Here is a 144,179-nt window from a genome sequence, read left to right as displayed (position 1 = left end):
TATGGGGACTGATCTCCATAGGGTATAATGCAGTGCCCAGCAGACATTTCCTTCCCTCCCCTGCTTTCTGATAACCCTAAAGGGGGGGTTGGGGGGGAGGCCCTCCAAACCAGAGGAGCCCCTACCCTCAACTAGGAATTGGCAACCCTAACTGGATCCCAGGTGGAAAGAGAAGAGAACTGTTTTGTGTTAGCGTTGCTTAGTGATTAAGATTGCTGTCAGAACACTTTCCTGGAAGTAAGCCCTGTTGAGTAAAATGTGGCGTACATCTGAGTAAACCTGCTTAGGATTGCTAAAGTTGTTGACGTGGAAGTCCTCCTCCCTAGCAATTTATTCAAGATAACTTGTATCCCTGTCTCCCGGCTATTCAGTTCTTGAGGCAGTTTCCAATATAGACAGAATGTCAGATGTATAAAAATCTTAACAAACATTGCTGACACATTGCCAGTTCATATTTTAGCTGTTACTTTCTGTTTGAAATAAAACAACAGCTAAAATAAGAACCTGAGTGGAGGGACAGGTAAAAACCATGATATCAAAAGAACATTGTATCAGCTAAAAATAATTTAGGAACAACCATAGAAGGTCATAAAATACTGGCAAGAATAATTCAAAGGCATTATTAACACATCATAGCAGTCAAAGTAACAGAAAACCAAAGTGGCTGCCCCCTCCCCAACCATAATGCAAGAGGAAAGGGCAACATTAATGGAAAACGTGGGGGGGAGGAAGAACTTTTAACCAACACTGAAATTTCATCTGGCTTAGTACTAGGCATAGAGCTGTGAGGACGGAATTGTGGGAGTTGTGGGCAAGGGAACATCTGGGGAGCTACTGTTGGCCATCCCTGATTTAGAGGTTCCAGAGCTCTGCTCCTGTGAGCTCCTGCCCAAAATGAGGCCTGCTCATCCCTCACTCAGGAAACCAAGGTGCATTGTGCCTGAGCTATCAGAAGATTGTGAGGATCTGTTAAGACAGGGGTGTCAAACATGTGGCTGGGGGGCTGAATCAGGCCCCCGGAGGGCTCCTATCAGTCCCCCAAGCACCTGGCTCTTGTCTGCTTCCTTCTCCCTCTCTCTTGCTTCCTTCTGCATCTCAGCTTGCTTTACAAGGTTTGCTCAGTTGCACAGGAGCTACAGAGCAAAGCCTCTATTTTCTCCATTGATTGAGGCTCCTCCCCCTCTGGTCTCCTGGGGAAGGAAGGAAAGAGCTAGAGGTTCCTTTGCCCCCGTTCCCTGAATCCCATGGAAGAAATACAAAGAAAGCACCTTTAAGATCAACAAGTGCTGATGTTTTAAACATGTTTTAAGTTTAAAAAACCTTTTCAGTCATGTTTGTCTGCATCCTTTAAAAAGTTTATATCTCCGAGACTGACCAAGAGAGAGATCTTGGGGTCATGGTAGATAACTCACTGAAAATGTCAAGACAGTGTGCAATTGCAATAAAAAAGGCCAACGCCATGCTGGGAATTATTAGGAAGGGAATTGAAAACAAATCAGCCAGTATCATAATGCCCCTGTATAAATCGATGGTGTGGTCTCATTTGGAGTACTGTGTGCAATTCTGGTCACCGCACCTCAAAAAGAATATTATAGCATTGGAAAAAGTCCAGAAAAGGGCAACTAGAATGAGTAAAGGTTTGGAACACTTTCCCTATGAAGAAAGGTTAAAACGCTTGGGGCTCTTTAGCTTGGAGAAACGTCGACTGCGGGGTGACATGATAGAGGTTTACAATATTATGCATGGGATGGAGAAAGTGGAGAAAGAAGTCCTTTTCTCCTTTTCTCATAATACAAGAACTTGTGGGCATTCAATGAAATTGCTGAGCAGTCAGGTTAGAATGGATAAAAGGAAGTACTTCTCCACCCAAAGGGTGATTAACATGTGGAATTCACCGCCACAGGAGGTGGTGGTGGCCACAAGCATAGCCACCTTCAAGAGGGGTTTAGATAAAAATATGGAGCAGAGGTCCATCAGTGGCTATTAGCCACAGTGTGTGTGTGTGTGTGTGTGTGTGTGTGTGTGTGTGTTGGCCACTGTGTGATACAGAGTGTTGGACTGGATGGGCCATTGGCCTGATCCAGCATGGCTTCTCTTATGTTCTTATGAATTCAAAAGTTTGGGTGCCACAGCAAAGAAAGCCCTGTTCCTTGTGTTACCACCTGTCCCTTTCTGGTGTTACACCATGGAGGGTCACTATAGATTACTCTAATTTCTGTGCAGGCTCCTATGGGAGTAATCAGTATTAATATGAGTTGCAATTAGTTGCTGTGTCCATCAATGCTTTCCCTAGGATGCCCTATTGTTACTATGGCTACCAATAGTCTACAGCAGCAATAATCTCCAGATGGAGGTTTTTCTTGCATTTTCCATCTCCCTATCCTCACATTAATACCCCCCACCCCACCAAATCATTAGTGGGCTTTTATATCAGTATATTGATATGGAAACCCTTTTTTAAAAAGACACCCAGTGATCAGAGGTGGGGTGGAACTGAGGAAGGGGAAAATGCGACTCCAGGGAGGCAGGAATCATCTTCCATGGAGCAGTTTGAGAACTTGGGGAGGAACAGGAAATTTAGACAACTTTGCACAATGATCTGCAAGATTTGTGGACTGTTCTTCATTTCTTGTAATGATATTCAAGGACAATCTCACAACACGAGATTATTTTCTGACTCCTTACAAGTACCAGCAGAACATTTGCACTGCTTATTGGTCTCTTGACATCTTTACAAAGCTATAGGCAAAATCTGCATTGTGGTATTTGCCAGAAGAACAGAATGCTCATTGGAGTCTTGCTGAAAAGTCCTAGAATATGGAATGTTTGTAAGTCCTAGAATATGGAATATTTGTAAGTCCTAGAATATGGAATGAATGAACCTGTGCAGCAAAGAGTTGGATTTTGTTTGCATCTCAATTGTTCTAATTAAAAATTACCAGTAAAGACAGAGCACCAGTGGGAAATTAACAGATTTGATAGTTTGATTCATATATCTTCAGGTGGTTTATTAGGCTTAGAACATTCAGTTGTTCAGTAAAAGGTACATTACTGGTCTGGCCACTTAATTAATTGCCCAAGATCTCTCATATCGTTTGAGTTATGAGTTCTTGTACCGTAAGTGTGATCATCACGAACTTTCTCTGGCTGGTAATAAATTTAATCAGAACATAAGCTCAAAGCGAGAGCACAGAGTTTATTTTAAGGCCAAAAGGTATGGAAACAAAATTCACAGCATTCCAAGGGGCAACAAAAAAGTAGTTGGCTATTTTTATGTAAAATATTTTAAACTTATTTTTCACCAAAAAAAAAATGGGACCCAAAGCAGCAAGCAAAGGATTTAGAATTTAAAATCACAGATCCAACAACAAAAAAGTGTTCCTTGTTTTAGAACTTTAATGTTTGGGCCATAAACATCCTTACTATGGACTAAGTCCTATTCAGTCAGAAGGACTTGCTGGAAACATGTATAGGATTGCCTGTTACAGTGGCATTTTAAGCAGAGCTTTACTCTGCTGAGTTTGGAAGTATGTATCCCTGTTTAGGATTCCTCTATTATTATTTCGAATTACCCTACCATAATGATTCCTGAACAGGGGATTGTGAAAGCTTTGTAAATGAGTTTCCAGACCACTACCAGTGTATGTTGGAAGTAAGGAAGGAAAATAAAACTAATTAAAGATACACTAATTAAAGATAGTACTTTTTGTTGTTTTCCCCATCAAATCACAGCTGATTACAGCAACCCTTTAGGGTTTTCAAGGCAAGAGATGTTCAGAGGTGGCTTGCCTTTGCCTGCCTCTGTGTCACTACATTGATATTCCTTGGAGGTCTCCCATTCAAATACTGACCAGGTCTAATTTTGCTTAGCTTCCGATATCTGGCAAGACCAAGTTAGCCTGCAGGTCAGGGTGGTATGTTTTCTACCAAGGGGCAAACAGCTGCTCTACAGAGGCATTTTAGCCAGACAAGTGGCAAAGTCCCAACCTAAATTTATTCACTAAGCACTTGCTACTAAGCAGTTGTAAAACAGAGCTCTTTTCCCAGGCTTTTAGTTGAGGCTGTGGATGTCATTTGTTATCGGCCTCCCCCCTTCATTCCATCCCAGTGCTATAAGACCTGCTGGACCTGGACAATAGGCCATGTCTGTGTCAGAACTTGCCATTTTAGTGCCTATTGCTCTCTGTAATTTTAGATTTTATATATTTTAAATTGTGTTGTTTTACTTTTTATTGTTTTTATGATGTAACCCACCCTGAGCCTGTTCTTCGGGAAGGGTGGGCTAAAAATTGAATGAAATAAATAACTAAATACTTACCAAGAAAAAATCTGCTTGGGATTCCCGGCTATAGCCTTTCCACATCCTTGTGTAGCTTGCCTCTGTGGGTTGGTGGGGGAAACCAACAGGTCAAATGTTTGCAAGAAGTGAGCTTGACATTTTGGTAACCCCTTCTCTTAGTGTTCTTTATGAAGGGAAACAGGTGCACAATCTTAATGAAGGCTGGAAAGCAGCTGCCAGGAGTTATCACCACAAGGCCTGTGGTTAGAAAGTATGTCCCCCCTCTCTTTTTCTCTGACTTCCAGTTACATCTTGCAGAGACATTCAAAGCAGAAGTCAAGCATTACCTTAGAGACAAGGAGCATTTTACCCCAGCATAATCTTTCATTAATCAGAGCCCACTTCATCAGATGAACAAAGTATTCATCTGTTAGAGAGAAGTATATATGTCCCCAGCTGCAGACAACAGGATGGTGGGTGGAGTGTTACAGAGAGAGGCCAAGTTAAAGAAATATCTGGTCAAAAGGTCTTAGATGGTACATTCTCACTTGCAAAATATTTCCCATTGTCAGAATACTTGTGATACATATGGTGATTACAGTATTTATTTATCATATGGCAGAGTTGTGCACAGGGACTATATCATAATTTATAATATATGACCATGCTGATACAGCGGGTGGGCAATCCCTCTAAATACTGGTATGATATCTGATTGATTTCAATCCACTCAGTAGCAGTTGGGGAGAGTTCAAAGAACTTGCTCACATCTCCTGGAAAGCAGACACTCACATTACAGTGATGACAGTGGATGGTTCACTTGATTAAGGCTTTTGGGGGGGGGGGTGAGAAGTATTTGTTAAACTCCATAATCTTCTCAGGTGGAGCTCTCCCTCATCCCAGCTGGGGGCTTCTGTGACCTGGAATGTCTTGGGGAGGGCATTGAGATGCTGCCATTCTCTTCCTACAGATACCCATGCCACTGGAGCAGGGGTGGCCAAACTGCAGCTTTGGAGCCACATGTGGCTCTTTCACACATCTCCTGTGGCTCTAGAAGCTCTCTTATTGGTGTCTTTAAATCACTTCTCCAAGCCAAGCCAGCTGGCAGTTTAGAGAATGCATTTAAAGTTAAAGTTGCTTTCTTTCCACCTCTTCTTCCCCTTCCCATCTTTTTGCTTTCTTTTCCTTCCTGCCTGCCTTCCGACATCTGACATTCATGTCTCGCAGCTCTGAGGTTTATTCTCTGCGGCTCTTATGTCAAGCGAGTTGACCCAGCCCTGCTCTAAAGGGCAAGCAGCCTCTCCTGTCATGGGCACACAGCGAGCCCCTCTGCAAGGCCCTCGGGCCCCCGAGAAGTGCACGCGGAGTCCAGAGCCAGGCAGGCGAGCGCGCTAGTCAGCCACCACCCGGGTATCCCGGGGCACCAGCTGGCAACTACCCAAGGAAAGGCTCAGTGCTGCAGGGGCCCCGAAAGCCGGGACAGAGCCAAGGCAACGGGACTCCCCCGGCAGCCCGGCCGTCTGAGGCTCGCTCTGGCAAGTGGCGGGAGGGAGGGAGGGAGGGCGGCCCCTCCTCCGTAGCAGCAGAGCCCGCCGGCGGCTCTCAGTGCGCACGCACGGGTCGAGCCGGGCTCCCGGGGTGTAAATAATACGTGGCGTCTGCAGCTGGAGCGGCTCAGAGCGGAGATGGGACCCGAGCGAGAGATCTGCAGCTAACCCGGCTGCATTTGCTCACCCGGCAAGGAAGGGCGGGAGGCGGCTCAGGTAAAGCAGCACTCGGCTCGCTGCTGCAGATCTTGTCTTTCCAAAGCAGCTGAGTTCCCTTTCCCAGCCGTGCCCCTTTCAAACCCGGGCAGAGCGGTCGACGAGGGAAAGGCGGAAGGGGGAGGCTTCGTTCTTATGGGCAAAGTGCGTTTTGCTCAGCTTGTTTTGACGGCGTGTAAGAACTCCATCCGAGCAGTTGTGCAAGGCGGGGGATCAATAATACACATCGGTAGTTGCTTATAGGAGAATGCGGGTGCGTGGACAACTTGCGCGGCATTTTTAGTCCTGAAAAAAAAAAAAAACCCGTTTTCTCGATTGGGGTTCTTAATTCCCAAATCGTCCTTCCTTGCTTCCCAAGGACGTGCTTTGATTTGAAGGCGAGGAATCCCAGGCATTTCGCTGTTGCAACGCTGCAAGGGCGGGGGGGGGGGGGCGTAAAGAGACCCCAAGTGGTTAATGGAGAGGGCGCGGGGAGCGTTTGGGGAGGGAAGAGTTGCCTTTTCGTGTGACCTTTGAAGGGAGTGGACGTTTGATCTGACAGATGGCAAGGGCGTGTTTTCGTGAAACAGAATGAGTTTTGTAATTGAAAATGACGGACGAATGGGATGGAAAGCGAGCGCCGAGGTGCTAGGATAGTGCGTTCGCTGGTGGCTGGGCTTCAGCGCCTTGGAGAGCGCAGCGCACTCGCAGAAGCAGGTGGGGAAGCTGTGAAGGGCAAGGGCTAGCGAAGCCTCTCCCCGGATAGCCTCACGGACACCAAACAAACCCAGTTTCTAATCTCGTTTTGCATTTTTACCCCTCCCCCAACCTTCCTCAAAGGAAATAATCCATCACCTTCTGCTTCCTAAACCGGCAGGATTACCTCCCCCCCTTCCACCTTGAGTCTGTAGACGGGACTCAGCAGGGAAATGTAGCCTTCCATTCTTCAAGGCTGCCAGTCATGTGATCAAGGCTGAGGTTTGCCCCCCATGCCTCTCTAAAAGGAAAGGCTTCTGTTGATAGTTTAATGGATAACTTAATGGATAGTTTAAGTGCCTTGTCGAGGATGTACAGGTGTCTGCCCATTTACTTCTTTATTTGAAAAAAAAAAAACAATGAAAGGAGATGGGTGAAATGGAAGAGAAGGGCATAGGAAGTCTAAACTAATAAACCAATACGTGTTGCAACTTGATGTGGAGTTAATGCACACAATCAGGTGAGCAGGTGACCTCTGTCCCTATAGCTTTCCTTCATGTGGATGTGTGAACAGTGCATATCTCTCTGCATTCAGAGTAATAATTAGGCCTTATCTGGATTATTAGGGAAATGAATGTATTACAGAAGATCAAAGGACATGCTACCATTATGGGTCTGTTGCACTTGTCCCGTGTATGATATGCTGACACTAGGAAAATGCATAGTATCTGCTAGAACATCTTTGAATCCTGTGCAAATGCAGTAATACAAGCATTCATCACTGGTTCCCATTGGTCTGTGATATCACAGGTGTCACCAATTGCATTTATGTCTTCTATCATAGTGGTCAAGGCTACAAAGGATTCCCAGGAAGAATCCCATGCAGGAATTGACCGGATCCAGACCTGTTTTGCTTTGACAAAGGGACCACAGGCTGTGCCATTCGAACATACCTTAGTTCTAAAACACTCTTTGGTTAGGTTTTACTGGTTTACTGTTTAAATGTTCTCTCTCTCTACTAATATATAGAAATGCAGGAGCATTTATATGACTGTTGTTTGGGAGCTGCAAACAGTGACAAGCCTAATATCTTCTCTGCAATTACAATAATGCTCTGCCATTTTGGAAACTTTTTTTTAGAAGTTCTTTTCATGTGACCTTGGAGAGTGGAACACAACCCAAAGGACAAAATCCATAGTTGTTTAGTTTTTATTTTAACAACAGGGAAATACTTTGCTTGTCTATAAAAATAAGAGCATGCTAATAATTTTTTTGAGGAAATTCATTACTGAAAACAATATTTTAACCATTTTTACAACATCTTCCCAATGATCAGAATATATATTTTGCAGACCTGGTTTTGAAAAGCTACACATTTTCAATCTTTTACACATTTTCAGATGGTTTGAGACAACAGGTTGACCTACCAGTTCCAGTTCTCTCATTCCCCTCCCTTTCCCCCCCCCGCTTCCATAGGAATAAAATGACTGCAGTTGGCAACTTTCTATTTAGAAAATAGGTTTTCCGTCACCAGTAGGTTTCAAACTCTATTAAAGTCCATGGAAATATTCAGTTTCTTTTTCCTTCCATTGTAGTTTTACGGCAGGTCTACAGCATTCTGCTTAATATGTACTGATGTGCATCAAAATTAACTGCACTAAAATTATGGCTATTAGCATTTTTAATTGCTTGGGCTGGAAATGATCTTTTTGACTAGAAAACTCAGAACTTCTATAAGAAGGTACATGCTGGGAACCTGTGGGGGACAGAAATCCCATTCCCCACCCCCAACTGCCCTCCTCCTGCTCCCCCTGTATCACATTTCCTACTTTCACTCTCTTCCCCCCACTTTCTCCCTCCCCTGCCCAGCTGCCATTTTCTTTCTCATGCTCTCCCCGCCTTGCCACCATCTGTCCTCCTTTCCCTTCTTCCTACCCTTTGACCAATAAGAATGGAGGGAGGCAGCTATGGAGCAGAAACATTGTCCTGGGCATTTGGAAATGCCATTCCTTTCCTGCCACCATCAACCTGTTGAGGGGGATTAGAACATGTTTTTGTCTCCTCCCTGCCTATAATCTGGCCTAGATTGGTGGCAAGATGGAGCAAAAAATCCCAGGATGGGATTTCTGCTCTAAATCTGCCACTCCACCCCCCCCCCCAGTACCCAGCTGATCAGGGGAGAAGATTCACCACCACATACTTCTTCCCTAGTTTTGCCTCTGCTGCAGGGCTGGATCTAGGGGGGGGGGGCAGAGGGGGGCGCTTGCCCCACATGGTACTGGAGGGGGGCTGCCATATTGGGTATGGAGCCAATTCTATTCTATGGGCCCATAAGGTAGAATAGGCCCATAAAGGGGCACCATTTTTTAATTTTGCCCCCCCCCTCAAAAAACATGTAGATCCAGTCCTGCTCTGCTGCTGCCTCCTCCCTCACCGTTCCTGTTTGTCCCCTCCCCCCCAATTAGAACCTTTCTCTAGTTATGCTATGATGTCTTCCCACCATCTCTTCCCCCCCCCCACACACACACACACTCCTCTTTCTGTCTTCTGCCACACAGAATCATAGAGTTGGAAGGGACCATACAGGCCATCTAGTCGAGCCCCCTGCTCAGTGCAGGATCAGCCTCGAGCATCCCTGAAAAGTGTTCGTCCAGGCGTTGCCAGTTAGAGGGAGCTCACCTCTCTAGGTAGCTGATTCCACTGTTGAACAACTCTTACTGTAGAAAACTTTTTCCTAATATTTTATACACTAGTAAAGCTGTTAGTCTTTACATTACTACAAGACCTTTTGGTTAGCTGTCACACGGCTTCTCCTCGGGTTATTTTCTCTTGTTTCTCTTCGAGCATAATGTAATTAGTAAACAATCTCAATGACCAATTTAAAACCCAAGAAATAAGTCTAAAGATTCAACCAGTACTTTCGCCTTTAATATTCTCAACATTTAATATCTCTGTTCACAAATGCGGCCATACCTGCAACTGGATCACTGGTGTGTAATAACACAGAGCAAAACCATGCAGGGCAGCCTTTACCATGGTAACAGAAGTTGCTATGGGATTACCTACTATGCAGCTGCACGTTCCAGAGATCTGATTGTACATTCTCTTTCCTTCATGATGATCAGGCTCATTATACAAATCTAGCTCTTCTGCTATGAAAACTTTCAATGGGAACTGAACAATGCTTCAATACAAGTTAAATCTCATACAATAGAAACAATTTACTGTTTTCCCTTAGGCAGTTTTAGGAATTTTCTTTCTATCCAGTAATGAGTGAAATAATCTCTCACAAAGAAATTACAGTTTTAATGGACTCACTAATGATGGCCAATGCACAACTATGAATTCCGGCAGAGTTAGCGATAAGGGGTTACCAGGGCTTTTCTTTCTCGGGGGGAATGTGGCGAAAGAGAGTTCTGGAACCTTTGTAGAAATAAAATTCTCAAAAATGTTTAAAAATTAGTAAGGGGCACCCATGTTAATACCACCATTAGAATTTTAATTGTTGTCTGAAACTATTGTACTAGCACTTGTTTGGTCACGCTAATCTGATTGCGTGACCCTTAAGCTGTGAGCTGCCCTGCGCTTGCCTTTGGCAGGGAGGGCGGGATATAAATTAAATTAATAAATAAAATAAAATAAATAATAATGTGTTTCATTTTCCTCATAAGAATTCCAGCACCTTTTTTTTCTAGGGGGGAGTAGGAAAGCCCTGAGGGTTACACTGGGGAGGAATTCTGCTGGCCTATCCTCTATTTCTGACCCTAGTATTTCCACAGAACAATATTCAAACAATTTAAAATTCAGTTTGTTCCATTGTTCACACTATTTTTTTCAACTTGCAATTTAATTTTGTCCTTGAATTACTGCTAGATATATATTTTTGCTATGGAGCCATTGCAAAATGGTAGTAATACCACTGTGTAAACACTTACATTCCCCAATACAGTGAAGGTAGCGCATATGGGGAAGGACTGTGGCTCAGGGGTAGAGCATCTGCTTGGCATCCAGATGGTCCTAGTTCAATCTCCTGTTAAAACAGTCCGGTACTGAGTGATGTGAAAGGCTTCTTCTTGAGACCCTGGAGAGCTCCTGCCTGTCTAAGGAGACAATGCTAACCTTGATGGACCAAGCATTTGATTAAGTATAAAGCAGCTTCATGGGTTCATATACATACAGAAACAAGCAGGTGTGTGTACAGGTTCTAGTGGATTGTGAACTTTACATGCAAGATGGTATGGACATGCATGGCGTCTTACATCTGGAGATCTACCTCCAGCAACAGGGAATGTGGATATCAATCTGAACATTCTTCTGTAGCCAGTTAGGTGTTGCCAAAAGCAATGGCCCTTAAGAAGAAACCAGGTGAGGCTCACATGCTTACCAGAGGCATCAGGGGAAAGCATAGGACAATGCAGCTGTTATAGATACAGACATGGTCCATTGACATCAGTGGCCCATACTGGATTCCAGCAGATGTGAATCAGTATGGTGCTGCTTAAACACCCTTGCCTTTGCTGCTTCCAACAGAAGCTCACCAACGGTGTGAGGATTCGCACACTCCAAGTCACTACTCAAAGCTGGTGCTTTCTGCTGCATTTTACTAGATGCCATTTTTGGCATTGGATTGGTTTTATGTTATTTGCTCAGTATATTATGATGTGCCCAACTGAGCTGTCAAACTGTATTTGTTTTTAAAATGTTGTTATCCGCCCTGAGCCCATTTGGGAAAGGGTGGAATATAAATTATCTAAATAAATGTATAAAAATAAATTAACTGGGAAATACATACAAGAGCTGTTTGATGCTGTTACCCAGGGCTTTTTTTGTAGCAGGAACTCCTTTGCATATTAGGCCAGACCCCCCTGATGTAGCCAATCCTCCAAGGACTTACAGGGCTCTTAGTGTAGGGCCTACTGTAAGCTCCAGGATGATTGGCTACATCGAGGGTGTGTGGCCTGATATGCAAAGTTCTAGCTACAAAAAAAGCCTACTGTTACCTATGAAAGTAGCAACATCAATCAACCTGAAGAAGGGGAATTGAATTAAACAAGGTAAGCCACACAAAATGTCCTAACAAGAAAGGAAAGACAAGAGACTGGATACTCTATCAGAATTAATAAAATGGGATTTTTTAAAAAAATCATTGTTTTCTCCCCAGTGAAACACCTTTATCTTCCACCAATATTCCAACTGCCGTTCCTGCACTAAGGATATCCATACTGTCAACATAGTGACAGTAGCATCCTGAAGAAGTCTATTTGGATGCTTGCACTGGGTTATTTTCTGTTCAGTTTTATTCCATTGTTCTAATTTACCACTATTAATGAGCGCCGTGATCCAAAGAGATACTAGGCAAACATGGATGCACATAATAAGGAATTTGTTTACAGTTCTTCATTTCAGAGGGGTTGCCACGTTAGTCAGTGTTGCAAAATTATGCAGGAGTTGGGTGGTAGCTTAAAAGCCAACCCAATTTATTTCACCCTGTACATTAGGAAGTCAGCACTCATTTCCTAAGATGCAGAGAAAAGTGCATCTATAGGCTTAGTTAAATACCACAGTAGGGGGTGTTACAAGGAGAGTCTGGTACCAAATGAGATCCAGCCCAACTTCCTGTGGTAGATCTCACTGTTGAAGAGACAGGCTCTGTTTGGCTTGTTAAGTGGCTTGTGTCTTCAGCAGCGAAAGCTGCTATGACACAAAACCGCCAACAAAGCTCTGACTGTTCTCCCAGCTTGCTCGCGTCAGTTCTTTGTGCATAGGTTTACACTGATTAAAACAACTCATCTGTGGCTGAAAACCTCTCGGATGAAGCATGAGTCATACCTCTATCAAATTTTCTGCATTCTCTGTTATGTGCCGATAGCCACTTCGTGTGACATAAGCGTGCCACATTTAGTAATGATGGCTGTTGCCAATGAACAAAACCAAAGAGACCCAATACTGGTGTTAAGCCAGAGCAAAAAAAGCCCACACCCAATACTGGACAAATCATTGGGGGGGATGAGTGTATCCAGGGCTTATTTTGTAGCAGGAATTCCTTTGCATATTAGGCCACACACCCCTGATGTAGCCAATCCTCCAAGAACTTACTGGGCTCTTAATACAGGGCCTATTGTAAGCTCCAGGAGGATTGGCTACATCAAGAGGGTGTGGCCTAATATGCAAAGGAGTCCCTGCTACAACAAAAAAAGCCCAGATGAGCACATTATCTCAAAACAAATGGAATAGTCTCTTCTCCTCATTGAGGTTGTTTGCACAGCAATAAATACAAATTGGTCTGCCAATGTGGCACCATGTCATGGGTCATCAAGTGGACTGGTACAGCACTTCTTGCACCCTTTAGCCACATCTTCTGATTGGCACATTCTAAATGACCAGAGTCACATTATAAACTGCCAGTCTGTACAGCTGGCAGCCTGTAAAAGGAAATGACCAGGGAGCAATAGAGCAGTGAATTTTTGGATGGGTACACTAGGGGCTGCTGTACGTAAAAACAACCTGCGGTTTCTCTCTACCTAGAGAGAGCAAATCTTGTGTTCTTTCAGGCCTTTGGGATACTAGAACTTCCTGATTGCCCATAACAAGAAGATAGTCATGAGCAGAAAGAGAGAATTTCATTAAGCACTGCCATTCCTAAGGTAGCAGAAAACATACCACTCACAGCAGGCAAGAACATAATGCACCTTAAACCCAAAACCTGGATAGAAAGTAGTCCAAGGGATTTGGGGATTGTTGTCATAGTGATGGAAATATCAGCCACCACTGCATGCTTGGCTCTGTCAGTAATCTCTTCCTGGTTTGTGTATAATTTAAATGGAAAAGTTCTTCTCCATCACAGGTTATGTATGCAGGGCAAGTGTTTTATAACTGGCTGCTGTCATCACTAAAAGGAAGAGAGGCTGGAAGTACAACCAAGTGTGAAAAATTAAATTTAGAAGCATAGAGAGATGAAACCTTGCTTTAAATTGAATGAATTCTCTTAAAAGGAGTGCAGACACTATTTTTAGGAAGTCAGGTGTTCCTAATGTTGATGCTCTTCTTACTCATACTTGCTGATTCACATTGCCGTAGCAAATGCACAACAGGGAGAAAGGTCAATCAATGCAGTAGAAGCACCTCAAAAATTGCTCAGAGCCATAGCTATTATAAGAATTCTGTTGCATTTTTAAACCACAGCAGTTCAAGCAATGCCGCTTCCGAGTTTCATCTGCAACAGAGCATGTAGACTTGTCAAAACAATGTCATATTTCAATTGCCAGTTAATGAGCTCATTCAGCCTTTTTCAGGACTGTTAGAGGCTCCTATCTGTAGACATTAGAAAAATGGATTTGCCTGCTTAGCAAACATTTATTTCACAGGCCTAATCATTCTCATCTGTTCTCTTGGCCTGGCTCAATAGTAGTGCTCCAAGCCACTTAGTTTGAGATCTTTATGCAGAGGAGCTATGAACAAGGGTGGCCACCAGTGTTCCCTCTAAGTTGAGTTAGTATGAGCTAGCTCACAGATGTTTTGCTTCCAGCTCACACATTTTTGACTTAGCTCAGGAAGGATGACCCCAGAGCACACTAATTTATGCAGTAGCTCACAACTTTAATGCCAGTAGCTCACAAAGTAGAATTTTTGCTCACAAAACTCTGCAGCTTAGAGGGAACATTGGGGCCACTGTGAAGGAGAAAATACAGAGGGGTCAGCTTTCTGACATCAAGGACTTTGTGACTATGGGAAATGCATGTTGCCTTCTATTGAGGCAGGCCATCCAACACAGGACAGATCATTGGGGGGGATGAGTACATTAGCTCAAAACAAATTATCTCTTTGCCTCATTGAGGTTGTTTGCACAACAATAGATACAAATTGGTCTGTCCAATGTCTTCCCTACTAGCTCTTCAGATCTTTCTCAGCCTTGTTATCCGATTTGCCTATAACCTTCTGCATGCAAATCACCACTGCTGAGCTTTGGCATCTTCCTAAATGCACTGTGCTGAGAACAGTGGCAAGAGATGAAGGAAGTTAAATCATGGGAGGACATGGAGTCCCCAGAACAGATGTGTCGTGGATCAGAAGTGAAACACTACCCATTTAAGTATTCTATGTGCACCGTATGATATTTAAATGTGCTTGCTGTATGCCTTCAGTTCTGGAATGTCCACCTTCTTGATGCACACTAGGTATTGACCTTACCTGTCATAGCCGTAATGTTTATTTTTATCCAAGCTTTTAACTCAGGGGTTTTGTCCTTTTTAGGCGCTTGTACAGTCTTCTCTAGACTGAAGACGGTTTTATGGATACCATATTTACCAGTGACCTACCTCATATCTGCTTTGGATTATATCCTGTGTACACAATATAGCTGCTGCGTGAAAGCCACTATCTCCACTTGCCCAGTTATTTGTGCTTACCAGCTTTTTGTTCAGACTGGGCACATTTCTCCAAGCCATTCCAGATATTTTGTGTTTGGATAACCTTCCTAGGTATCAGACCAACAAATAAAACTATTCAAAATGGCAGCCATGCATTTTGAGGTTATTGCAGTTTTATGCGATTAGAGGACCAAAATGAAATGTCTAAACAGGCCACCTAATGCTGAGATGACTGAAGCTACTCAGATCAGGAGCAGCTGTCCAAGATCTCTGACAATGGTGCCTTCCAGTCCTTTTAAACATGAGTCTTTTTACAGTAGGTGTTGATAACTGCAGCTGAGACTTCATAGCAGGAGTGCAACATCTGCTCTGTCACTGAAATATAGCTTTGCTTGCTGGAGCTGTAGAACATAAGGTGCAACCATGGCTGAACTTTCCTTAATATGACTTTTTTTTTTTGTCCGGCCCTGAATTCAGACAATAACTTCCAATATGTATTGTTAAGAGATGACATATCATTAGGTGAGTGTAAGGTGACAGACACTGGAACAATCCCCTCCAATACACACACACACTTTAAGTATGTGCTAGTGGGGTCTGAACTTGCTGAGACTGAGAGGGAAAGAGACCTTGGTTTTGCGGTAGACAGCTCAATGAAATGTCAACTAGATAGACTATGGGTCTGATCCACCATAATTTTCTTATGTTCTTTTCAAGTATAGCTTTTGAAACTTTACAGAATTTATTTGTAAATATTCCAGGATGTTCTTCAAAGTTTTAGCCATTGCCAAATTATATTGACCCTAGAGGGAGCAGGCATATTCAAGGCTATACAGAAGGTATTTGTGAAGTTCCTGCATTGTTCAGGGGGTTGGATTGGTGATCCTGGAGATCCCTTCCAACTCTGTGACTCTATATGGTGTTTACATAGCCATTCGGGAGGTTAAAACTCTATGGTACCTATACACCGTAGAGTTTTTACCTCCCAAATAACTAGAGTGTCTGGGAAAAACATAGAGTAGCCCCGCATAGGTGCCACCATTTTTATGACATAATTTCCGGGTGACATCATCATGCCAGCGACATTGGAGGAAGTTCCACCCAATGTGGGCCGGTGGGTTGGGAACCTCCTGGGAGGGAGAACCCCCACCTGGACCTGGGGATTGGCAGCCCTAATTGTTTCTCTAACAGGAGGCCATCTTTACTTTCAAATGTCTTTTTCTGTATGTGTGCAGGTGTGAAGGATGAGTGCTTATGCTGACATCTGTGCATCCAATGAGGCACAGCAAGGTACTACAGAAAATAACTACCAGCGCTATGGAGTGCGCTCTTATCTGCATCAGTTTTATGAGGACTGCACGGCATCCATTTGGGAGTACGAGGATGATTTTCAGATCCAGAGATCACCCAGCCGGTGGAGCTCTGCATTCTGGAAGGTATAGCTATGCAACAATTGTCTGAAAACTTGACAACTTACTGCCCCAAATGGTGAACAAGCCCATCAATTCTGTGTGGTGTGCCCAGCTCCTCTTGTTTTTGAAGGTTAGGCTGGCAGCAAAACAGAAGTCCTTAATAGATTACCATGCGTGCCTAATGAGCCACATTTGGTCACAAGTTGTGAGGCCACAGTCCCTGGCATGTATCCATGCACTAGTTCCTCAGAGAGAATAGCATTTCAACTTGTGGCACAGGGGGCACTGATTCCCCTCCCACTGGAGGTCTCCACTTTGTCCTTGATGATGTACTGGATGAGTCAGACACACACACACACACAACAAAATTTGAGGATATTCAGTGGGCTATAAAAGAGGGAAATGGGAAAATCTTGTCCTGTGAAATCCATGAACACATTTATCCATGACTATATAGAAAAAGTGACATATTACAGAAAATTAGAAACAAATAAGTGGTCATCTGCAAGGGCTTGCAGGGATGTCTCATTTCCCCCTACCCTACTATTTCCTCTTTCCCCTCTTTGAAATACCCCATAGCCTTTCCCCATTCCTGCTTTCTTCTCTCCTTCCCACCCATCAGCCAACCTACCTTTCTCTCCCCCCCACCCCATTTTCAGCTTTCCCTCCTCCTCCCTGGCCAAGTTGTATGGAGCCAGCTGAGCCAAGCCCAGTTGCATGAGGTTGCCTAGCAATTGTCCCACAGAACATTTGTTTCTTAAAGTCACAGGAGCTGCTTATTTAGGAGGTTTTAACCCCCCCCACCCAACGTACTGATTTTAGATTTCAGGTTTTTCAGCAAATTTGGGGCACAGGTACAGGTGCATGGCTTCAGTCTCTGGATTTAAGTATCCACAGATTTGGCCGCATTGAGAATTTGATATATTGGTGAGCCATCTTTTCAAAAGAAAAGTCTTTATTTGAGGCAATCTTGGATTTTTTTTTCCCAGAATGAATTCACACAAACTATTGAGACAAAATTTTCCTTCCCTCTTTCTCAGTTATGGTGAATGATTTGTTTAAAGTGGAGAACCATGTCTCAAGCAAAGAACATATCTTCCTTTCACCATCAAGATATACCAATATTGTGTCTGTCAGACAGGTTATATTACAGAACAGTTACAGAAGGAATATGTGATATTCAGAAATACTATTCACCATTCTTAGATGGTAATGTTAAAAAGACAGAAGACACGAGACTGTACTGAGCATATCTACAATATGTAGTTATATGCCAAATTGATACATGTGCTTAAAGTCTATGAATTTAAGGACTCTTAGTGGAGTGTAATGTGGCACTGGATTGTGGACTTAATGTTGTATTTATCCATGCTACAACCTTTGGCACAGGTCATCCCCCCTTTTTTTTTACATTTTGGAAACGGAGTTCACCCACCACATCACAACTGTGTCTCCAGAATTCATGCATCCTACCCTGCCTTGATAGCTGATAGAGTTTTAACTGTGATAGATTTTTAATCATTTTATATTTTTAAAGTTTATTTGTTGTATTTTCTGTACTGTTTTATCTGGTGCATCTTAGATATTGTTAACTGCCTCAAGTCCTGTTCAAGGGAGAGGGAGCAGGACGTAAATCTGATAAACAATCACATTCGTGTTTGGCAGGAGATTCAATATTCAACCTCTGTTAAACTTGCTTCAGAATAGTACGGGAGAATATTATATTTCTGTGAAACTTGCTTCAGAATATTATAGGAGGTGGTTCTCAGAATAACATCTTGTGTCCAAAGCTTGGGACAAGGCAAAATCAACTTTGTGAGAGAGGAGAGTCCCCTTTTCCATGTTTGAGACCCCAACTATGTCTCTGGCCAACTCATTTACCCTGGGCATTGAGTGGCTGTTATCAATGCTGGTTTTTGTAGCAGGAACTCCTTTGCATATTAGTCTACACCCCACTGATGTAGCCAATCCTCCAAAAGCTTTCAATAGGCCCCATACGAAGAGCCCTGTAAATTCTTGGAGGATTGGCTACATCGGGGGGGGGGGGGGGGGCTATAGCCTAATGTGCTACAAAAAAAAGTCCTGGCTGTTATTAAAAATGAGCCCATGCATGCCAAAGGCACAAATCCTTGGAAGAAGGGGGGAAATGAATACCAATGTGTTGGGAACATTGGTATAGTTATCATGGGGTAGGGAAAGTACTTTGTTGCAACTGTACCTTAAATTTGTCAAAGAGCAGATCATTGAGTCATGTTGTGGATCATGCACCCCAATTTTTTTTTCTCAGACACAGTGCAATAGAAATATTTGGATTTATTTAATTTTAAATATTTATATCCTACTTTTCTGCTGATCAACAGGACTCCAAGCACTGACCATGACATTTTTCTGGGAAAATAAGCAAGTCCCACTTTATTCAGTAGGGCTTATTCCCAGGAAAGTAGATTCAGGTGGGTAGCCATGTTGGTCTGAAGCAACAGAGCAACGTTTGAGTCCAGTGGCACCTTTAACACCAACAGAGTTTAATTTGGAGTATAAACATTCATGTGCATACACACTTCTTCAGCAATGTGCATGCACACAAAAGCTGATACCCGGAAGAAAACTTTGTTGGTCTTAAAGATGCCACTGAACTAGAACTTTGTTCTGCTGCTTCAAACCAACCTGGCTATCCACCTGAATCTTCTTTCATGGGAGTAAGCCCTATTGAATGAAGTGGGACTTATTTTTGAGTAGACCTGCTTAGAGCTGTTCTTTTAATGATCTCATCCTGACTCAGTTTGAACTGCACTGCTGATGGCACTGCACTGTTCTGTGTTAATATATGGAAAGTAACCTACTGAATGGGTGATAGGGTTGCCAAGTCCCTCCGCTGCTCCAGCATGTGTTCTTCACACATGCAAATCATGTGCGACGCAATGACATCACCCGGAAGTGCTGGGAACATCACGCGGGGACACTCTAGGACTTGCACTAAAAACTCTGTGGTACCATATAGTTTTTTTAATGTGAGTCCTAGAACGTCCCCGCATGCTAGGTGACGTCATTGCATCAGGAATGGCACATGCCAATGAGGGTCTTTGGGGGTGGGGACCCCCCCCCCAGTGGCCTGCTCCTTGCTGGTGGGTTGGGGCCCTCCCAGGTGGGAGATTCCCCCACCCTCAGCAGGAGCTTGACAGCCCTAATGGGTGATGTCACTTCCAGTGGCATCAGGGGGTGTAGTCTAAGAGGTAAATGAGATCCTGCTGGGATTTTTTTCTACAAAAAAAGCCCTGCAAGTACATATTCTGTTTCTGTGCATATCCTGGCATAATCCTCATTGATGGCTTGTTCACAGGCTACTCATGGACACAGTGAATGTGTGAAAAATCATCTGCCCACTGTAATTCAATTTGATTGTTGCCTTAAGGCACTTCTAGCATTTATGCTTGATGAATGGGATGATGACAGCTTTCAGTGAAATGTCAAATCTGTTTAGTAACTTTAAAGAATTACTAGAGTAGCTTTGTTTATTGCCAACATTTCTTTGTTTTTTAGGTTGGACTCATCTCCGGGACAGTGTTTATGCTGATAGGGATCATTGTTCTTATAGTAGGCTTTCTGGTGCCCCCCAAAATTGAAGCCCTGGGCGTCGAAGATTTTGTAGTGGTGGATACACATGCTGTTCAGTTTAACAGAGCCCTTGATGTATGTAAGTTGGCAGGAGCAATTTTGTTTTGCATTGGAGGGACCACAATGGCGGCTTGCCTGTTAATGTCTGCATTTGCCAAAAGCTACTCCAAAGAAGAAAAGTACCTACAACAGAAATTTAAAGAGCGAATAGCAGACATGAAAGTTCCCCCACACCCAGTCACAAAAGCCCCAGCACCTGGAGAATCCAAGATACCTGTCACTCTGTCCAAAATTCAAAACGTCCAGCCATTATCTGAAACCTGATTTGTTTTCTCTTCCCCAACTTAAACTACCCATGAATTTGAAAAAGTCAGTTTTGACTAATCTGTGTTCGCAATGTAGCATCACAGCACTCTACACCTAGCTGGATAGGAGATTGGAAATCTAATCCAGTAAGAATCCTGACACTGCAGGAAAGGAAAGGTTCAGCCATTCGTGGTTTGAACAAAAGCATTAATATGCTTGCAGTTGTGTGAGTGAGGTGGGTTTTTCTTCAGATGCATTGAATTCTTATGACCCACAAGACCTTGCAAAACACAATTTGATTTTCTTTTTGCTTTTCATTCCCAGATAACATTTGTCCCTGTTTTACTGTGGACATCTTAAAACGCACACTGATAAAAATTAACACCCAAACATTATTGAAAAGTTAACGTGTGCACATGTCAGAGAACGGTGCAAACAGAGAGAGTTTTCATATGCCTGTTTCCACCATGCTGCTGAAGAGGTAAATGCACTGCCAAGTAACTCATCTGGTCAGCAGTTCGAGTTGCAGTGGGAGAAACATAAAAAGAAATGCCAAGCCAGATAGGCACATACAGGATTGCAGCCAGTGTCCTTGCCCTTTTCATAGTACAAAGGGTAGATCATCCACTTCATGCCCTGCCGCAGTCTTGTTGCAGAAGTCTCACATCCTCCTCCTCTTTGCAAAGAAATTCAGTATTTTCTGTCATCTGGATTCTGAGCAGCCCATTTTCCACCCATCGATTCAACAACATCATATAGCTGTTAACATTAGTATTAAGTTGTGGTGAGAAACAGCTGTCCATCTCAGTCCATGCAGCCTTATTTTCCCTCTAGATTTAATGGCTGTGGGAAATGCAATTGTAAAAATGTGTGCTGCTTTATTTTTTTTTGTAAGGAAATGAATAACCAATTAACCCAGCTACTGTTCCAGTCTTAAACCCTCAGTAGGAATAGTGTGTGAGCCATTATTTAAATTTTTGCTATACATGAAGTCCATTTGCACCAGGATAAGAGCTTGAAAGCCCACTCCTCTGCTTTGTGTGCACTGTGATGTGTACATAAAATACATGAGCACACATGGGGTTCCCCCACCCACCCGCCATCCCTCCCTTCCCATCAGTGGAAGAAACGTTCATTCACATCAGTGCACACACATACAGTAATACTGCTGAAGAGAGAATCACTGCTCTCACGTCCACAGAAACTTTCTGGGTTTGGGAAATTCAGTGTCTTTGACCATTTTAGGAATGGCTCACAGGGCATGTTTCCCATTCCCATACAAGGTTCATGCCCTTGCCCACTCCCACTTACTTCAACAGGGATTGTCCCAGGTTGAATCTTGCCATTGTTTTCAAAACTGAGTTCTTCTGTGTTCTCTACATCTAATTGCCTGTCCTTAAAAGAAAATATCAAAGGTACTTCTATTTTTCTAGACAAGAGTGAAAGCTCTCTTGAGTCAGATTACAGCTGTGTTGATGCTTACCTGCAAATCTGTCCTTTCACAAAAGTTATAAATAATCTCTGTCTCAAAAGAGACCATTATCTCCTCTCTTTAATCTATGGATTGAAACCAGCTCTGCGTAAAGAGATGTGAACTTTGTATTCTTTCACGACATGTGCCCACCTTATAATTCTGTCTATTTTTTTGAATGGATTAAATAAAAATGTAAGAACCAGCTTGTTCCTTGGCCAAATTGTTTTTTTTTCCCCTTCAAAATATCAAAGAGCCTCAATGAATTGGACAGTTATACATGTTGTCTGGACAGCTTGAGGAGAAACTGGTTCCCCTGTTGCAATTGCACAATTCAGCTTGAATTTCCTTTCAGTAAATCAATCTTTCAACAAAACCAGACTCATTTCAACAAACTGCCTTGGCCTAATCCCAAAAGAATGGCACAACCAGGCATCATGGCAGCTGCCATCCTAAGGCAACTCAGCTCATCTCTACTGAAGACGTACAGTCATATCCAATGCTGAGGCAACCATATATGGCATACATTCTATCTTGAATGTTGTTAATTTCTGTATCATTGCTATGTTTAATAGCTAAGATATACAAGCTAATAATGAAGCCATGTTGACAGCCAAATCCTTACAACAGGCCACCCTAGCTTAAGACAAGTATCCTTGGTGATGTGGTGCTCACCAACACCTTTGAACAATAATATGTTCATTTCAAAACACATCCTCTTAAGTGGATTTCTATCTGAACTGTTATAGAGCTACTATTAGAGTAACACATATGCTCACACCCTGACGATTTGTGATTGGCTCCACCTTTTGTGGTTAGCTTTGCCTCCTGTGGCAGCCATTTTGTGCTTGCACCCACCACCTTGTATCCAGTGCTTGCAGGTTCAAAAACCCTGGTATAAGATTGTACTTCTGCTTAAGGCAGTAGCCATATAAGCTGTGATGATGGATGGATCTCTCTGTCTGGGGCAGTGATGCTCTGTATTCTTGGTACTTCCGGGGCAACAGCGGGAGGGCTTCTAGTGTCCAGGCCCCACTGATGGACCTCTTGGTGGCACCTATTTGTTTGGTTTTGCTTGTATGTGACACATAATGTTGGACTGGATGGACCATTGTCCTGATCCAACATGGCTTCTCTTATGTTCTCAGGTGCTGGGAGGCCTCAAGCAAGGCATTTAGTCTTTGCATCAGTTCCCCCAGCTGTGTTAGCAAGTTAATTCTTTGTTTCTTCAATATTTTTGTCTATTGTTGGCTAACACAAACTCCCTCTCACAATTTGTTTACGTTTTATAACACCAGCAGACACTAATATCAACAATTAAAATTAGCAAAAAACACAAAACAACAATCATACAGAAAAAGAGTGTTATTAATTTAAAAAGGAACTACAAAAGGCAGGGCTTGCAAACCCGTATGGACAGAGACTTCAAAACTGGTGTCATGTGACACTGATGTCACTTCCAGCTTCTGGATTAACAGCAAAAAAACAGCATTCCTCAAATCTCTATGGAAGATGAAAAGTGTTTGCCTGCTCGAGAACTGCTAATTTTGGAAGGGGTGTTGAAAGACCTGAGTCAGATTGACGTGACAAGAGAGGAGGTCCTACAACTGATAGATGAATTAAAAACTAATAAGTCACCAGGTCCGGATGGCATACATCCAAGAGTTCTGAAAGAACTCAAAGGTGAACTTCTGGATCTCCTAACAAAAATATGTAATCTTTCATTGAAATCTGCCTCCGTTCCTGAGAACTAGAAGGTAGCAAATGTCACCCCCATCTTTAAAAAGGGTTCCAGAGGAGATCCGGGAAATTATAGGCCAGTCAATCTGACTTCAATACTGGGAAAGTTGGTAGAAACCATTATCAAGGACAGAATGAGTAGGCACATTGATGAACACAAGATATTGAGGAAGACTCAGGATGGGTTCTGTAAGGGAAGATCTTGCCTCACTAACTTGTTACAGTTCTTTGAGGGGGTGAACAAACATGTGGACAAAGGGAACCCAATAGATGTTGTTTACCTTGACTTCCAGAAAGCTTTTGATAAAATTCCTCATCAAAGGCTTCTTAGTAAGCTCGAGAGTCATGGAGTAAAAGGACAGGTCCTCTTGTGGATCAAAAACTGGCTAATTAATAGGAAGCAGGGAGTGAGTATAAATGGGCAATCTTCGCAGTGGAGGACGGTAAGCAGTGGGGTGCCGCAGGGCTCAGTACTGGATCCCATGCTCTTTAACTTGTTCATTATTGATTTGGAGTTGGGAGTAAGCAGTGAAGTGGCCAAGTTTGCAGATGACACTAAATTGTTCAGGGTGGTGAGAACCAGAGAGGATTGTGAGGCACTCCAAAGGGATCTGTTGAGGCTGGGTGAGTGGGTGTCAACATGGCAGATGAGGTTCAATGTGGCCAAGTGAAAAGTAATGCACATTGGGGCTAAAAATCCCAGTTACAAATACAAGTTGATGGGGTGTTGATGAATTCCAAAGGCACCCATAGGCTCAAAATGGTGGGAAGCTCAAGGTGTATAAAGTGCTTGTTGAGTTTATAGAGCTCTTCAGTGGTTTCTAATAATTTTGTAAATGCAATAAAAACAAAAAAAATAATTTTTGCAACCCACAACAAACAAATATGCTTCGCAGAATCACTAGCAAAAAAACCCAGGGGGAAATGGTATGCCCCACCCCAAACCTAGGAAAAGAAAGTTTTCACCTGGTGTCTAAACTGCTGCAATGTAGGGCCACCAGACAAATGGGGGTGGGGAGGGAATTCCTTAGATGAAAAGTTACTAGGGTTGCCAGGTCCCCTCAGCAACTGGTGGGGGAGAGAGGAACTTATCAGCACCAGGGAGGCCCATCCAACATACAGCAATGTATCACTGTTCATGTGACCTGGATATGATGTCATCACATCTAGAATGTCAAAGTTCTGGTATTTGGTCAAAAACTATATGGTAAATTTGGCTTCTACCATAGAGTTTCTGCTCAAATATCAGAGCCCCCAATATCCCAGATGTGATGGTGTCACTTCTGGATCACATGGGCACTGACACACATCTGTGCACATTGGATAGATCTCCCTCTTTATTGAGGAAAGTTCCCCCCTGCTGGCCAAATGATCAGCAGTGGGGAGAGGGGCCTAGCAGCAGGGGACCCTCATCTCTACCATGGGGGTCTGACAACCCTTGGTGCTACCTGTCATGGGCCAGCCAGCTGCCACCTCAGAGGAGGAATTGTTAAGAGTTGGGCCCTACACCAGCAGCTGAGTCAAGAATACCCACATGAGCAGCTGGGTCAAGAAGCAAATTTGCTGGGGGAAGTAAAAATACTTCCCAGTTGTGGCCAGGCTGTTCGTTCTAGCAGGATAAGAAAGATACAATTCAGAGACTAGAGCCTCAGTTGCCATCAGTTTCTCCTGAACCAGTGGACAATAGAAGGAGGAGAGAACACTTGACAGCTCTGGAAAGAAGGTGAAGTGCCCACCTTAATTCCTGGAGTGGAGTCTTTACAGAACCAGGATTGACCAGCTGTTAGGGAAGCAGTAACAACTTGCAACTAGAGGATGATGAACAGTGGTAAGAAGGGATGAGTCAGCAAAAGGAGACAGATAAAAGGGACATGCCAAGCAAGGCTTAGCGTGGAAGCAACAGTGCATGTCACACCCCTCTATGAGCTGGCCTGCTTAGTAAATAGAGCTCTACTCTGACTTGCTGTCTTCTACTCTGTTAACTTTGCTTCCTCCCACAGCTTGGAACCCAGACCTTGTATCCTGCACTGGTTGCCATGCCTTGGACCCTCCTGCCCCTGACCCCTGGACTGGACCCTTAGATTTCTGACTCTGGGTTGATTTGTAGACCTTGCTCCTGCATCTTGCTTTGTCATTGTATTGTACATCCCCAAAACCCCAGGTAGAGTAACAGCACCAGGCTTTGCCTTGAACTCAACACTACTACTGAGAAATTGCTGTTCTGGCCTCCTCACCCTGAGCAGGTGGTTTTCTGAAACCCTTAACCATCATGTGTATATGAAACAGGCATAAGATTGCCAGCTCCAGGATGGGAAAGACCTGGAGATTTGGGGGTTGGAGCCTGAGGAGGGCTGGGTTTGGGGAGGGTGGGACTTCAATGCTGTAGAGTCCACCTTCCAAAGCAGCCATTTTCTCCAGGTGAACTGATCTCTGTCACCTGACGATCAGTTGTAATCCCAGATTTCCAGCCACCACCTGGAAGTTGGCAACCTTGTATGAAAGGCAGTCTTTCAAAAATGCTACATAAATTATCATTAGTCACTAATTTTACATGCTTTATAGCCACAGTGTCAAATCATAAGTGTAGGCCTTTGTCTTGCTCTTTTCATGGAAGGTGAAATCTTGTTTACAGCAGTTTTCCTTCACTGCTGTCAAGCTCACAGTGCGTGGGTAGCATCAAGGCCGGGCACAATGACCTTTCCAATGTCAAGTTTAATTAAGGTTGTGAAGAGTAGAAATGTGACATTTTGAGTCTTACAGTGCAGTTCGCTGAAGGACATTTAAAATAATGGCTGCCATATCCACCAGTTCCTTCCATCTCTCCACTTACCTTCTGATAACATTATATCTGCAAGCGGAGTGGAAATCTAATTTACACCAATTTCTGTAAAAATAAGCCAAGATGTTATATCTAGAAAATGATTGTTTGGAAAAGGGCAGACACAATTGTAATCTTGCAACAACTTGTCAGGGAAAGAAAAACCATTCAAATAATTAGAGAGAACTTGGAAAAATGTAATCCTACCCCCACAGTCTGAAGTGGTATGGTCCGTTCTGCCTTCTCATTTCTACCTCTTTCTATTGCATGTCTACACCCAGCCTAAATACAAAGTCTGTGTTGCTTATTTTCAGGTTGCACTATTTTTGTTTTATCACCTTGTTTTTTCTGAATTCTTAGAATCAGGAGAAATTTTTTGTTCCCATTTAATTCTATTTTTAGTTAAATTAATACAAAATGTGCCAGACACAGTTTTGGAGCTGTGCATTTGTATCATCCCCAAGACTATTTATACCCTACAAGGAGAACCTAAGTCTGAGGACAAATGGTGTATCTCAGAGGTTTATTTCTAGAAAAAGCCCAGCAGGAAAAGGAACTCATTTGCATATTAGGCTGCACCCCCTGACATCACCGTTGTTTCACACAGAGGTTTTTTGTTTTAAAAACCCCAGCAGAAACTCATTTTCATATTAGGCCACATCCCCTGATGCCAAGCCAGCCGGAACTGCTTTCCTGTGGTTTCTTGCTCAAAAAAAAAAAAAAAAGCCCTAGTGCATCTGATCCTGTCTCCTGTTCTAAAAGAGGTCCTGAGGAGTGACAATTTGTACACAACTCTTTTTGTGAAGTTGAAAGTGGCTGCATCAGCAAAGACTAGCAGCTCGGGGAAGGCAGAGGTGCTACATCACCCATAGGAGAAAACAGCCTCATGGCTGATCTGAGAAACAGGGAGATGCTGCTACCAAAGCCCTGCAGAAGGCAATCTGGCATCAATAAAGCATGTGTTCTGAAGACTGGAATCTCCAGTCAAGACCTTCAGCAGTCCTCTCGCTTCCCTGAAGCTACTGGGGTGGGGGGACCTCTCCATAATTCTTTACGTTTGCTACTAATTACTTTGTACTAACCTTTTATGTAGATTCAAAATGTGCTTCCCTTTTGGATTAGAATACCAAAAGCTATTTAACAGAAGAGTAATCACTCATGCAATTTGCACTAAGATCAAATTTGGCATTGCTTGATTGGCAATCATTGCCTTTTTTTCTTGTTCATGTTGATGAACACGCTCTTGGGATGTTTGTGTCTGCTGCTTCCCTTCTGATTTGCACAGTGAATTCACTTCCACCATCTGGTTGTTCTTTGTTGGCTGCCTTGACCCCTCTATTTGCTTTTTATGCCCATAGTACAGTGAATCACAAATTAATGGTTGGAAAACAGATATGCTCTCTCTTACTTAGCTGTGTTTCAGCAGATTTTTTTTATGGGTTTTGGTGTAGCCCTAACATGACCCCTTCATTTCCCCATACACATGTTTAAAAAATCGTCAAACAGCCTCCACTATTCTGGAAACAAAAGGTAAAGGAGATCAGTAACTGAAACACATTGTAATGCTGATATTAATACACTGTTGTTACTACCAAGGTTTCTCTACCACCACCAGCAATAGCGGTGAGCCCTGTGTGGTTCCCAGTCGCTAGGCCTGTTGTGGCTTCTCTCCTCCCCGACACTGGCAGCAAGGCCTGAGTGGCTCATCCTCACCAGGCTCCCTTGCAGCTGCTGCCACCAAGCTCTGCCACAGTTCCTAATAGTAAGTGCATTCTCTGCACATGCACAGAGAAAGCTGTTGTACTTTTTAGTGAATTTAAGTATCCCCTGTATTAGGGTTTATTGATTGATTGATTGATTGCCTGATCCCACCCTTTCTTTCTGCTGAAGCAGGCTCAGTTCCTAAGCCCAATTCAAGAAATATCTGGGTTGCTAAGTCCAATTCAAGAAATATCTGGGGACTTTGGAGGTGGAGCCAGGAGACTTTGGGGTGCAGCCAGGAGATATTGGAGGTGGAGCCATAAGCAAAGTTGTGACAAGCACAACTCCAAAGGGTGTTCTGGCCATCATATTTAAGGGGACCACATATCTTTTTTATGCCTTCCCTACATTAGAAATAATGAAGGATATGGGCACCTTCTTTTGGGGCTCTTTCTGAAACTTGGAGAGCATTTTGAGGAGACCCATCAGACGCTCTGCCTCAAGAAACTGCCGCTCCAGAGCCCCAGATACCCCAGGATTAATTCTCCATTATACCCTATGGCCCAGAAGACATTTCCGTCCCCCCCCCCCCGGGTTCTGATGACCCTGAAGTTCTGGAGGGCCTCCAAACTGGTATATATTTGTATTTGAAAGATTAAGTCAAGATTAAGGTACTCTTACCTCTTTTCTTTTCAGATAAGAAAGCATAGGGTGTTTCTATCAGATCACCTATATCATTTATAGGTCACTTTGGACCTATCCCGGAGGGGGGGATGCCACTTTGCCATTGCTTCTGTAATCCTGTAAAGGAGAATCAAATCAAAAGCTCCTGATTGTGCCTAGGTTGTCAGTGCTCACTTTCAGCACAGTTCAAACTTGAGAGATGGCCCAATTTTATGAACACATTTACATGTGGCAGCTGTGAGAAAAACACCCTGGCACATGTGAATGTGTTCATAAATCACATGATACACAATAGCTGAGGTAAGACTGTCATATGGCTTCCATCTCTCTGGTATGACGTGAGTAGTATTAGGGACATTGCGTTTGTCAAATCAAGATCTGATGAGGAGATAAGTCCTTTCCAAAATACAGTTTTTTTCAAAAGCACAAGTTTAAAACCTGTATAATAATTCATTTCCATTGTTCCAAAGCACAGACCACAAAAATACAATTTGTACCAAACAATTTTTTAACCTAAGAAAAATACCACTGTAGCCATATTGCCTCCTTCTTCTCAAAATGCCCTCCCTGGGGGGGGGGGGGGGGGATGGCAGTCCCTGGTGGGTGGGAGGGGGAGCCAGGAAGGCGGGACTTATCTCCTAATCAAATCTTGATTTGACAAAAGCCATGTCCTTAATACTACTGACATGGCTATAAAGGTGGATTGAGCACTTTTTGCACAGCCAACACATGACCTGAAATAGTAATGGGAAGAGAGATTGAGCCAACCTTTCAGTCTGTAAACATCAGGGGCTATGTTAGTTCAGCAGCTGTTGTCCCAGGATTCTTGATCATGTAAAAAAAGATACGATGTGAGGGGGGGGAGGTGTCAGAAAGAAAGAGAGAGAAACCAGGGCTAAGATCAGTTAATTTGTCCCGTAATAACATACCACTTGTAGATACTGAATGATCTCATACGGTGACCATGTAGCAAACAGGGCAGGCATCCAGAAACCGTTGCACTGGTAAGCAGTGTAAGTTAATGCTTTACTATACAGGAGCGATATGATTAAATATTCCCCTTCATCTATGAGCTAGTTTTCAACAGCAAAAACCAAAGTGCAGTCACTGAAACGTGAACCTAGCATCTCAGGATATGACATTCTATTTCATAGCAACAAAAATAATAGCTTCAGTAAACCTGTCACGGCTGGGGCCGGGTCAGGCAAAGTCCAGAGGCAGTCCGAGGTCTGTAGCCAGTAAGCAGGAGGGTCCGAGGCGCCAAATCCGAATCACTGTAGAAGTATCGCAGGTCTGAGGTCCAGAAGCCGAGGTCAGGGAGTCCAGAAGTCCAAAGCCAAAGTCAGGGAGTCAGGAACCAAAGTCAAGCCGGAGTGGATGCTAGAATGTCAGGGAGATGACTAGTTGCTTCCACAAAGCTTCCTCCCAAAGCCCACAGCTATATAGCCCTCTGCTGGCTGTTGCCCGTTTGGGCTAATTGCTGGCTCAGGGAGGCAGCCAGGATCCTGTTACCACTCAAGCATCCTTGCTCTTAGAAGGGCCAGAATCCTCTCAGAACTCAGGGCTCAGGGAGCGTCTTGCTTGTGAGCGTGCCGCCCTCCTCCGATCCCTGAGGTCCTGCCGGAGGCGGTCACGCACACGAGCCACCCGAGAGGGCGAGGCAGGGGGGCTGGGATCTTCTCCAGCAGGAGGCAGGGGCACTGGTGCAGGTGGCAGGGGCACAGTTTCCTCATCAGACTCAACTTCCTCTGAAGGGTCCCCAGCACCCATGACACTATCCCCCCCCCCAGGGCCCCCCTCCGTCGAGGGACCTGGAAGGTCGGGGTGGTCGTTGTGAAACTGGTGCACCAAGTCCGGGGCATGAAGATTGTCCTCGGGCTCCCAAGACCGGTCTTCTGGGCCGTATCCCTCCCAGTCCACCAGGTACTGGAGGCCTCCACGATGGTACCGGGAGTCCAGGATCTGGCGCACCTCATATTCTTCCTCGTCATCCACCAACACTGGTGGTGGCGGCGGTGGGGAAGGAGTCCGAGCTGGGTCAGGGGGTGCAGCCGGAACAAGGAGGGAGCGATGAAACACGGGGTGAATGCGGAGGTGGGGTGGCAACTGGAGCCTGAAGGCGACGGGGTTTATTTGTTCAACGACGGGGTAGGGTCCAATGAACCGTGCATCCAGCTTGTGAGACCGACCAGGCCGGCGCAGGTAGCGAGTTGAGAGCCACACCTGATCCCCCGGCTGCACTGGAGGGCCTTCTTGCCTCTTTCGGTCCGCAGCCCGTTTATATGCCTCCTTGGCTTGCTGTAGCTGCTCTCGGAGCAAGTCTTGGCTGGCACGGAGTTCTTGCAGGTAGGCATCGACGGCGGGGACATTCGTGGGTGGTAGGATCGCTGGGAAGAACCGAGGGTGGTACCCGTAGGTTGCAGCAAACGGGGTCATTTGGGTGGATGAATGGACCGCGTTGTTGTATGCAAACTCCGCTAGGGGCAATAGAGTGGTCCAGTCATCCTGCTGGTAACAGGTGTAACAGCGGAGATATTGCTCTAGCGTGGCATTGGTGCGCTCTGTCTGGCCATCTGTCTGTGGGTGGTAGGCCGAGGACAGGTGCACTCGAGTACCCAGGCTGGAATGGAGGGCTTGCCAGAACCGAGAGGAGAACTGAGGGCCCCGATCGGAGATCAGATGGGCTGGGAGTCCATGCAGACGAAAGATGTGTTGCAGGTAAAGCTGGGCCGTCTCCTGAGCTGTGGGGAGTTTCGGGCACGGAACAAAGTGGGCCATCTTGGTAAATAGGTCGACGACCACCCAGATACAAGTCTGACCCTTGGAGCGTGGAAGTTCCGTGATGAAGTCCATCGAGATGGTATCCCAGGGTCCTGAAGATGTGGGCAAGGGCTGCAGCAACCCTGAGGGTTTGGCTGGGATGTCTTTGGCCCGTCGGCAGACGTCACAGGAGCTGACATAGCGGGCAACATCAGCGCGAACTCGTGGCCACCAGAATTCCCTTGTCAGCAAGTGGGTGGTCTTATGCTGTCCAAAGTGCCCGGCGGGTAACGAGTCGTGGGTCAGGCGTAGCACTTCTGCCCGCAAGGGCCCGGGCGGCACATAGAGGCGTTCGCGGTGTAGCAAGAGGCCGCCTCGAGTCGTGAACTCCCCTGTTGGGTCATCTTGGAGAGCCTGGAGGTGTTGCTGGACCCAGGGATCATTGGCCTGGCTAGCCCGAATGTCCTCCACGAGTGCTGGTGAAGTGGAGGTGGCTGCAAATACTGAGGGCGGCAGGATTGGAGCAGCGGGCGCGGTCTCAGTTGAGGCAGGGGCGTATTCCGGTTTCCGGGAGAGCGCGTCTGCTTTCCGGTTCTGGGTATGGGGGATGTAGGAGATCCGGAAGTCGAAGCGAGAGAAGAATAGGGACCACCGGATCTGGCGCTGGTTGAGACGGCGGGTGGTCTGGAGGTGTTCCAAGTTCCGGTGATCGGTGAGCACTTGAACAGGGTGGCGAGCCCCTTCGAGGTAATGTCGCCAAACCTCAAACGCCGCCTTGATCGCGAGCAACTCCCTCTCCCAGATGGTATAGTTCCTCTCTGCAGCAGTGAGCTGCCGCGAGTAATAGGCGCAGGGCTGTAGTGGCTGGGACGGCTCCTCGCGCTGGGACAGCACTGCTCCCAGGGCCACGTTGGAGGCATCAGCTTCCACCGTAAAGGGAAGCTGGGGGTCGGGGTATCTCAGGAGTGGCCCGGTGGCAAAGCGAGTCTTCAGGGTGGAGAAGGCGTTATCAGCCTCTGGGGACCAGTGGAAGGGTTCTTTGGGGCGGAGTAGTTGAGTCAGGGGTGTGGTCAGGGATGCGTAGGCCGGGATGAATTGCCGATAGTAGTTGGCAAAACCGAGGAACCGCTGCAGGTCTTTGCGATTCTGAGGAGCCTGCCAGGTCAGGACCGCTTCTACTTTTTTCGGGTCCATGAGGATCCCCTGCGGTGACACGATGTGCCCAAGGAACTCGACGGAGCGCAGGTCGAAGTCGCACTTCTCCAGCTTGGCGTAGAGACCATGGGCTCGTAGGCGCTGCAGGACCTGGCGGACGTGCTCGGCGTGCTGGGCAGGATTGCGGGAGTAAATTAGGATGTCATCCAGGTATATGATCGCGAAGCGGTCGAGCAGGTCCCGGAATATGTCATTCATGAACCTCTGGAAGACAGCGGGGGCATTGGTCAGTCCAAAGGGCATTACCAGGTGCTCGTACTGCCCGTATCGGGTCCCAAACGCGGTCTTCCATTCGTCTCCGGGCCGTATGCGCACCAAATTGTACGCTCCACGGAGGTCCAGCTTGGTGTAGATTTGGGCCCCCTTTAGGCGATCCAAGAGTTCAGGGATCAGTGGTAGAGGGTACCGGTCGCGGATGGTGATCTTGTTCAGGGCCCGGTAGTCATTGCACAGCCGGAGCTCCCCACTTTTCTTCTTCACGAAGAGCACTGGAGCAGATAGGGGAGAGGTTGAGGGTCGGATGAATCCGCGTTTCAGGTTCTTGTCCAGGAAGTCTCGCAGAGCTGCCAACTCCGGCTCCGACATTGGGTACAGACGCCCCACCGGGAGTGGTGCCCCAGGTACCAAATCAATGGCACAGTCGTAGGGCCGGTGAGGGGGAAGCTGATCAGCTCCTGTCTCTTCGAAGACATCAGCAAAGTCCACATACTTCTGAGGGAGCTGAGGACCACCACTCGGGATGCCAGCTGCTAGAGTGGTGGGAGGAGTCAGATGGGGGCATGGGTCTCGGAAGCGTAGTTCCTGCTGGGCCCAGTCCACGATGGGGTTGTGCAGCTTCAGCCAGGAAAGGCCTAGAATCAGCGGGAAGCGAGGCATGCGGGCGACATCAAACCGCAGCTGTTCTTGGTGCTGCTGGACGTGGAAGGTGATGGGACAGGTCTCCTGGGTGACGGGGCCAGAACGGAGGAGGCGCCCGTCAATAGCCTCCACCAGCGACGGAATCCCTTTTGTCTGCACAGGGATCTGGTGCTGCTTCACAAAGGCGGCATCTATAAAACAGTGGGCCGCTCCCGAGTCCAGCATGGCATACACGAACAGCCAGCGTTCGTCAGGCAGACGGAGTTTGACTGGTAGCAGGAATGGCCCTGGGGTATCAGCCCGCTGTTCGGAGGACCCAGCTAGTCGCCCCAGGCTGGGGGGTCCACTTACGCCTGGGGCTGCCCTTTTGGCGGCGGTGGCAGCGAAGGTCCAGGTATCCGATGCTTAGCAGGGCAGCCAGAGGCATAGTGGCCTGCCGTGCCGCAGTAGAGGCACAGATTCTGCGTGCGGCGTCTGGTCTTTTCCTCTGGGGTCAGGCGGGGTCGAGCAGCTCCAAGCTGCATAGGCTCATCCTTGGTGCTGGTACTAGCTGGGGACGGGCGAGGAGCCAGGTAGCACGGCGCAGGGAGCTGGCGCCCTCTGGTCTTGGCTTGGCGGCGACTTTCCAGGCGGCCATCGATGCGGAGGCAGAGGGTGATAAGTTCTTGGAGCGTGGGTGGCTGCTCCACCCTGGCCAGTTCATCCAGGACCTCCTCTGCCAACCCCTCAGTAAACTGGTCCATCTGGGCAGCCTCATTCCACGCCAAGTCCTGGGTCAGGAGCTTGAATTCAGTGGCATATTGAGCCACCGAGGAGTTGCCTTGTTTCAGTGCCCTGATCTTCCGGTTGGCTGTGGCTGCTTGGACTGGGTTTGAGAAAGCAGCAGACAGGTGGGCCTCAAACCCCTGGTAATCAGTCAGTAGGAGAGAGGACGCGACCAGTAAGGGTGTGGCCCATTTGGCCGCCTGCCCCTTTAACAGACTGATGACGAAACACACCTTGGTTTTGTCATTGAGGAAGTCCCGTGCTCTCAGTTCAAAGTACAGCCGACACTGTGCTAGGAAGGCAGGAAATTCTTCCACGGCACCCCCAAATCTGTCAGGTGGGGGAACTGGGCACTTGGCTGGAGCACTGGCCGCAGGTTGTTGCTGCAAGTGCACTACTGCCTGTGTTAGCTGCTGTACCTGGGCTTGGAGCGCAGCCAGTAGTTCTGTGGTTTCACTTGCTTCAGCATCCATCCTGTGGAGTGGGTGTTTGTCGGTGGAAGCAATCTGTCACGGCTGGGGCCGGGTCAGGCAAAGTCCAGAGGCAGTCCGAGGTCTGTAGCCAGTAAGCAGGAGGGTCCGAGGCGCCAAATCCGAATCACTGTAGAAGTATCGCAGGTCTGAGGTCCAGAAGCCGAGGTCAGGGAGTCCAGAAGTCCAAAGCCAAAGTCAGGGAGTCAGGAACCAAAGTCAAGCCGGAGTGGATGCTAGAATGTCAGGGAGATGACTAGTTGCTTCCACAAAGCTTCCTCCCAAAGCCCACAGCTATATAGCCCTCTGCTGGCTGTTGCCCGTTTGGGCTAATTGCTGGCTCAGGGAGGCAGCCAGGATCCTGTTACCACTCAAGCATCCTTGCTCTTAGAAGGGCCAGAATCCTCTCAGAACTCAGGGCTCAGGGAGCGTCTTGCTTGTGAGCGTGCCGCCCTCCTCCGATCCCTGAGGTCCTGCCGGAGGCGGTCACGCACACGAGCCACCCGAGAGGGCGAGGCAGGGGGGCTGGGATCTTCTCCAGCAGGAGGCAGGGGCACTGGTGCAGGTGGCAGGGGCACAGTTTCCTCATCAGACTCAACTTCCTCTGAAGGGTCCCCAGCACCCATGACAAAACCTGGTTTTCAGTTACCACACACTTAGAATTTCTTTTGAAAAACAGAGTCTGTTACAGCAGAAGGAATGAATACTCAGATACCAAATGGAGTTAGGGCAGATAAATATATTTATAATTTTTTTCTAATTTACGTAATATATTGACTGATTTTACAATTATATGCTAAACATCTCTTTTTTGCTTTCGAAGTATTTATATATGAATATATATTTAAAGTTCCTGTTTTAAAAAAATAGTGACACTTCAATATTATAGCCCAGCACAAAAATGGTGTTTACACATAATAAAACAAAAATACATGAGAGATAATGGAGCAGAAATGAGCATGAAAAAGGAGGGCAAATGTTTTCAAAGAGAAGCCTGACTTTCAGGGCACCATGAATTGAAAAGGATGGTGTCCGCTGCTAACCAGGCAAGGTGAGATCCTTTTAGAACATTCCACTATTCCTTCTCAGCAATGGAAGATAAAGGGTCAACCATCTACAGATAAGACAGTAATTTTATTCAGTGTTAGTGCTATATTAGTTTATCGCAAACTATGTTTTGAATAACTGAAACTTAAATAAAAAATTTTTGGAACAGTTTAGTTTCCTCTTTCTGACTAAGATAGCTATTATGTCGCTGCATTGTTTTTCAGAGAATGCTATTATCACCAGGAGAGAATCAGGAAGACAAGAATTCTATCAGCTAGGGATAAAATTAGCTGTCCACAAGTCAGCCTTAACATCCAGAGAGTTAACATCAGAAAGCAAAAGGCAGGGGAGCTTCTAGAAAGTGACTGAATTCCTTGTAACCTGTTGACACCTGGAGGGAGATGCAGGTATATAGAAGAACCTTCACTCATGGAACTCTTCTGTCTCATTGAGCACAGTCCACACACCCCTCTCCCAATCATCTATTGGGGAAGATCACAACTGCACTCACCGATATTTAGCTATTTCATGCACTGCCCTTTTCATTTTATACACTCTTGTTTCAAGGGTTTTTGAAAGAAAATAATCACTATAAAACTATTTCAGAAATAATCTGTGTTGGGGGGTTTTCATTACCAGTAGCAAGAGCTGACAGCGTGGTCATTTAACTTTCTACTACAATCATGATATGTACTATTTTTTCCTGTTACAATGATTAAGGGGAAAGTCACATGTCCAAGGTATAGGTATCTGGCTTATCTTAGTGGATTTCAACCCTGTTTTGCCGCTCTCTATGCTGAATGGGCCATCCAAAGTGTTCATTCAAAAATATCACATCACAGCTGAACTCTCTTTACAAAGTAGGGTTCCCAGGTCCAACGCAGAAAATACCTGGGGACTTTGGAGATGGAGCCCAGAGACTTTGGGGACTTTCCCTAAAATAAATAAAAATTCTGAAATGCACTTCCCCTGAATACAGTCCTCATTTCCTTGTTCCCCAGGAGCTGCATTTCCACTAAATGAAAAGTGTGTGTGTGCGCGCACACACAGAGCAGCCAAAATAAATAGTGAGTTTGTGATCTCCACTGGGGCAATTTACTCATGGGAGTTGCTGAATGTAACCATCTGCTGTATTTCAACCAACTTATTCAGACTAACAGGCAAATGAAAGGAGAGCCGCCTAGGGGGTGGAGGTTTCCTCCATTTCATAATCAGGTTCTAGTTAACTACATTTTACTATACACACAACTTCTGAAACCAATGCAAAACAGAATGACTGTACTGCCTTCTCTTCCTTTCTCACATGCTTCAGACACTCAACGGGAAATGTGGCTCTGCTTGCTCGCCCTGTCCATGCAGCTTCCTCCAGCTGAGATTTAAAGGCACACACAGAGTCCAAAACACAAGCAGTTTGCAAGGTTCTTTTAACCCTGCCAAGGTTTAAAGGCACTTTGTGACTGTTGGGACAGGGCTTTCCCCACTGACCAGCTGCCTGGAGGCAGGATGGAGCCTGCAAAACTGGGGGATCCCCTACCAGGACCTGGGGGCTGGCAAGCCTATTACAGAGGGTGAAGGAGGAGGCCTGTCAAACTATGCTGATGACCAATTACTCAGATGGCTCTTTAACCATAACAGTTGTATAAAATCATCCTTACCCCTGTCACTTAAAAAGTACTAAAAGCTCTCATTTACAATTGATGGTCATAGAAATTAAAAATGGGAGGCTACCTCCTGAAGACTAAGGCCTGGTTTATACATGAAAAGAATAACATAGTAGACTACTGAGGTGGTAGAATGGACTACATCACTTCAGCCTGCAGGCAGGGTGAGTCATATGTTTAATGCTCTCCTACACATTTTTTTTAAAAAACTAACAGATCAGAGAAAAGTTCTAGCCTAAATCTTTGCACGTTGTACTAGTTCTCTGTTCCCTTTCATGTGAATATTCACTGTATACAATCCTAAAAACCAGAGGATCCCCTACCTAGACCAGGGGATCTCCTGCCCTGGGGGTCTGGCAAGCCTTACCCAAAGGCCATAAGACAATATTTAAACACTGTGATATATTTCTAAAGCATTCAGATTTGGTATTTGCTGTATGAGAGTCCATTGACTTCTTGTGAACAGGATTATTTTATAATTGATCAAGAGATGCATCAGGTCCTAGCAAGACATTGATCCTGCCAATACCATACAAAACATTTCCTTGTTTATCACTTTCCTATCAGTTTCTTGAAAACTGTAGCACAGATGGGTTCTAGACACTGCCTTCTGTGAAACTAATAGTTTTAAATAACAGTTTGCTGGTTTTAATCATGCAAAGCCTAAAATAAATGTTATTCAAGATAAAATATATCAGAATGATGAAATGAATGTTGCCAAGCTGAACTATAGTAAAGAGGACTGAACTATTTATCAGAAACTACAAACCAGAAAAATAAGAAATTAGCTTATTTAAAAAAAAACTAGCAAAAATAAAAGGAAAATTGCAAGAACAGTACACTTCGCATAAACACTCTATGAATGTTTTTCTGACAACCACAAGCCATCTTTTTCAAGAGTCAGCCATGAAGCTATGTCCATTTACATCAGGTATAGCTGACTCAGTATGTAATATTCTTGTTCCTCATGAGCTAAAGGTTAGGCCGATGAGAACACATTTGCATGCTGAAGTCAGTGTCAGTATTTTTACACCACAACACTGTGACAGGCTGGATAGGTATCTTATATTTAAAAAGTCAAACCCTTGGCCTCAAAGGCAGCTGATTATTCAGTTTTGTTCCTTGTGGCCTCTTGCCAAGAGGTTCATTTAACATTAGTGGGTCTGGCCGGCACAGAACAAATTGTGAACTATCCTAAACACATTAGGTATATAGCCTTAAATACATTTTAGTTGGACAATAGATCCACTGAATTCAGTGGATTATTTCCATATAGCAAAATATGGGATGGTTACCAGCTTCCAGGTGGGACCTGGAGATTCCCTGGAATTACTGCTCATTTCCAGACCACAGAGATCAGTTCCCTTCAAGAAAATGGATTCACTCTATGGCATTGTACCCCACTGAGGTCCCTGTCCTCCCCAGGCTCCACCCCCAAATCTCCAGGAGTTTTCCAACCTGGATCTGGCAACTCTACCTGCCACCCCCTGCTGATGGCCAGCTAGGGCCTGGCAATCCTAGTATGGAGGGATTAATGTGCACCAAGTGCTGCATGCCTATTTGTAAAGCAGAAGTACTTCGTTTTGTGGCCACATCCTATCCTCCCAATCCAGTCATTTTCTTCAACATGGGAGCTCTAATTATCACATGTTTCTCAGACATATATAATGACTTTGCCATTCATTTAAGCAGAGGGTGCATATCTGTATGTAGTCTTTTCAACAAGCAGGACCGCACATGCATGCAAGAGCCCCTGAAGTCATTCAAGGTTCTGGATCAATGGATATTTCTGGAATGCTAAGAATTTTTTATACCAGCCTCCATGCCAGAAAGTGAAAATACAGCTTTCAACATTAAATTAAATCCTACTGTTTATGTTTATTCAGCTATAAAAAAATTACAGGTTTTCCATTTAAAATCACAAAAACATTTTTTATACTTTTCTAAACAAATTGCTTTCATCTTAACCGTATCTGTTATCAGTATAAATGTGGGCTAGTTCAACACTCTTCAATTTATTTTTTTAAACTATAATTTGTCTTAAAATTCAGATGGGAAAGAAACCAAATTTTGGAACTATAATTTGATCTTCCTCCTAATCTTCCTCTTCATTTATTTATCTAAGTACTGGATACCACATTATCACTTCAGGGTTTAACGGGTAAAGCTCCATCATATTGTCACATTATAAATTAACTGAATACAGAAAAAGATGCTTTGCATTCCAAATCCTTCATTATCTACTCCTCTATGTCCTTTGAAATATATCTATGCTACTGCTGCATAGTCATTACTTTGTTCATTTTTTTCACTTTCCTGAGGACTGGTGATGGTTACTCTTGGAGCTGAAGCTTTCTGAGCATCACCCTAAAGAAAAAGCAAACATATTTTATTGTTACATGGGAAAGATTATTTTTTCTTTTATGATAAATCAGTTCTGAACACAGGGGCTAGCCCACGGATTTTTGGCATGCTAGGCAGTATATGATTGTTGTCTCCTGTGGACTGTGGGGAAGACATGCTCAGTGCTTACCCTCCTGCTTTCCCAACCGACACACACACTGTTATGAGGCAGAAAGCCACCCTCCACACCATGGCAAGTCAGAAAACCACTGCTGCTCCTCCTTCCCCCAAGCTGCAGTGGAGGGAAAGAGGACGAGGGCCCATCTCCAACCCCCAACAGAGGGAGGGATGGAGCAGTCTTCCTGCAGGCTGCCCTCCTCGGCAAACCCTAACACTGCACGTGGGCAGAGCAGTGATAGCGATGGTTGGCGCCCTCCACTTTTGACACCCTAGGTGATTGCTTAGGTGCACCTAGTGGATTGGCTGGCCCTGCCTGAACAACTTGTGGAACATCACTGCAATCTACCAGTCGTGTAAGATATTACACAACCCTTTTACAGTCCTAGACAGGCAAAATTAAATGGTTTCAAGCTCCATCCTAGGCCCTGGATTCAAAGACAGAGACTAAGCATATCTCTGAGATACAGTGGGGTATCAGAAGATACAATGGTATATCCAGAGATATGTTGGAGGGAAGCCCTGCTGGTGTCCTGCCAGTGCTGCACTATGCATGGCATGAGCAGAGGGGGACTTTGTTAGCTTCCTATGCCCCCATCAGTCCAAGATATGCCCCCAATGCTGGAATGATGCTATGCCACCCAAAACCCTGGTGTAGCTCAGAGCACTTGGGAATTTCAGTTTCCCAAGGTAACTTCTGTCTATTAGTTGAGTCAGGATGGCAAACATTACATATTTAGTGTGGCACTAAGTTGTCCTTGGTGAGAAGTTTTCACTGGGAATTGACTTGGGCAGATTACAATGGGAGTACAGCCATACATTTGCAGGGGTATCCTGCTGGAATCTGACAAGCCACTCAGCTTACATGGGTGGGGGAGAGGGACAAAGATCACTCACGTGAATGGAAGTAGACAGTAGTTACGAGCCCCCCAAATGTAGGCAGGGGATTTCACATGTGGGCTCCCCAGCCAAAATAAATAGCATGTGGGACACCATTAAGCATGAGCAACTCATCCCACACAAACCAAGGGCCATGGTGTAATATGTTTTAACCATTTTAACTAAGCCCGGCTGCACATCATTGATAATGACAGCAGGGCTGCTAGGAGATGCGGAGTGGCATTCCTGTGTTTACTTCTGAGTGTGGGAGGCAGGAGTTCTTGGTCTGGCCTCTGCCTCCTGTTTTGCTGCTGCTTGGCCTGTTGTTGGGCAAAAAATGACCTATGCCTTCCAGCCAGCATCCCCATTACTGAGAGTCAAACCCATGCCTCCAATTTGTCACATCGATCCCTTTCCCCAGTGAGCTATTGAGGTGACAGGACTGCCTTTGCTGAATGTGCAGTTGTGTGTTCCCTTGTTTTTGCCCCAATTTCTGTTTCTAATCCCATCCTGGTTAGGATTCAAAGCCTTGATGGGAGGGGTCTCAGGTGGTCCATTGTAGTTGACTGTGCTGAGTAAGCTAAGCAGCATGAGACTGCCATGATTGGATTGTCCAAGTTGTCTCTCCTGTCTGTCTGCCAATTTCCCTCCCAATCTAAATATCTTGCAAATTCACTATTAGTCCTGCAGAAGAAAAAATGTTTATAAGGCTAATAGCAACTTGGGCACGGCGATGCAGACTGAGAAAGTAATAATTCATAAGCATAGAAGAAAGCATTAATATACATGCCCAGCACCATTGAACATCCAGCATCAGTTTTAAAGAAAAAAATATAGAAACTAAAAATGTTTGATAACTAGATCTCCTGTGTCTCATATACTTTGGGGCCTCATTGTTCATGGTGGGTGGTGTGTGTAGAGAGTGGCAGATAAAAAAGTGTGATAAAACAACTATCCCATTATATGAAGGGTAATCAATTTTTCCTTGCACATGTGAAAAACAAACATGCAGTCTTTAATAAAGAAACAGATCAGAATTAACAAATCAGCATCTCGAGCCAGCGTGCAGAAAAAAGGAGAGCTTAACCAATGCATAATTTGTTTTCTTCAAACAACCAGGGTGATAGCTTGGCAGGAGACTTGAACTGATTACTCTCTGGAAATGAGGTTTTGCAAGGTTATCAAATAGCACACCAAATTGCTTTAACATTCTCACCCAGCAGTCAATGCTGCATGTGAGAGCATCATCCCTGGCGTCATCCAAGAGAATGAAATAGATCTTGCCCCCAAACAAATTAGATTACAGGAAGTGTAATAAGGACACTGCTGTTTGGCCCGGGTTGGGACTTAGAAACAGAAACTGAGACAGAACAAAGGGAATGCACAACTGCACGTTCAACAGAAGCAGACTTGTTCTGAAGTTGAAATCCCATGGGTGGAGTACACTGGCTACAGACAGACCTACTGCTAGTAAGGAAGATGCGTATACACATACTGTGAAACTTCCTTCTTGGTGATATGCGAGTGGGACGGTCCATAATCCTGAGATTACAGTTCCTCCTCTCTGAGGACAGGGCTGGCCAAAAACTTGATTCCGGAGGAGAGGGGCTTGTTCCTCTGTAAACCCACCCACCCACCCCTTGAAGTAGGACACGTCAGCTGGAGCCAGTTTGTTGTAGTGGTTTAGTGTGCTGACTCCCATCTGAGAGAACTAAATATGATTCCCCACTCCTCCACTTGCAGCTGCTGGAATGGCCTTGGGTCAGCCATAGCTCTCGCTGAATTGCCCTTGAAAGGGTAGTTTCTGGGAGAGCTCTCTCAGCCTCACCTGCCTCACAGGGTGTCTGTTGTGGAGAAGGAAGGTAAAGGAGATTGTGAGCCACTCTGAGATAGAGACCAATTTCCCACTAGCCTTACCCTGCTCTCACTCTCCTCTTCTCTGCGGGGCTTCTGTCGGATTTCGCACAAGCTGCCCCAAGGCTGCAACTTGTTTTGCTTCTTTCATGTGGCAAACAGAAACCGGTTTTTAGAGGATCTTGTTTGCTGTGCGAAAGAGGCGGATTGAGTTGCAGCCTCGGGACAGCTTGTGTGAAATCCAACAGAAACTCCATGGAGAAGAGGAGAGTGAAAGTGGGGTTAGGCTAGTGGGGAATCAGAGTGAAGGGCAGAATATAAATACAATTTCTTCTTCTTCCTCCTCCTCCTCCTCCTCGATTCCAAGATTAGGAAAGAACAGAAGACAGATAGACAAATGGAATAATTAGGATAAGAAAGCATATTACCTGGGTTGGATCATCCACACTTTCTTTTGTTTCTTCTTCATGGCCATTATGATCCATTTCCTCACCATTTTCTTCATTTGTTCCACCATGTGCATGACTAGTCTCACCCTCCCCTGCTTCATCAATCTCTGGCTGTTCATTGTCGGAATGGTCATCCATTTTCTCTTTGTTGTTTTCCATTTCATTGACAGTCTCACCAGTTTCTTCACCTGGATCAGCCTCCCCATTCATTGCTGAATATTCGCCGTTGTACCGAGCTACATTTTCTTCCTCATCCACTGTTTCCGCTGGCCGCTGGGTGGAAAAAGGCAAACATAACTTTACACCATGCTCAGCTGTTTTGATTAAAATATTCTAGGTTGGGTTGTAGTTGTTTTGATCAGCTAAATTAAAAGTGCATGCCTACTATGATAGGTGCTTTTAATTAAAGAAGTTGGAACCCTGTGAAGACTAACAAGGAGGAGAATAAATCATGAGGCAATTCTTCTCTTCCAAATCAAGTTTCATCAACCAGAATACTATCAACTGTCAGAGACTTGAGGATATCATTTTCCCTGTCTCCCTGTTTCTCAACCTATCTCTACTTAACAGTATCTCAGTTATTTTGTGGATGAATGAACATGCTCAGTCCTTATCTGGAAAGGGTATTCTTGTTTCAATTTACCAATATTGTTGTGCATCCCAAGTATTTTGTTTCATAAAATGCACTTTAAGGTATCTGTTTACCCAAGTAATTATTATTGTCAGCTTAGGGTTACCAGCTCTGGGTTGGGAAATAAATCCCTGGAGATTTTGTGGGTAAAGCCTAGGGAGGGCACTGAAAAAGGGGAGGGGAGGGTATAACGCCACAGAGAATATGGCTGCCATTTTCTCCTGCGGAACTGATCTAGAAGCTCAGTTATAATTCCAGGAGATCTCCAGCCACCACTTGAAGACAACTACAATGTTATCCCTTTCTGCTAGGAGTAGGAGCCATTTCCTGAGAACACTATAATTGCTTGTAACAAGCAAAAGAAGGAAGACAAACAAAATCTCAATAGGCACAAACAACAACTTCAGACCACTTAGGTCTGAAGAAATGAGAAGCTCTCAAATACAACCACGATTTCCCAGTAAATAATGCTTCATACATCCTGACTGCATTCCAAAACAAAAAAGGAAACATTATGTTCTCAAAAAACATTTTGTTCTCAAAGCCATTTCAGGTTGCTAAGTGACAATGGGCCACCTTCCTACCATATTGTTTATGAAACTCAAGCACTTAAAAGGGAAGAGATGACTAACTCTGTGCTGAATTCTTTTCACATAAAAGCATTATTGTTTTTAAAGATGTTTATACAGATAACTGCAACACTGTACATTTTAGTGCTGTCCCTTTGCTTATTGTATACTTATTATTTTGATTGCAGGATATTTTATTTTCATAAACTGTAATGACAGAGCACCAAATAATAAATAAATTAGATTTACATAGCATTTGAGTGATCACAGTTGATATTGATGTGGTTTATTGGAGCTATTTTATGTTAGCAGCCTAAGAAAGGAATCTAGAGCTAGGGGGACTAGGCAGCATTTCAGAGCACTATGTGGAACCACTGGCCATAAAGCTGCCAAATCTGGGCCATGAAATTCTTGAAGATTTGTCAGTGGAGCTGGGGAGGGCAGGATTTGTGGATGTGAGGACCCTTGGTAGGGTATGATGCTATAGAGTCCACCCTCCAATGTAGCAATTTTCTCTAGGGGAATTGATCTCTGTAGTGCGGAGATAGTTGTATTTCCAGAAGAAGAGTGGGAACCCTAATCCACCATCAACTTTCTGTTCTGCAGTTCTGTACTTCTTCTGAAGTGGAGAGGCAGGAACTGGTTTCACTCTGCATCTGGGCAGTCAAGACAAGTCCACTGATCCCTCTGCAGCATTCTCCTTTCTTTTTATCTAGATTAGGGGTAGCCAAACTGCAGCTCAGAGCCACATATAGCTCTTTCGCATGGCTCTCAAAGCTCCCATCATCCCATCTGCCGGCTTAGAGAAGGCATTTGTCTCTTTAAATTACTTCTCCAAGCCAAACCAGTCAACAGCTTGGAAAATGCATCTGAAGTTAAAGTTCCTTCCTCCCTCCCTCCAAACATCTGATGTTCAGGTTTTGCGGGTCTCAGACATCTGACGTTTATTCTATGTGGCCTTTAAATTAAACAAGTTTGGCCACCCCGATCTTGATAGTGTTGTAAAATGGCTAGAATACAAGTCCATTGATTAGTTCATTCTCTATCAATGAGTTACTATGGAAGACCTCAAGCAATTCTTTGGAAAGAACTTTATATGCTTGGTCCCCTTTCTAAGAAGAGCCTCTTGAGAATTAATATTCTCATCTAATTGCCAAATTCAATTAGGAGGCTTGAATGCTGCTAAACACAGGCTGATAGAAAAGCCATTAACAGGCATTATGAATTCTCTCTATTTGCACAAGGATCCAGAGATAGGAATCACTCACCTAAAATGAACTAAGAGGTATTTCTTAGAACTGGTACTCTGATCCAAACCAGAATTCATGCAAGTATAAGTAACTTTGCTAAAAGAAGCCATCCCCCTCCCCATGTATGCACAGCTGCCATCTCCAGTTGGGAGTATACTGGCAACTGCTAAGCATATGCATATACCAGGAAGTGAATTAATAGTCTGGTTATTCTATTATGATGCATTACCATCACAGGAAGCTACACATGCAAGAAACACTTTATTTCACTTCAGATCCGATTGCTACAAAAGGTAAATTCTTTAATGACAAACTAGGATATTTTGAAGAGTAGTTGGCTGAAACACTTTCACCAGTCCTCTTACACTACAAATCTTTCTAAGCACAGATAAAGTTTGAGCCCAGTAGCATGTTTAAGACCAACAACATTTTATTCAAGGTATAAGATCTTATATGCATGTACAGTTCTTCAGATATAATGAAATGGAAATTATTAGTCCATACATAAAAGTAGAGGGTCAATTAGCAAAATGAAGATGTTTAACAGATTCAAGGATGAAACAGGAATAACCATTTGTTTGGGTCTAATTCTGAGGGAAACATAGTGAAGGAAATAAATATGTCAAAATTGGAGATGGGTGTGTAAATTTTTACATACTTAACTTATAAACTAAGACTGATTCCTCACTAGCAGTTGTTCCACCCCCAGTCTTCTGGTTTCCCCAGCTCAAGAGATCACAGGCGCATTTTGGTCCATGGCTCCCTCTGGTTTTCCTTGCATTCTGGATCTCCAAAAAACAAGAGCAAGAAGCCACAAGGGAAATCGGAGGGAACCATGGTTCAAAATGCACCTGCACAGCAACTGGTGGGGAATTGATTGCTTGCGCCAGGGAAAGCAGAAGTCTAGGGGCGGAGCAACTGCTAGTGAGGAAGCAGGCTAAGTGTGTGTCAGAGATGCTGGTGAGTCACAGCAACTCAGACAACAATACCAAGTGAAATGGATCAGGGTTCTGATTCACTATACTAAGGTGGTATCATATATTTTCACAGAAGTGTTAACCAGCCCTCCGAACGGTAAATTCTCTACTCCTACCAGGTTAAGGATTTGCTGGTTCCTGTACCATAAGAAAAGACTCTGTGATACAAAAAAACCTGGAGCTTTTGAACAAGAGGGGTTTTTTTTCCTAGCTAGCTAGCTAAAGTATTACACAGAAAAGTCTCTAGTGCACCAACTGTGTTTATTAACAAAGGTAATATCTCCAGCCAGTAGTAGTTGCTGTCTCTGTCTGATAACTGGCCTCCCTGAATAGATAGCAATGGTTTGATATAGTTAGACTGCCAATCAACATTCCTGGCATTCTCTATGGAGACTGATTTCCTCTCACCTGAACAGGGGGTTAGAAAATGATGTGTCTTTCATTAAGTCTGATGAAAACTTTTCCAGTCTGAGTTGTGCTACACTGGCAGAACTCAAGTTTTCATGCAAATAGTTGTGATGCTCTGCTGCTACCTCTTATCAGCCCCTAGAGCTGTTTGTTTGTCACCTTTCATATTTAATATGCTCATTGCAAAAAAAACAACAACCCACTAATCTTACACAGCACTTCCAGTCACCTATTTTAAAGCTGCCAGAAAGACATCCACCAGAAGGCTTGAGATATCTTACAAGTATAAGAAAACTCATCAGTTGATGATTGCACAGATGAAGTCAGGACAGGCTCTTTAAGAAATAAATCAGCAAGACAATACAAAAGATGATGTCCTTCTGTAATGTCAACATCAAGAAACCATTCCCCTGGGCTGTAGTTATCAAATACCATTTCTCTCTTTCCACCCATGATGTGTGTAACAAACAAATGGGTACAGTAAATCAAGGGGATTTCTGTTGGAGTGCATTCATTTTCCTGGGCTTCTGCAGTCTCCATGCTTCAAATGTGTAGATCTCCAAAGTGTCCATTGAAGGAAGTGAAGGTCAGGACGAGATTTATTTTCAACATTAGACCTTTCTTAAGAGACTGAACATTACCTGATCAACTGGGACCTCAATCTGAGTGTCTTCATCTTCTTGGACTTCCACAGCCCCCCGTATTTCAGATGGTTTTTTCCCAGCCTTGTAAACACCCTCGTCTGAAAACAGAAAAACGCAGGATCCAATTGTGACACTGTGTGGTTAAATGTGTGTACTGCATCCTAGAACAGTTATGAAAATTGTTTTCCACATCTCGTTCCTGATCCATTATCTTACGGATTTATTATAGCTTTTGTTAACTGGTTTTTCATTTGCTTTACCAGTACATGAACACTTTTACATGGGAAGAGAATGAAAACTACTCTTCAAATCTGCAGTAGTTGAGTTCTATACTTTAAAGCATACAATCCAGGCACAGATATTTATAAATAAAAATCCATGTTCTTTATGCCTTTGGGGCAGGGGCTGTGACTCAGGAACAAGTCAGTTATTCTTGCATTAAAACTTGCCACAAAGTTACAGTCATTTTCATCATTTTGAAGCATTTCCCTACCAAAGAATAGTGTCTGCAACATATCTACTGAAAGTATGAGATCTAGGGAAGCAAATACTAAAAGTATGCATTAGGGCAGAGAAGGTGAAGACAAAATTAATGAATCTGTTTAACTGACCCACAGTGTGACTGGTGAGTAGAAGGCCTGACTTGGGATTTAAAGGTGTCACCTATTAAAGGTGTCACTCCTCTTGAAGAATCAGGTCCATAGTCTGGGGGTGATGTTAGACCTAGATCTTCTGCTGGATAAGCAAGTAGTCAAGTTCAAGTCAAGTTAGCCTTTATTGGCATAAAATATATAGATATATATATATCAGAGCAAATTGGTTTAAAAAAGATAAAATTGAACGATTGCTTATGTATAAATCAGGAAAAGCATAAACATAAACTGTTTCTAAGAGATCCTCTGACGTGCCTTTAAAACAGAATAAAGAAACTTAGTGACACTAGATGAACTATCTTTCAAAAGTCTATAGACCTTAAGTGCATCAGAACAATTCACCATGCTAACTAAAAGAGGATGTAAATACTTGTGACGAAGATCTGTATACAAATGGACTCCACACATTTTTGCTTACAGAGACAGTATCTGACTGAGTAGGCTGTCTTGTTAAATCTGCCATAAAGAATGGCAGAGGGCATGGGATTGCATCTGGCAAGGGAAAAAGCTCTATGCTGCTGTGGCACCTGCAAGACGGATAGATATGAAATCATTCTCCCAGTACTCAAAACTCAGTGGGGAACAAGTTTTCTTAGCCAGGCTGTATAGGTCTTGGCGCTCAATATCTAGCAACCTGTTTTTAATTTGTTGGACAGCAGTAAACAAGTAGTGGTGGTGGCAAGGTGTGCCTTTCACCAGCTTCGGATGTGCCTTTCACCAGGTGCTCCTTTTGCCCACTGCAGTCTTTTGGGGCATGCCTTGGTTACATCTAAATTAGACTGCTGCAAGATGCTCTATGTAGGACTGCCCTTGAAAAAGGTTCAGAAATCTCAATTGGTGCAGAATGCTACAGTCAGGATGTTGACCAGAGCGGGCTGTGTGGCTGATATGGAATGACCATATCATTTCAATCTTGGCCCATCAACGCTGACTTCCAGTCTGTTTTTGTGTACAATTCAAGATGATAATGATGATGATCTTTAAAGCCCTAAGGTTGCCAACTCCAGGTTAGGAAACACCTGAAGATTTGGGGGAAGGAGCCCAAGGATGTCGTGGATCAGCCAAGCCCAGCAGAGCAAAGGGATGCTGAAGACTCTCTGAGGAAGAGGCAGCCAGCGGACCCGACCCCAACCCACAGCCAGCAGCAGAGGCATTGCAGGAGGAGGCAGTTTCCTAGGGGCCAGACATAGATCCTCAGCCAGGAACCAGCACTTTGACATATGAAGATATGAAGCTGCCTTATACTGAATCAGACCCTCAGTCCATCAAAGTCAGTATTGCCTACTCAGACTGGCAGCAGCTCTCCAGGGTCTCAAGCTGAGGTTTTTCTATGCCTACTTGTCTGGACCCTTTTTAGTTGCCAGGGACTGAACCTTTGACCTTCTGCTTACCAAGCAGAGCCATCGTCCCTCCCCAATCCCAGGCAACAGAGAGCCAGTTGCCAGTCAGTTCACACATATGCCATCACCAGAGTCTCAGGAACACCATAAGAGGAAGATGAGGCGAGACCATCTGATGGCACAGCCATGGCCCAGCAGAAATAGTGAGGATGAGTGCTTGCAGGAGCAGGACTGAGGCAGCTACTGACCTTGTTGCCTCTGCTCCAGATTGTCCTCTTCAACTCTGACCCTGGCCTGTATCTTCATGTTCTTATTCTCAGATTGCCCTTCTGATTTGTAGCTGTTTGTCGTTTACCTCATGCCTGAACCTTGGAACTATATTTTGACACCTGACCCTGGAATTGCTCTGATACCTAGAAACTGCATCTGTGTGCCTGCCTGGAAGATGCCAGCTATCAGGACAACTGATCTCTGTTGCCTGGAGATCAGCTGTAATCCCAGGAGATTTCCAGCCACCTCCTGGAGATTAGCAACTCTGCCTATATAGTTTGGGATCAACATAACTGAAGGCCTGCTTACTGCCCTATGAACCTGGCAGCTATGGTCATCCTCAGAAGCCCTCCTTCAGGTGCCCCCATCTTTTGAGCTTAGATGGGTAGAAACCCAGGAGAGGGCTTTCTTGGTCATGGCACCAAAACTCTGGAACACTCTCCCCAGGGAAACTTGTCTGCCCCCTCCCTTTGCCATTTTCCCACCAGCAGGTGAAGACTATTTTGTTCCATTTAGCAATCCCTCAATGATCTCTCCTTCTTGCCCAGCGTTTTAATGGTTGTACTTTACATCTGGTTTAAATGATATTTTTGTTGTTTTTAAAGAAGTGATTATATTATTCATGTTTTCAGTTTGCTAAGACACATTGGTGGCCCTCAAGAGAGAAGAAAGGTAGGGCATAAATTTTACAAAATAATTTTTAATTAGAGAAAATAGGGCATAGTCCAAATGTGCCTCTTATGTCCCTCTTGCTTTTCAAACTAATTCAAGATATATGCTGTTTGCTGGCAATTCATGCATCTTTTTTGCAATACTTTTACCTATTGTTTCAGAACTGTACATCACACACGCCTGACTTTTGAATCAGAGATGCTTGGATGCTAGGTTTTGTATATGCATAGAAAGGACATAACCAACTGAACATGTTACATACTGAGCTACTGACACAATGTGACTCAGCACAAGAGTTTCTCTGGGACCCACCTGAGAAGGCTACATTTATCACCACCTATAAAAGCAAAGGCTGTTCACATCTTCCCACACAATGATCAGTCAGTTTAAAGCTGCCATGTTCATTAAGGCCACACTGTACACACACACACCCCAAAAAACTTTTAATGCTGGAGTTATTGTAACATAGACCCGGACAGTTCTTGAGCTATCAAGAAAAGTCCATATACTTTATCACTAATTACAGCTGTTATGAAAGGTCACAGTGTTGCTCTTGCTTACATTTGAGCTTTATTTAATTTGTGCATTCCATCCCTCATCCCAAATGCTTACAACAAAATAAATACAAAATATAAATTTAAAACCCAGTTCACATAGTGACTATCGACAGCATCAAGAGAAGATAAACAGTAAACATCAAGCATTTCTTCAAAGTTGCACTTAAAGGAAGAACTAAAAGAAAGAGTAAAAACAACAGTAAAACAAGTCAAATATAATAAAGCTAAATCACTGTTGACCGCAAAACAACACATCACTTTTACATCAGACCTCTGAAAGAGAACCCAAGATAGGAGGAGCCAGATGAAGGAGATAACTATGCAGATAAGAACAGAATAGAATCTCAGTTACTGAGATCAACAGTGTTAGGGAGCACCCTGACCTGTATAGTCCAGGCAAGCCTGATCTCATCAGATCTCAGTAGCTAAGCAGGGGCGACCCTGGCCAGTACTTGGATAGGAGACTTCCTTGGAATACCAGGAATTGGGAGGCGGGGGCAGGCTTTATTCTGCCACCTCCCTGAATATCGTCCAGGCTCCCAATAGGTTACCATAACTTTCAGGTGCACACACACACAAACTCACACATGCACATATAAATACAAAAGAACCAACAACAAAAAACAGAATTAGGGAGCAAATTTAGCGCTTACCCCAGCCCAGTGATACTCTTGAGTGTACCCCTCTCTTTTCTCTTGTATCAGTGAATGGTGGTTGTTCATACCTAACACTAGAAAAACTGAAATTCTGAACATGGGATCGCAGCTGTAATGGTTGCCAATCATATCCTTCATGCATGCTGCCCCCACCTCCTCCACCACTAACCTCTTTATACTGCAGCTGTCGTAACACCAGGCACGTTTCTAATCATCATCATTTATATAGCTCTTCAAGGGCTTTACCTACATAGTCTCAGTAACCCTTTCAACAAAGCCTGCAAGGTAGCTTAATATTACATCCACAGTGCAAATGGGAATTTAAGGCTGGGGAGGGGGGGAAGGAATTTTGCCTAAGGCCATTAATTGGGTTCATGGCAGAGAAGAGACCGGATGCAGGGACTTTATGTTTCATAGCTCTGACCATTTGCGACTATGCTACACAAGTCCTGAGGAATGGAATGAAAGAAGGAGGCAAATAACAGAGGAGCTCCTGCAGAGTGAAAAAGTCAGTAAACAGACACAGTGGGAAAGTACAGTGGTAATAAGGACTAGCGCCTTGAAGTTCAGATATGGAGATGTTCTCAGTGACAAATGAAATCTTCAAGGACATGACAGTCTCTAAGACAATAGGAGATCATAACACAAGGAGAAGCATCATAGCAAGAGGAAGCACAGGGAACCCTGGAAGGTTAGAAAGCATTAGGTACATGACAAGTATGTGGAATATGGAGCACAGTACTCTGCTAACTCTTGGTGGAATTATTATATCCTGCTTCATCTAACTGTGTTTCTCTTTACTTGACATTAACTCTTTGGTAAAGGTAGTCCCCTGCGCAAGCACTGAATTGTTACCAACCCATGGGGTGATGTCACAACTTTTCTTGGCAGACTTTTTTGTTATGGGGTGGTTTGCCATTGGCTTCCCCAGTCATCTACGCTTTACCCCCAGCAAGCTGGGTACTCATTTTACCGACCTTGGAAGGATGGAAGGCTGAGTCAATCCTCAGCCGGCTACCAGAACCCAGCTTCCACCGGGATCAAACTCAGGTCATGAGCTTGGACTGCAGCACTGCTGCTTACTACTCTGCACCATAAGAAAGTTACATGACTATACTCACTAGTAAATAAGTAATATGTTCAAATAACTACTAATTTAAATAATTAAGCACAGAAAATTAATGTTTCTTGCTTAAGCACCTTTCCTAGTGAGCACTAACAATAAAAAAATTATTGTCACCCAAATGATAATATTATGCATGGCCAATACTAATGCATTTCAGATTTGAAGCTGATTGAAGTTCAGCATTAAGGAGAAAATAATCATGATAATAATGGCCTGCCCTGAATATTTTATGGAAATGAGGATCATTTATGGAGCTGCAGCTCAGTATATAAGCATGAAGTTCACGTAACTACAAAAATATTCACTGTTATTTGACAGATGTTGTTTCACAAAGTACCCCAAAAAGCTTCAAACAAATTGTTCATTAAAACCAACTGATACACAAAAAGGATGGCCTGTTTTCATTTAGAAAAAACCCCTAAACTATGGCATTGCTGTATGAGGTCTATATATAAAAGGAAATTCAAGTAACCAGAACTCTTTTAAACACTTTAAAAAATTCTGTTAACAGTGGAGTTGACTCAGTCCACCACAGGAACAAAAGTTATGGCTTATGAGGATTCCTCTGCATTATAACAGAAATCTCTTCTCACCCCCACAGCCTGTGTACACAAGAGTACATGACTTTGACAGACAGACAAAAACTGACCTTGTAGTTGCTAAGAAATGCCCCATCTGGCAACTCTTACACAGGCAGATGGCCTTCCAGAGGTTCTGGCACAAAGGGAAAGATAGCAAAGCAACACCACAGTTTTCTATATTTACAGAAGTGTGATAAGGACTGATGATGACTCCATGAATGTGGAGTTCTTACCCAGCAAACAACTTTCTGACTGCCCTGGCATGGTGGCTGGTCTCCAGTGGTTATAATAATGCCTATTACAGCTGCTACGGTAATGTTCAGTCTTTCTCAGTTTCAACACAGCACTGTTCCACAGGGCTGCCTATCTCAAGGTGGGGTCTGGAGCTCTCTGGCTACAGAGATCTGTTCTGCTGGAGGAAGTGAAAGCTCCAAGAGTGAATTCTGTGGCGTCCATTGAATACCCTCCTCTGCCCTGCCCACTCATCACTTCCAAATCACCAGAAATTTTCAGACCCAGAGTTGACGACACTATTACTGCTGTAGCATGTTAGGCAAACTTTCCAACATTGGATGAAAGGTGTTTCTTACACAGACCACAGAATGATCAACTCTTGTGCCTTGTTGTTCCAGAGTGGCCCAGCTATGAAACAATGGTCATTTAAAGGTAGACATCCACCAGATCCCAATCTGAAACTTTCTTCTACACTTCACTGGCTTTTGTGGGGTGCTTGCTGTTGAACAGTAACAGGTAATTAGGTAAAGTAAATCTAAAGGACCACGGTGAACCACAGAAGAAACACCGTGTTGTAACCCAATGAAGATAAATTTAATTCAATGTAATGTAATGTAATGAATAAGTTTTAAATTTAACACACAAAAATCTATATGGACAACTCACTGCAACAAGCAATAGATATTATCACAATATACATAGAGTTCTTTCCACAAGATACAACAAAATCCTAACACAATTTGAAATGAGTACAGCAAATTCTCAAAAGTCCTATGTAATAGATACAGCAAATTCTCAAAAGTTCCTTGTAAATTCAGAATTAATCCAAGTAGTTGACACCCTGTTCTGAAGTGGTAGAGTTTCCTTCAGTCTTCCTCAGGACCACATAATTCAACAATGGAACCAAATCCTTAAGCCATTCAGCCTGGCAGAACAAAGTCACTTTTTCCCAACTGCAACTGCTGTCTGGTCAATTTCAGATCAGCCTAGAATAGAGTGTCGACTACTTGGATTCATCTTAATTGTTTTACTGGATGGGCACTAAGCCTTGAGCCATCACCTGACCTGCCTGTTGCTCACTAGCTAAGCAATCCCCCCATGCCTGGCAGCAAAGCTCTTTCATGAGTACACCCTCTCTGTCCAAAACCACATTGCCAACAAAGGGAATGTATGCTCGTCCTAAACTTATATTAGTCCCATTGAGATGAATGAGAACACTGTTATTGGCAGTCAGCAGTGCCTGTCAAGTTTTGGAGGGTCCCTATTTGTGTTTCCATGGCTGGAAAACATCACCCCCACTGTCTAGCCTTTTTGTGCCAGAATTTCTGGGTAGGTTTCATTTTTCAAACAGCCCTGAGCCATACCCAAAAGCTCAGAGATTTCTTAAGAGACCACATGCATGCAAGCTGAAGGCTGCCTCATGAGCCCTGATCCAGCCAGAATCTGGTATGAATTTTGGCTCATCATGTGGTTCATGCCCAACCCTAGAGGAGACAGAAGGCACTGTAAGGTAGTCTTATTTGTTGGGTTTTTTAATGCTGCAGTCATTTTCTTCGGGACATGAGTTAATAGGGTTTTATTGCATTGTGTACAGTTGTAAAATTGTCTGCCTTAAACTGCAAAGAAAGGCAACGTGAAAAAATAAAAAACAAAACCATAATGCAGACCAGCAGCATCAATACAAACACAAGCCAAACAATAATACATTCATTTACAAGTTTAAGATTGTTCTACACATATAGAATAGCTATAGTAAAAAGAACTCTGAAAGTGAAAGGACTGGTATGCGTTCCTAATTATAGGGAGTGTCTTCCAAACCTCCTCCATTAGGTCACTCCAAAGAGCCCATCCCATGACTGAGGACCCAGCTAGATATGATGGACATCCCAGGATTGTCCTGGGATGCACCACAATTCTAAAAAGTGAGTTCCAATCTGAAACTCCTTTAAACTTTGCTTTGGATGCCCAATTCTAGTTGGGGCCACTGCAATGCAATATCTTTACCACCCCACATGTTTTTGACTCCCTGAAATGGAGCTGGGGGACATTATTTGTCCGTATGCTCTCAGATACTATTTTGGGGAGGAAAAACAGCAAGGGGGAAGCAGGATCCCCTCCTCTCCCAACATAGCAGTGGTCCCAACCAAAATCAGGGCCCCCCGCGAAGTTTAAAATGGCAGCGTGTCCCTGGTGTGAACACAGGAATACCCAGGCCTCAGATTCAGTGGGAGCTCACAGGAGCACAGCTCCTGAAACTTTCTGAGAGCTCCACCTCCTCCTCCTGAGAGTTTCACCTCCTTGTCCATTGAATAGTATGTGCAGCTGTATAACAATCCCTGGATGAGTTCCACCACCTATTTTTCTACAAAACAACCCCTGGGGATACCTTGCCACTTGCACAACATTCTGACCACTATAATATAGAGAGCGCTGCACAAGATATTGTACAAACAGAACTGCATTAAATCCATTTATGTTTCAGCTCGCATATTGCTAGATCTATGCCAGGGGTGTCAAACGTGCAGTTTGGGGACTGAATCAGGCCCCTGGAGGGCTCCTACCAAGCCCCTGAGCAACTGGCTGTCAACTGCTTTATTCTTCTCTCTTGGTTCCTTCTGCATCACAGCTTGCTTTGCAAGGCTTGATCAATCGCACAGGAGCTACAGAGCAAAACCTCTATTTTCTCCATTGGCTGAGGCTCCTCCATTGGGGAGGAAGGGGGAAAGGCAGAGCTTGTTTTTCCTGGCTTTCTTCATTGCACAGCAGAGCTACTGAGCCAAGCATCTCTTCCTTTCTGTCTGAGATTCCTCCCCGCCCCCCCCCCCCCCCCCCACAATCCCCTGGGGAAGGAAGGAAAAAGCCAGAGCTTCCTTTAGCCAGTTTGGTGTAGTGGTTAAGTGTGTGGACGCTTATCTGGGAGAACCGGGTTTGATTCCCCACTCCTCCACTTGCACCTGCTGGAATGGCTTTGGGTCAGCCATAGCTCTGACAGAGGTTGTCCTTGAAAGGGCAGTTGCTGGGAGAGTCCTCTCAGCACCATCCACTTCACAGGGTGTCTGTTGTGGGGGAGGAAGATAAAGGAGATTGTGAGCCGCTCTGAGACTCTGAGATTCAGAGTGGAAGGTGGGGTATAAATCCAATATCTTCTTCTTCTTTGCCCCATTCCCTGGATCCCATGGGAGAAATACAAAGAAAGCACCTTTAAGAGCAATGAGAGCTAGCATTTTAAGCATGTTTTAAGGTTTTTTTTAAAAAAAATAAATTTGTGTTTGTGTTCTTTATAAAATTTATATCTCTGCTGCCTAATCTTACGTTGTGAAAGCAACGTCACCCCAGAGTCGGAAACGACTGATGCCTGCACAGGGGACCTTTCCTTTTCCTACCTAATCTTAAACAGGTACACACATGGCCCGGCCCAACATGGCTCAGCCCAACCAGACATGGCTCGGCCCAACCAGGTCTCTTTTATGTCAGATCCAGCACATTAAACTATGCATTACTGGTAGAAGGGAAGTAGGCATATTTCTGATTAATCTTATAGGTCTCAACTGTAGGAACCAACAGAGGAAATCTGCCATTTGTGACAGGTTGCTTCCCTATAGGGCTCTTGTTTTATTCCCCACTCTGCTACAACACCATAGCATTTTTAGTGTGGCTTCCACACAAGATTGTCTTGCTTCCACCAAACCTTCAGGCTTTCTCTGGCTCCTCCTCAGGTTTCCTGAAACCTGTTTTGGCATGACCTTTCCTAAACATCACACTAAAAGAAAAAAAGTGAGAAAGCATGGGTGGGAAGGTGCAGATTCCTGCTGACATCTGGCACTACATAAGAACATAAGAACATAAGAGAAGCCATGTTAGATCAGGCCAATGGCCCATCCAGTCCAACATTCTGTGTCACACAGCGGCCAAATATATATATATATATATATATATATACACACACACACACTGTGGCTAATAGCCACTGATGGACCTCTGCTCCATATTTTTATCTAACCCCTTCTTGAAGGTGGCTATGCTTGAAGGTGGCTATACATCCAGAGCTATTTTCCCTCCCACCTGCCATTTCCCTACCAATTGGCTTTTTGTCTTTAAAAAACTAGCTCCACATTGCAAACACAGCAATAATGAGAGGATATAGGGGATCCCATCCAGATGGAAGGAACATTAATGTGTCATTGTGGCCTGGCAACCAAGGTGCAACTAGAGTCAAAAGCCGGAATGGGTCTGCCTCTATTAAAATCAGATTGTTCTGTGGAAATTGAAGTTATTCTCAAACTTCAACATAGGAAATAGACCTCCAAGACTTGACAGAAATGCAATAGTTTATTTGAGGAAAGTCAAGACCAAAAGAGTAGAAATTTTTTTACTCTTCCCTATTACACCTAATGAGACTAGCCATTTACCAGCATTTTCCATTAATAAATGCATGTTCTCAATAAATGTCAGCTTGAAAATTACTGCAAAAATCCCTCTAAATACAAATGTCTTCCAATTCACCTTTCAGAATAACACCTATCAACTGCTTCACAATGTGAAGAGCATAAAAAGACATTAAAACCACAATTTCTATCACAGACCAGACTGATACTACATTTACATCACAAAAGAAAGCCATTACCCTGCAGGTAGTAAAACCTTCATTTCAGAGAACTCGTGAAAAATAAAAAAATACATAATTCAGTTTTCCCCAAGCTAGTTACAAACTGTTATACATTTTTTCTGAGAAAAATAAAATGAATGTTTCATCGCCTGCTGCTTAAAATCTCCAATTAAATCTATTCCAAATAACTCTTTTGCCATATTTTTAAAGGCTAAAACACATCTGAAAACTGGCTTCGGGCATTAACCTACTCTGGCTAAGACCATGGTTCTTTCTGAAATAAAAGGGAAGACTTAAGAGGGAAGACTATTGTGTACAATAGCCACAATTGATTTTGTTCTATGGAAGAGCACAAAAGACCATTTTAGCAACTGCTTCACTAACAAAGAGCTTCAGTACAGACAGCGGTTAGGAGGTTAGCAGAAAATGTCACATATGGGCCAAATTATTTTTATTTTACAAAACTTATAACCTGCCTTCCTGCTTTCAAAAGGGCCACCAAGGCGGCTAACAAAAATCATTAAAAACTTCAAACCAGAGCTAAAACATATACAAAACAACAATTAAAATATTGGGCAGGAGGACTGATCACTGAGGGAATACCAAATGAAACGTTAAAAAAAGAGCATAAGAAGAGTCCTGCTGGATCAGACTAGTGGTCCATCTAGTCCAGTATCCTGTCTCATACAATGGCCAACCAGTTCAGATGCCCTCCTCCATGCGCTAACTTTATAAGAAAGTTCACCCACTTCAGCTCCTAGAACAATGCTAGCCATACATTTGGGGGCCCCAATATACCACAAAGAATGTTAATCAGTGGTTGATCGATATCTTCAGTAACAGCCTCTATCTATATACCAGCCACACGTAACAAATGGCTAGCTACCTTAGAGTTAAATACTCTAAACGCTGAAGGTAAATATTGTTCTTATGAAGTATAAAAGACCTACTGATTGTGTTCCCCCAATATTGTTTGCAGCTCTTATTATCCATGGCACATGAGTTCTCCATGAAAGTTCAGCACTGAATAATACCCCCAAGAATTTAAACTGAGTGACCTATTGCATAGGCAGACCAGCCATGGTCCATTTACTTTCTGTTTTCTACTAAAAATAACAACCTTAAACTTTATACAATGATTACCAAATCTTCCTTATAGCGGTATTTAGACAGATAAATTTACACAGACCCACTATGGATCAAGACAGCAAGACAGTGTCATCCAAATACAGGAGAACTGGCAATTTCACTGATGTGAAATAAGGTGTGGGGTGATCCTCTTGTAACAAAAAAGAATTAAGATCATTAATATATAAATTAAATAACAGAGGAGCCAAAATGCATTCTTGCTTAACACCTTTCTCTAGTGAAACAGAATCTGTCAGTACTTCTAAAAGGGCCACAACTAACTTGGGCTGTTAGGTGAACATAAAGCTGACAAGTAAGAAAAGATGTTCATTCATAGTTTCCCCAATTTTGCCCATAGTTTATCTCTAGGTATCAAAAGCGTTTCTAAGATCCATGAAGTCTGCACATAATGATCCCTTCCTATTACCAGTTTATTTATCAATAATAAACTATAGAATGTGGTAGTGATTGACTGCACTCGTTCCTCTTCAGAAGCCAGGTTGTTTTTCCCCAGACTGTCTAGTTTTCTAACCAATTTATCAACTTGCCATAAAGCAGGATTACATATAATTTTCCTACAACTGACAACAGGCTGATAGGACAGTAATTACAGGGGTCCAATGGGTCTCCTTTCTTGTGTATTGGCACAATGATAGCATGATGCCAAATCCTAGGCATTATATCTGTATAATTAATTTGTGTAAAAATTGGCAAAACATGTGACAGCAACATTAGTGCTTTGTCATATTCCCAAATACCATCATTGTATACCTGTGGACCTAAGTATGTATGGACTTAAGGTACTTACCATTATCTGGGAGAATATAAGTTTTTGTCACTACTTGTACATTTTCTTTTGATTTTGCAGGATTTTTAGGCTCTTGATTCTGTCTATGCTTTTCCTTCCTTTTTGAAGGTGGAGGAGACGATATTGTGTCACCTGTGTCTGTAGATTTGGACTAGTAATTATTCCACCCAAAAAAATGAAAGAACAAGTTAACATTTAATTTGTGGAAAATTCGTAAGAGAACTTTTGTGTATCCCTTTTAATACACACGTAAGTTATGTTTTATAATTATAAAATTCTAATTTTTAATCTTGATATCGGTGTGCCTGACTCTCTGTGGAAAAGCAATACTTAATCCTGGAAATATCACTTTGGCATAAGTTTGGTAATACAGTGTGTCCCAACAGCATAAACACATCTCTAGACAACTAGGAATCTAGAAGTCCAACTAGTTTCAAACTAGTTTCCAAAATACTATTATTGGAACACTATTATTGAGCTTCCTTTCAATGCACAAACTTATCATAAAAAGGCAAATGCAATTTTGGGTTGTATCAACAGAAGTATAGTGTCCAGATCACGTGATGTGATGGTATCGCTTTACTCTGCTCTGGTATGGCCTCACCTGGAATATTGTGTTCAGTTTGGGGCACCATATTTTAAGAAGGATATAGACAAGCTGGATCAGGTCCAGAGCAGGGCAACAAAGATGGTGAGAGGTCTGGGCAGAGAAGCAGTGAGAGTTGAGAATAATTCAGTAGTTAATCTAGTTGAGAAGGGTGTTTTTGGATCAGAAGAGTTAGCAGATGTTCCCACTAAAGAGAATCATTTCCACTTTTGGCCAATCATTGAATTTTCTTGTTGTTTTGGGAACACCACATTTTAAGAAGGATATAGACAACTTGGAACGGGTCCAGAGGAGGGCGATGAAGATGGTGAGAGGTCTGGAGACCAAGTTCTATGAGGAAAGGTTGAAGGAGCTGGGCATGTTTAGCCTGGAGAAGAGGTGGCTGAGAGGTGATATGATCACCATCTTCAAGTACTTGAAGGGCTGTCATATAGAGGATGGTGTGGAATTGTTTTCTGTGGCCCCAGAAGGTAGGACCAGAAACAATGGGTTGAAATTAAATCAAAAGAGTTTCCGGCTCAACATTAGGAAGAACCTCCTGACAGTTAAAGCGATTCCTCAATGGAACAGGCTTCCTCGGGAGGTGGTGGGCTCTCCTTTGGAGGCTTTTAAACAGAGGTTAGATGGCCATCCAACAGCAATGAAGATCCTGTGAATTTAGGGGGAGGTGTTTGTGAGTTTCCTGCATTGTGCAGGGGGTTGGACTAGATGACTATGGAGGTCCCTTCCAACTCTATGATTCTATGTGTCATAAATAGCAATAATCAGGCCTCGGATTCAGTGGGAGCTCACAGGAGCGCAGCTCCTGAATCTTTTTGAGAGTTCCTCCTCTTTCTTCTGAGAGTTCCACCTCCTTGTCCATTGAATAGTAGGTGCGGCTGCATAACAATCCCTGGATGAGCTCCACCACCTATTTTTCTAAAAAACTACCCCTGGCAATAATATAACATCAGTCAGTCCCGCTAACAACCTACATAGGCTTAACATTAAGTTACTAACCTTGCGTTAGGATCGCCGGCTGTGGGTTGGGAAATACCTGGATATTTGAGGGGTGGAACCTGAGGAAGGTGGGGTTTGGGGAGGAGAGGGACTTGAATGGAGTATAATGCCACAGAGTCCCCTTTCCAAAGCAGCCATTTTCTCCAGGTGAACTGATCTCCATTGCCTGGAGATCAGTTGTAATCCCAGGAGATCTCCAGTCAACATCTCATGATTGGCAATAGGGATGGGAACAAACCTAGTTCTGGTTCAGGTGTGGGGGTTCGTGAACCTGAACCAGTTGCTTTCTCAAACTGAACTGGTTCAGGAACTTTGGGATGTGAGGGCTCCCTTGAGTCCTAGAGGCTCCAAAATCTCAGAGTATCTCCAGCTGACACTCCTCTACCTGCTCACCAAGTTTGGTGAAGACTGGACTCAGGGGATCCAAGTTATGGACCCCCAAACAAGATGCCCCAAGAAAGTGCTTTTCACAGAGGTCAGGTTCAGGAGTATATAAAACATGCCCTGTGTGAACTAGAGGCATCAAACATGTGGCACACCTCCACAGGATGCCCCCAACATGCCCTATATGTTACATGCAGAGTGGACTTGGGGAGTTCAGGTTACAGACCCCCAAACAATGTGCCCCCAGGAAAGTGTGTTTTGGGGAGATGTCAGGCATGGGTTCAGGAGTGTACAGAACAGGCCCAGAGACATGAAACACATGCTCCCTATATGCCCCAGAAGTTACAAACCAGCTGTCTTCCTTTGAATCTGCACTTTTAATAATGTCTAATTTGAAGGCACTTGACTTTTTATAATTTTTTTTAAAAAAATTACTGGGTTGCAGATTTAAATGTTATATTGCTTTTGACGTGTTTACATTTGTAATCTGGCTCAGGTTCTGTTTCTGGCAGAAAAGGTCAAGAATACCCAAATAAATAAATGCATTCTTTTTGATACTCACACTCCCCTTAGACTTCCCAGATGATTTTGACCTGCAAAAACAGATAAAATTTAGGATCCAACATTCAGAACATTTTCAGTATTATGATTTTTAATAAGAAACAGCTTGTCTGTTACTGACAAAAATTATTTCTTTCCAAGATGCCTAGAAGCCAGTAACTAACTATACAATATATTTTAAAATAGTCTGTAAACTAGTGCTGTACTTTGTCCTAAGTCAGAGATGATCCCATAAAAATTAACCATAACACTGAATTGATGCGATGGGGGCCAGGTTATGTGACAAACTGAAATGCTGTAAACAATTTAAGCTACTCATCCCACTGAGATGAACATGACTGCTGAAGATCACTTTTAAATGGCCTGTTCTTCATGGTCTGAGACAGGACATTAACTTTTTATGTTTGTGTAAAAAAAATGGAAAGCAGGATGAGGAAACCAACAAAAAAACTCTTCAACAGAGGAGAGAATTGAGGGCAGAATGATGCAGTAGGAAGAGCGCTGGCCTAGGACCCGGAAAACCAAAGTTCAAGTTCCTGCTTGTCATGTAAACTTACTGGGTGACCTTCAATCAGACATAATCTCTCAGAATAGTTTATCTTGTAGAGTAAACTGTTGTGAACACAAAATGGAGGCAGGGAGATCCAGAGATAGCCTCTTGGAGGAAGGACAATGTAAAAATGTACTAAATAATAATAATATACTGAACAACAATGACAATGCTGCATAAAATTCATTTTTGCCCACAGACACATGCATAATTTTTTCCATGTATATGGTCACAAGGACAAATGTAACATCTAAACCAGGCACTCGATGGCATATGTATCAGCAGTAACTACAAGTGTATTATTGTCCTAGTTCTTCACATATAAAGTTAACATATGGAAATCCCATGGTCACATATATGCTATGCTGCAGCAAGCATCCAGGTACAAGGCATTTTACAAGAGTTTTTATTCACAAATACGGTTAGCATAAAATCAATGAATTAAACTTACCCATAAGATCTCCTATCTGTGGATTTGGTAAATAACACTTCACTATAGGGTAACTTCTTAAATTTGTCTCTGCCAACTGCTACATAAAACTGTCCATTTTCCAAATCCAACCCACTCTCAACCAGCCTTCCATCTAAAGTGTAGAGCCTGGAAAATACATATAATAGTCCAAGATTGAATGTTAACAAGATAATTAAATGCTGTTGTGAACGATGTGATTTTTCATCCCAAAAACACCAAAGAAAAAAAATTAATGAATTGCTTCCTCAAAACAATTGGTAAGCCTAAAGGTATACCAAGAACCCTGTTCAAAGTGGATCAAAATAACCTTCAGTCTACTTTTCTCTATCAGAAGAATATAAGAACATAAGAGAAGCCATCTTGGATCAGGCCAATAGCCCATCCAGTATAGCACTCTGTGTCACACAGTGGCAAAAAAAACCAGGTGAACAATGTTGACTAAATGAAGAAACTATTTACTACTCCCATTTGCTCAATGAATCTTTCAGAAGACAAATTCTCAGTATATTTCCCCAAAAATTGGCATAGTAAGCCAGACTATTATCCTGTTAAATTTAATAAACTGTATTTTAAAAAAAAATGGTGTCTAGGACAGACAGGGAGACCTGCCACCTTGGACCCTGGCAGTGGAGGAAAATGTAATTTGGGATTCTGGAAACATTGTGAAATGATGTCCAGTATCAACCAAAAACAATATCATCAGTTAGATCACATAGTGTTTTTAGTCAATCCTTTAAATTCATGCCAGAAGTGATGTTGCTGTGTCAGTGTGGCACCAATCAGATCAGTTTCCATTCCCCATGATCTCACATTGGGTACCAGTGCAGGGCTGGCAACCCTACTAGAGTCTTTTTTCTTTCCTTTACCACAAACAGCAGAGCTAATTACACTTTATACTGTGAATGAAAGACCAAATCTCCAGATGCACATTTCAGCCTGAAAAATTTAACCTGATGACTTAAGCAAGGTTGTAGTCCAGTAGATGGTAAAGGCAACTTGCTGTGGGTAAACAGCAGATGTGGAAGCTGAGGATCTGAGGGTCCAAACGGCAAATGGGGGGGGGGGGGGAATTGAGGGTTCAAAAATCCCCTGGCAGAGCCCCCGTACTCAGCTTGAGCAGAAGGACAGGTGCCTCAGAGCCCTGAATAAGCACGAAACTCCCCCAACCCAAATGTTTTCACACTGAGGAATGACTTCCAGTTCCCTTTCCTCTCTGCCTCTAACTTTCGCACTGCCTAACTGCCTGCTGCAAAGTAAAAACAGCTGCATATGAGCAGGGGATATATATCCATTCTGCTCCCAAAGAGCAGAATGGGAACTCACCTGTGGCAGCCAGCACTGCCTGTCAAGCTTAGGAGGCCACTATTGGTGTTTCCAGGGCTGAAGAAGAGCTGCAGAAGTCCATCACCCCTATTGCTTTGACAATTAATTGGCACCAGCATATCTGCAACACAAACTGCTGACATGAACTGCACGAACTGGTGTTCATGGAGGTTCATTGCAGAAGTGATTGTATGACTGTTGGCTCATGAACCACAAACCACGCAATTTTTGTGACAAATTTAGGTTCGTGACAAGGTTCATGCCCATCCCTAATCCTGGCATCATCTGTTGAAAAAATCGAATTTACTAATTCAGGAAAGCAGTCATGGAGGGACACAGAATTAAAACACACCTGGCTGTAAAAGATTTTTTTTTAGACAAAATATAGTAATCTCACCCTCCTTCAGGAGATGAAATGTCTCTGGTTCGGGAGGACTCATCTCAAAGAGATGAAGGCTTAGCTCTTACTTTTCTACCGGGTAATGGATCAGAGTTGTCCACTGAGATGGTGACAAACAGTATGGACTGTCTGCCATAATCTCGAGGCAGCAGGAGGAAGGTTGCGGGCCTAACTTGCCTGGGAAATTATAGATGTTTGTATGCAAATGCTAGAAGTGTTCGAAGTAAAATTGGTGAGTTGGAAAGTTTAGTGTTGGGGGAAAACATAGACATTGTGGGAAATTCAGAAACTTGGTGGAATGAGGAGAATCAGTGGGACACGGTGATTCCTGGATATAAGATATTGGAAGGATAGGGAGGGAAGGGTTGGAGGTGGGGTGGCTCTGTATGCCAGAGAGGGTATACAGTCCAGTAAGACTGAGGTCAGAGAATTAGATCCCCTTCTAGAAATGCTTTGGGTCGAAATAGATAGCCCAAAAGGAAATTTAACTATGGGAGTTTGTTATCGCCCACCAAATCAAAAGATAGAGGACGATTATATACGATGGAAGGATTAAAGATAGTGGCTAAACGTGAAAACTGTGTCATAATTGGTGATTTTAACTACCCGCAGATTGATTGGGTCAATATGTGTTCAGGTCGAGAGAAAGAGATTGAGTTTCTAGATGCTCTCAATGACTGTGCTATGGAGCAGATGGTCACAGAACCTACCAGAGGTGGGGCGATCCTGGATTTTGTCCTAAGTAATGCCCAAGACTTGCTGAGAGATGTAAAAATGATCACACCGCTTGGGAGCAGTGACCATAACGTTATTGATTTCACCATTTGTATAAATAGAGAGTTGCCCCAAAAGACCAGCATAACCATGTTTAAATTTAAAAGGGGTAAATTCTATGAGATGAGGACGCATGTGAAGAGGAAACTGAAAGGAAAGGTAAATACAGTCAAAACCCTTGGGGAAGCTTGTAGGCTATTTAAAACTACAATCCTAGAAGCTCAGATAAAATATATACCACAAGTTAGGAAAGGCACGAACAGGTATAAGAAAAGGCCTGCATGGTTAACAAAGTAATGGAAGCTGTAAAAGGAAAGAAGGACTCCTTTAAGCAGTGGAAAGCTAGTCCAAGTGAGATTAATAAAAGGGAACACAGGCTGAGACAAATCAAATGCAAGACTGTGATCAGGCAGGCAAAAAGGGACTATGAGGAGTATACTGCAAAAAACATAAAGACCAACAATAAACATTTCTTCAAATATATTAGAAGCAGGAAACCAGCTAGGGAGGCAGTGGGGCCTTTGGATGACCAATGGGTAAAAGGATTACTGAAGGAGAATAGGGAAATGGCTGAGAAGCTGAATGCATTTTTGCCTCCATCTTCACCGTGGAAGATGAGAAGTGTTTGCCCGCTCCAGAACTACTAATTTTGGAAGGGTGTTGAAAGACCTGAGACAGACTGAGGTGACAAGAGAGGAGGTCCTACAACTGATAGACGAATTAAAATCTAATAAATCACCAGGTCCGGATGGCATACATCCAAGAGTTCTGAAAGAACTCAAAGTTGAACTTGGGAATCTCTTGACAAAAATATATAATCTTTGAAATCTGCCTCCGTTCCTGAAGACTGGAAGGTAGCAAATGTCACTCCTATCTTTAAAAAGGGTTCCAGAGGAGATCCAGGAAATTACAGGCCAGTCAGTCTGACTTCAATACTGGGAAAGTTGGTAGAAACCATTATCAAGGACAGAATGAGTAGGCACATTGATGAACATGAGTTATTGAGGAAGACTCAGCATGGGTTCTGTAAGGGAAGATCTTGCCTCACTAACCTGTTACATTTCTTTGAGGAGGTGAACAAACATGTGGACAAAGGAGACCCAACAGATATTGTTTACCTTGACTTCCAGAAAGCTTTTGATAAAGTTCCTCATCAAAGACTCCTTAGTAAGCTCGAGAGTCATGGAGTAAAAGGACAGGTCCTCTTGTGGATCAAAAACTGGCTAATTAATAGGAAGCAGGGAGTGAGTATAAATGGGCAGTCTTCGCAATGGAGGACGGTAAGCAGTGGGGTGCTGCAGGGCTCAGTACTGGATCCCATGCTCTTGTTCATAAATGATTTGGAGTTGGGAGTAAGCAGTGAAGTGGCCAAGTTTGCAGATGACACTAAATTGTTCAGGGTGGTGAGAATCAGAAAGGATTGTGAGGCACTCCAAGGGATCTGTTGAGGCTGGGTGAGTGGGCATCAACGTGGCAGATGAGGTTCAATGTGGCCAAGTGCAAAGTAATGCACACTGGGGCCAAGAATCCCAGCTACAAATACAAGTTGATGGGGTGTGAACTGTCAGAGACTGACCAAGAGAGAGATCTTGGGGTCGTGGTAGATAACTCACTGAAAATATCAAGACAGTGTGCAATTGCAATAAAAAAGGCCAACGCCATGCTGGGAATTCTTAGGAAGGGAATTGAAAACAAATCAGCCAGTATCATAATGCTCCTGTATAAATCGATGGTGCAGTCTCATTTGGAATACTGTGTATAATTCTGGTCTCTGCACCTCAAAAAGGGTATTATAGCATTGGACAAAGTGCAGAAAAGGGCGACTAGAATGATTAAAGGTTTGGAACCCTCTCCCTATGAAGAAAGGTTAAAACGCTTGGGGCTCTTTAGCTTGGAGAAACGTCAACTGCAGGGTGACATGATAGAGATTTACAAGATTATGCATGGGATGAAGAAAGTAGAGAAAGAAGTACTTTTCTCCCTTTCTCACAATACAAGAACTCATGGGCATTCAATGAAATTGCTGAGCAGTCAGGTTAAAACGGATAGAAGGAAGTACTTCTTACCCAGAGGGTGATTAACATGTGGAATTCACTGCCACAGGAGGTGGTGGTGGCTACAAGCATAGCCAGCTTCAAGAGGGGGTTAGATAAAAATATGGAGCAGAGGTCCATCAGTGGCTATTAGCCACAGTGTGTGTGTGTGTGTATTGGCCACTGTGTGACACAGGGTGTTGGAATGGATGGGCCATTGGCCTGATCCAACATGGCTTCTCTTATGTTCTTATGTTCCTCTCTCACACAGACAATTTTCCCTTATCTTTTTCTTCTTTTTTGCTGAGCAACACCTATATCTATTTTTCTTCTTTTTTGTCTACTGCTGTCCCATCCAGTCACTATAACATATATGTTTTTATTCCAGAACAGCCCAAGGAACAGAGTGAAGAGACATTAAGATCACCTTCTTACATTCAATTTCTGAAACGTCACATGAGAGACTTTTGAAAGTTCAAAATAAACAAAATGTTTTATTTAACTTAGAGGAGAAAATGTCAACTGCACTCAGGGGTAGGATGTAAGAGGTAAACCAATAATAAAAACTGAGGTAACTTTGTAATGACACTAAATCCAGCAAATATGTTGCTAAATTAAATGTTTTTGCTTTTCAATAAGGTCTTTGAAACTGTAAGGAGAGAGGCTTTCTTTTCAGATTCTGTTTTAATTCGCAAGCATAAGTTTCTGAGTTTCACTGGCTCTTCAAGTTTAGTAAGCAAGAACGTACAACCAAATTCCCAAAATCCTTCTGTATATACAGACCAAAGATTACTCCTCTTTTTAGAGGTATCTCCCTTTTCACTAGGCAGGAATTACTTCTCTTCACTGGAAGCTTTGTTCCTTTAAGGCTGGAATGGGGATTTTCTTTGATCCCCTCACTCCTCTTTGCCTCCTTCTCTGTCCTCAAGCAGTGCTAAATTGTCTCTTCATCAACTGTCAGTTTCCCAACAGTCATTTCTTAACTGACACTATCCTCAGAATTCTATTTGAACAGCCTGTCACTCAAAGGTTCTCAGACTCTGTAAAGCATTAACCCTTGAGAGTCCATCACATAAATGTTCAATATGATTTGTGAATGCTGAATTCAAATATTTGCTCTGTGTTTCAGGACATGTGAGAATAGGGTTGCCAGGTCCTCCCTCACCCCTGGAGGGAGTGGGGTTGCAAACTCCAAGTTGGGAAACTTGTTGGGGGGAGGGGAGAGAATGGCCTCAGTGAGGTACAATGCCATAGAGTCCACTGTCCAGAGCATCCATTTTCTCCAGGGAAACTGATCTATGTAGTCTGGAAATAAACTATAATTTTGGGGAATTCCCAGGTCTCACCTGGAGGCTGGCATCCCTATGTGACAAAGACAACTGGTCTTGAACAATTTACCCTGGATCAGAGGACATCTTGGATGAGCACAGCTTAGTTGGGTGGACTTTGCAGCACTACCATGTTGTGTGAGGGTACCAACCTCCGATTCTTTTAAACCAGTAATTTTCCTGTTCCCTACTCTTCCACTTGCAGCTGCTGGAATGGCCTTTTGTCAGCCATAGCTCTCACAGAGCTGCCTTTGAAAGGGCAGCTTCTGGGAGAGCTCTCTCAGGCCCACCTATCTCACAGGGTGTGTGTTGTGGGGGAGGAAGGTAAAAGAGTCTGTAGGCCCTCTGAGATTCAGAGTGAAGGGCAGGATATAAATCCATCATAATCATTATTATTATTATTATTATTATTATTATTTTAAAAGTACATATTCTAATCAATTCTAATCTTTTCTCCCTAACCTCTGTAAAATTTGTTTTTCTAGAAGCCTTGCCTTTTGTTCATGTTACATCACTGTCTTAGCTTTAGCCTGTTGCTATTTCTTGCAGCATCAAGCAAAAAGAGTCACACATTCCATTTCTGGCATGGCAGTATATCAGAAAGTCTGCTGCACACCTGCACCACTAAATAGGCACCACTAGATGGAATGGAAGACAAGTTTATTTATAATGCTTGTCAAAAATGCTTATGGGAGATCAGCATAATTAAAGAACTCAGATATTTACAAATCAGTTATCTTCAGCTAATGTCGCTGATACAAGCGGTCTCATCAGAATTAATAGGGCTTGAACTCATGCAGCACTTTTGAAGTCAGGAGCACAATTATAATTTTCCTCCCCTATCCTTCAATTCTGCTTCTTGGCTTTGTCATCCACTTGAGCGTCACTTCTCAGATTTGATCTGCTCTATTTTATTTATCACATAAAGAAAAACAACTGAATTAAACACAAATTAGATTGCAAACCAGATTCCTTTAGCATTTGCTAGATTAAGATAGACTCAGCCACCAGGTTTGACATGGTTGGCAAGAGGTATAACAAAGTTTGAGTCCAGTAGCACCTTTAAGACCAACTTTGTTGACTTACAGGTGCCACTCGACCAACACAGCTACCTACCTGAATCTATCAGCAAGACGTATGTAAGAGAGGCCCAGGAAATATTTCCTGTTTCAAGGTTTGGTTGTAGTATGCCAACTGTGATGAGTGTAAGGCTTAGTGGCAGCAAGTCTCAGATTCTTTATACCACTAGCTCCATCAACACATCAGTCTGAATACATGTGGGACTCAGAGATATGCGTATTTCCCACTGCTGCATCTGACTTACAGGTTTTAATTTGTTACCTTGTTTCATCTAAATCTCAGGCATTCCATCGTTTCTTTTAAATGCCTTAGTGGGTTTTTTTAAATTGCATGTTAAACTGTTCCTTGGATTTTAAATGCATTCCAAAATTCTCTAATAGTTCAGGACAGTGTGGAAAACTCCAAATGACCATTTATTTGTTACTCAACTTTGAGTTATTTAGTAGTCTTGATGATATGTACCGGTAATCTGATTCTGTGTCATGTTTAACCTTGCCATCTGCATTGTTACTGATGTGCGTAATTGAGGGAAAACACACACTGTACTCTTTAACTTAGCATTGGCACTATTGAGTCCTCTTAATGTTGCATTTATTTATTAAATACAGTGTTTTATCTTGATCAAACTGAGCACACTTTCCTGGAACTCTGACCTATGATAGCCTTTTTTCTAGTAACTAATTTAATAGTGATTGAACAAACAGTAATAACTTTCACTACCTTGCTTAACATTTTCTAACATTTCAGTGAATCTTGTACAAGTATTGAATTTACAGGAAAACAGGAAATTAAAATAACAGTGTATTGTTCAAATATCTCCCACAACTTCAATGTTATTTCTGACAAGCGATGACTAATCACATGAGAAAACTAAAGGTTAGATTTTTCCATACTATAGCTTTCTCTTATTACCACAATGCTCTGTAGAATTCAGATAATGTTCTCCAGGGGTTGTTTTGTAGAAAAAAAGGTGGTGGAGCTCATCCAGGGATTGTTATGCAGCTGCACCTACTATTCAATGGACAAGTGGGAAGGAGGAGGTGGAACTGTCAGAAAGGTTCAGGAGCTGAGCTCCTGTGAGCTCTCACTGAACCTGAGGCCTAATGTTCTCTAAATTATGGTATCTGTTTTGTGAATATCCAGATCACTTTCTCTTGCTACAGCACTGGATGCAAAGAAATATTCTGCCTGCCCCCCAACATTTTAATCACAAGCTTCAGATGGAGAAATCTGTTTTCCTTCAAGTCTAAAGCATTGCTCAACAATTTAGAGCACAATTTTAGTTTTAAAAGGAAGTTCTAAGGGACACATTAGATGTGACAGCATCCTTGTGGCAATCATGAAAATAACATTAACATTTTCCAATTGTTTTTAAAAAAATGCAAGGACCAAGTCCACAGTGTGACACTCTTGTTTCTCCACTTGTGTTTTTTCAAGTGCCAAAACAACTACAAAGGTACGCTTGGCCGTTTTGACACTTGATAAGGAACTGGGCAGGGAATTACATGCAGTTGTGTGCCAAGGGGATGGGGGGGAGGTGCAGCTCACCCTGGATGCAGTTTAAGGAAGACTTTTGAAGAGGGCCCTTAAAGCCAATGTCATCCAGCTGCCTCCAGCCAAACATCTTCCCTTTTATATTCAAGATATAGTCTGAGCTGCAGCCACTTCCTAGTGGCTGCAGCACAGACTGTATCTTGAATATAAAAGGGAGGTCTGAGCATAGCAAAAAACTGTAGGATTGACTAAGCTTCTCCGACCTTCTCCGAGACTCAAGCAGACTTCCTTAACAGATTGTGCCGATAGCTGCTACAGTAATTGCTGGAGACAGAACAAAGTTCCAGTCCAGTGGTACCTTTAAGACCAACAAAATTTTATTCAAGGTATAAGCTTTCACACTTCTTCTCCATATTAATGCCTCTTTCCCTGCTTCTGGCAACCCCCCTATTCTCACTTTTCCCTGCTTTCTTCACTCCTTTCCACCCACCAAAGAACCAAACTTCTATCTGACCTTCTTCTTCATCTATATTGTTTTATTTTATTCCTCCACAATGGAGAGGATGGAGGGCCCCCCTTTGACTACCAAAATGCTATGATAGGAGATCATGAGACCCACATGTACTCAAGCCATGTGGGATAAGGGCTGAAGTAGGGACAAGAATTGGGTGAAACTGAGGGATATAGCTGACTGCATCCTATCCAAGGCACCTTCCTCTAACTTCATTTTCCAGTGGAAGACCCACATACGTAAAAGGAAGCCTTGTTTGACTGGAGGAAAATTTCAAACTTTGCTTAGCTAAGTGGAAGGACACATGCCATTATTGAAAACAATGCCCAGCAAGATGCCAAATTTTGAATATTGCCTCCTCCAAGTATTATGCACAGGAAGCTGCTAGGCAGTTAGAACCCATGCAAGAGTGCAAGGTTCAGTTACTCAGGTATCGCTGCTCTGTGCCAAGCAAATCATATGGAGGATTCGGGGACATATTGGTAAGCATCCGCCAAGCAGTGAAAGAGGTGAAGACCAAATTCATGCCCAGCATCATAGCACTTTTACCATTAGAACCTGACTCTGATCAGTTGCAACTTAGCTGCCGTCACCTGGACCATGAGTGAAGGCAGCTGAAAATGACTCATGTTCAACAGGATCAGAAACATGACTAGTTCATTCAAGATGTTAAGCAGTAGTCCCAGATAAGGATGCTCAAACTCCCACCAATTCATCTTACATCCTATTCACCAGTCACCAACAAGGAGCTGATTTAACCTTAGTGATGCCAAACCTGCAGATTGGTTTGAACTGACAACATCTTTGTACATGCGCAGATTTGTAAAAGTCCGATCCAAAACTGCTCAGCAGATATTTGTGGCTGCTCAGCATGGACCAAGCTTGGCTAGGTGATCAGCTCACATCTGATCACCACTTTCAAACACAGTAAATTCAACCATCAAAACACATTCATAGTGAAATTTGCAGCAGCCCTAGTTCTGGGTCAACAGCATCCTTTCCTTTAACTTTGAGGAGAGGTTATGGCTCAGTGGTACAGCACAAATTTTGCATGTAAAAGATTCCATGTTAAAGATGTAAAAAAAGATTTGCATGTAAAAGAACTGGCATCTCCAGCTAAAGGAGTTCATGAAGCAGACTGGGGTGGTGGGGAGACATCTTTGCCTGCAAATCTGGAGAAACACTGTCAGAGTAAACAATGCTGAGCTAGGTAGACCAGCAGCCTGGGGTGGTGTAAAATAGCATCATATGTGTCACATATTTCTTTAGTGCCCAGCTGACAGACAGGTAAAAATCCTCAGACAAATGTGTTCTAAAGACACCAGTAGCTGAAGACAGCAGGTGGAACATTTTCAGCAAATGGATGTTATCAACCTTCAGACCATTTTTCACATTGTCTTGAAAGGAGATTAAATGTGTACACCTGCTGAGCACACTGCAAGACCCAGTTTCTCAGAAAATATTATTTCTGGACAGTGTTAAGAAAATGTTACTTCATAAGATGCAAACTTCAACAATGACTTCCTCTTACCTGTGAACAGCTCCGTTTCTGAGTGTAATTTTCTCAGTAACCATTTCAAGAACGTGGTCCCACTGATTCAGCGTTTTCCTCGGGATAAAAAGACGCACTGCGGGACTTACGAGATCACCATTTGCAATCAGGCTGAAAAGATGAAACAAAGTTACAAAACAACGTAATGTTCTATAAAATGAAGCAGAGCAAACTGGCAATCAGAAAATCTTACTCACAAGACAGTGCATGGCTCCTGAAGCGGCTTTCGAAAGCGTGCCGACACATTGATTCTGCTGTGGATAACTGGCTTCACCTGAAAGACCCCAAAATGCAATGATGAATTCTGCTTGTCCTTAGGATACTATTTACAATCTTTCCTTATTTTTGTCAATCCTATGTGTTTTTTTTTCTTATTGTATTTTCAAAAACTTTGTACTTCTATCAGTTAAGTGTACTGCATGAAATCGTAGTGTACTTATGGTTGTCTTATATTTGTGCTTTTATTAAAACCTCAATCAAAAAATGTATTTTGTTTTCCTCCCTTTTCTTCTTTTTTACCATACATTTCCAGACAGGAAGACTGACTTGAATTCCAGAACTTTAATTCCCTTACCAATTTGCTAGCAGTTGTTGCTGAGTCAAAGGAATGGTGAACCCCCGAGATCTGCTAGTTTCTTATCTGCTTTTCCTAGTTCATGTATAGTGACTTGAGGGAAAAGCCATATTTCATTTCATACTTGCATCCAGGCGCCATCAGGCTTTTTAAAGTATAATTTTATTCTCTTATTTTTCATTCAAAATTGTCAAGATATATTGCAAAAACAGCTTAGAATGTGGGCGACAGGACTGAAAGGTATAATCACAGAGCCCCATATATATGAAAAGTTAATACCAGTGTCAAATGGTATACAGAATCACTGATTTTTTTTCTTGCTAGTGTTATATATAATGTAGTATTTCTGATTCAATGATAGGTTCTAATAGCTGCCTTATGAGGACTAGCAGGAACAGTGTAAATGAAAAAGATAGCTACTGCTGAAGAAAGGCAAAAAGACAGGATCTTTTTTCCATTAAGGTAAAGGAATTCCTGTTTGCAATTGAGATCGGTCATCAGTGTCTGTTGATACAGAGCTCTTGGACCTCAAGCAAAGTGCAATTACCTCTGTGGTGGAACAGCCCTGCTGATCCATGGGCACCACTCCATCCTGCTCTCCAAGGTATCAAAGAACCTGTGACATGCCAAGTCTCAACACAGAGATTTACCATTCCCAGTTTTCCCAACCCTCAGAGGAGTTTTCTCTCCCTCTTTGGGTACTGCTGCCACCTTTATAGGAATTACCCATGGAGAGGACCCGTGCTTCCTTGCAAAACTGCTCTAAGAACTTCCCTTATGCCCAGGCCTAGGATTCAGAGGGAGCTCACAGGAGCGCAGCTCCTGAACCTTTCTGAGTTCTACCTCCTTGTCCATTGAATAGTACGTGCAGCTGATAACAATCCTTGGATGAGCTCCACCACCTATTTTTCTGCAAAACGACCCCTGCTTGTGCCTACATCTCCCACTTCCGAGCAACTGGTTACCATAGGACAGCTTCAGCACCCTAGCCAGGATTTTTTTTCTTGAGGGGGCAGGCAGGGGATAGCTTAACATAGTAGAACTCACTTCCAAGGGGGCAGCTTAACATGGTGGAACTTCCTTCCAAGGAAACCTGCTAAGCAGATTGGGTTATTCAAAGGAATGGAGAAGCTGCTGTTGTTTAGCAAGCAAATTTTACATGCAATGGACCAGAGTGTTTGTTTCTCTATGTTGAGGATTCTGTTTCAAGAATCTAAATACCTGAAGTTCATCTAACATAAAAAAGGGAGTCCAGAGGTCTATCAGTTGAAAGTAAAAATAGTGCTTGCTAACAATAAAGCATGCACTATTGAGAAGATTCCCTGAAGTGTGCAATTAATTAGTTTCTGCAAGCTGATGAAATCCTATCAAAGTTTCTCAACAGGACAGTGAAGAACAAAGGATGCTCCAGGTCCCTTTAGAAATAAGTCATCCTGACAATGATGAGGGCTCATGCATTAATTGTGTGTATCTTCCAAATATAGACAAATCCCTAATCAAAGAGCCATTAGTACTTCTGGCTTCTTTGGTCTGTCTGAAAAACAACACCCTATCATTCTAAAATAAGCCGTTCACTTGGGAATGTGTGGTGTGATCAAAGCATTCCATTTTTTTCTTTTGAGAATAATTACGAAGTAATTCTGATTTGTCAAGTATACTTCAATGGAATAGCCTCACTCTGATGTGTGTGTGCAGAGAGGGGAAGCATCAGTTACAAAGGACAACCTAGAACATCAAAATGTGTTAAAAGCTGTGCATAGGTAAGGTCACCAACCTGAAGCTGGGGTCTGGTGATTATTACCATGGGTCTTCAGACAACAGACATCAGTTCTTCTGGAGAAAATAGCAGTTTTGGAAGGCAGACTCTTTGGCATTATGCCTTAATAAAGTCCCTTTCCTCCTCAGACTCCACCATCCCCTAGCTCTACTCTCAAATCTCAAGGAATTTCCCAACCCAGAGTTGGCATCCCTAGACACATCACAGCTGTAAACAGCTGTGGATGTGGCATGATCAGGTTCCATTAGGGTTTTGTATATTCCATGCTTTCAGAGTGCAGATTGATACGAGGCAAATAATCTAGCCTTTTGGGATCCCAGATTTAAAAACATACATACATTCCAGCTCTAATACAAGCAAAGACCCATGCAAAAATGTATTGGTCCTCCTTGCTGAAACCTCTGAAGTCAGTGGTTAGGATATAGAACAGTGTTTCCAAGACACCTGCAAGTGTCTTTTTTTCCTAATTTAAAACTGACACCTCAAAGGTTAAACAGTGTTCCTCAAACTGCACACTGAGAACAGGGCTGAAGCATAGCTTCAAAAATTAAACCATACCTAAGGCTGTCAGAGTGGGGAGATCTAGTCAGCACCCCTTTCTCTCCCAATTGATAGACACCACCATAGTAAAGACTGACAGTTGCAGCCACTCTATAGCTGACAGATACAGGAAATCCTTGTGGCATTCCTGTTCTCAAGAAAAGATAGTCCCACCCCTTAACCCTGACTGCCGGGATAAGAAGTAGAAGAGCAGGATGCCATGAATCAGCACTGATTGGGCTACTTCACAGCTGCCAAGAGAATGCCTCTCTGTGTCCATTGTTTTGAGAGCTATTGGATAAAATCTTTCAGCCTATGAGTGAAGTATGCCTCCAATTTTAATTCAGCAGGAAAAAAAAGCGTCCCAGGCATAACAAGATCTGGTGGCAAGCTAACAGTCTGGGTAATTGCTGGAGCAGAACTTTAGTGTTCTGTTTAACTCTGAGTCTCGCCACATGATTACTGCAGCAGAGCAATTTTGTTTCCAGTGTACTTCTAAAATTGCTTTCTCTACCTTGTTAGTGTATGTACTATTGCATTTTTCTTTTATTTCCTGTCATGAGGGATCTGCAAGTTCCCCTCTATCATCTTAACTGAGCACCATAGCTCCTTAATTCCTGCATGTCCACGACACAGTGTTCCAGGTTCGAGGAAGTCCCAAGGAAACGATATGTGAAATCCAGGTTTGCTAACAAGGAGATTTTTTAAATAAAGCATCACAATTTATAGAAAATGCAGGCTAAACTTCCATCAGCTGGGCCTCAAGTGTAAATACACACAGTGAAGTTTGCCAGAATCCAAGACCACACACATGACTAAACATGACGTCTTATGCCCTAAATGCTGGCTACCAGTCAAATAATTATTAATTAAGCTATCCCAAACACTTGGATGAGCCAGGCCATCTTGCACCTGGCATCCAGTGGGGGGGGGGAAACAACCCAGGTATTGAAGATAAGCTCTGCTAAACAAGCATGAGAGAGACAAAGTTCACTTGAGAATGGGTGAACACTGCCCTCTCACAAGACTCAGGGCAACTAAGCACCAGTATATAACAAAGATGGAGTCACAGTTATCCCTGTATTACTAATAGGGATGAGCACAAACCAGAAAAATGGAGGTTCATCCTGGTTCATGGTTCATGAGGTCCCACGAACCACAATGAACTGCCCCCGCTTCATGAACAAGTTTGGGATCTTGAGGTTTGTGGATCTTCCCTCCCTCCTTTCTGCTGAGGGCAGCTCCCCAAGGCCAGCAATATGGAAAGGGGGAAAGATCTCCCTTCCTGGGAGATCTCTCCCCCCCACCTTTTCTGCTGGCTGTGGCTCCCTGGGGCCAGCAGAATGGAAGGGGTAGAGATTTTCCAAAGAGAAGGAAAGGAAAGGTCTCCTGTGCAAGCACCAGTCATTTCCAACTCTGGGGTGACATTGTTTTCACAACGTTTTCATGGCAGACTTTTTATGGGGTGGTTTGCCATTGCCTTTCACAGTCATCTACACTTTACCCCCAGCAAGCTAGGTACTCATTTTACTGACCTCGGAAGGATGGAAGGCTGAGTCAACCTCAAGCCAGCTACCTGAAAACCCAGCTTCCGCCAGGATCGAACTCAGGTTGTGAGCAGACCTTAGGGCTGCAGTACTGCAGCTTTATCACTCTGTGCCACGGGGCTTCATTTCCAAAGAGAATGGTCCCTTTAAATGGGTTTTGCAAGCAGGTGCCACACAGGAGTGGCAAATTCACCACTTCCAGGAGGTTCATGGGAGGTTCGTGGGGCTCTTGAGAGTGGGATGGCACGAACCAAGTTTTGTGAACCATGAAATTCATGATGAATTTTGGTTTGTAATTCATTTCATATCCAATTCTAATTACTAATTTAACTGGCCTAATGAAGCAGGCAAGAGCTTTGTCTATTACTATCACAATAAAACACTGAAACACGCTGAAGACAAGAACTTAATACCACTGGAAACATCACTATTTTCTTGTTTAAAATAGGGAGAAAATTCAAGAATGACAGCCTTTAGGCACCAAGGCAATTGTCTGAAGTATCTTGTAGTAGTTCCATCATGCAACAGTAAAGCCATTAACTTATGAATAAAAGGAAGAGGAGTCAGTGGCATATCTCAAGCAAGCAGAGGTGAGAACTTGGATCCCTTTAATGTATTTTACCGCTTTAGAAGTGGAAGAAAGAGGAAACCTGGGAGCTTCTACCACTGTTCCTCCTCTGCTATTTCCTCTCCTCTTTCTCCAAATCTCGCACTTGCTCACTCTCAAAATTCCCCTTTCAAAATACCACACTTGAACATGCAGTGTCCCATTTAGTCTTCGTGGTTAAAAGCCCTTTCAGCATGTCCAGTTCTTTCTGAGAACCCTCTAAAAGTCACTTTTATGCATAACTATAAGCAGGGCTTTTTTGTGTGTGCAGTTCCAGCTGGCTTGATGTCAGGGGGTGTGGCCTAATATGCAGATGAGTTCCTGCTGGGCTTTTTCTACAAAAAAAGTCCTGCATGAAACAATGGCTGTGTCAGCGTGTGTGGCCTAATATGCAAATGAGCTCCTTCTGAGCTTTTTCTACCCCCAAAAGCCCTGACTATAAGGGTTATAAAGTAATTACAACTCTTCTGGGAATGTACAGACAGAGCAGAGCAAGCTTGGTGTACTGGGAATGTCTGAGAAAAGCAACAGAACTGATCTACTGCTGCATACATTTTAAAATGTGTGTAAAACAGAAAAGACTTACATTTCTATTATCCTCTGGCTGGGACAGGAAAGCATAGCCTAAACACAATATCGACTCAGACTTCTATTAAGCTTCCCTTCTCAAAAGTTTATAGTTGTTCCTACTGCTTAAGATGGCTAGCATGTGACTGTTTATTATTCTTATACTAAAGACTCTGTGATTCTTTCGCTGGCTGTTAATACTTCATTGTTCTTAGGAGTATTCTGTTATTTTAAGGATCCAGCCAAGTCAGAATGCAGAGAAAGCACCTCTGCAGCCCATCTTGTTCCCCACTGGCAACAGCAGTGGGGCAGGAGATGATGACAGGCATGCCACACTTGTTGCCCCCTTCCAGTCAGCACCTCCTAAGAGTTTGGCCCCAGAAGCAACCAAGTGGATCACCAAACAAGCCCAGATTTTAGTTCAGCTACTGGCTAAGGATTTGTGGGAGGTAGATATGAAACAAGTAGAATAAATATATCTGATTATTATTAGCTGCATGAACTCCAAACTAGGTCTTTTCAGATGGTTTGCAGGGTAAACTGAATGGAGATGGGGCAGTGGGATCACAGAAGTAGGTTCTATCTCACTCCCATGTGTTCATTGAATGATCTGCTCAGAACCTTCATAAGGACAACTATATGTATATACAACTGTTCTCCACACTACTAGAACCCTGAATTGGGTGGTCAGGTCCTATCTTCCTTCTGGTGGGGGGTGGGAGGGAGCTTTCAGGAAGTAGGGAGCAGGGCGATGTTGTTGTGTGACATCCCAGCATGATGCTGTCACAGGGAAATGATATAATGCCAGGAACATTGTGTGGTGATGCTCTGGTATTCTGGACACAACTCTATAGTTGCCATAGAGTTTTGCCAAAAATACCAGAGTTTCACCACGCAATGTACACAGCTGTGTGATGTCATCATGCTAGGACATCACATCAGGTGCTGGCTGTTGGGATCAGGGCTTGCCCCACCAGCCAGCTGGCCAACGGTGGGCAGGAGTCCACAAAATCAGGGGATCTCCCACTCCCACTGGGGGACTGGAAACCCTACTCTGAAAGAACAATGTTCTAGTCATATGCAGAGAGCAGTGCTGCTGCCAACCCTACGGGAGAAGGCTGGTGTTGTCCCAGAATTACAAATGATCTCCAGACTACAGTGATCAGTTCCCCTGGAGAAAATGATCCCCTTAGTTGTTGGAAGAGTAATTAACACAGCAACAGTATACAACCAGATTAAAGAGTAGATAAAGGTTTATTTAGGAATTAACATACCGGATAAGAAAGAGGAGAGAAAGAGATAGGTTCCTAACTTACATCTCTAGCTGAGAAAGAGGATAAGACTGAGTGTGGCACTTCAGAGAAGGGGGAAATTGTCCTAAGAGTAGCAATCTGGAGACAGACAAGGAATTACATTGAAAAGGAGAGAAGGTGCTGACCTCACTATTCTAATTGTCTTCTCACTTTAGGGTCTTTGTTTGGTGTAGTGGTTAAATGTGCAGACTCTTATATGGGAGAACCGGGTTTGATTCCCCACTCCTCCACTTGCAGCTGCTGGAATGGCCTTGGGTCAGCCACAGATCTCACAGAGCTGTCCTTGAAAGGGCAGCTTCTGTGAGTGCTCTCTCAGCCCCACCTACCTCACGGGTCTGTTGTGAGGGAAGAAGATAAAAGAGATTGTAAGCCACTCTGAGGCTCTGATTCAGAGAGAAGGGCAGTGTATAAATCTACTTCTTCCTATGTACTGAGTACTGTATTTCTGTCTGAGATTGAGGCAGGCACCCACTGCTAACCAGGATCCTGGTGCCTACATTCTGATTGGCTGTTCCCTTGGAACTGGCCAATCAGGACGCAAGGCATTTCTCCAGGAAATGCAAATGGAGGATCCTAGAAAGCAGAATGAGATTGGTGAGTGCCTGCTTGTTGGGCATGGTTTAGCTTTCTCAAACTGTCTGTTGTTGCTTGTTTGGTGTGTCTGTGTTAATAAAGCCTTGTTATGTGAGAGCTGGCTGAACTCACTATTTAACTGTCTTCTTTTTTTTACACCAGACATTGGTAGTCACAAAAAGTAATATATTAACTAAAAGTAAAATCTTGGGTAAACACCTGCAGTTATGTTAAGAGGGTCTCATGTCACCATAGCCTATCTCAGATACGAGGGGGAGATAGATTATCATTCTAATGATATGAATATTCCAATTTACATCAACTGAACACCTATAAATACCTAGATTTAGAAGAAGCCTCAAACACACTAGCATGCATATTGGTGAAAAGGGCATCCATGACAGTGATTTGAGATAGAACATTAATATTTTTCTCAGTTCTGCTCTGCGTTCGATCTGGCCATGGACAGAAATCCTGACCCATAGAAGCATCTTGTTCGTGTGCCATGGATTAATTGGCAAACTAGATCATACAGGGAAGCTAAGGTTCCCAATTTTGTATTTTCCCTTCTAGTGCTAATCCAGAAGTTGAGGAAGGCAATTCTGCCCTGTAAATCCCCCACCCTTGATTTTTTTTTTTTCTCCCCTCAGTCCAACACTGACACTGAAAGTAAAATGACTCAGGGTGTTCTCTACTTAGCATTTAGCCAACCTGGCAAGGAGGATAGCAAGTGATCTGTTAATCATGAGTAACTGGCAAGACAATAGGACTGTCCTGTACACAGATACATTGGCACAAAGGTAATTTTCCAAACAAAGACAGCCTTGTGTGGTTTCCTCATTACTACTCACACAGCACAGAAAAAACAGAGCTTAGGGATGCCAGCCTCCAGCTGGGGACTGGAGATCTCCCACTGATCTCCAGCTGGCAGAGATCAGCTCCCCTGGAAAAAATGGCTGTATCTAGGACATTGTACCATGTTGAGGCCTGTCCCCTCCCCAAATCCTCCCTTATCCCAGATCCACCCCAAAAGTCTCCAGGTTTTTTCCTACACAGACCTAGCAACCTTAGCTTTCACATAGCAGGTTTTCCTAGTTTCTCTAACCCAGTCCCTTGGTATCAGCTATCCCCCCTTTTCTAGTACAAAAGGCTTTTTTGGGTATTTTTAATCAGCAATTAAATACAGTTAATAAAGAGTTATAACCAGTGTTCCCTCTAAGCTGAGTTAGTGTGAGCTAGTTCACAGATTTTTAGCCTTCAGCTCACACATTTTGGTCTCAGCTCAGGAAGGATGACCCCAGAGCACACTGATTTATGCAGTAGCTCACAACTTTAATGCCAATATCTCATAACTTTAATGCCAGTAGTTCAAAAAGTAGAATTTTTGCTCACAAGACTCTGCAGCTTAGAGGGAACATTGGTTATAACAATCTCTGTATCAGGTTTGCTGAATTTCCAGCTTTATTTTAAAAAAAACCAAGTCTCTAACCCCTAACCCCCAGGCATTTGCAAATTAAGATAACAGGTTGCAACAGACCCCGAAACAATTGGGCCACCTTAACATGAACCTAAGATCGATCTTCCTATAGAACATCCAGCTGAAATAGCAACTCGAAATTTAAAGATCATTATAACACCTGAAACGGTTTTATATTTTTTCTATCTTTTGTATTTTAAATGTGGTTTTATGTTCCATGTATGTACAGTACATGGATGTGTATGCTGCCCGGAGCCTGCTCTCACAGGGAGGGTGGGATATAAATTGAATAAAATAAATAAATAAAAATAACCTTGCAGAGATATGCCTTTCCTCCTCAATGAGCTCTAGTGATTTGGGATTTGGACCAGATAAGTAAATGCCACAACTTCCTAGTGAAAATGGAGCATCCAAGAGGCCCTGCTCTAATAGTCTACTGATTCTAATAGTCTGAATAAATCTGTTTGGTGGAAAACAAGAAACGGGTTATGCTCCCCATGCATGTACATCTTAGCAATTTCTCTTAAGTATTAGGCCAAACAGCCAGCATGTAGGTGTTCGTTTAAACGTGCTGCTTGTTTGGCCTAATACTTAAGAGAAATTGCTAAAAGGATTATTGCAGCTTGAAGAAGCTCAATTTCTAAAAAGATTATTGCAGCTTGAAGAAGCTCACGTGAAACAAGGGTTCAGTACGACCTTGTCCTTGGAAACTTGGATTATTGGCTGCATTTTTTGACAAACATTAAACATCTGGAGTACTACACCAGGATTTCATGGAATGAGATGGGAAGTTTTACCACAGGATGAAAAGAAGGACTCTTGGTGCTGATGCTTCCTTTTGCATTAAGGACTAAAAGTTATAGTTGGTTTGTAATTTATGATGGTGGGATTTATATGAGTATGTTTATCTTTGTTGACTTTGTATAATGCAATAATAGAAGCTGGTTTTCACGGTGGGTTATGTACCTTTATTTTTCTGTCCTTTTGCCGTGTTACTCTCTGTGTGTTGTATAACCTCCAGGTGGTGGCTGGAGATCTCCTGCTATTCCAACTAATTTCCAGCCAGCAGCCATTCATTTACCTGGGGAAAATGGCTGCTTTGTAAATTGGACTCTACAGCACTATACCCTACTGCAGTCTCTCCCCTCCCCAAACTCCACCGTCCTCAGGCTTCACCCCCAAAATATCCAGGTAGTTCCCAACAAGGAGCTGGCAACCCTTCAGCTGACCTATGGAGACCCCATAGGTTTTTTAAGGCGAGAGATGTCCCAAGGGGATTTGCCATTGCCTGTCTCCATGTCACAATCTTGATATGTCTTGGACTCTCCCATCCAAATAGTAGCCAGGGCTCACCCTGCTTAGCTTCCAAGATCGAATGAAATCGATCCTTAGGCTATCCAGGTTAGGGAGTCTCAAAAAGGCCATACAAATTACTGAGCTAAAGGAATAGCATTTCCCTCAAACCACCATATGTAGAGTTGTCCACTGATTAAAGAATGTTTCACTCATCTCACTGGATTAAGCATAAATTGTAAAGTGATTAAAGTCTCAGTGCCTTTTGAGAGACTGAAGGAAAACAAATGTAATACCCACTCAGCCTGGAGGAAGTTAATGGAATTCTCTCTGCTGCTCGCCCAACAACATGTGATTTGGACCCTTGCCCCTCTTGGCTGATTAAATCCTGCCAGAGGGAGCTTAGATGTCCTCTACGGGACATCATAAATAGATCCCTCCTAGAGGGGCATTTTCCAACGCCTCTGAAAGAGGCCTTGGTCCGCCCCCTCTTGAAAAAACCTACAGCAGACCCGGCCGAATTGGCAAACTACCGACCGGTGTCCAATTTACCATTTTTAGGTAAAACTATCGAGAGGGCAGTGGCGTTACAGCTACAGAGATTTCTAGATGACGCTTCTGTCTTAGACCCTTGCCAGTCTGGCTTCCGACCAGGCCACAGGACGGAGACGGTCCTGGTCGCCTTGGTGGACGACCTCCAGCGGCAACTGGATCGAGGCGGTGCGGCAATACTGATGTTATTAGATCTGTCGGCTGCATTTGATACAGTCGACCATCGGTTGCTGATCCACCGCCTCGCCGACATAGGGGTTGAGGGGCTAGCCTTAAAATGGCTTTCCTCCTTCCTCATGGGTCGGGGACAGAGGGTGGCGACTGGGGGTGAGCGATCCCAGAGGCGCACACTAGACTGTGGGGTACCCCAGGGAGCAGTTCTCTCCCTGATGTTATTCAACATCTATATGCGCCCCCTCGCCCAGATTGCCCGGAGATTTGGGCTGGGTTGCCATCAATACGCAGATGACACCCAGCTCTATCTACTAATGGACGGACGGCCCGCCTCCGCCCCGGGGAACCTGGACCGGGCTTTGCGGGCTGTTGCAACGTGGCTTAGACTGAGTGGGCTGAAGTTAAATCCAGCGAAGACAGAGGTTCTCCATGTGGGTCATGGCACTCTGGGGAAGGAAATATCTCTCCCGGCCTTTGACGAGGCGCCGCTGAAGGCGGCGCAGCGGGTAAAGAGCCTGGGCGTCTTACTGGAGCCTTCATTATCAATGGAGGCCCAGATAACAGCCACTGCCAAATCAGCATTCTTCCACCTGAGGCGGGCGAGGCAGCTGGCCCCTTTCCTAGAGCGTCAGGACCTAGCAATGGTGATCCACGCGACGGTCACCTCATGACTGGACTACTGTAACGCTCTCTACATGGGGCTGCCTCTGTACCGGACCCGGGAGCTGCAGCTAGTGCAGAACACGGCGGCCAGGCTGTTACTTGGTCTCCCAAGATGGGAGCATATACGGCCGGGGCTGCGCGGACTGCACTGGCTGCCAATCGTATGCCGGATCCAGTACAAAGTGCTGGTCATAACCTTTAAAGCCCTATATGGCCAAGGACCGACCTACCTGAGGGACCGTCTCTCCCCATATGAGCCCCAGAGAGCACTGAGGTCAGTGGGGAAAAGCAGACTGAATATCCCTGGGCCAAAAGAAGTTAAACTTCAAAGCACCCGCACTCGGGCCTTTTCCGTTGCAGCCCCACAACTCTGGAACCAACTCCCAGAGGAGGTGCGGGCCCTGCGGAACTTAGACCAGTTCTGCAGGGCCTGCAAGACCGCCCTCTTCAAACAGGCGTTCACCAATAACTGAATTAATGTTTACCGCCAGATTAATAACGTTTACCGCCAGTGTTGATTTAGGAATGTTTTAATTCATTATTGATTATTGACTGATTTTAATGTGAATTTAATGTTTTTATTACTGTATTGTTTACTTGAAATGCTGTTAGTCGCCCTGAGCCTGCTTCGGCGGGGGAGGGCGGGATATAAATAAAATTTTACATTACATTACTTGCTATTAGAAAGATGGGCCATCCTTAATCATTTCTTTTTCATTTCCCATCACAGTTAGCATGCCAGAATCAAAACATAAATAACTGTGCCCTTAATTTGCTGTATCATAAATTAAAATTTGCCCTCACCAATTAAAACTGTCCTCTTACTACACTGACATATTTTGTTCATGACTCTACTAATTAACCCAATTATAGCTCATTGCCTGTATTATAATTAGTAATAGATCATATTAGCACAAAAAGATGTTAATAAATTATCCGCACAAATAGATGTTAATAAAGTAATTTCCTAGAGAATGGACAAAGCATTTGACAGAGGTTTTCAACCAACTAAAACCAAATGTCCTATATATTCTGCTAGGACATGAGTAACTGGATGGATCACGTATGTGTGTGTGTGTTTAAAGAATAATAAAAACTGAGTTCATGTAACATTTAAAAACCTATCACGACAAGTTGGTATGAATCACACCATGTAGGTATAGCACATCAAGGCTACCACTTCCAAAAAAATGAGAGCTAGTTCTAATTTTTTGAACTTAGTTTAAGTTGTTGGATCCTTTATGTGACTGGAGAAGCGGGAAGGCATGTCACCTCCAGGCTGCAAAATTCCTGAAGAGGAAGAGGAAGAAGAGGAGGAGGAAGAGGAGAAAGAAGAAGAAGAGGAAGAGGAGGAGGAGAAGGAGCCTAATTACATATACTTAGCTATTACTACTCCTGCTCTAACACAGAAACACACAGCATGGCAATGTATTTCATGACAACTATGTTCCCAACATACAAACATGGTATTATCTTTCCCATTGAATTTTGCTGTGGGCGATAAATACCTTCTACCAGAGTAGCACCACAAACTGTAAACCAAAAAAACATAAGCATAAAATGATTCAGGAAACATGCCTGTCCAGACAAAGAAGTCGCTGTTTAAACAGTGGTGAGAACTTTATATAAAATTAAGTCTTGTCATGAAAATATAGAAGCAAAAAGCCGCATTTTGAAAACTAGTACATCACAGACCATTGTATTTTCTGCCCCACAAATAATCACTGTAATTAGTATTTTTGCAATTTTTTTTTTTACAATAGAGTTTAAAATTGCCCATAAATATACATATTTTAATTCTTTCTTGGTTATTATTTTAGACCTCAATAAGCACATTTAGGTCATCAGAAAGTTCTGCTCAGGCTGGGAGCAAATGCACAGGGAGATTCCTCAGGATGCAACCTTTTGGTATCCTTTGAAGGGAAGTATATATTATATGCTCTGTTCAATACTCCAGTTTCCATTCTAAAGTCACCTAAGTCTTCTGAGATTGATCTAATCAAAACACATCAAGTCAGCTGGATATGATGCTGGCTACACTATTCTTTTCCACATACAGAAACAAACTGGTCTGCTAAACATCATTATTCTCCATTTATCCTTATTTCCTTGCTTTCTTTGTGCAGACAAATCCACATAAAGCATTCATTGCTATCAAGTTTAATAAAGGCCAACACACTTTATACAATTTCACAGAATGTGTAAACATTTCAGTCTAAACGGATATTCTAGCAGAATGGCTGTGTTGAGTAAGACACTTCAGCTTTCTAAAGAGAAGCTCTTAAATTCTCATTATGGGATATTTTCCCCATATTATATCTGATACTTATGTTCACTTTTTGGAATGCTAAAATAGCATTCATTCCCCTAAGCCTCAGCAGCACTACCAATCACTTCTTGCCAACAAGCAGCAAAAACTCAGTATTTTCTCTCATTCCTAGGAAATATTACTGCTTATTTTTTCCTCATGTTAAACTCTTAGCAGAATACTTGTTTCAGACCTCACCATAGAGAGGAAAGTAGCTTTCAATCCAGTGTTGGGTGAGGGAATCGTCACCCAACATATATCATACTGGATTCCCTGAGAAATACAGGATGAGGAGGAACAAAAGGATGAAATTGCCACTCCCTTCAGTGTAACTGCGTGTGCAGGAGAAGGAAGAGATGGAGGCACAGTTTCCTCTTCCTGACCCTCCTCACTCCAGCTCGCTGACCCACATAGCTATTTCTTTGTACAGTTTAGTCCCACAATTCTAGGAATGATCTTTTCAGGGATCAGAAGACACTGGAGGAATGGACAGGAACACAGAAAATTCCAAGTGCATGGATGGTTCAGAACTAGCCACACAATGTTTCAAAAGATGAGAAGCCAAAGACTATTGTGGCACAATGTATTTTGGCTCTAGAGACTACATTGCTTTGCAGAATAGCCATTTACTTCACTTAAAGGGGTACTTAAGATCAAAGCACATTCTACGTGTGAGACATACAGCTTCCAGTTTTTCTTGAGTTCAGAGGGTCACCAAAATTGTTAATTTGCTCTGGTTGTCATATGATCCCTGAGGTCTAACAGTTTACAATCTACGAAATTCTAGATTCCCACTTTCTTGTCATATTTCTGCCAGATGTTGGTAGGATCACTTTATGGTCTTATTTGCCACACCATCTGCTGATAGTAGTACAGTTCAATCACTGCTTTCCCCAGAAATAGAGAAATGGCCTCCAGTCACAGTATCAGAAGCTAAATCTCTAATCTTTCAAATGAAATTTGGTAAGGCATCAGGACCTAATCTGATGAGTTTTTGAAAGTAAATGCCAACTGGTGGACCAAGATTTTGGCACCTATTTTTACTCAGATTAACAAGACATGTATCATGCCCATCTCTTAGCGACATGCAATAATATTCCCCACTTACAGAAAAGGTGATCCTATAAGTCTGCTGTCAGTGATGGGCAAGTTATATGCTTCCCTGCTTTATGTGAAATTACTATCATGGCTTGAGGACAAACTTATTTTGGGGTGAGAGCAAGCTGGATTTCACAGAGGTGTTAGTATAATTGATCATTGCCATACTCTTCAGTTTACTGTAGATTAACATACCAGCTCAAATGATGGCATGTTGGCTGTGGCATTTATGGATTTTAAAACTGCCTTTGACGCAGGGCCTAGGCAGAGGTTATAGAATAAACTGAAGAAGTAATCTATTGACAAGTGTCTCCTATTTTTGATTTAACAATTACATGGTCAGCCTATAGCTCAAGTAAGATATGGCAAACTGATTAGAGATATTGTATTGAGCATATAAGTGAAGCAAGGAGTTGTTTTCTATTGCCCCAGAAGGTTGGATCGGAACCAACAGGTTGAAATTAAACCAAGAGTTTCCGGCTAAACATTAGGAAGAACTTCTTGATAGAGCAGTTCTTCAGTGGAACAAGCTTCCTCGGGAAGAAGAAGAAAACTGTAGATTTATACCCCTCCCTTCTCTCTGAATCAGAGACTCAGAGCGGCTTATAATCTCCTATATCTTCTCCCCCCACAACAGACACCCTGTGAGGTTGGTGGGGCTGAGAGGGCTCTCACAGCAGTTGCCCTTTCAAGGACAACTCTTTCAATAGCTATGGCTAACCCAAGGCCATTCCAGCAGGTGGGGCCGGATCTGGTGGGGGGCAGAGGGGGGTGCTTGCCCTGGGCGCTGACGGAGGGGGGCGCCAAATTGGGTATGGAGTCCATTGTATTCTATGAGGCCATAACGTAGAATGGCCCATAAGGGGGTGCCATTTTTTAAATCCCCCCCCCTCAAAATACATGTAGATCCAGTCCTGCCAGCAGGTGCAAGTGGAGGAGTGGGGAATCAAACCTGGTTCTCCCAGATAAGAGTCTGCACACTTAACCACTACACCAAACTGGCTCTCCTTCCTTGGAGATGGTGGGCTCTCCTTCCTTGGAAGTTTTTAATCAGAGGCTAGATGGCCATCTGACAGCAATACTGATTCTGTGAATTAGACAGATCATGAGAAGGAGGGCATCAGTGCTTAGTTCTCGTGGCCCTTTCTTACATGACCCCACTTTGGGGTCAGTCAGCAATTTTTCTCTAGCCCAGTTTGGCAAGGGTTCCTGGAGATTTGTGCCAACTTCTTGGCATGGAGCAGGGGTCACTGGGGATGTGTGGGGGGAGGGGAGGTATTTGTGAAGTCCCTGCATTGTGCAGAGGGTTGAACTAGATGACCCTGGAGGTCCCTTCCAATTCTATGATTCTAATCTGAAAATCAGGACACTGAACTTGAATCTAGAATCAGGTCTTCTTGGTTTCATTACACTGGATCATCATACATGCTATTGGGACAAACACTTGGAAATTAAATTATTATGTCTGGCAATTGCCATTGATATGAGAGAAACTATGAGTAGTTGTGAATTGAGTCAACTAAAAAATGTTTGAGGAGTCTTGACTATAAGAGTATGCTGGTCAGTGTGCACAGTGTATGTTCATCCTTTTCAGTTGGTTTTCTTCCCCTGATAAAAATGGCAGCTGTAGTAAAGTCACATTGCACTTCTGGTAGCAAATCTTGGCCTTTCCATTTAGTCTCTGATGACTCACTGTTAATTACTTTTGTTGTAGAAACAGTAATTAAGATGAAGTATAGTTATTTGCAAAATATTCAGGAATTGGGCAGAAAGCATCCTCATGCTTGTCAAAATTATAGTACAGCATCCAAACCCCAATCATTTGCTGTATTATACAAGTCTCAAAGTGCCAAAAAAGAAAGGATGCAACAAGGAAATGAGGGAAGGTCTAGATTGAAAGACATATTAATTACCAAATGTAGACATTACGTTATATAATGTCCAACCTGCCCACATCCTGGAGATTATTAGGAACCCACCACCTCTGGATCCTTGTACCATTTTATTATTTCTTGCTTATGTTTAAATACCCCACTCACAGTTTCTTCCCCACTCTTCACTAGCAGTTAAGTAACTGCTAGTGAAGAGTGCAGGACTAATCTATCTATACAGGTGTGCCTGGGCAACAGATTTGCAGGTAGGTGGGATTCAGATAGTATGTTGATACATGAAAGGATGCTTCTTTACAGTTTGTACAGAACACACTCCAGTATAGCTTCTCATCAGCTAATTGACATAGGAAGCATTTGTGTTAGTGCATTCAGCACTAACACTGTTATAACTGTAAAATATACAGTTGCAATTAGTGGTATATGCACAAGCCACAAAGCATTGTCTTTGTTTTCTAGGGCTTTCTGGTCAATACTGCACTGAATCCTCAAGGTATTCATTTCAGAAGAATAACAGTGTTTGTATGGCTTGTTGTGCTAATTAGGTTACTAAGATACTAACTACCAAACAATTTAGAGATACTGTTCCGGAGGTTTAAGACATTCATCCAGTGGTTTCAGAGCTGGGTAACTCAACCTTTATAAGAAGCAAGGTTGCCGGACTGAACTTGTTTTAAAGGATTATTCTTTTTGCTTTTTCTTCCAGAACCCTTCAACCTCGAAAAACATAACAGATAACATATCCCCTTTCAAACTTGTAAAAATTTCAAACATCCAATACCACAGTTTTCAATATCCCTTCTTTTTGATATGTTTATTAATTTTAACACTAAGTAATGAAATAGCCCATCTTTCATTACATTCTCATAACATCTGGCAGTAAAAATTAGTGATTATGGAATCCTGCACAACCCCTTAAAAGGAAGCATTTAAAAAAATGGAAACTTTGAACCTGATCTGTACACATCTAGACCAGCATCCCTTCAAGACACACTTAGATGGCATTTTGGCTATTCAATCATTACGATTTTGACAGTCCAACAACAGCATACTGGGAGATCCAATTAGTGGGGTTATTGTTTTTTATGAATAGGGCAATTCGTGTATGTTTCATTTCAGGCATGCGCAAATTGTGTGCCCTCAAAAATCTGGGTAATATGAGCTAAATATAGAAAATACGCATGTTGCGCTGTTCATACAATATGAACTGCGCCTATCAAATGTGTTTTCTCCCCTTCTGCGCAATGGAACATTAAAACTGTATTAACTAAAGAGAGCTTGTTATGTTTGACTAAGAATGAGATGGAAGTTTATACTCATTTACAAAAAACACATATAAAATATGGGGGTGAGATTCAGTTGCCCATCCTAGTCACATGTCAGTACCAGCAAATTGCTTCCAGAGTAAAAAAAAAAAATCCATCCATTCAGTAAAAGAGCAGTATAATCAAAACATATTAAAACTTGCTTATGCATTATATTAGACTTCCAAATGGCCTGTTTCCAGGTTTCTTCAATCCAAAAGGTTCTTACTTCAAAGATACCACTTGATCTAAGCTAAACATCCTGATCTCATTGTGCTCTTCTAACTAGGCACCAGTGTTCCCTCTAAGCTGAGTTAGTGTGAGCTAGCTCACAGATTTTTAGCCTCCATTTTTGTCTTAGCTCAGGAAGGATGACCCCAGAGCACATTAATTTATGCAGTAGCTCACAACTTTAATGCCAGTAGCTCACAAAGCAGAATTTTTGCTCACAAGACACTGCAGCTTAGAGGGAACACTGCTAGGCACCAGCCTGAGCATGGAAAAACTCAAAGAAACAGTACACAATCAGAAAAAGTGGAGAGAGCTGGCCCATAGAATTGCCAAGAATTGAACATGACTGAATTGTTAGCAACAGACAGACAACTAGCCACAGGAATTGGTACATGGAACAGACATGCTGCTTTGAAGAAATTATTGTTGTAATTTAAAGTCAAAAACTTCACCATGACAAATGGTAACAGTGTATATTTATCTGTTTTTATTTCTTTTGTTCTTTGGGAATAAAAGCACTATTCCTTCTGAGTTTTAGTAATTGCATTAGTCCGTGTATGGAAATTCAAACCTAGACAAGACTATCAATATATGTAATTGTCAATGTGACCAAGTTTCTGGATACTTAAATCAAGAGACTGCATCCACACAGAGAAATGACAGATCTTACCACAAACCTGCAGAAAAATTTGAAATGTTAAAAATCCCCAATCTCACAAAAAATAGAAGGAACAACAATAGTTTTAAGAAATGAATGCCCCCAATGGCTATTGCTAGGCAACCACAACATAATTGCCAGTATGGCTTTTTTTTTTTTTTAGCAGGAACACACAGGAATGCAGTTCTGGCTGGCTTGGTGTCAAGGGGTGTGGTCTAATATGTAAATGAGTTCCTGCTGGCCTTTTTCTTCAAAAAGCCCTAATGGTGATTTCGGGGTGTGTGGCCTAATATGCAAATGAATTCCTGCTGGGCTTTTCCTACAAAAATAGCCCTGATTGCCAGTCTTCAAACCTTGGTTTCTGTCAGTAAAATGCAGGGGGAAGAGCAGGGCCCTTTCCAGGGCTTCTTTGGCCTTTGGGAGAGGACTCATCAAGGCCAGGCTTGGCAACAACCACTGGGTGACTCGCCACCATAGGATTTACACATCTTATCCAAGCCCAAATTCTTACTACTGCTCAAAGCAGCCACCCCCTTAAAAGCCAGTAGAGTGTATTGGTTAGCATTTTAAACTAGGATCTGGAATCCATGTTTCAATCTCCACCCTACTATAAAAGGTAGGGTGGCTGGTAGGTGGGAAAGAGAGAAGGAAAAGGGAGAATATATGGGGTCTTTCAGGAAAGAAAAAGAGGAAATAGTGGGGGAGGGGAAAATGAGGAAACCCCCCCCCCCTAGGGTTGCCTGGTCCAACTCAGAAAATATCTGGGGACTTTGGGGAATGGAGGTGGGAGATTTTGGGGGTGTAGCCAGGAGGCTTTCCCAATCCCTAAAATAAATAAATAAAAATACAGCATTCCTGTTCCCCTGAATACATTCTTGATTTCTTTCCTCAGCAACTGCACTTCCACAAAATGATAGTGAACACACACAGCAGCCAAAAAAAAAACAGCTAACACACACACACATACTCTTTTGTGATCTCACTGGGGCAATTTACTCATGGGGTTTCCTGAATATTACTATTTGCTGAACTTCAACCAACTTCTTCAGACAAACAGGAAAATGAAAGCAGAGCAGCATAGAGGTGGAGTTTTTCTCCAAACAGAGGGACTCTGCTTGCTTCTCTTCCTTTCTCACATGCTTCACACACTCACTGGGAAGACCTATATGGATCTGCCTACTCACCCCACCCATTCACCTTTCCTCTTGCTCAGATTTAAAGGCATACACACAGTCCAAAACACAGGTAATTTGCAGGCTTCTTTTAAGCCTGAACAGATTTAAAGGCACATGGTGGCTGTTGGGGTTGGGCTTCTTCCCACCAGCCAGCTAGCTGGTGGTGGGGAGGAGCCTGCAAAACCAGGGATCCCCCGTTGGGATCCAGGGGCTGGCAAGCCTACCCCCCGCCCAGTCCTTGTGAATCCCCTGCTTTTGGTTACATATTCCCCCCACATATTTCCCAGTTTCCCACACATACCAGAATCATTACAGGTCAACAGATAGAATCACATGTTTGTTCTTGCCTTTAAATCAAGGTTTTAGTTTACATTTGCAGAGAAACTTGAAGGGAAGAGGCTTAAACAGCATTCAGAAGGAATAGTCCAGAAATAGACTGGAAAAAGTACATATCCTAATGTCTAGAAAGCACTAGCCATAAACTGCCTGTAGAGTAGTCAAGCTACATGCAACAGGAGTTGTAAAAAAAAAATTCCTAGGATTCCACACAGATCAAAGGAGACCTCAGTGAAAATTCTTTCCTGATCCCAACTGTGGCCACTGAGCTGACTCACAAATAAAAGCTATAGTGTTAACAGCTGAACTGCAAACTCTATCAACCTTTGCATGTCAGAAGCAATTACTGTAGAATTATTCACAAAATAAAAGTTCGTAAGGGTTTGGAGCAAGTAGCTGAGTTATCCCAGAGTTTTTTCCTCATTTTAAACTCAAATTAATCTTGTATGGATCAAGTAAAAAAATAGTTAAATTATGGGTCATGTAGCATCTCTGCAGGGCCGGCTCCCCCGCTAGGCAAACTAGGCGGTTGCCTAGGGCTCCGTCAGGGTAGGGGCGGCAATATCGGCCTCCCCTGCAACCACCTAGTTTGCCCCCCCGCGCCTCCTCCTCCTCCCTCCCTTCCCCACAGCATGATAATTTCAAAGCTGGAACGGGCTCTAGTACCGCATTCCGGCTATCTAAAGCCCCCTCCTGCCTCCTTCTCCTCCCTCCCTTCCCCACTGCATGTTAATTTCAAAGCCCTCCCCCCCCAAGCGATCGGAAAAACTGTCCTGCGGGGCTGCACTTCCAGTTTGTCAGGAGCAGCGTCCTGAAAGGGCAGTCCCGTAACTGCTGATTCCTCCCCTCCCCACTTCCTGGATTGAGATGAGTCAGCTCAGCAGCTGTGGGACCGCCCTTTCAGGACGCTGCTCCTGACAGACAGGAAGTGCAGCCCCACGGCACGGTTTTTCCGATCGCTGGGGGGGGGGGCTTTGAAATTAACATGCAGTGGGGAAGGGAGGGAGGAGAAGGAGGTGGGAGGGGGCTTCAGATAGCCGGAACGTGGCACTAGAGTCCGTTCCAGCTTTGAAATTAACATGCTGTGGGGAAGGGAGGGAGGAGAAGGAGGCGCGCGGTGGAGGGGGGCCGTGGAGTGGTGGGACGCCAGGCAGCGAGTTGGCTTAGGGCGCCATGGGGTGTCAAGCCACCCCTGCATCTCTGCAGTCACTATTTTGTGATGCTTTAGCTAATGTTAGTTAATAAAGGTTAGTGCAAAGGTAGACTCCTAGCTCTCAAAAATGCCTTGTAGATGTTTAGGATAGTCAGCTCTTGGGCTTCAAAATGGAGAACAGAAGCCCTTCCAAGTGCCTGCGAAGAACATGAATGGTGTGATGGATTTTTTTTTTTTGGCTGTCGAGTAGGGTTGCCAATCCCCAGTTGGGGGCAGGGAATCCCATGGTTTGGAAGCCCTCCCCACACTTCAGGGTTATTATAAAACAGTGGAGGGGAGGAAATGTCTGCTGGACACTCCATTATACCCTATGGAGACCACTTCCCACAGAATATAATGAAGAATCAATCCATGGGTATCTGAGGGGGGTGTTTTTTTTTTAAAAAAAAGTAAAGGCACCAAGTTTTCAGCATAGCATCTGGTGCCTCTCCTCAAAAAACTCCCCAAGTTTCAAAAAGATTGGACCAGGGGATCCAATTCTATGAGCCTCAAAAGAAGGTGCCCCCATCCTCCATTTTCCTAATGAGAGGAAGGCATTTAAAAGGAGCACAGTCCCTTTAAATGTGATGGTCAGAACTCCCTTCAGTGTTTAAAAATGCTTCGCACAAGCTTGCTCTTGGCTTCGCCCCCAAAGTCTCCTGGCTCCACTCCCAAATTCCGCAGTTATTTCTTGAGTCAGACCCGGCAACCCTACCATTAAGTCACAGCTGACTTATGGCGTCCCCATAGGGCTTTCATGGCAAGAGAAGTGGTTTGCTATTGCCTGCTTTCATGTTGGCCCTGCTTAGCTTCTGATATCTGGGGTTATTACATTACTGAAAGTAATGAGACAAGGTCACCCAGCAAGCTCCCATGGCCCAAGTGGGGATTCAAACGTGGATTTCCCAGATCCTAGTGCGACACCTTAACCACTACACCACACTGGCTCTTATGATGGAATACTGTGTTGGAATTTGATTTTTTTTTTCTGGCATGATTATATATATGAAGTTAAATACAAGACATTTTTCACTGTCTGCATTTCTTTTCTGCCCACTGAATACAAAGTTGGAGTCCAGTGGCACCTTTAAGACCAAACTTTATTCAGCTGCTTCAGATCAAAGCTACCCCCTGGATCTATCTTCTGGCCATTAGTATTAATTTTATTTCATGATTATTACTGGAAATAATGTTGTCATATAGAGAAGGAGCCCTCACCTGGATAGCCCCAGCCTAGCCTCATGAGATCTCAGAAGCTAAGCAGATAATAACTAAGACAATTACTGGGCTGGAGACACATTCTTGGGATTGCTTTGAAGTAAATTACTCTAGAATATTCACTGTTTCTGTTCCCATACATCACTAAAACAAAACTAACTTTTCTACAGAGGAAACTGCTTTCAGTAATATTTTTCAATTGCATTACCTCATTATTTGTTTCTATAGGCCTTTTCTTTGGTTCTCCTATGTCCAAGTAGCTGAAAACCAACAAAAAGGAGAGTAAGTAACTTATAATTAAATCTGTTTTCATTTTGATACTTACTTGTATTCAGTTTGGAATGCAATAGAGTGGGATGATCCATATGTTTTAAACTCAATGAGCTCACTTACAGCCATGAAATAGACACAATAGCTAAACTGTTGATACTAGCAGGTATATTTCACTTGAACCGCAAGGAAAGATGTGAACATTTGAATTAACAAATAAACTATCAAATGTTTATTTAAAGTACTGCAAAATACACCCCATTTCTTCATATAGTTTCAGGTAAAGGCAGGCCTTGAATTCAGCGGGGGCTCACAGGAGCACAGCTCCTGAATCTTTCTGACAGCCCCTCTCCTCCCCACCTACCTATCTTGTCCATTGAATAGTAGGTGCAGATGCATAACAATCCCTGGGAGAACAGGCAGCCAGCCAGCCACCAGGAGCTTTGCCACACCCCCAGCAGCCCTCATTAAGCCCTGGAGAAGCCCACACCACCCTTTCTCCACTTCTTATGTGATTTTAGGCGGTGGGTAACTTGCTGGCCTTTTGGCTGTGTCGGGGAGGGCAGCCAAGGAAAGCCCCTGGTGTGCAAGCCCTGCTAGGACTGGCTGAATTTCTAGCCAGCCCAAGCAGGCCTCGCTCGCCCGGGGCTCTCCTTTCTTGCATTGAGTTGCTTTTGGCTGGTGGGGGGGTGGCATATGCTAATGAGTTATGCTAATGAGCTCCACCACCTATTTTTTTTTACAAAATGACCCCTGGGTAAAGGCAACATTTGGTTTTTCCTTATGTGTTTATCAGAAGACAAACAGGAAAACCAATATAATCTTACTTTGTAAGCTGGAAGGCAAGTAGACTGAGCTTGAAAAATAAATGCAGAACCACCAAAGGGTAAAGAACAGCCAAATAATATGAGCCCTGCTTTCTGTTCATATTGATTGAGAAAAGGGAACAAAGTGAGTGACAACAGGGCATATCCCATATCTTATACCAAAAGGTTGAAGGGTAAAGGTAAAAAAGATTTGGCTTTGATTCAGCACAGGCACTCTCTATATTTTGATAGACTTGGTCATGGTGGGTAGCTGTAAAATGAACATACAAAGCTGCCTTATATGGAATCAGACCATTGGTCATTATCAAGTATTCTCTACTTACATGGACAGCAAGTCTACAAGATCTCAGGTTGAGGTCTTTCATTATCATCTTCTACCTGATCTTTTTAACTGGAGATGCCAGAGCTTGATCCTGAGACCTTCTACATGCCAAGACATCATACCATTGAGCCACAGCCCCTCTTTTAATTCTTATCTCTTCACTGTCACATGCTAAAGATTAATGGAAAGTGGATGTAAGCCTCCAGCAATGGAACTCTGAAACACCAACAGCACACTCCTAAACCCTGTCTCTGAATGGTTTAGGATACCATCCTGACCTATGCTGACATAATGCAAGAATATGCCAGCATAACTCAAAGGCACACCACCAGATCAAGAAATATGTCATGGCAATACCATTTATTTATTTATTTATTTATTTATTTATTTATTTATTTTTATTTATTTGTAATTTATATCCCGCCCTTCCCACCAAGTGGCTCACGACGGCTTACAACATGTAAAATCTAACATAAAAATATAAAATTATGCATAAAAATTAATCATTCACAATTTACCTACTAAAAATCTAGACATCACATAGTTATACTTATACTTAAAACATTCAAGACATACGGCGGTCTTACAGCTACACTCAGTTTCAGTTTCAGTGCTGGTTAGTTGTAGGCCAGCCGGAAGAGGACTGTCTTACAGGCCCTGCGGAATTGAACAAGATCCCGCAGGGCCCTTACCTCTTCCGGCAGCTGGTTCCACCAGGACGGGGCCATTACAGAGAAGGCCCTGTCCCTTGTGGTTTTCAACCGGGCTTCCTTTGGCCCGGGGACAACCAGGAGATTGTGAGTTCCCGATCTCAGTACTCTGGAACCCTAGTGACTGTATAGAGGTGAATGGGGTGGTCTAGGGTAGCCAACCCCCAGGTGGTAGCTAGAGATCCCCCATTATTACAACTCTTCTCCAGGCAACAGAGATCAGTTCATCTGTAGAAAATGGCCACTTTTGAAGGTGGACCTTATGGCATTATACCCCATTGAGGCCCCGCCCTCCCTGCGGCAAGACTAGAGAGGCACAAGGTCCATTGAAGGAGGAGTGAGTGGGGAATGAGCATGGAGAGAATTTAAACCAGAAGGACAGGCAGCTGGGGGCCAACATGAAAACAAAGACTGATGACCATCAGTAGAGAAAGGAACAGAGCTTGTTCAGTACCCTAAATTTCGCCCTACTCCCGGTACAATCTGATGTCAGGCAGCAACAACCCTAGCATAACTGAGAACATTTCCATAGAAACCATGGAGAGTAAAAATTAAATGCCTGCGGCTTCAGCCTTCAGCCACCATCTGGAGGTTAGCTATATAAGAACCACCAGAAGCAATGAAACTTTCACGCAAAGCGTGTAAATATATATATAAAATTTCAGGTGCCCAAGAAAAGCAGCCCACCAAGGGTGAGGGGAAACTGAGAGACCTGCAAAAGCACCATGTGCATGCCTTTGGGGCCCAGCTGCTCTTGCAGGTGCTCCATATATAGTGGACTGCCAACCATCTGCTAAGCATACGACACAACCAACAGCTACAGTGAACAGCATGCATCTACCTGCTCTGCCATGGGGTTGCCACCTCTCTTGTTCTAGCCCAGCTCCCACACCAGGGCAAACTGCTTTGTTTTACCAGTTCTACCTGTGATCTGTCTGCGCAGTTCGCAAAGGCACAGCAATCTAGCTGGAATGAAGAACTAAGCAGCCACATTTACCAGCTTTGCTTTCAGACATCTATATCTGATGCCCTTTGATAAATGTGTGGTCTGTTTCTCAGGCGTGGTCTGTTTGATAGGGATTTGGTGGACAGAGATTGATTCTCATTCCCATCAAGCTCACACAGGGTGGGGGATAAAGATGCCCTCTAATGCCTGTTCAGTTATGGTCTAGCAAGGGGTGGTATGCTTTGAGCTTTGTGCAATGCCCCTAATTATTGCTGGTGTCTTATAAGCCTTGTGGCATGAACTATAAGAATGGAGTGTAATTAATTACTTAATTATCATATGGTGGTGTGTGTAGTATAGCCAGGAGATCGTCTGGCAGCCAGAAGTTCTAGCTCTTTTAGTGTCACGCACCACTAAGTAGTGAGTTACACTTGAGAGTTTTTTAAGGCAAGAGACGTTTCAGAGGTGGTTTTGCCATTGCCTGCTTCTGCGTCTGACTCCAGCAACAGGATGGTGCATGGGGACTGCCAACCAAAATGATCTGTGTGTGGAGCAGCCAATCGGCATGAGACACCCAAGTTATTGTGTGATGGTACAAAACCTCATCTATATGTGGGACTCCTTCCAGAGCTGTGTGTAGGGCTTGATTTGGGAAAACTAGGTATTCTATACCTGTGCCTTTTCACTGCACTATGACTTACTCTGCAATCTTCCTTGCCCAGGTATTTTCCATGCCAGGGCTGCTAGGGGATTCCTGATATCATATACTGTGTCTGTAGCAGTTTGCCCAGTAGGCTGGGTGGTACAGAACTGCTCCTGAGCTTGCTATATGGATATTCTAGTCCAGACTGACCAGGTCAGTTGCCAGTGGCATACCAAGGTGGCAGGGGGGAAGTCCACCCCAGGTGCAGCTTAAGGCAAGCTCTAGAAGGGGGCCCTCAAACCCAGCGTTGTCCTTCTGCCTCCAGTGGAATATTTTCCTTTTTATTTTTAATATGTAGTTTTGACTGCATCCACTAGGGGTGCAGGGAAATCTGAGCACAGCAATAGCAAAAACTCTAGGGTCAGCTAAGCTTCCCTTTTCTCTAGGGTTGCTGGGAAATACTTGGAGACTTTGGGGGTGGATCCAGGAGAGGGTGGGGTTGGAGGAGGGGAGGGGCCTCAGCATGGTGCAATGCCATAGAGTCTACCCTTCAAAGCAGCCATTTTCTCCAGGGGAGCTGATCTCTGCTGTAAAAGCCAGAGATCTCCAGGCCCCACCTGGGGTCTGGCAACTCTACTTTCTCCAGTGTCAAGCAGACTTCCTTAACAGATCATGCTGATAGCTTCTACTGTAATTGTCAGTCTGCAGGTCATTTTCTCCCATAATCCAGAGTTTCTCTTTCCCTTTCTTTGCACCCTGCCCAGTCGGATATTTGAAAGCAGTAATTAGGGTGTTACAACAGGATAAAACTTTTCTTTTGCTTAAATTCTCTTCCTATTTTCCAAATGTTTCTCATTCATTTCTTTCTCTCTCCACCTAATTTTTCTGTGCCCCCCTCTTAATTTTCACTTCTTGGTCTCAAGACCTCATCCCTAACCAGCTTGGTGATAGAATGTATTTAAGAGCAGTATAGAAGCAAGCCTTTGTTAATATTATGCTGGGTACTCTGTATACAGCACTGGCTCTGCTGGGGTGCAAAAATGCCACCCTTTCAGTTTGAGAGCCAGTTTGGTGTAGTGGTTAAGTGTGCAGACTCTTATCTGGGAGAACCAGGTTTGATTCCCCACTCCTCCTCTTGCACCTGCTGGCATGGCCTTGGGTCAGCCATAGTTCTGGCAGAGTTCTGGCAGAGAAAGGGCAGCTTCTGCGAGAGTCCTCTCAGCCCCACCCACCTCACAGGGTGTCTGTTGTGGGGGAGGGAGATAAAGGAGATTGTGAGCCGCTCTGAGACTCTTGAGTGGAGGGCAGAATATAAATCCAATGTCTACTGTAGAGATTCTCTGGTTTGACTTTAGTTCTTTTGGAAGCAGTGGAGGATGGGGGCATCTTCTTTGGGAGTAGTGTGTTTCTTAACAACCAGTCTGGTGAAGCTTCTGATCACTATTTTGTGATGCTTTGGCTTAGTCTTAGTTAGTAAAAGTTAGTGCAAAGGCAGACTCCTGGCTCTCAAAAATGTCTTGAAGATGTTTGGGATGGTCATTTTTTGGGCTTCAAAATGGAGAACAAAAGCCCCACGCGCGCACACACACACACACACAAGTGCCTGATCAGAACACCAGTGCTGTGACTTTTTTTTTTTGTCACCAAGTCACAGCTGACTTATGCTGACCCTGTAGGGTTTTCAAGGCAAGGGACGTAAGGAGGTGGTTTGGCATTGCCTGGCTCCATGTCAGCCCTTCTTAACTTCTGAGATCAGACTCCCCTGGGGTTATCTGGGTCAGGGCTAGGCTGAGAGAAACGGGACTGGTCCAAGGTCACCCAGCAAGCTTCCAGGGTCTGAGTGGCGATTCAGAACTGGATTTCCCAGAGCCTAGTTCAACACTTTAAACATTACACCATGCTGACTCTCATGATGGAATAGTGTATTTGAATTTGATTTTATTTTTTACTGGCATGATTATGTATACAAAGTTAAATGCAAGAAATGTTTCACTGTCTGCATTTCTTTTTTGGCCATTGAATACAAAGTTTGGGTCCATTGGCACCTTCAAGACCAAACTCTGTTCTGCTGCTTCAGACCAATACAGCTACCCATCTACATCTACTTTCTGGCCATTATTATTATTAATTTTGTTTCATTATTATAATAAATATAATTTTGTCATATAGAGGAGGGCCTCCGACCTGGATAGCCCCAGCCTAGCCTGATCCCATCAGATCTCAGAAGTTAAGCAGGGCTGACATGAAGGTAGGCAATGGCAAGCCACCTCTGAATGTCTCTTGCCTTAAAACCCTATGGGGCTGCCATAAGTCAGCTGTGACAAAAAATAGAGGGGAGGTGTTAAAAATTATCCATCCCGGATGCCAAATAGGCTAGATATGCTGCAGCCCATTGCTAGTCAAACTGTGAGCTTTGCATACTCGTCAGCATTACTCTTGGTGGGATTCAACTTTTGACCCCTGCTTGCCTTATGTGTGTTTTACCCCACACTGAGCTATTGGAATGACAACAGGAAGGCTTTCTGTGTATGGCTGTATAGCTCTAGAGTCTGCATTCTCCTGACAAAATGCTGGTGCTACTGATCCACCAGGCACAGACCTGAAACTCTGCAGGGAAGAGATTTTGGGTGTTCTTTTAGGGTTGCCTTTGCCAAGACAACTGGCTGATGTGATGAGACAACTGGCTGATGTGATCATAGTGGCTACAGTTACTTACCAGTGTGGCTGCTGGGCAAAGGAAATATGGTTGCAGGAGAGAACTTGATCCCACTTTGGCAAAACTACATGAGTGTTCCAGGTCCCCTGTGATTCATGTCATGGTCCAGCCTATTGCTGGGGAAAGGGCTCTTTCTTATGTTCCATCACTTTTTTCTGTTCTGTATGTGAGTGGCAGCTTGCTGCCTTGAAGAGAGGGAGCCGCACCAGTGTGTGCTGACTACCTGCTTCCATCTCTGGTGATAGGTGAGTTGCGGGGGGGGGGGGGCGTGCTATGAACTCTGGTGCAGTAATTATACTCTTTGCACTGTGGAGTTATTTTTGTATGTGTTTCCCCCTGATAAATGAGCACAGCATAACAACCATAAATGAGCACAGCATATCAACCACAGCACTAGCGAGGCAATTCACCTATACCTGGGTTTAAGATAGTATGTAAAGCTTCATTGAAGAGCAAGGTTTGGGGGTGATTTAATCCAGTTTTCAGCCTCAATGTGGCCTCTCCACAGTAGCACTTTCTGCATGAGCATCACCCCCCCACACAGACACACATACACGCATGGAGGGATCTTGCGGAATGGAAGAGGAAGGCAAGGAAAGAACTGCCTCTATGAGGACCTTGTGGTTGTGATTCCAAGTATCCAACTCAATAATTTCAGGCAAGTGTGATTTCTAAATCTGCATGCTAAATTTTGTTTGCATCATTTGGTAGTCTTTTCAGGTGAAAAATCTGGACAGTTGGCACTACCCTCTCTAGTCATTGGTTAAACAACAAAATGGGAGCTAACAGAATGTGGGTTGAAGAAACAGCAATTATCCAGACAAAAACACTAGTAGCTGGGATAGGGCAGGAGACCCCAAATCTAACTTCTAGCACATTTTCAGGTTTTTCTTCTAAGTGCAAGGACCATGTGCTGTTTTTAACAGCTTATATTTCCTAAATTCCTCAGTTCCTAAAATATTCTGCATTAGGAACAAAATTCTGTTTCACTGTATAACAACAAACCCTGTGCAGAATCCTAATTCCTTTTGTTAAACCAATAACAATATCGAATGAATAATGGAATCAGGGTATCTATCTACACTACAAAATTATGATTTTAATACTAGAGATGGTGTCACACAGAGAATCCTGGGAACTGTAGTTTGGTGCTAAGAAAAGTAAAGATCCCTGGATTCTTTCACAAAACAAAAGTTTCAGGATTTCCTGAGTAGGGGAATGATTATTTAACCATTTTATGTTTGTGTGGCACTGAGCATCCCAGTGTTACATAAGCCAATTTTCTGTGTTTTGTGGTTGCATCTTTGTAGTGGTTATCACACACAACACATCATAAATGCAACATAACAACAACCAGTAAAATGCCACCAAGAAAGCACCTCATAATCACTATGATGCTATTCATTAACATAAGAAAAGAGATAGGTCTCCGACCAAACCTTTCTCTTTCGGAATAAAAGCTTTATTGGGAGATGAAGAGGATTTCAGAAAGAATGTCCTCAAGAAAATGGGGAACTGGGGAAAGTAGAAGAACCTTCCAAAGTATTAAGAATTTCCATTCTTAAAGTTGTTAATAAGCCTGAAGTTTATCTTATATTTCCTATCTATGAAGCAGTTGTATAACAATGACCAATTTTGAGGCACTTGGATACTGCAATGCAATTATCATAGCACTGAGCTTCAAGCATATTTTGGATTTTTTTAAAAAAGTGATTACTTACTTGAGTTTTTTGAAGGCCTCCCTTCCACCAGCAACATAGTGCTCTCCGCTCCGAATTTCATCCAGTTGCCGGACACGATGCCCACCAAAAGGAGTGTAGATATTCCGCACAGCTCCAAAGGGGGCATTCACCCCACTCGTCACCTCTTTCAGGAAGACATCAAAACTAGACACCTTTTTCTCGTGGATGACCACTCGGCGCCCTGGGAAGAATGGATCTCCATTACGATACACCGTCACACTCTTCACCACAGGCTGCGACAGGCATGTTGGCTTGGCACTAGGACTACTCATAGCTGTGCTTCTCCCTCTTTTGCTTCCTGTTTCTAATGAAACTTTGAGATGTGCACCTGTTGATTCAACAGGAAGGTTGGTTATTGCTCACTGTCTCTCTCCTGCAGATATGTTCAAATGTCCATTTGCAATCATGAACTGAATGTACACATACAGCAAGACAGGCACACCACAGCTAATATTGCTCTGTATAAAATAACCAGAGAGATTCTTATCATTTCCCTAAGGTTTCAACTTCAGTACCATGTAAAGAGTAACCTCTGCTAGGCAACCAGTTCTTGCCACACTCTGGAGAATTATACAGCCGCAAGTTTCTTTTTCTGTACTCTCACACAAACTACAGAGTTAAAGTTGAAAAGGTGACTAAGCAAAATAAAGAAACCCTCTCCTAGTACCACATAATCCTCACCTATGTAGTTACTGGAACCCCCCCACCCTCATCTTCCCTCATATACCCTTTCATGGAAGTTTTCTCCTCTATTCTGCTTTCATTTTCTCCACCCTGAAAATCAACCAAGTGAGATGGCCAGCAAAGGCTAAAGTGCCTGCCCCACCATGGTCTAACATGAACCCACCTGAGTCAGAGATGATGGAAAAATGGAGAGAGGATGAAGTATTATCAAGTATTACTGCAATATAATGCTTATTCAAAAAAACTGAAAATGGAAATTATGGAGACTAATGCAACAATATATGCTAAATTATTGCAGTTCTTCACAATTGCCAAATTCTAACCTGAAATTATATCAGGAAAATTGTCAGGGAATGTCAGTCAGTTGCTCTTTATTATGGCCCATAGGCCATTCAGAAACAATAAAAACAATGAATGCTTTGGGGTCAAAAATTATGGGAAAGGAAGATGGCACAGAATTATGGGATACTGCAAGACGTTATGCCTTGGTTTTTGTTCTGTTCCCTTCAGTTACACAAAGTCCCTTTTAAAATTGTTGCGTGCAGAGGTGGCAGGCCTGACTGTACCACTTTAGACTGCAAGTAAAGAAGTCATGTTTAAATGCCCCCCTTACATCTAAAAGCTCTTTGAAAACAAAAAAGTAGCACATCACGGGAAAGGGGTTATGGCTTAGCCTTTGTTCTTCTGAGCTACACTTTCTACTTGCAAGGATGGGTTTTCCCTCCATATTTTTATTTATTGTTCATTTATTTAATTCATTTGTACTTTGCTTTTTACCCCAGTGTGAGCGCAAGGCAGCTTATATCATCTCCTCATTGCCATCTTATCCTTGCAACAGCCCTGTGAGGTAGGTTAGGCTGAGAGAATGTGACTGGCTCAAGGCCACCCAGCAAGTTTCCACTGCACAAATGGGATTCAAACCCGGGTCTTCCAGATGCTAGACCAGCACTCTGGCTCTCACAGTGGTTATATCATATAATCAGTTGGAAGCAGTGTTCCATCTAAGCTGAGTTAGTGTGAGATAGCTTACAATTTTTTTAACCTCCAGCTCACACATTTTTGTCTCAGCGCAGGAAAAATGGCCCTAGAGCAGGGGTGGCCAACGGTAGCTCTGCAGATGTTTTTGCCTACAACTCCCATCAGCCCCATGCTGGCTGGGGCTGATGGGAGTTGTAGGCAAAAACATCTGGAGAGCTACCGTTGGCCACCCCTGCCCTAGAGCAAACTAATTTATGCAGTAGCTCACAACCTTAATGCCAGTAGCTCACAAAGTAGAATTTTTGCTCACAAGACTCCACAGCTTAGACTCGGGAACATTGGTTGGAAGTGAAATATTCAACAACTTAAAGATGCTACACCTCATTCTTTTGTGAATGTGGATCCAACAGGAGCCATACCACTTCATTCTGTTTACATTTCACTCAGCCATATATCAGCCTCCCAACACACAGGCACAGTTACTTTTATTTGTTGAATTCTAGCCTGAAATTATACCAGGAAAATTCAAAGTGATTCCTTTCTACCACCAGGCCCAATTCACACATACCATTTAAAGTCCTTCCAGTGCTGTTGGTATATGCGTGGTGTGAGAAAGAGAAATGCAGTTGTGCTGGCACCATATTTAGGAAGGCTCATTTACAATCACAGTTCAGCTTTTCTATACATTACAATGCGCATGTGATCATCTCAAGAGGTAACAAGGCTTAAACCTACCAAGGAGTCATGTGTTTTGTCTTGGGAGTCCCACTACCTACTTGGAAACCAGTGACTAACTGTACCAGTTACTCACTTTTCCCATGTCCAGAAGCATTCTCATAGTATCACTTTTTTTTTTGTTTTCCATTTGAAAAGGAACTGGATGTTGGCAAAGTTTGGCTTAGATGCAAAATAAAAGTCCTACAGGTCCTACAGATGCAGAATAAAAGTCCTAAAGGTCCTACACACACACCTTTTCAACTTCTGCTCCAGGAATCAGGGCCAGTCCTAGACTGTCTGACACCCTAAGCAAGGCTAACTTCCTGTGCCTCCTCCCCCACACTGATAATGTCACTGAATCGTATGGAGGGTGCCCAATTCAGCACCCCCAGAAGGCCAGCACCCTAGGCAATCGCCTAGTTTGCCTAGTGGCAGAGCCAGCCCAGCAAGGAATATCAAGGTTGCTGCTATGTGTACTTCACAACAGGATCACATTTGACTAAGAAGCATTTGCACTTTCTCTTTTGTCCCACTCAACATCTTCTCCAAGCCTCTGGTACTTTCCTTCAGTTGGGAAGTTCCAGCCAACTCCTGTATCACCACACTGGTCTCTAAGAATTAGGGAATTTTCATTTCCCACCCAGCGCGCTGAAAGCACCTGTAAGCTTCTCCCTTCCAGTCTGTGACCACATGGTGTTGTTATCATAAGATCAAATTTTAAAATGCCTGTCCATCGTAGTAAGTTTTACACATACTTTACAGAAATGGAGAGCACAAAAAAGGTGTGTTTAGTATGCTGGAATACATCGAGCAGGTAGAGAAGACACAATGCAAACAGGAGAGGAGTAAAGAGAACTGCACCTGAGCCCAGCAAAGTCCAAATTCTTCGTCTCACGTGGATATGACAGTTTCTCTCTCTCTCCACCTAGCACTGGTTTCGCTTTGAGCACCATGAGCTCCAGAACAAGGCTGTAGGCTGTTTTTTCTGCTTCTGTTCCTGTCACCACAGAATATCTCCACTCTGGATCTCCCAAGGATAGGAAAGAAGGGAGGGAAGTGCGCACCACTGGCAGTTCATTCTCTGCAGCTCAGGGAACTTCTGCTGCGGGGAGGGGGGGAGGAGAATGCTAATGCTATGATTTTTCCCCACCCTGCTGTTTCCATAGCAACATGCATAGCTCAAGAGCAAGGGGATCACTGCGAGAGAATACAAACTCCAAGCCCATCACTTCCAGGAGCAGTCTACAAGGGAGAAAGGAATGCCTCAAGGAGCATATGGGTAACATTTCCCAAATGTTATCAGAATATCCATGAGAAATTTAATAGAACATGCAGGGTGGCTTGAACAACACATGACACTTCAAATCTATTTATTTCTATTCAGGTGGGTAGCTGTGTTGGTCTGAAGCAGGCAGCAGAACAAAGTTTTGAGTCCAGTGGCACCTTTAAGACCATCAAAGTTTTCTTCTGCTTTCATGCACATATATCTGAAGAAACCTGTGCGCACACATAAGCTTATACCCAGTATAAAACTTTTAATCTTAAAGGTGCCACTGGATTCAAACTTTGTTCCGCTATTTATTACTAAGGACTCTATGCATAATTAATCTCTAATGGATACCTGGTGGGTCCGTCTGTGCTTGTAAAAATGCAGGCAAGATTCCTGAAGGCAAAAAAGAGACAGAGAAAGAATGGCAGTTGCAGAATCCTCAAGGTTGTTGTGTGTGTGTTTTTGAATTCTGAGATAGACTAACTGCTCCTAACTGTCATTCACTCTTGAGACGGCTGGACCTCTGTTTACAACAATTACAACAGCCTGCAAACCCTAGAGAAGATGTCCCACTATTGTTTGACAAGACATCTCATTCTCTACCAGAAACTATATAGCTTGAAGCACCTCTGAAAGATGGACAAGTAGCGACCTCCCAGATTGCTGTATCTGTTGGCAATTCCAAAGGGGAAAAAGGTATCTTCATGTAACACATACTTTGGTTTAAAGCAGAAGCAGGAATGAAAGACAACTAATCTCCAAAGAGTACCTGAAAAGAGATTACTTACTAATGCTACTAAATAAGCAAACAAATTAGGTATCTCTCCCCTGAACATACACAGTTCATCACTTCAATTTTAGGGCACTTGTAATCATCCATGTACCCTCTTGGTAATTGCTCCACAAGTCAAGTCCAAAGTATTGCACAGTGTCCAACAGTGCACATTATAGTAAACAAGTATCCCTCTTTGTCTCTAGTGTACTGGGCCAGAGAGCCAGCACGATGTAGTGGTCAAGAGCAGCAGACTCTAATAGGGAGAACCTGGTTTGATTCCACACTTCTCCACATGAATCCTGCTGGGTGACCTCGAGCCAGTCACAGCTCTCTAAGAACTCTCAGCCCCACCTACCTCATAAAGTGTCTGTTGTGGGGAGGGAAGGGCATGAGTTTGCAAACTGCTTTGAAACTCCTTAAGGTAGAGAAAAGCAGGGTATAAAAACCTTCTTATTCTTCTGCCTATGTGTGCTTCTGTCAGGCCCACCACAGTCTGCTTCCTCGTACCCAGGAGTGCCTCAGCTTTCTCTGCTCCCTCCACTTCCCTCCAGCGAAGACAGAGGTCCTTTGCTTGGGTTGTCGTGGTCCAGGAGGGGAAATCCCCCTGCCAGTTTTTGATGGTCAGGAGTTTGGGGGTACTATTGGAGCCTTCCTTAACGATGGAGGCTCAGATAGCAGCCACTGCTAAATCCACATTTTTTCATCTTAGGTGGGCGAGGCAGCTGGCTCCTTTCCTGGAGCGCAACAACCTAGCAATGGTGATCCATGCAACGGTCACCTCGGGACTACTGTAATGCCCTCTACATGGGGCTGCCCTTGTGCCAAACCCAGAAGTTGCAGTTAGTGCAGAATGCCGCAGCCCGGTTGTTATTGGGGCTCCCAAGATGGGAGCACATTTGGCCAGGGCTCCGGACTCTGCACTGGCTGCCAATAATATACCGAGTTTGGTACAAGGTGCTGGTTATTACCTTTAAAGCTCTATATGGCCTAGGACCTGCCTACCTTAGGGACCGTCTCTCCCCACATGTTCCCCAGAGAGTACTGAGATCGGGATCTCAAAATCTGCTTGTTATCCCCGGGCCAAAGGAGGCCCGCCTGCAATCCACCAGGGACAGGGCCTTCTCCATAACGGCTCCTTTCTGGTGGAACCAACTGCCGGAAGAGGTAAGGGCCCTGCGGGACCTTGGTCAGTTCCGCAGGGCCTGTAAGACAGCCCTCTTCCGGCTGGCTTATAATTAACTGGCATTGGAAGCTGAGTGTAGTTCTGATAGACCGCCGTTATATGTTTTATTATTCTACTGTTTTAACTGTGTAAGATGTTTTAAATTCAAATTATGTTAGATTTTTATGTGTTGTGAGCCGCCCTGAGCCACTTCGGTGGGAAGGGCGGGATATAAATAAAATTAAACTTGAACTTGAACTTATATTTATACCCCACAATCCAGAGCACGGTTAAAGTTCTACATAATTTGTCACATTTTATTTGTTTATACTACTACATGTACATCACATTACTACATCTAACATTGCCAGCATAAAAAAAGTAAGATTTTTCAAGAACACTAACAAGCTTTTCGCAGCAACTTCTAAAACCAAAAATCTCACATGCAATTTACTTTCTATCACCACAGTGAAAAAAACCACAGAGGTGTGATTGAGAGACATTTTTCTGGTTGTGTTCTGATCATACTAGAATGTAAGAGAAATTTCATAACTTTTAATAAAGTAGGCTTTTATGCAATTATAGAAGGATAACTGGGAAGTTAACCACAGCACACTGCATGCTATTAATAAGATATATCTTGTCTGCTATGCTTAAAATTGTTTGGGGGTGTTTTCTCATTCCGTCAAGCCAACAGGAGGCAAGCAAGGTTGATGTGGCTGCTTCTTGGATGAAGAAAGATCTGCATGTATTTTGCCTCCTATCCAGCATACTAGGATGCTATATTCCATGTTATATTCGTAACCCACATTTCAGCCAATATTGGCTCCTTAAGTGACCTACAACAGTTAAAATCCATCACAATGATGCTGTACATAGAACAGAGAGAAGCAAATAATAAAACAGGCTAAGCAGGATTCAAAATACCTTCCCAAAATAATCCTGCTGTCCTCTAATCAGCATTTCTACTTCTCTCTAGAAAGTTACCAGCAAATTAGGAATATTCTCCAACAGAAGGCATGAGGGAATACCGTACTTCCTCTACCCACCCCATCTGGAACTGCCAGGACTATGCTTAGCAGCATAATTAGGAGGTGGCACTTTCCTCACCTGGGCCAAAATTAAAGCAGGACCACAGACCCTCCAATCACTTATACCTTTCAAAAATAGTACTGAAATTGCGAATAGATTTTATTCAACAAAGAGCGTTGGGAAATTGAAGTAAGGACACACGCATCTAACTACTTAAGCAAAAAACAATTTGGAAATGCAGAGATGATTATGACTGCAACCCTAAGAATGCATTCCTTTGAATAAGCCTCCTTTAATAAATTGGGACTTACTCCTGAGTAGACTTGTGAAGGCTTGCTCTCAGAATATTTTGTTCTCTTAGGCCTACTGAAAGCCTCCTGTGAAGATGGTTTCTAAAGATAGCTATGTTGGGCTGCAATAAAACGGTCAGATTTGTGTCTGGAAGGACCTTATAGATCAGGAGTGGGGAACAGTGGCTCTCCAGATTTTTTTGCCTACAACTCCCATCAGCCTCAGCCATTGGCCAAGCTGGCTGGAGCTGATGGGAGTTGTAGGCAAAAAACATCTGGAGAACCACTGTTCCCTACCCCTGATATAGATCAACAAGAGTTTCAGGGAAGGGAGCTTTGACTCTCAAAGGTTTCTAACCTGCAACTCTTGTTGGTCTCTAAGGTGCTACTGAACTAAGGTTGCAACCTCCAAGTTGTGGCTGGAGATCTCCCACTATTACAACTGATCTCTAGACAGCATAGATCAGTTCACCTGGAGAAAACGACCACTTAGGAAGCTAGAGTCTATGGCATTGAAGTCCCTCCCTTCCCCAAACCCCACCTTCCTCAGACTCCACCCCCAATATCTCCAGCTATTTCCCAACCCAGAGTGGGCAGCTGTATATTAGACTGAAATCTGAGAGTATCCCATAGCCTTTGCTGCAGAATGGCTGGCTTTTTATTTATTTACTTTAGATTTATATACCGCCCACTCTGCAAGCAGACTCTGGGCAGCTAACAATTATGATTACAATTCAGATTACAATTATAAAAGAATAAAAACATATATAAACAGTTTAAAAACTACATTATCTTGGAGCTTCTGTAGATCTCCAGAGGCTATCAGGCTGTGCTGCTCTCTACACAGTCTTGAACCCCTGTGAGAAAGGTGGACTATGAATAATGTAAATAAATAAAATAAAAAAAACAGTACAATACTTTTCTTCAGATAGTTTCCTTCCTCCTTTCTCCTCAGAAATTTCTTTATTTTCAGCAGAAACTCTATTTTTCTTTCCTCTGCCACCTTTTATGATCCCCCCCAGGCACAAAAAAACCTTCCACATAAACTCGGCCAGGTAGGCCAAGCCCACAGCTCTGCCCCATAACAGAAACTTGGCACCCTGACAAGACTTTTTACAAAAGCAGGAGTTTAAACTCAGGATTAAGCTGTGTAAAAATAATATATCAAAGTATAATAGAAATAAGGGAAGGTATAAATATTGTAAATAAAAATTATTAAAAATGAAGATTTCAGCATAAAATAATTAAACTTAGTGTAGATATACATCAAGGTGTCACATTTGTAGTTTCACTTATTCACTTATGTAAGTAAATTTTTCCTCCACAGAGAAATTTTATTTTTCTCCCTACATTCTTCGGAAGGTCAAAGTCTCATATAGCCTCCTGACTGAAGAGAAGTGTAAGGTACAATTCTCTAAAAGAAAGCTGAAAGTGTTTTCTCACCAAACCTGACAGGGTTGCTTGTATAATGGTGGCTCATACAGAAAAGTGAAATGCTTGAAGACTCACTACACTTTCACACATGCTGAATAATGCACTTTCAATGCACTTTTGGGATTGTTTCCTAGTGGATTTTGTCATTTCACACTGTAAAACCCAGTTGCAAAGTGCACTGAATGTGGATTCAATTTCAAGGTGCATTTTTCAGCATATATGAAAGCGCCTTCATCATGAGACAATACAATAGTCCTTGAAACCTCCCACTTGTAATGAAGCACTGCAAAGACAACAAGGCTCCAGTTGAGTAGTAGCCCTAATGAGATCTGGTAGTTAAATTTTACCTCAGAAAAAGCCAGCTGTAGGTAGCTATTCAGTGAAGAGTTAAGGAAAATTCCATCCAGAAATAGTGAAAGAACATTTCCCAACCTTATTCCAGTTATATTCACAAAAAGGAAATACTATAATTTCTAGGGTTGCCACCAGTGTTCCCTCTAAACAGTTTTTTTAGCCTCTGGCTCACAAATCTTTGTCTTAGCTCAGGTAAAACGGCCCCAGAGCAAGGGTGGCCAAACTTGCTTAACATAAGAGCCACATAGAATAAACGTCAGATGTTTGAGAGCAGTAAGCAGGGCTTTTTTCTAGCAGGAACACACAGGAATGCAGTTCCAGCTGGCTTGGTGTCGGGATATGCGGCCTCATATACAAATTAGTTCCTGCTAGGTTTTTTCTACAAAAAAAGCTCTGTGTAAAGCAATGGTGGTGTCAGGGGGCTTAACATGCAAATGAGTTCTGGCTGGGCTTTTTCTATGAAGAAAAACCCTGGGTGTAAGACACAAAAGTCAAATTTTTGGAAGCTGGGAGGGAGGGAGGAAAGAAAATAGGGGAGGGAGGAAGAGATGGAAAGAAAGCAACTTTAAATGCATGGCTTGGCTTGGAAAAACGATTTCAAGAGAGAAATGCCTTCTCTGGGCCAGCCGACAGTCTGGTGGGGGCTTTGAGAGCCACACAATATGTGTGAAAGAGCCACACTTGGCTCCCGAGCCACAGTTTGGCCACCCCCACCCCAGAGCAAACTAATTTATGCAGCAGCTCACAATTTTAATACCAGTAGCTCACAAAATAGAATTTTTTGTTCACAAGACTCCACAGCTCTTAGAGGGAGTATTGGCTGGGGGGGGAGGGGGGTGTTGGTTGGTAACGTTTTGCTCCATTTAGAAAATTGCACTATGAAACACTGCTCATAGCCAACTTTTTGACCCCAAAATATGATCCTCATACTTTAGCTTACAGAAATGTGAACACCTGACAGAACAATAGCCTACATCCGAATTCATACCAATTCATTTACTGGCTTTCATTGCCCAGTGAGGTTTGCAAAGTCCAAATTGCTTTGCTCTTTCTTCACCTTTAAAAGAAAGATTTCAACACACATGATGATAAGAGCAGAGAGGAATTTTCTCCATTCTTTTTATCTCAGCTTTCAGGAAGGAAAAAAATCCCCCCTGCTGTGAGCTACAAAGAAGGTGGTTAACCATTACAAAAAAAGTAATTTCCAAGGGAGTCATGTCAGATGCGCTAGTGTTACTGGTTAACAGTTGTGTTTCTCAGTTTGTTTGCTGTTTTTGACCAAACTAACACATGTGAACCTGTAGCATCACCACCTTAGGATACAAGGCTTTAAAACGCACAACAACTGTATCCTACCAATGCTTTGCACCAGCATTTCTTAAGTATAAATTACATATTTCTATTAAAGCCAATGAGCAGGTAGTCCAATCATGAACTTTTGGTCTGCCACCATGTTCACTCTGTTGTTTATTGTAACACTAGTAGAGTGGATAGAGATGCCCTCCCCTGTGACATTTTTTAAAAAACCTGCACTGCTATGCAATGCATAAATATTAAAACAACTCTAAAGGGGGCATGCACTTCTCCACTAAGGCCAGGCTCCTTGTCCATCCTGAAAAAGTGCCCTACAGTTCCACCATACATGATAAAAGTATGCCTGCTATAGTGCTCCAGCTAGGTCTGAGGTTGGTCCTAACAGCGGGAAAAGGGGACTAGTTCCACCATCGCTGCAGTTTTACAGCCAATCCCATGAACTATCTCACCACAACAGTTTGTGGGTGTTATGGCTGTGCTTTGTTCATTGAGCTTTATCCCTGCTAACAATAGAACACTTGGATTGAAATAGCTGCAGCCAGGTTGGTCAGGCTGCCCTGGGCTACCTATGGGGGGCTTGTCAGCTAGTTTGAATGCACCTGTGGGTTGGAAGCCGGGCAGAGTCTCACTGTATATAACCAGGCCACAGCCTGGGGTTTGCATGCTTGTAAATAGTTATGCTGAATCACTAGTAAAAGATGCTGATCACTGCTCTGGGGGTGCGGTCACACGTCACATTAAAAGCGTGTGTGTAGCGCTCAAATTTGAACAGCTGAATATTGATTCGATGCAGGGCCATTCAGACGAGTATCCAAGAATGCGACTCATTCTGTTGTTGAGCGTTCAGACATCCAATACTATCACACTCTTTTCTTGGAGCATGTGTGATTTCTGGGAGGGGGGGGTCCATTGAACATGCGCCCAACTGTTTGGAGGTGGGAAATCAAACGTTACTTCGGGGGGGGGGGAGTTTCCAGAAATCCTCCACATTGAAAAAAAGAGATTTTTTTTTCTGCTCTAAATAGTGGGATAACGTTTCCCACCCCCACCCCCCCCCTCCAATCCTGTGTTGATTGGAGAAGCAGAAGCGTCACCTCAGATTCCCGGATGATCTGGCAATGCGCATGTCTGCTGGGGCTTTTTTTTTAAAAAAAAGGTGAGAGGCAGTATCACGTGTGAGCTATCCAAACAGGAAAAAGCCGATCTTGTGCAGCTTTTTTGAAAAAGGACTGGACTTTCTGTGATGTCAAATTAATGCGCCATTGAGGCGTAGTGAGCCAGGGTGACCCTGGATGATGCTCGATTGCCAGATGTGGATGTCTGAACGAACACATTTAATCCATCAGCGAGACGGAGCTGTGTCGCCACTAATGGTACGTCTGGCAGCACCCTGGGAGTCCTTTCCATCAAACCCAGTATTTAACAGTGGGATAAGCCCACATTTCAAGTTTTAGTGTTTCATATGGTTTTACCATATAACTTTTGTTGGTGTTCTTCAGTTACAATTCTGGGTAAAGTGGTACTGTCCAGGCCTCAGTTGAGTCCCAGACTCAGCACAGCCCCCTCCCCCAGCTGCAAGAGGAACCTGCCAATGAGGCCCAGGTCCTCCACAGAAAGGAAGAAGAATGGAAGGGGGACGGCTACCCTGCCGCCTTGACCATGCCAATAGGAGAGCAGTCCCACCTGGTAGCACCCCGAGCTAGCCCTGCACCTGCAGCTGATGAAAGCCTGAAGCCCACCTGTGAGATGGATTGCCAGGGGAGGGGGTGGGGAGGGGTTGGCCAGCAGGAGGAGATAAAAAGGGGGGAGAACAGTGGCTGTGAGGGGTGAGCCAGGAGAATGGATGGTGGCTAAGGGACCTTTCCGGTGTCTGAGCCACCTGTTACTCAACCTATACCCCCCCCATTCCACCCTGGACCAGACATCCCTCCCTGGCGCTCAGAACCCCGGTTCAACCACAGACAAGTACATAAATATGCTCCAGTAGGTAGGCAATAAATGTTTGTTTAGCAAGTAGGACATTTCATCAGTAGTACTGAAATACCTGGCTTCTATAAAATCTAGAAGTATTAACTTTGATTGGTTGAGTCTCTCATACAGAGAGAGGGAGGGAGGGAGTTTTTGCTGCTTTGCTAGCCACCTTGAATTTGCAGAGATACAGCAATGTGTAAATCTTTTAATTGAATAAATTTTGGGCTGTACACACTAGCACCAACACTAGGGTTACAGTAATACTGGAGGTACTGCCTGCAGATGATTGGATAATAGATATGGGAGGGAGCCTCTCAATATTACCATGTCATCACATAAAAAAAAATTCAGAAACCTAAATAAATCAGAAAATACTAAAATCACTGTATTTCAATGCTCATCCAAATTATGCAAGAAATTGTCCCAATGCTTCGTGGGATTAAGATGAAATGTAACTGAGACATATTAAGGTTTGATGGAAACTTTGACAAAACAGTTCAAATTCCATGACACTTTTAATGAATGCCATAGAGTGCCCTCAACTTATCTGATGTCAATGTAATTAAAAAACAACATTGATCAAAAGCGTTAATTAAAAGATTCCAGCAGAAGAGCATTTATCTGCTTTGTGCAAAACAGAATATCTATACAGGATCAACACTGTGTATTTTAAGAATAAACAGAACAAGAGCATTTGCTTTATTCCCAGCAACAATTCTGTAATAATTGGACTGTCTTAATAGTCACTTTGAATTCCTCATTACTGGGTGCTTTGACTCGCAAGTGCTAATTGGAACAAATAAAATACTGATAGTGTTTGTATATTTTCAAACTCGTGCCAGAGTTATTTCATGGACGCATTAAATTCCCAGTCCAAACATTAAATTTCAAGGAAATTAATACTGTAAAAAAGCTCACTTTCTTTTTGTTATTTCTTTATGTTGTTAAAATTAAAAAAAAAAACTAAGCTAAGCCAAATGTCACCATTTAGCCACAAGCCTTTGCTAACTCTGTTAATTAGCAACAGGTTGTTGTTTTATTTTTAAGAGAACATCAATCTCCTGAGGTATATCCAAGCAGAAGATGTGCATGAACAGCCTTGTGAAGAGCAGCAGCATTTGCACACAAAACAAAATACCTTCGATTCAGAGAAGAAATTATAGGGATGCCAGCCATCAGGGGGGACTTGGGGATCCCATGGAATTACAGTTCATCTCCAGACTACAGGAAAAAATGGCTGCTTTGGAGGTTGGACATCTGTGCCCCATTGAGGTTCCTGTCCTTTCCAGGCTCCATCTCCAAATCTCCAGCAGTTTTCCAACCTGGATCTGTTAACTCTACTCCCTCATCCCCTGCCAGTGGCCAGGGAAGACCTGGAAACCCTAGAAGAAAATCAGCCTGGCACCACACCTGCCTTTCCCTCAGCCAAATAATGAGTTAGTAAATTAGCATCAGGCAATTTCTTTCCTAAAATGAAGACAGACAGTCCTGCTTCGGGCAGGGTGGTGAACCAGTGTAATATCCATATTTATCATATATCTAATGTCCATTGATGGCCCCATCATGCAAATCAAAAAATCCACAGAGGGTCTACTCAGAGCAAGGATACATGTTTCTGCAAACCTTATGTAACTCCTGAGGCTTGCATAAAAATTTGGGGGAAATTTAAAGAGTTAAAGGGTTTTTAAAGAGTTTTTGTTTTTTTTAAAAAAAACAGGCTGGCCAGGTGAGGGGGAGATCAACCAGCTGGGCAGGTTGGAGAAAGAAAACGGATGACTGGGTAAGGGGTCAGAGACCTAACAAAAGAGGAAGCAGCAGGTACAAGTGTGGATAGGGCTCCCTCTCTGCTCCAAGTACTTGTGATTTTGGCAGCTGGATCTGTCTATATTTAAAGGAAAAAGATTAGGAATTTTTTTGAGCAGGAACATAGTTCCAGCTGGCTTGGCACCAGGGGACGTGGCCTAATATGCAAATGAGTTCCTATCAGGCTTTCTCTACAAAAAAGTCCTGTGTGGAAACAATGGTGACATCAGGAGTGTGGCCTAATATGCAAATGAGTTATTGCTGAGTTTTTTCAGATATGGGGGGGAAGCCCTGCTAAAGTCCAATATGCTTGCTCTACTTTTCTATCACTTTGCCATACTCTAATGGTGGTGGAAAGGGCCGTCAAGTCCCAGCAAATCTGTTCAATTGGGCAATCCCATACACAGGTCAGGTGGTGGTGGTGAGCTAAAGAGTGAAGGAAAACCTTTTCCTGATGTTGAGAAAAACCCAGGAGAGCAGGGCAGAATAGGGATCTGCAGGCAAGATCAGGCACATTCCACCACAGTGACCATCCAAATACTAACCAGGGACAACTTTGCTTAGCTTCTGAGATGTGATAAGATCAGGGTAGCCTGGACCATCTACAACCAAGTAAAAAGAACATGGAAACAGCTATGCAGAAAAGGGGGTTGGCTTGGTTGTTAATGGCTCTGTTGAGTTCTTTGGAACAGAATAAAGTTTTGCAGCTCAGTCTGGGACTGAAAAGCCCAGTCACTCAGCAAAATTCCATGGCACAGTAAGGATTCAAAGTATGGTCTGCCACAGCCCTGCCTGACACTTAAACTATTATATTATATTGGTTCTCAGAAAAGTCAGGAATAGGGATGGTTTGAGGGAATATAGCTGAGAAACAGATCAGAATGCTCCATCCTGCCCCCATGCGTCAAACTCAATGTGCCTTTATCTAGTCTAAAATAAATGCCATGCATGTTTCTATGTTAGATCTGTAAGTCCTTAGTTTACAGCCCTGTACAATCACAAATAAATGTTCCTTAGATTCACATTCCTGTTTATAATAAAAGACGGGAATAATAACGATCAGTCTCATGATGTTTTTGCAGCAAAGTATTTTTCCTCTTTAAATATGCTTTATCACTAGAACACTTGATAAAGCTATCAAAGCATTTTATCAAGCACCTGCCATTCAAGCATAACAGGTGGGGCAGGACCTGGCTCCCCCTGCTTGGCTCTCAACGACATAGGGGAATAGGGCTTAAGCATTAACTCAGTAGAAGGCACTATTAATAACTGGAATAAATACAATTGTTAATATTGTATTTTTAAATATTGCATATTGACTATAAAGTCAAAAAGCCGCATATAAATACCATAAATGAAACAAAGAATAAGATCATAGAGCTGCCAAGTTTTTAGCCCATGACTGTAGTTATTTAACATATCAAAGTTTCATTTAAAACATGAGGGTAGAGCAGGCTGGGGGGGGGGGGGGGGGGTTGGCAACATTAAACAACACATACTATTTTTTGACTTTCCAGTCATTAAAAGAACAATCGTACACCAAAACTCTGCAATTACATCAAAAGTAATAGCAATATAAGTAAAGTTACCAGGTAGTTGCAACCAAGAAAAATTTCCTGTATTAAGTCACAGAACAGTATTTTAAAAACAAATTTAATGAAAATATCTGAAGTGCACCTTCATATGTTCTCTCTCTCTCTCACACACACACCAGTTGGTACCATTTTAGTAGTAGCAACATTAACCCCTGCAAAAAAAATGCTTAATTTTTGCATTGTTTGACAGCTAACTGTATACTCCAGAGTACTGGGTGAAAGAAACAGCATGAAGTGCTCCCTGCTCTCCTATTTTCCACACAGCCTGCTCTTGCTGCCTTTTGTTTTGGATTGTATCCTTGACATCCAAAAGTTTCATCTGTTTCCTATACTGCCACCTGTAGCAAGGATGCAAAACAAAGAGCCACTGAGTGGAAGGGAATTTTGAATCATACATTAGAATGAGGATTGTACTTATTTGTATTACATCTAATTTGTTTTTCCAATACTAATTTTAGTGTTTTAAAAATTACTATTTGAGTATTGGCAATTAACCATTATATTTCCATCCCAGATTTAACATAGAGAAGAAATCCAGCACTGAGGAGGTCAGTAAAATGGGTTTCAGCTCTGAGTAGTTGGCACAATGAATCTTGAATTTTGCTCTTATTTGACCAACAACCCCTATTCCAGTGATTTAGTACAACATGACGTGCAATTTGATTTAGTAAGTGACTGGGTGAATCAACTATATGAGAGAGCCAGTTTGGTGTAGTGGTTAAGTGTGTGGACTCTTACCTAGGAGAACCAGGTTCGATTCTCCACTTGCAGCTGCTAGAATGGCCTTCGGTCAACCATAGCTTTCTCAAGAGTTGTCCTTGAAAAGGCAGCTTCTATGAGAGCTCTCTCAGCCCCACCCACTTCACAGGCAGTGTTCCCTCTAAGCTGAGTTAGTGTGAGCTAGCTCACAGTTTTTTAGGCTCTGGCTCACACATTTTTGTCTTAGCTCAGGAAAAATGGCCCCAGACCACAGTACTTTAAGCAGCAGCTCACAGCTTTAATGGCAGTAGCTCACAAAGTAGAATTTTTGCTCACAGGACTCTCCAGATTAGAGGGAGTATTGTTCACAGTGTATCTGTTGTGGAGGAAAAAGATAAAGGAGATTATAAGGCATTCTGAGACTCTGATTCAGAGAGAAGGATGGGGTATAAATCTACGGTAGTCTTATTTTTCTTACCCCAAATCCATTGGAACTCTTGCTTTAACATCTTTCTCTAGGTCAAGGAAGTAAAGGGCTCAATAATAGGCATAGGTGGTTTTAAGTTGGGGTTTAATGGATTAAGCTGGCAAAAAGATGGCTTCTGGAGGAGTGTTCTCAAATCCAGAACTTTTTTTGAGCAGGAATGCATGGGATTGCAGTTCCAGCTGGTTTAGCATCATGGGTGTGTTGCCTAATATGCAAATAAGTTCTTGCTCGGCTTCTTCTACAAAAAAGCCCTGTGTAAAACAATGGTGGTGTCAGGGGGTGTCAAATCTATCTTGAAGGAGTCCAGAATACAATTGTCGGAACAGAGCAACTACTTCTCCAACAAGCCAGCAATGATTTCAAATAAGCTTCAAGTAGAGGTTGCTTTGTGGATCAGTAACCAACTTCCAGCCCTTGGTGGAGCACCTTTCTAGATTTTCAATTAGATTTAAAGGTACATTTGAAAAGTCTATGCTTTTAAAGGAGATAGGATTGCCCAATGGATTATCAGTAGTATCCAAAAGGCCTTGGAGAGCCTAGTTCAGTTTTAATAGTGCCAGCAGTCTGAAGAACAGCTAATGGAAGTTTCATAGGTCCCAAAGTAGACTCAGGGGATGTACCTCCTGGATCTTCCAGGCACAAAAGATCATCTATGCCCAGCTGCTTTGCAAGGTTTGCTGGGGAATGAAGATCAGAGGTGTCTCTAGACTGCTGCTTCTTCCTCCCCATAATTAAAATTACCGTAGTTAAAAGGATAGATACATAATTCAACTTGGGATGGCTTCTGTACCTTCGTCAAACAGAGCAAAGCTGGGAAGAATGTTTCACTCCTTCATGTCCTCTAACACGTGCTGATAAGTGACAACTGAAAGCGGGGTGCATCAGACATGGCTAGAATAAAATATCCTTGCCATCTTGAAATCCAGAAGCAAGGGAGGTCCGAGAAACAACCTGTCTTGAGCAAATGAAATAACTTTGCCAAAAGCATACGGATGGTTAAATAGACATGCTACAACATCTCTTTTTTTATCTAGATCCAGCCTGAGTATATTCAGCCTACAACATCCAGAATATATTTCTGGACTATCATTGCCACTCTTGAATTTGATATAAAATGGAGGGCCGTGTGTTGAGTGTCCCCTTCACACAGCTGACATCTCTCTCAGCAGACACATACTGATTTCAAACAGTAGTGTGACAAGATGGGGGCCATGAGGAACCATGGCAGAAAAACAATTTGGAACACCCTCCCCCCTCCAACCTCTAGAATTTTTTAAACTCTCAAGGGCTTGGGCAGGCTGCTTTTTCCTTTACTCACTGGCCTGCCCACCATATGGTTGGGACCAGAAAAAATCTGGCCTTTTCCATCTACCTGGCAGCCAACCAGGCTTTGCTAAAATCGTTCCCAAAACTCTGCAGCAAAGCAGTCTTGGGAAAGATAAAAGTTTAAAAAAAAAAACCCACATCCACAAAGTGCACAGATGTACAATGATGCTTCAGGGAAATAGAAGGGGGAGGGAACCTTCCTAGGACATATAACTCATGTGGGAAAGGCCCTAAATACATAAAGCCCAAAATCTAAATTGTAATCTTTTCATGGCTATGCTCCCTCTAAGCTGTTAAGTCTTGTGAGCAAAAATTCTACTTTGTGAGCTATTGGCATTAAAGTTGTGAGCTACTGCATGAATTAGTTTGCCATCCTTCCTGAGCAGTAGCTGAGCTAAGACAAAAGTGTGTAAGTCTGAGGCTAAAAAACTGAGCTAGCTCACATGAACTCGGCTTAAAGGGAACACTGGCAAGGACCTGTCTTCTTGTTTACACTGTCCAGTGACACATATTTTGATGACGCAAACAGTAAGACTCTGTCAGTGCAAAGGTTATGGAAGTTATGTCAAGCACAGGTTGTGCATGTGATTCTGGGCTACATTAGCAGGAAAGAGTGAAGAGCGATATGGAGCTTTCCTGCTTGACTCACACTTGAATCTGTGGTGATGTGTGACGACTCCGTTGCTTTAATCCAGGCCAGTGTTTTAGACCACCTAAATCGACTCCAGGATTTAGTGCCGGCAAGAACAGGGGGGAAAGGAAGTTGTATACACTGAAGCTTCAAACAGAGCAAGAACTGGGCATGTTAAACTGTGCTCTTTTCTGAAACCACGCTGCCTCCTTAATAAGGAATCCTTATTCTAATACCAAGCATTGAGAAAGCAACAGAACTCTGCCTACAGAAGAGGGCACAGAGGCAGGAACGTCGCTGACTGCCGGCAACTGGCATCTCCTCTCAGGATTGCCAAGAGGGGCTTGGCTTGTTGTACTCTGCTGACAGCAGCAGGGGCTCAGGAACAAATGGGTGGACCTTGCAAAATACTTCGAACCACTCCCGAGAGACGATCGCATTTTTTCCTAATCGTGAAGCTTTCGCTCTTTAGGCTACTTTCCACGAGCGCACACCAACAATTCCGTACAAAAGCTAGATTCAGGTGTTGGTCTGAAGCAGTAGTAGTTCGTGAGTTCAGGGGCACTGCACCTTTAAGACCAACAAGGGTTTATTCGGAAGCCTGCGCTGCGCGCGCACGGAAAGCTCACCCATTGAATAAACTTTTGTTACTCTTAAAAGTGACGCTGGATTCTAACTTCGTTCTGTACAAAAGCGTTTAGCCTGAAACTGAAAGAACAAAAGAAACCCGTGCCTCAGCGTCCCCTTCTGCAAGCCCGCTCTTAGTGAGCAGCTGTTAAACATTAACAGGTGGGTTAGATTCAGGTGGGCAGCCGTGTTGGTCGGAAGCAGTAGAACAAAGCAAAAGTCAGGCGGCACCTTTAAGACCAACAAAGTTTTATTCAGAATGTAAGCTTTCGTGTGCTAGAGGGTTGGTTAGTTATCATTAAGTTACTATTAAGTTATTATTAAGTGGCGGGGTGTGAGAGACAGTGGCAAAGCCCAGCTCGGTCGCCTCTCTCTCCCCCGATATCCATGACCGTTTCCGCACTAGACCTTTAATCCTGGTTCAGCCCTGTTCCCAAACTGATTTTCTACACTAGATTCATAAACTCATAGAGTTGGTTTCTATGATTCCATGAATCAAGTGTAGAACGTCAATTTCAGGGCACGGCCGGACCAAGATGAAAGGTCTACTCGCTTAGGAAGTTCCTCCGCCGTAACTCCGCCTCCCTTTCTTTCGCTAGCTGGGCGCGTGCGTGTTTTTGCAAGGAGGCGGGAGGCGGAGCGTCCGGGACGCAGTTTGCGATGGATTGCGCCTGGATGCTAAGTCGAGGACTGAGGCCCAGGAAGCTGTGCAGTTACTGTGTCGGAGTCTCCTGCAGCCGTCGCTACCGCTTGGTCAAAGGGGATGGCTCGCTCCGCTTTCTGGCTGCCTCGGCGAGCGCGCCTGGCTGGGCTCTTTGCAAGCCCAGGAAATGCCGGTCGCAGTGGCCCGGCGGACAGAGCTTGCTCCGCGCAAGTAAGTCACGTGGCGTCCCGGGGTTTGCCTGACCCCGCAAGAGAGGGTGCCCTTCCCGGTGACTATCAAGAGAATGAGGTTGCTCGGAAGTAAATCTCAGTGACTTCAGGAAGACTTACTGTAAAACTTTACAGTATACTCATTTTCTTGAGGTTGGAGCACAAATTTAGTAGATGAACAAGCTCGGTGTGGTATCTTACGGTTTACAGATCTCCCAGGGAAGTAATTGGTGAGAAGGTTCGGGGGGGGGGGGTGTTTTTGCACCCTGGTGCTGAAAGTGTTTACACGCAGCCTGATATGCATTCAGAAACAAGGCCACGTGCAGTTTTACTCCCACCTCCGTGTGAGCCAGTGCTGTGTAGTGGTTAGTATGTCAGACTGGGACACGAGAAATGGCCGTTTGAAATCTGCACCCTGGAACCTCATTGGGCGACTTTGGGCTGGTCACACATCCCGCGCTGGGGACCTGGCAACCCCTTAAAATTGAGGCGGCGAGAATGATGTGAGCCATTTTGGGTCTCCGCTGGGAAGAAAGTCAAGTTATAAATTATAAAAGCAAATAAAATATGATTGCAGGTTGCAAGTGCTTGTTTTGCCTTTCCAGAATACATACTGTAACTAATACCTGCACTGGCTACACAGGTGTTCGATTTATGACTTTTCAGTAGGTGTGCTGATGGCCTATGGATGCAGTAAAGGGATGAGTGAACAAGTGGTTATGGATACATTTAAATGGGACCGAGTATGTGCTGAGTGTTTACAGAAATCTGAGCTGACTTTCAGAGACTCCTCTTAATTTTGCTTTTTTGAAAATATTATTTTCTTGCTGGTCTTTGTGGCTTGAAATATTCTCCCAGGTTGACTGTTTTCATAACCTTTCCTAAGCCTTTTTAGAAGCCTAAAAGTACTCTGTACTGGTTACTTAACCACTGTATCCTGTTATTTGGACTATAATGTTAATTAGTACTAACATACTGTGTTTCAAGTTCAGAGCTATTCTTATATGTCACCTTTGTAATCCTTTCAAGAGGCCTGATAGGTTATCTTTGTACTGGTGGAGGGGAGGGGAGAATAGAAGGATGAGGCCAAGAGAAAGAAGGCCATCTACCATAACAAGCTCATGTCCAAGGAGAGAGCTGATTTGTGCAGCTTCCAGCCATTAGTCATATGTACTAATTTATACCACTTCTTGGTACAGCTATAATGGGTGTGGCCAAACTTGCTTAATGTGAGAGCCATATAGAATAAATGTCAGATGTTTGAGAGCCATAAGACAGGCAGGCAAATAGACAGGGGAAGGGGGAGAGATGTGGAAAGAAAGCAACTTTTAATGTATTATCCAAGCCATTGACTGGCTTGGCTTGGAGAAGTGATTTAAAGAAAAAAATGCCTTCGCTAAGATGGCTGACAGGATGGTAGGGGCTTCAAAAGCCACACAACATGTGTGAAAGCCAGATGTGGCTCCCGAGCTACAGTTTGGTCACCCCTAACTGATAACATTTTTAGCATTGTGTGCTAGGTGTTGTAGAGAAAACAGATACGACACAGTTCCTGTTCAGTAGATTCCTGTTTCAGTAGATTTCCTGTTTTATCATAAATATTTGCACATTTGTTGTCATAACTGGAGTAAAAATCTCTCCACTTAAAAAAAAGTCCTGCAGCAGTGTTGCAGAAAAACTGTACAATTTCAAAGTTTTCCTTTTCCAGACCCAGACTCTGCATTGCAGAAGAGCAGCTTTGGGCAGCTTGCACAGAGCAATGCTACGAGAATAGGAACAACAGAAAGGATTTATTGGACCCTGATGTTTCCTGTCCCTTTCTCCCTTTGGCAGTTTCTAGCTATCCCCTCTGTTTAATAAAGGTACAAATGGAGATGTAGTCTGGTCTGATGACATCAGTAATGGACTTGCATCCTTGGTTTGCGCACATTGTCTTAATTTTAATAATTATATACCAGGGGTGGCTAATGGTAGCTCTTCAGATGTTTTTTGCCTACAATTCCCATCAGCCCCAGCCATTGGAGAGCTACCGTTGGCCACCCCTGGTATATACAATACTGCTTTGTAGGTTTTAATTGTGGTGCCTTTTTCAAAACAAACTTTCACATTCTGATTTAGTCTGGTACTTTATGTCAACAAATGTTCATCAGAAAAGTTACAGTTCCCTATTTATCCCTCAGGTGATCTCTCTCAGCATTTGACTACAGAGGTATCCCAAGCCACTTTAGCCAGTGTGGCTCCCGTGTTTTCTGTGGTATGTGCATTTCTTTTGTTATGGGATTTGTCAAAAGAATTTAAATTCAGGAGTTTTTCTTAAAGGTGACAGGTTGATCAAGACAAAACCAAAAGAGTTGAAGGTGAATCATTACAACCCTTACTACGCTTCTGCCAATCCCCTTACTATCCAGTCAGCCAGAGACCAAGGAACTAAGCCTCTAGCCTTCCCCAAGTTTTAAGTATAAGAAGTCAACCCTGCAAGGTAGGATGCTTAGAAGGAATACTTTCACACACACTGAATAATGCACTTTTAGTCTACTTTCAGTGCACTTTGCAGCTGGATTTTACTGTGTAAAAGCATGCAAGGTGAGAGGTCTAAAAAACAGCTATTCTGGTAATTGTAGCTAATATGGGCTAAAATACTGGATTCAGATTTGAAGTCCCTAAACCAGATATTTAAAATGATTTATTAAAAGACTGTGCAGGAATACACAATAAAAGAATAGCAAACAGTAAAGATCAGGGCTTTTTTTGGAGCCCACAGGAGTGGAGCTCTACCTGGACTGGCCAGAGCTCCAGCTGACCTGATCTGCCATGCAGCAGCCATGTGCTCCCAGGCCAATTAGTGTGGCCTAGTATGCAAATGAGCTCCTGTTGGGCTTTTTCTACCAAAAAAAAAAGCACTGGCAAGAATGAGTCTAATAGAGTTTCACAGTCTGAAGTCCAAACAGGTGCTCCTGCTGACCTGACTCACCCAGAGTCCAGAGGTGTCCCAGAGTATAATCCAGACAAAACCCCAAAACTAGGCTGAAGGATCTTTCGGTATGCCCAGCAACCTGCATTGCCATGATTCTAGTTGTCCAATCATCTGTGTTGCTAACCAGCTGACTCAACCAATCAGGTGAATTGCCCTAATGAGACTATATACTCTGCAGCTGTATAGGGTCTAATTAAACAAGCACCTTCCCTAGCCCATGTCTTTGTGTTAATGAGACGGAAAGTGTCCTCCCAGATTCTTTGGCCTTGAAACTGCTAGGGATAATGGACTGCTCAGCACCTGTGACAATTTGTCTCACTCTTTAATGCTATGGTCAATATGACCTTGATTTTTCAGAGACAGAAAACCTTCCATGATTTGTTGCTAGGCCTTGCTTAAACTATTGTTTGAATTGACAGGTGACTGCTAAAAGGGCCTCTTGACATGTTCTCTAATAAAAAGAATACATTTTTCATTATTTGCCTTGTACCTTAGAACCGCTTCAAGTTTTCTGAATATTTAAAAGTTGACTTTTTTGTGTACTAGGAAATAAAATACTATGGGAGTTTGTTTCTCTTTTTTATACTCTAGGCCGGTAAAGGCAGGGTTGCGACCTGTCACCAGGCCGCAGAGCCCTCAACGTCAGGGCTGCAGGGCTTCCAGTCCCCTGGCCTCCCCTCCCCCTGCCTTCCCCCACATTGTGCCTCCCTCCCCCGGGTCGCGCGCCTCTGCGCCGCTTTTCCCACCCTTCCCCACTGCAGGCTGGCTAGTTTCATGCTGCGCAAAGGCCTTCCCCCCCTCACCCCAATCAATTGCCTGATCGGTGGGAAATCGGTGCTGAGCTTATTCCGCGCTGGGCCAAGCTGGCCACAGCTTGAACAGACTGCAGCTGAAAAGGACGCATGGCTTCTCCCGCCTCCCTCCCTGGCACTTTCTGGATGGGAAGGAAGTGCCAAGGAGGGAGGAGCCATGAGCCCTTTCAACCACTGTCTGTTCGACCTGCGGCCTGCTTGGCCCAGCATGGAATGAGCTCAATGCCGATTTCCCACCGGTCGGGGGTGAGGGGGGAAGGGCTTTGCGCAGCATGAAACTGACCTGCCTGCAGTGGAGAAGGGTGGGAGGAGGCGCAGAGGCACGTGACCGGGAGGGGGGGCACGATGTGGGGGGAGGCGGGGGAGCGGCCAGGAGACTGGACGCCCTGCAGCCTGGCGTTGAGGGCTCTGTGGCCGGATTTCCCACCGAGAGTGAGCAGTTTTAAAGGAGAGTTGCTCCCATCCCGTTTCTTTTCTCTTTCTTCCTTTTATCCCTACTTTCTTTCATTCTTTCCCTCCTTTTTCCTTCCTTCCTATTTCCTTTCTCTTTCTTTTTTTCTATATTTGTTTCCAACTCTCCCTCCCTTTCTCTCTTTCTTTTGTTCTTTCTTTCGCCTTTTCCTGTCTTTCTTTCTTCCTTCCTCTCTCTCTGTCAGTCAGTCTTTTTCCCTGTTTTCCTTCTGTCCCTCCTTTCCTCCTTCCTTCCTTGCCATTGCTAATCTGAGTAGACCGGGGGGGTGGGGGGAGAGAAGCCTGAAACGCCCTGCCATTTCATGTTTTCCCAGGCTGAGAACATTTTATATTTTTAGGTTTCTGCTGTGTGGTTCTTGTGCTTTTTCTTAATGTTTTATTTTTAAAATTGCATTGCAAAATCCCACTATTCTCCTACCTTTCCTAAACAAAATATTGCAAGAGTTTTAGGCTTGTTTGTGCATCATTTCCACCCCCAAAGTCTCCTGGCTCCACCCCCAAATTTTAGTGGGCAACAAAGGAAAAGTGTAAAAATAACTGGGCCACGGGGTTGGGGGGGAAGTTTGGGAAACCCTGCTCTAGGCATAAAGTAGTAAAAATGGGACTTGCAAAGGTGAGCTCCACAGGTTATATGTGGGAAAAAACTTTGTATCTCTCCCTCTGGTTCGTTATATCTTGATTTGTTACCAAAAGGGAAGTGTGAATATTTCTTCTCTGTGCCCAGTTTTAAAGGAGAAGGCTGCTCAGAGTTATAAGAGGAATTTGAAATGCAAAACTGAAAATACTTAAATGTATGTTTGCTGGCCTGAACTTCGTGGACATCTTTGGAATTAACACTTAATCTTGGGCTCTCCTGCTTTAACCATGCTACGGTTTCCTTTCTGGTTCAGTAAAACTTGTGTGAATAGTGGTTTGTCCAAAACGTATTTTGTCTGGAAACCAGAACTGCAAACTGTAGCTTAAGCATGTCTCAGAGTTTTGGTTTCCGGGCAAACTATGGCTTGCTTAAACCACAGTTTGCGTTGCATTTGAACCAGAGAAGCAAGAGGAAACTGCCATGTGCTAAGGTAGGGAAAAGTGCATAAGAGTTCATGTAGTTTGGTTTGGTGTTTTGCCTATACTGAGTCTTTGTTCCTTGTGGAATGTAAATTCCATCTCCAGAGGCCACTGATGGAACAGTTAATTCATCCCTGAGACCTGTATTATATGCAGCTTTCATAAATAGGGGGAAATCTGAAAGTTAAACCGATGGGAAGAAGAATACAGAAAGCTGATAAGTCCACCTCTTAGTACATTTCTTTTTTTTAAGCTGAATTCATGTTGCAGTCAGATAAATATAATTCCACGGGTTTTTTTACAATAATAGTGTAGTGTTGCAAAAACTGATACCAATATTTCTTTCCCCCTTTTAGATGAAATTTGACAAAAATGGCAACATAAGCTCATATGGTAGGTATTATTCAAGACTTCTTGTTTTCTTAGCGAAACAAAATATGAAATTGCTTCGATATGGCAAAGGGCCTTTATGCTGACATGTCCTGCTGCTACCTTAGCACCATTCCTTACAGATTAGTTGCTGGCTACTCGGAGGACCAAGTTCTTATTCATACACTGCTGGGACTTGCGTTCCTAGAGTGTCTTTCCCTATTATCCTGAGAATCCTTGGAAGTAACCCCTGTTGAGCCCAATTGGACTTACTCCTGGGAGGAAAGGATTGCAGCCTGCTTGTTCATCATGTTGATTTGATGTGTGTAGTCTCATCTCACGTCATTTCTAAACGTTGGCAGAAAGAAAGAAAACAGAATTGTACCAGGAGCTAGGTCTTCAAGCACGAGATCTACGGTTTCAGCATCAAGTGAGCATATCACCCAGGAACAACACGATTATCATTCGAATGGAGGTAAGTGTGCAGCTGTTCCTTTTCCTGTGCAGTAGGGATACTGATATAGAAATAAGGTCTGGATAAAATTGTTGTGAAGCAACACTTTTCTCTGAAGCAGGAGCATTCAGCAAACAGATGAAATAATGCCACAAAATGAAACTGTTTATTTGTTTAGGGAATTAGTTTTCAATTTGTCGGAGAACATCTCTAAGTATTCTTAAGGGCTGTGTGACTGTTGTCTGTGCCCTGACAATTGTTGGGTGGGCAGATCCCCTGGGGATCCTCTATGGCCTTTCCACTCACCAGGTAGAAAGTGCCAAAATCACTGCCACTACCAAGTATCTTCATGACTTCCAGCCAGGCTGTTTCTTGTCTTAGAGATTGGCATCCCAAGCCCCTGTTGCCCTGGCAGCCTTGCCTCTTCAGGGGTTCTAGGGCTGGGCATTTCTCCTGTGGCTGCCTGCCCAAAGTCCTTAATCTCTTCTCTTTCCTGCTCACTGACTTTTAAGAAGCCTTCATCCTCTCTTCTCTTGTTTATTCTCATTTTGGTTTAACTGTGCATCTAGCAGCTTTTAAAACAAGAACAGATAAAACTATGTGCTTAAAAATTTACACAACTAGAAATGTGTTCTGTACCCAAAATGACTATGACACTATATAAATGTTAGCTATAAAAAGTAATTTGTATATACAGCTAACTTAGAACTTGAAATACACTGAATAGCAATATCGGCTAACATTGTTCTTCCTATCTCTTTCAGTTTTTGAAGGCAGTGATAACTCCAGAATTTCTTCTGATCTTAGACTATCGCAATATAAACATGGAAAAATGGCTACTACAAGAACTGGCTTCTCAATTAGCTGGGGAAGGCCAGCTAGTAACATATTCTTTACCTTTTGAATTCAGAGCAATAGAAGCAATACTTCAATATTGGGTGAGCATGCTCCTGTTGTACCAAGAATAACAATTTGTTCTGATTACTGGGCTAAGGAACAAAAATAAGATTAGAATTAAGGCTTAAGTAGAAAGCAACAACTTTATGAAGACAATCACCGTCCACTCATTGGGGCAATCCAGGTAAGGGTGTATAAAAAAAATGGTGGGAGGATTTTTTGGGATTTGGTTATATTACTGGGCCTTAAAAAATTTGGGATTCCAAAAAAAACCCAAAACAAAACTCTTAATACCAGTTTTCCAGAAATCCTGATTTTTTTAAACTCCACTATACCCTATGGAACCATTATAATCAATGAGGTGTCCTGGAGGTCTGGGAGGCTGTTTTTTGAGGTAGATGCACCAAAATTTCAGCATAGCTTCTGGTGCCTCTCCTCAAAAGACTCCCCGCCCCCAAGTTTCTAAAAGATTGGATCAGGGATCCAATTCTATGGACCCCCAAAGAAGGTGCCTCTATACTTCATCTGGTTCAGTGACTTTGCTGGGGACTGCTTATTCTAAAGACTGCTTGTGCCTTGGCAATGATTTGGTATTTAATCATTGCCTGTTTGTTCACTGAAGAGGTTTCAGTGGCCCAAGGTATTCTAAAAAGGATTGTTTAAATTCTTATGAAGTATCATGTTGTTCTCTAGATCAGCAGTCTACACGAGAGACTTAGCAGCCTGCAGCCGCAGATTATTGAGACGCTGAATGCTTTAGTGGACCCCAAGCTTCTGTCTGTCGATCGGAGTAAAGTTCATGTTCTGTTGCAGAATGGGAAGAGGTAAGACGGTCCCGTGTCACCCTTTTCAAAATTTACCCAATTAAAAATTGTGAGGAAAGCTACATCTTGAGCTTTTTAATGAAACTGAGCCATAATTCTAGGTGCAATCTTATACTGGACTGGTTGGAGGCTCTGTAGGTTCAAGTTCATCAGCTGCTCAGTGGGAAATCTGGAGTGAGCAGCTGTCTCGCAACCCCAGTTTTTCACTTGTAAAAATATGAAACATAATTTCATTTACAGGCTGGTTGTCAAGATGAACAAGGTTGTAAATGTCTGTTTGTGGTATAATAAATATCATGAGCATTAATGCAATTGCATGGTTAGGTAAAAGGCTCCCGTTGGGGTTGCTGCCAGACCTTTTGGCAGTGTATTTAAAAAGAGGGTTCCTGAGTTTTACAGAAACTGCAGCATAATTTCTGTTTTATTCTGTGGCAGCTAAAGGCGGTATCCGGATGAGAGCTTCTCAAACATATGCCCACAATGGTTATTGCAATTACGGGTGGAGAATGCAGATAATAAGATGGTCTCTGATTATAAGACAAGGGTGTGGATTTGTATACTATATGGAATGCCTACTCTCATTCTCTGCCTATGTCTATGTAAAGTTGATAGCCATTTCTTAACACCTTGTTAGAATAAGTGGAGAGTGCTAACATTTCATAAGTCTTCTGGGAATTCCACCCAAGCATTGAAAAAAGCCATGTTGTTGAGGAGAGGTTTTAGGGATGGTACATCCTTGACCAGACTCCCCTACAACTGAGACCAAACCAAAAAGTACAAAGAAAAGTAAAAAAAAATTATTGTTCCTCTGCTTTTTTTTTCTCAGTTTGTCAGAGTTAGAAACAGATATTAAAGTATTTAAGGAAACAATATTGGAAATCCTTGATGAGGAAGAACTGATAGAAGAGCTGTGCCTGAGTAAATGGACAGACCCACAAGTATTGTAAGTATTTACTGGTGTGTCTTCAGGTATGTGTTCCAGGAGTATGCATTTGATAATCCAGACTAATCTCCCAAATATGCAGTAGGAGGAATGGGGAATTGTTTACAGTTGTGTAAACTATTTGCACTTTTGAATTGTCCAAAGCCACTAGCTTGTACAAGTGATGGCCAACTGTGAAGATGGCTTTCGTTATTATGCACAACCATAGCCAAAAGATTTAAATCTTAGGGTGAAGGTCTGCTTGAAAGTCTTGTTTCTGTCAGGAAAACAGATGGCCCATAAGAACATAAGAGAAGCCATGTTGGATCAGGCCAATGGCCCGTACAGTCCAACACTCTGTCACACAGTGGCCAAAAAAAGCCCAGTTGCCATCAGGAGGTCCATCAGTGGGGCTAGGACACTAGAAGCCATCCCACTGCTCCCCCCACCTCCCCAAGCACCAAGAATACAGAGCATCACTTCCCCAGACAGAGAGGCCCACTCCCTTTCATGGTGTAGCTTGAAAGTCTTGTTTTTGTCAGGAAAACAGATGGCTTGCTCCCTTTCATGTTGTAGCATCTGTTGTCATTCTCTTCCTACTGAGAGATATATGGAACTAAGTTACTGGTGACTTTTTCAAAACATGGAGGCTGAAGGGTATGTTCCCTTTTGGGACCCTTCAAGGCAATCTGGTTCCAGGGGCATTCTGTTAGACAGTGCATTTTAAAGCAAAACTGGTCAGAATGTCACATCATTTCTAGCACCTTTAGTTGTGGAACTGGGAGACTTGGAAGGTCTCTGTCAGCTATACAAGACAAACTCATAAAATGCCACTTAAAACACACACAAAAGTTACAGCAAGAATGAGGAGTCATGGAATACTTCATAATATCTGTGCCTTGCATCGTGCACTGTAAACTCCTACCAAGTAGTGATGAAGAATAGAACTCTTAGTTTTAAAGCTGATACTCTATAGTTTGGCTAGCAGGGCGTACTGTAGTATCCTAACAACCAGCCGTTGAACTTAATGAAAGAGCTGCCTGGTCCTGTATCCAGAATAGGCTGGTAGCTGCTTGAAGCAGGGAGTTCGGAACTTTAAACAGTTCATTAGAAGCATTGCTGTATCTCTTAATAACATCTTAATGCATGACTGTTGTTTGCAGTGAAGAGAGTGCTTCTGGAATTGACCATGCAGAGGAGATGGAGCTACTGCTGGAGAACTATTACAGGCAGGCAGAAGACCTTGCTAATGAAACTCGCGAACTCAGGGTGTTGATTGATGATTCTGAAAGTATCATCTTTATTAACTTGGACAGGTTAGCAGTTTCATTGAGACATATCTTGGGGAAGCCACTTGAAGATTATGGCCAGTATTGTTCCTGTTCATGGAACTTGTTGTCTATTCTGTTGGAGCCAATGATTCCGTAAAATGTATTGCTAATTTTAGTAAACTGCATCTCATACTATCCACCTATCATATACTGATTGCTGCAGAGAAGTGACAATGCACACAATACATAATCCACCATCATCTTGATGTCATTTCATTAAAGATCAATAGCTTGCAATCTCTGTTTGGCTTGATGAATAAAATTTGTCTTCTGCTAAAGGCAGTATTCCCCTTATTGTGGACTGGTGACACTTCACTACAATTGTAGTATGTCAAAACCTTCCTTTTTCCTTCCTTAGAGTAAGAGCAATATCAGAAAGCCAGAAAATAGCCTTAAATGAAGAGAGGAATGCTAAAAGTACCATAATCCTCCTGTCTTCACTCCAGAGTCTTTTCTGATCTTCTGCTCCTTTTGTAAGTATTGTTGCAAGGTAACAGTAAACATGTTTGCCATATATACACTTTAGCAGGTACCTTTATTAATGCCATGAACATTTACTGTTACTCTGTCAGTACTTACCAAAGTAAATGGAGGTAACAGAGATTTAGATCTGTCCAGATAGCTGGTGAGGAGGTGAGGGGCTGTGGGTCAATGGTAGAGCATCTGTTTTGCATGCAGAAGGTGCCAGGCTCAATCCTCAGCATCTCCAGTGTTCTTTTTTAAAAAAATTACCGGGTGGTAGTTGATGAGAAAGATGTCTGACTTAGATGCTGGAGAGCTGCTGCCATTCTGAGTAGGCAATACTGACTTTGATGGACCAAGGGTCTGATTCATGATAAGGCAGCTTGATATGCTTCTCTATATCCCATTTCTATATTGCCTTGCTGTCTCCAAAGGCAAATGATTACATAGCTACAAATTACACACTTACAGTCTCTTAAGAATAATTTGTACAGTGTTTACTTATATGACTTTGATTGAATGGCTAGAGAATCTTGTGCGCTTGAATGCACTAATGTAAAAAAATTAAGCCAATTCGCTTTCTCTCCTGTTGTCTCCAGTGTCCTGCAAAATAACCCAAATACATGGGGGTGTGCTTTTTTTCCTGGAACCCATCTTGATACACCTCTCACTGTTCTGTTACAATCTGAATAGTATGAGGAGCATCTTGGAGGGCTTTTCTGAGAATGAGGTGTCCTTCCCCATTCACTGATGTTTGAAATTTCTCCAAGAAGGAAATCACTTGTGTTTTCTGTTGCTCTGTTTCTGTGTCCCTTTGTCCCAGAGGCTTTGGTCCTGTACAAGCATCTTTATGTAAAGTTATAGCCTAGATTGCATGTAATTGCTTTATTCTCCTGACAGTGTCCAATCAGTAACGCAAATAGTATCTGTCAAAAAAGCAGAGAAGGAAGTTGATTTCTGGCAAAAAGAATTGATTGTTTTGTTATATGGGCCATTAATCTTGTTCTGAACATGCTCTTTGGCGAGTAGCAAATAATGTTTCATATTTGTCCTTCTAGACTTCAAATTTAATCTCGTATAATGTGATCACTGAAGTCCAGTTCAAACAAATCTAGAAGCTTCTAGAAGGGGTAAAAGTATGGTGGAAGAGTGGAAATGAGCAGACTTTCTTCTGCACCTTAAATGGGAGAGGACCTGTGAAACTTGTATATCTCTAGTAAATATTCTCTAAACACATCCTGATCTATCTGATTGGCAAATTCATTTTGACATGGCTTAAATTTTTCTTCTCTTTATAGCCACCGTAATATAATGATGAGGCTGAACTTACAACTGACCATGGGTACTTTTTCTCTTTCGCTTTTTGGATTGATAGGCGTTGCTTTTGGAATGAACTTGGAATCCTCATTTGAAGAGGTGAGATCACTTGTGGGGGTTGGGGAGGATGATTTGTAATAATATGTAAAAGAATGCTGCCAATCTTGCTTGTGATATGATTCCAGCGGTGCATTCAAGAGAAGCCAAGTCCAGTGGCTTGAATTTCTGGTGTCCCACGTGGTCACCAGAGAATGCTAAATCCCTACGGCATGGTGGGGAAAAAATCATTTTAATCACTGTATCTAATACTTGCAACATTCTACAATCTTCACTCATTCATATAATAGTTTCGGCTGTACTAAAGGAAGCCGATAGTTTGATTTCACAGATGAATGGCTTGGTTAAATCCTTACTAGGATAAACGATTACCTGAGATAAGAACACAAGACTACGTCAGACATTGTGAATTGCTGCCTCTTTGGGAGGGGGAAACAGGAGAAACCAACTTTTCAGCTATTAAGAACAAAGCCCCAGGCTAATCTAGGAGGTTTTAGCTTCAGGAGAGCAAGGTGGGTAGGGAGAGGAGGATTCATATAACAGTATTTTCAGGGGCACTGTCTTGTACCCTTTATCACCCCTTGATGCCTGGGCTAATAAAACAAGCTGGTGGCTGGAACCTTCAAGTCTTTTTGCATTTGCATTCAGCTGAACAAGGGTGATTTCTAGGTAATAGCTTTCAGAGAGGGCAAAAGAGATGGTGGTAGGAAGACTTGAGGATGCAGTGTCTTTAAAGGAAAAACCAGCATCATTAAATATTTTGTCTTCGTACAACTAGGACAAAGGAGTATTCTGGTTGGTGACAGGAATTATGTTCCTGGGCAGTGGCCTAATATGGCGGCGGCTGCTGTCATTCCTGGGACGGCATCTAGAACCTTCAGCACCTCCATCTGTGAGTATGACCTTGTGTCAAACCTCCGTTTCATCCTTCCCCAACACTCTGGCTCCTTGGAATCTTTCCTGTAGTCTGGAGAATATGACCCCCTTGTAGTGATAAAGATAATGTCTGATCTGCACAAGCAGGGGTGGTGTTGAAAGACATTTGAAATGCATTCGCATCTAGCCTGAATTCCATGGCAAGCCACTGGTATGAAGCAGCTTTGCTATGTGGGCCTGGCCACTTTCTTGTTGGGTGCTGCCCATAAGAATCGTTTTTGAATGTGTGCGCTCTCTCTCCCTGATTGCTGTCAACGTCTGTCCCTGAGGTAGCAGACAGATTCTCAAGTAATATTGTCAATTAGAAGGAGGGACTTCTAATTTGCCCAGCATAGTTCCTCTACTGTAGGAGGCAGAAGACACATTTCGCTCTAAATCTCTGAAAACAACCCCGCTCATGTGGAGGAGATGGGTAATGTGGGTGAACTCCTCCCACAAGAGCCTTTATAAAAGCTCTGCTGTTGGTAGAGGTCAAGAGTTTGAAAAAATTAAAGTCACTGGCTGAAAGGCAGAAAAAAAAAGAGTAATCCATTCCATAATGTTCTAGTTCTTCCAACTAAGAAAAGGGAATTTTCCCAATGGACACAGACCTGCCTTTTTGTGCCTCTAAGATTTGGTTAATCATATACATGTGGGAAATTCCCATTTCCTGTCAGTTACAGTTAAGTTATGGTATGTTTTCATACTTTGTCGTATTAATTCTGCATGGGACTAGAGCTGTACTGTCCTAGCACAGTCTAGATGAGCCATGAGCTTACTGCTAATTCTTGTAGGGATCCTGTTAAACTGGAGCTTGTGAAATTTTGGAGGTCAGACCACCCTAAATCCTCATAGGAGACAAATATATCAATATAGTCAAAATTCCCTCGTCTTTATACTTCAGTTTTTAGGAACAGCACATTCTTCTCCAACCCTTTGATATTGGGAAGTGCTTTACAGAATGTCTTACTGCAAATATGTCAGTGACTGCTTTTCCTAACAATGGCCCTGCTTGATAAGCTGCTGCATGTGAGCAGTGTGCTGTGTGGCATCAGCCTATGTGTGACTGCATTTCCAGTACTTGCCTTACTCCACCCACTGTTTGTTTGCTGAGCTGGAGGAAGAAACAATAATTTCATCTTCTATATTACTGTCAAGCTACCAAGTCATTTCTGTTGTGCTATAGTAGAATTTTAATGGCCTCAGAAGAGTGTTTCAGACTGTAAAGAATATTTCCTGGAAAGCTTTGAATCGACTTCACTGCCTGGTAATAACGCTTGACATTTATAAAGCAATTTCAGAGCACTTCTACAATGCTGGCAAAGGTGTGACTTGAGGTTGTGAGTGTGACCTTTGGGATCACAGCTCATTCTCCTGTCTGCTATATGAGAGTACTATAGGTTACTAATCTCCATCTCTTAATTTTTATTATGACTCTCATAGCATTTATACAGAGCAAAAATGGGCTACTACCTTAAGACATAAGTGTAAGTAATTCTTACATTGTGCAGAAGAATAAGTCCATTCCACCAACATGGAGCAATTCAGCTGATTTGACAAACCAGGCGGAGAGGCAGCAACTCACTGGGCTTGGTCTCCCCACTGCTTGATTTCAAAGTTCCTTTTCTTGTTACTATAGTGGGAGGGGGAGGGCAAACTGCTGCTTGGAAGCCACATGTGGCTGTCTCACACATATTGTGCAACTCTTGAAGCTGCCCTGGTGGCCAGCTTGTAGAAGGCATTTCTCTCTTTTAAATCACTTCTCCAAGCCAGCTGGCAGCTCGGAGAAGGCATTTAAAGTTAAAGTTGTTTTCTTTCTACGTCTCCAACATCTGATGTTTATTCTATGTGGCTCTTATGTTAAAACAAGTTTGGCCACCCTTGTAGTATATTGTTGTATTTTTGTTTTGTTTCTTTTTGCCTAGATTCCTGCTTTGCTGAAAAAAACTCACCTAACAAATGGGAAAGTAGAATTTAAAAATGACTTCAAAACAGAATCCCTTGGGTCAAGCAGAAGCACAGTGACCACCCAGTGATCAGATCTGTTTTGGTGTCTCTTCATAACTTTAGACTCTTACCTGTATTTTCTTTTTTTTTAAATTTAATTTTATCAAACTTTCAACAATATGCAAAATGTGTAAATAGTTAACAGAGATTCAGCAGTACAAAAATAAATACCACATTGTGCAGTACTAGAAAAATACGAGGAAAGAAATACACGTCATTCCACGTCCAGTTCTTCCAGAGCTTTTATTCATGAAAAGCCACCTGTTGGAATGGGGTTCTTACTTCAGTCCTTCTGCTGGCTGGGCCTGATCTCTTCAGCACGGTTCCTGAAGATTTGCCTTCTCCATGTCCACAATGGCTTTCTTTGGTTTGGCAGCATGATAGTACTGCTCATCCAACAATTTTCTTGGTGATCTCCATCCACAGACCATCAGTAGTCTTCTACAGAAGCTATCCTCCTGTATTGATAAAGTGCACTCCTGAGAGTTTCATACTTTTGCCTTGAAGTGGGGATGAGTGACAGAAATAGTTGCCAGAGTTTTCTTCCTTGTTGCATTCATTAAGGATATGCTCTGCCAAGTTGCCCATCCTGACATCCTGTTTGCAGTAACTTCATAGCATTATTTTGTCTAGAAGATGCAAACCTGTTTCAGGATTTATCTCTTTCACTTCAATAAATGCAGAGTCATCTGTTGCCCAAGACAAGAGAGCTTTTTTGCTGGATTCGCCTTCATTTCTGGATTTCTGAGTATCATCCTCTTTTTCCGTCATAGCTAAATGAGGGAGAATAGGGTGGTCATTAATCCTTGAAAGGCATTCATGTATCTCATCCTTTTTCTTTTCAGCCTGAACAAAGCCCTCCCTTTTTACTGTATTGCAGTTTTGTAGGCAAGAAATCACTATCCTTCTCTATGTCCACCATGGCTTTCAATTTGGCAGCATGATGGTACTGTTCATCCTTTATTGCACTTTATTTACCCTCTTCCAGTATCCATATGACTTTAGCCACTTCTGGATATGGCATATTTCAGAGGCAAGTCCATCCAATGATTTTCTGGCGATTGCTGATTTGGGGTGGGGGAGAAATCAGGCAGTATCCGCAATATAAGCTGACGCTTCCCTGGGGACACAGCCACATTGTTTGCCACCCTATCTGCTTCTCCGATCTCCCAATGAAAAGGATGGAGGGAACTTTTTTGTCAAGGCTAAAAAGTGTGTGCGGGCATGGCAGGCAAGGCTGGCAAACAAGAGGCGATTGATACCTGACAACCTTGAGCTTGCTTTGGTTGATCAGGCTCAATCAGACCTTTGGTGGAGACAGCAAGCGTCCAATAAAAAGTTGGCTCTCCCTGCTGAAGGCACCAAATTCACATGGCCCAGATCAGACTAATTTCAGAGTCCAGCAGCACCAGTTTTGAAGACTGCACATGACAACTGGTGCAATCTGTTTTAAACTTCTTTTAATGGGTTTTAACTATTTATTAATCTATGTACTGTTGTTAATGCCGAATGGCTTAACTATTTGTCTGTAATCCACCCTGGGCCCGCATGCAGGGAGGGCAGAATATAAATCTGAAAAATAAACAAATTGCTGCTTTCCAGAAAGGGAAAGGCGGGAAAAGACAGAGTGAACACTTTTTTCACCTTGCTTGCTTCTAGAGGCTGCCACTAATATGCATTCCCTGTGCAAACAGATGCCTCCTTGTACTGAATCCAAACGCTGCCACCAGGGGGTGATGGTTGACCAGCACCAAATCCCTTACAAATAAAGAGTAATTTGAAAATATTCAAAAGGGAAAACTTGGGACTGGGGGAGGGTAGGGGTAGCCTTGAATGACTGGCTGAAGGAAAAACAGGGAAGGGATTTACTCTTACCTGTATTTTCATGTAACAAAAAGTATAGAAGTCTTTCAAAGTTGACTTGAAGATGCGTCAAAGTAGTACAGTGAGAAAAACCAAAATGAGAGTCCTACAGAATTTTATGCCAGAATAGGGGAAAAAGGAAACAGGGCCCATTAGGGCTTAAAATTCAGATTTGGGGAGGGGGGGGGGGTTGATGCTTCCTATATTGTTTTACCTTCACAAAGACAAGAAAATGTTCCATTCAAATTGCTTCTGATAGTTTATATTTGCACAGGAGGAAGGGAAGTTAGGTGATTTTCTGTAGAAACATAAAGGGGACTCCTTGTTGGATATGTTCCAATGCTCACTGCTTCTTTAACTGCAAACAATGCCTCTTTCAGGAAGACTCCAGTGGCATTTCAGAGACTGGGAGATTCTATTTCCTCCTAGGTTTCAGATTCATGGCCATAGAGGGCTTCTGTAGCCATACCCCATCTCTGTATCACAAAAGATTCAGGAAAGGATGCTATGAGCATGTCATCAGCTGGTATGGCAGTTGTGACCCATGTCCCACAAACACACAATATTGACATTCTGTCCATCTGCTGCCTGGAAAGGGGGGGCTGGATTCAATCCCCCCACTCTCTGTTCTTCCTTCCTGATTGGTGAGGATTTTATGAAATGCTGTAAATTCAGTCAGAAAAACATGCTTTAGGTTCTTTTCCAGTATGCATTAAAGACAAAGTAATTGGGAATTGGGAGGGGATGACAAGAGTTCTGAATGACTGCAAAATGATACTCAAGCAAGATAACTGTTTATTTCTTGCATTTAAACATTAAATGAACCAGCAGAAAAGTCTCTCTGGCTTGTGATTTCAAATAGGGCAATACAGTCATTAATTGTTAAGTAATACAGAGGGAATCTGAAAAGCAGTTTGACTTGCAAAGCAAAGTGAGAGCATTTCATTAAGAGCAGAAGCTATTTATAGGGAAGTCTCCAATAGGAAGTAAGAATATGCAACAATTTCTAAATCCTGCAGAGTTCATTGAACTGATTAGGTATCCCGCAGTGCTTTGTAAATCCAGGCTCTCATACATAAAAATTACCAAAGAGGATGGTGCTTGGGGATAGACTATTGTCACCAAGGGCAGAACACTTATCATTTGTTCCCTTCCCCATGGAGTAGTTTATTGATGTTAGGTAAATTTATTAAGTAACAGTAGTATCTAATCTATTGATGTTGTGCACCACTCTGATGCTGCACAGTGGTGAAACTACAGTTCTAAGACACAAATAAATGGTGACCTTAGCTGAGAAACGCCATTGCCCGTGTACCTGCAGGGCCTGTAAAATGGAGCTGCTCCGCCAGGCCTTTGGTTGAGGTGATGGACATCCAATTACTTGGCCTCCCTGCAGAAAGTCGCTGAAGTACACCTGCAGAGTGTTGATGTCGTTATTTTACTGTGACTTCAACTGATCACTTGTTAGTAAATATTCTGCCATCTTTTAAATTGTTTTTATTATGTTATCGTTTTATTATTGTAAAATTGACAGTGTTTTAAAACGTCATGTTACCTGCCCTGAGCCGGCTTGTGGGAAGAGCAGGATATAAATTCTGTGAAATAAATACTGATGATTTAGATTCTCATCGTATGGCAGATGTGGGTGTCTATTTGGCCGGTCACTTGCAAGATTCTAGAGGAAGAACACATTTTGTAATC

The 144,179-nt window shown here is 43.2% G+C and overlaps 3 protein-coding genes across 3 annotated transcripts; 2 read left to right on the top strand and 1 right to left on the bottom strand.

The window, feature by feature from the left end:
- Positions 1-16,320: 16,320 nt before the first annotated feature.
- Positions 16,321-22,090, top strand: NRSN1 (neurensin 1). Its single transcript, XM_060244145.1, has 2 exons — positions 16,321-16,519; positions 20,033-22,090. The coding sequence occupies exons 1-2, from the start codon at positions 16,328-16,330 to the stop codon at positions 20,429-20,431; spliced, it is 591 nt and encodes a 196-aa protein (XP_060100128.1). The 5' UTR covers positions 16,321-16,327; the 3' UTR covers positions 20,432-22,090.
- Positions 22,091-39,461: 17,371 nt separating this feature from the next.
- On the bottom strand, positions 39,462-109,065 carry DCDC2 (doublecortin domain containing 2). The gene is made up of 11 exons (XM_060244142.1): positions 108,966-109,065; positions 105,705-106,053; positions 97,758-97,809; positions 74,681-74,757; positions 74,463-74,594; positions 63,968-64,114; positions 62,968-62,998; positions 60,416-60,566; positions 47,782-47,882; positions 43,285-43,578; positions 39,462-39,970 (listed from the first exon to the last, which is right to left on the bottom strand). The coding sequence occupies exons 2-11, from the start codon at positions 105,995-105,997 to the stop codon at positions 39,872-39,874; spliced, it is 1,377 nt and encodes a 458-aa protein (XP_060100125.1). The 5' UTR covers positions 105,998-106,053; positions 108,966-109,065; the 3' UTR covers positions 39,462-39,871.
- A 16,394-nt stretch (positions 109,066-125,459) lies between these two features.
- MRS2 (magnesium transporter MRS2) lies at positions 125,460-141,311 on the top strand. The gene is made up of 11 exons (XM_060244144.1): positions 125,460-125,748; positions 127,928-128,001; positions 131,417-131,453; positions 131,792-131,904; positions 132,648-132,821; positions 133,474-133,604; positions 134,431-134,547; positions 135,690-135,842; positions 137,618-137,735; positions 138,472-138,585; positions 140,534-141,311. Exons 1-11 carry the CDS (start codon positions 125,535-125,537, stop codon positions 140,642-140,644), a joined length of 1,356 nt encoding a protein of 451 aa, XP_060100127.1. The 5' UTR covers positions 125,460-125,534; the 3' UTR covers positions 140,645-141,311.
- The last annotated feature ends 2,868 nt before the right edge of the window (positions 141,312-144,179 follow it).

Source organism: Heteronotia binoei, chromosome 7 (genome assembly GCF_032191835.1).
Source record: "Heteronotia binoei isolate CCM8104 ecotype False Entrance Well chromosome 7, APGP_CSIRO_Hbin_v1, whole genome shotgun sequence".
Classification (NCBI taxonomy): domain Eukaryota; kingdom Metazoa; phylum Chordata; class Lepidosauria; order Squamata; family Gekkonidae; genus Heteronotia; species Heteronotia binoei.
This window is presented reverse-complemented; position numbering and strand designations above follow the sequence as displayed.

Excerpts from the sequence above, each read along its gene's own strand:
- DCDC2 (XM_060244142.1), bottom strand. The coding sequence starts at position 105,997 with ATGAGTAGTCCTAGTGCCAAGCCAACATGCCTGTCGCAGCCTGTGGTG. Across the intron at positions 60,567-62,967 it reads CTGGGAAGTCTAAGGGGAGT|TCCAAATCTACAGACACAGG; the intron begins GTGAGTATCAAA and ends AATAATTACTAG. Across the intron at positions 43,579-47,781 it reads TTGAGGTCCCAGTTGATCAG|CGGCCAGCGGAAACAGTGGA; the intron begins GTAATGTTCAGT and ends TTTTCCACCCAG.
- MRS2 (XM_060244144.1), top strand. The coding sequence starts at position 125,535 with ATGGATTGCGCCTGGATGCTAAGTCGAGGACTGAGGCCCAGGAAGCTG. Across the intron at positions 131,905-132,647 it reads CGATTATCATTCGAATGGAG|TTTTTGAAGGCAGTGATAAC; the intron begins GTAAGTGTGCAG and ends TATCTCTTTCAG. Across the intron at positions 137,736-138,471 it reads TGGAATCCTCATTTGAAGAG|GACAAAGGAGTATTCTGGTT; the intron begins GTGAGATCACTT and ends TCGTACAACTAG.
- NRSN1 (XM_060244145.1), top strand. The coding sequence starts at position 16,328 with ATGAGTGCTTATGCTGACATCTGTGCATCCAATGAGGCACAGCAAGGT. Across the intron at positions 16,520-20,032 it reads GGAGCTCTGCATTCTGGAAG|GTTGGACTCATCTCCGGGAC; the intron begins GTATAGCTATGC and ends TTTGTTTTTTAG.